The following is a 122025-nucleotide window of genomic DNA, read 5'->3' as shown; positions in this document are numbered from 1 at the left end:
AGGGGCTGAATGGGGGTACGGTGTCCGGTCAGAGTGAGAAGGTACACAGGTCAGGCTGTAGTGCTAAAGGTCGGAAACAATGTGCACAGGACAGAGCTAACTTTCATCACACACTAGACCAGCTCGAAGCTTTGCTATCCTGCCCCTGCTCAGTGTGAATGGTGATGTGTAATTGAACAATTGACTGGAGGGAGGAGGGAGCTGCCAAATATCCCCGCTTTGATGGGTGAGCCCAGCATATTACTGCAGAAGGTCAGGCTGAAATGTTTCTAACCTTGTACAAACAGACAAATTAGGAACTAGTGTAGAGTATACAGCTGCTCAGCGCTGCTGCACGATTTGAGAAATCATTCTTAATCTGATTGTGACCTCTGGACTCGCCTAGTAACCCTTTCACTTGTCATTCAGCAATCTAATCAAATCAAAATGCAAAATATTCAGTGATGCTAACTGCTTTCAAGGGAAGAGAATTCCACAAACTAACAGCAGAGAAAAAATAAATTCTTCTTTCTTCAGTCCTGGAGGCCCCTTTTTTTTACAGGATGTCTGACCTTTCTGTTCTTTTTTATTTTAAATTTACCCCCACACTCTCGCCTAACTGTGTGGTGATTATTTTTCCCCAGCACCCATGGTGTGTGTGTGTGCAGTGTGAGACACAGTGAGAGACACAAGGTGCGTGAATCTTTATTCGATTTCCACCACCAGGAAGAAAATAAAAACCTGAGCGGCCAGTGACAAGCACTGCCCTTCACATCAAAGGGCAATGCTGTGTGAGCAAAACAGTGAAGGGGAGGGTAGGGAGTAAATCAAAATAGAGTTGGACGGGGAAATAATGCACTCCACTCCCTGCGGCGCCCACCTCTCCCTGAACAACTCCAGGGTGCTGGTGGACACCGCGTGCTCCTTCTCCAAGGACACCCGGGCTCTAACGTAACCGCGGAAGAGGGGCAGGCAGTCGGCCCTAACGACCCCCTCCACGGCCCGCTGCCTGGACCTGTTGATGGCCAGTTTGGCCAGGCCCAGGAGCAGACCCACGAGGAGGTCCTCGGACCTGCCCTCCCTCCTCCGTACCGGGTGCCCGAAGATCAGGAGCGTGGGACTGAAGTGCAGCCAGAAACAGAGGAGAAGGTTTTTAAGAAAATCAAAAAGGGAGTGCAAACGCCCACACCCAATATATACATGGTCCACGGACTCCACAGCGCCACAGAACAAGCAGTTGGGCTGGGAGTCCGTGAACCACCGCAACCTGCGGTTGCAGGGGACTGCTGCGTGCAGCACCCTCCACCCCAGATCCCCGAGAGAAAGGGGGAGGACTCCCGCGTAGAGAGCCCTCCACTGGGGATCTCCACCGCCCGGTGGCAAATGGGCACGCCAAGGCGTGTCCGGACGGTGGATGAGGGAGAAGAGGTGGACGGTGTGCAGCAGCAGTCTATATAGGGCCTTCCTTTTTATATCCTTTAAGGAAACAAAATTAAAATTCTGGAGGCGGCTCAGGTTGTGGGGCACAGGCTCCCGCGGGAAGTACGGGACCTTGGGGCCAATGTGAAATTCCGTCCGGGCCGGGGTGAGCGCGGACGGGATCCCACCGCACACCTGAGCGTCCTCCAACCGGTGCAGTACGTCGGGTCCGAGCACCGCCGTTTTAAGGCGTCGGATGGTGGTGGCCACGTACCGGACGTCTACCGCTGCCCTGCTCGCTATGTCCTGCGGCAGCGTCCAGCCCAGACCCCCGGCACCCAGCACGTCCCCGACCCTGGTCGCCCTCGCCGCCACGGCCCTCCCCTCCGACAGCCACTCGAACTCGCGAGTACGGAGGTGCGGATTCCTGAGCAACGGCTCCCTGACGACAGCCGCTACTCCAGCCGGAGGGTAGGCGCGACGCAACTCGACCATGTTCCAAACAGTGATCAGGTTCTGGTAAAAGACAGGCAGCACCTTGAGGGAGACCTCCAAACCGTCGCGGTCGACGAATAGGAGCTGCGTGTCGTAGTTGAGGTTACGCACCTGGCGGAGGCCCCTTATTTTTAAATCATGACACCTTGTTTGAGAGTCTTTTACAAAGGGAAACAGCTACCTCGTATCCACCCTCTCAAATCACCTCACATCTCATTTGTTTCAACAAGGCCACCTGTCTGGTATTTTCCAATGAAGCTGTTCAGAGATCTTATTACATGCCTCTGGAACAGGGAGGACTCCTGGTTCAGCAGTAGAAGCAGTACCACTGTGCCACAACAGCCCCTCCAGATCACCTCTCATTCCTTTCCTTATCATATCCAGAATGGCTTTTGCACCAAGATCATGTCATTCTTATAAACTCCATTGGATGCTGCTCCAGCCTGTACAGCACTTCCATATAAGAGAAACCCCATTCATCCCAGAGGAATTAGTTGAGTAAACCTGAGCAGCTGCCAATGCAGTTGTATTCTTAAATAATGCCCTCTGGGCATTAAGAATTCCAGAGATGAGGTGAGTGCCTGCCTTGACATTTATAGCAGCATTTGCCTGTGTGGCATGAAGATGCCCGAGCAAAATGAGTCAGTGGGAATTAAAAGAACAAAGAAACTTACAGCACAGGGACATGCCCTTCGGCCCTCTAAATCTGCACTGATCCAGATCCTCTATCTAAACCTGTCATCTATTTTCTAAGAATCTGTATCCCTCTGCTCCCTTCCCATTTATGTATCTGTCCAGATACATCTTAAATGATGCTACCATGCCTGCTTCTATCACCTCCGCTGGCAATGTGTTCCAGGCACCCACCACCCTCTGCATAAAGAACCTTCCATGCAAATGTCTCTAAAACTTTTCCCCTCTCATTTTGAACTAAATAATTCCCCTAGTAATTGAGTCCCTCACTCTGTGAGAAAGTTTCTCGCTATCCACCCTGTCTATACCTCTCATGATTTTGTAGACCTCAATCAGGTCCCCTCCTCAACCGCTTTCTAATGAAAATAATCCTAATCTACTCAACCTCCCTTTATAGCTAGTACCCTTCATACCAGGCAACATCCCGGTGAACCTCCGCTGCACCCTCTCCAAAGAATCCACATCCTTTTAGTAATGTGGCGACGGTGGCACAGTGGTTAGCACTGCTGCCTCACAGCGCCAGAGACCCGGGTTCAATTCCCGCCTCAGGCGACTGACTGTGTGGAGTTTGTACGTTCTCCCCGTGTCTGCGTGGGTTTCCTCCGGGTGCTCCGGTTTCCTCCCACAGTCCAAAAATGTGCAGGTCAGGTGAATTGGCCATGCTAAATTGCCCGTAGTGTTAGGTAAGGGGTAGATGTAGGGGTAGGGGTATGGGTGGGTTACGCTTCGGCGGGGCGGTGTGGACTTGTTGGGCCGAAGGGCCTGTTTCCACACTGTAAGTAATCTAATCTAATCTAATCTAATCTTAACTGTATGCAGTATTCCAAATGTGGCCGAACCAAAGTCTTATATAACTGTAACATGACCTGCCAACTCTTGTACTCAATACCCCGTCCGATGAAGGAAAGCATGCTGTCTGCCTTCTTAACCAATAATTCTATTGACCTGTGTTGCCACTTTCAGGGTACAATGGTCCTGAACACCCAGATCTCTCTGTATATCAATTTTCCCCAGGACTTTTCCATTTACCGTATAGTTTGCTTTAGAATCTGATCTTCCAAGATGCATCACCTCGCGTTTGCCCAGATTGATCTCCATCTGCCATTTCTCTGCCCAACTCACCAACCTATATTCTGCTGCATTCTCTCGACAGTGCCCTTCACTATCTGCTACTCCACCAATCTTAGTATCATCTGTAAACTTGCTAATCAGACCACCTATACATTCCTTCAGATCATTTATGTTTATTACACACAACAGTGGTCCCAGAACAGTGCCTGTGGAATACCACTGGTCACAGCCCTTCATTTGAGTAACTCCCTTCCACTACACTCCTCTCTGTCTCCTGTTGCCCAGCCAGTTCTCTACCCATCTAGCCCGTACACCCTGGACCCCATGTGACTTCACTTTCTCCACAAGCCTACCAAGAGGAACCTTATCAAATCCATGTATATGACATCTACAACTCTTCCCTCATCAATCAACTTTGTCACTTCCTGAAAGAATTTTATTAAGTTGATAAGACATGACCTTCCCTTCACAAAATCATGTTGTCTATCACGGATAAGCCCATTTTCTTCCAAATTCAAATAGATCATATCCCTCAGTAACTTCTCCAGCAGCTTCCCTATCACTGACATCAGGCTCATAGGTCTATAATTATCCGGATTATCCTTATTACCCTCCTTAAACAAGGGGACAACATTAGCAATTCTCCAGTCCTCTGCGACCTCGCTCGTGTTCAAGGAGGTGGCAAAGATATCTGTTAAGGCCCCAATTATTTTCTCTCTCACTTCCCTCAGTAACCTGGGATAGATCCCATCTGCACCTGGAGACTTGTCCACCTTAATGCCACTTCTTCCCTCCTTATGCTGATGTGACCTAGAGAAATCAAACATCTATCCTCAACATCCACTATGTCCCTCTCCTCGGTGAATACCGATGCAAAGTACTCATTAAGAACCTCACCCATTTTCTCTGACTCCACATCATAACTTTCCCCCTTTGTCCTTGAGTGGGCCAACCCTTTCCTAATTACCCTCTTGCTCCTTATATATGAATTAAAAGTTTTGGGATTTTCCTTAACCCTCTTTGCTAAAGATATTTCATGACCTACGGTGTAGGTTTGCTCGCTGAGCTGTAGGTTTGATATCCAAATGTTTCATTACCTGGCAAGGTAACATCATCAGTGGCGACCTCCAAGTGAAGTGAAGCTGTTGTCTCCTGCTTTCTATTTATATCTCTCTCCTGGATGGGGTTCCTGGGGTTTGTGGTGATGTCATTTCCTGTTCATTTTCTGAGGGGTTGATAGATGGCAGCTAGGTCTATGTGCTTGTTTATGGCATTATGGTTGGAGTGCCAGGCCTCTAGGAATTCTCTGGCATGTCTTTGCTTACCCTGTCCCAGGATAGATGTGTTGTCCCTGTCGAAATGGTGGCTTTTTTCATCCGTGTGTAGGGCTACGAGGGAGAGAGGGTCGTGTCTTTTTGTGGCTATCTGGTGTTTGTGTATCCTGCTGGCTAACTTTCTTCCTGTTTGTCCTATGTAGTGTTTGTGGCAGTCCTTGCATGGAATTTTGTAGATGACGTTGGTTTTGTCCATGGGATGTACTGGGTCTTCTAAGTTTGTTAGTTTTTGTTTGAGAGTGTTGGTGGGTTTGTGTGCTACTAGGATTCTGAGGGGTCTCAGTAGTCTGGCTGTCATTTCTGAAACTTCTTTGATGTATGGTAAGGTGCTTAGGGTTTCTGGCTGTGATTGGTCTGCTTGTTGTGGTTTGTTCTGAGGAATCTGTGCACTGTATTTTATAAAAGCCACCATTTCGACTGGGACAACACATCTATCCTGGGACAGGCTAAGCAAAGACATGCCAGAGAATTCCTAGAGGCCTGGCACTCCAACCACAACGCCATACACAAGCATATAGATCTAGATACCATCTATCAACCCCTCAGAAAACGAACAGGAAATGACATCACCACAAACCCCAGGAACCCCATCCAGGAGAAAGATATAAATAGAAAGCAGGAGACAACAGCTTCGCTTCACTTGGAGGTCGCCGCTAATGATGTTACCTAGCCAGGTAATGAAACGTCTGGATATCAAACCTACACCCTAAACCTCAACCTGAGCTACAAACCTTCACATATTTCATGAGCCCTGTTAGCCCGCTTAATTCCTCTTTTCAGTTTGGTCCTACTTTCTTGATATTCTTCCAAAGCTTCATCTATTTTCAGTTGCCTATACCTTATGTCTGCTTCCTTTTTCCTCTTAGCTAGTCTCAATTTCACCGGTCACCCACGGTTCCTTAATCTTGCCATTTCTATCCCTCATTTTCACTGTGACATGTCTCTCCTGCACTCTCACCAACCTCTCTTTAAAAGCCTCCCAGACATCAAATGTGGATTTACCCTCAAACAGCTGCTCCCAATCCACATTCCCCAGCTCCTGCCAGATTTTGTTATAGTTGGCCTTTCCCCCAACTTAGCACTCTTCCTTTAGGACAACTCTCGTCTTTGTCCAGGAATATTCTAAACTTACGGAATTGTGATCACTGTTCCCAAAGTAATCCCCTACTGAAATTTCAACCACCTGGCCAGGCACATTCCCCAACATCAGGTTCAGTGTGGCCCCTTCCCGAGTTGGATTTTACATACTGCTATATAAGATCCTCCTGGATGCTTCTTACAAATTTTGCTCCATCTAAACCTCTAACGCTAAGTGAATCCGAGTCAATGTTGGGGAAATTAAAATCTCCCATCACCATCCTGTTGTTCCTACATCTTCCCATAATCTACCTCCTACTCGCAGTTGGGAGGCCTGTAGTACAGCTCCAACATTGTTACCACACCCTTCCTATTTCTGAGCTTTGCCTATATTGCCTCACTGCTCAAGTCCTCCATAGTGCCCTCTTTCAGCACAGCTGCTATATCCTCTGTCCAGTAATGCAACTCTTGCTCCTCTTTTACCCCCATCTCTATCCACTGGAAGCATCCATATCCTGGAATGGAGAGATGCCATTCCCTCAACCAAGTCTCAGTAATAACAATATCATACTCCCAGGTACTAATCCAAGCTCTAAGTTCACCTGCTTGACCTACTACACTTCTTGCATTAAAACATATGCACCTCAGACCACCTGTCCCTTTGCTCCCTCCCTACTCTTCCCATTAGTCACGCTAACTTCTTATCCAGTTCCCTACAGGCTTTAGTTACTAGCTCCTTACTGTCCACTAACCTCCTCAATTGGTTCCCATTCCCCTGCTGCATTAGTTTAAACCCTTCCAACAGCATTAGCAAAAGCACCCCCAGGACACTGGTTCCAGTCCTGCCCAAGTGTCGACCATCTGATTTGTAAAAGTCCCACCTCCCCAGAACCGGTCCCAATGTCCCAAAAATCTGAATCTCTCCTTCCTGCACCATCTCTCAAGCCACTCATTCATCCTGCTTATTTTCATTTCTACTTGAACTTGAACATGGCACTGGTAGCAATCCTGACATTACTACCTCTGAGGTCCTACTTTTTAAAACTTGGCTCCTAACTCCCTAAATTCTGCTTGTTAGGACCTTACCCAGTTTATTACCTATATCATTGATGCCTATATGCACCACGACAACTGGCTGCTCATCCTCCCCCTTCAGAATGCCCTGCAACTGATCTGAGCCATTCCTGACTCATGCACCTGGGAGGCAACATACCATTCAGGAGTCTCATTTTCGACCACAGAACCTCCTATCTACTCCCGTTATAAATTGAATCCCCTATGACTATAGCCCTTCCACTCTTTCCTGCCTTGATGTACAGCAAAACCAGCCACAGCACAGTGAACCATCTCCACCAACAGTATCCAAAATGGTCTGCCTGTTCTGGAGGGAGATGACCGCATGGGATACCTGCACTGCCTTCCTGTTCTCTCTCAGCCTTTTGGTCACTCATCCCCTTTCTCCCTTAGCAATCTTAGTCTGCGGTGTGACCAAGTCACTAAATGTGCTATCCACAACCTCCTCAGCATTGCAGATGCTCCAAAGTGAGTCCATCTGCAGCTCCAGAGCCGTCATGCGTTCAAACAAGAGCTGCAGCTGGACACACTTCCGGCATGTGAAGGAATCAGGGATATCAGCCATGTCTCTGAGCTCCCACATTGAGTAAGAGGAGCATAACATGGAGTCAAATCTGCTCCAAAGAATCTCTAAAAATGAAAAGTGTTCTGAAATGTCACTGGTCCCAAAATATTAACTGATTTCTCTCCATAGATCTGCCAGATCTGCTGAGATTTTCCAGCAATTGGTTTTGATCCAACGCATGATGGTTGCGATTGTTGGAGGTCTGTCATCTCAGCTCCGGGACATCTCTGCAGGAGTTCCTCAGGGGAGTGTCCTAGGCCCAACCATCTTCAACTGTTTCATCAATGACCTTCCCTCTGTCCTATGGTCAAAAGGGGGGATGTTCGCCGATGATTCCACAATGTTCAGCAGCATTTGCAACTCCTCAGATACGGAAGCAGTCCGTGTTCAAATGCAGCAAATCTAACCATCACCGTCTGACATTATATGTTATTACAGTTGCTGAATGCCCCACTTTCTTTCTATTGATCAGAAAGTAAACTAGACCAGTCATATAAATACTATTTTATAAATACTGCTGCCTCACAGCGCCGGAGACCCGGGTTCAATTCCCGCCTCAGGCGACTGACTGTGTGGAGTTTGCACGTTCTCCCCGTGTCTGCGTGGGTTTCCTCCGGGTGCTCCGGTTTCCTCCCACAGTCCAAAGATGTGCAGGTCAGGTGAATTGGCCATGCTAAATTGCCCGTAGTGTTAGGTAAGGGGTAGATGTAGATCTCGATGTAGATGTAGGGGTATGGGTGGGTTACGCTTCGGCGGGGCGGTGTGGACTTGTTGGGCCGAAGGGCCTGTTTCCACACTGTAGGTAATCTATTGGCTGCAAGAGCAGATCAGAAATTCTCCAGCAAGTAACAAATAATAGGCCGTAGAATATAGGAATAGAAGTAGGCCATTCAGCCCATCGACTTTTCTTCACCATTCATTGAGATTGTATCCAATCTGAACACTTTCAACTCCATTTTCCTGCCTTGTCCCCATAACCTTTGCTTCCCTTGTTGATTAAATGCCTATCCATCTTAGCCTTGACCATAGTGAATGAGCCAGCTTCAGTAGATGACTGCAGTAAAGATTTCACAGATTTACCACCTTCTGTGAGAAGAAATTCCTCCTTGTTGTCTTAAATCAGCAAGGCACAAGTCAGGAGTGTGATGGAATACACCCGACTTGGATGAGTGCAACTTCAACAGCACTCAAGAACCTGGCATTATCCAGGATAAAGGAGCCTGCTTGATGAGCGCCCTAACCACCACCTTCAGCACTAACACATTGATAACAGTGTTATCATCCTCAAGGTGAATTGGAATAACTCACCAGTGCTGAACCAACAGAACCTTCTGGATCCATGACCTCTACCTCAGCAGATTCATGTAACACCAGCCCCTGCAAGGTCTACCCCAAGCCATTTACCATCCTGACTTGGAAATATATCACTGTTATTGGTTTAAAATCCAAGAACTCCCTTGCTAAGGGCACTGAGGATGTCCCTACAGCACATGCACTGCAGTGGTTCAAGAAGGCAGTGCAATACCACCTTCTCAAAGGCAACTAGAGATGGGCAATAAATGCTGGACCAACTAGTGAAGTGCACTCGTTGTGAGTCAATCAAAACAAAATGTACCCCAGTGAGAGTCTGTGTGTGTGTGTGTGTGTGTGGGGTGGGGGGAGCCTGTAACCCAGTGAGAGTCAGTGTGTGTGGGAGCCCATACCCCAGTGAGATTCAGTGTGTGTGTGGGAGCCTGTACCCCAATGAGAGTCAGTGTGTGTGTGGGAGCCCGTACCCCAGTGAGAGTCAGTGTGTGTGTGGGAGCCCATACCCCAGTGAGAGTCAGTGTGTCGGGGAGCCCGTACCCCAGTGAGAATCAGTGTGTGTGTGTGTGTGTGTGTGTTGGCCCCGTACCCCAGTGAGAGTCAATGTGTGTGTGGGAGCCCGTACCCCAGTGAGAGTCAATGTGTGTGTGGGAGCCCGTACCCCAGTGAGAGTCAGTGTGTGTGTGTGGGGGGAGGAACCCGTACCCCAGTGAGAGTCAGTGTGTGTGTGGGAGCCCGTACCCCAGTGAGAGTCTGTGTGTGTGGGGGGAGGAACCCGTACCCCAGTGAGAGTCAGTGTGTGTGTGGGAGCCCGTACCCCAGTGAGAGTCAGTGTGTGTGTGTGGGGGGAGGAACCCGTACCCCAGTGAGAGTCAGTGTGTGTGTGGGAGCCCGTACCCCAGTGAGAGTCAGTGTGTGTGGGGGGAGGAACCCGTACCCCAGTGAGAGTCAGTGTGTGTGTGGGAGCCCGTACCCCAGTGAGAGTCAGTGTGTGTGTGTGTGTGTGTGTGTGGGGGGGGGGAGCCCGTACCCCGTACCCCGTACCCCAGTGAGAGTCAGTGTGTGTGTGGGAGCCCGTACCCCAGTGAGAGTCAGTGTGTGTGGGGGGAGGAACCCGTACCCCAGTGAGAGTCAGTGTGTGTGTGGGAGCCCGTACCCCAGTGAGAGTCAGTGTGTGTGGGGGGAGGAACCCGTACCCCAGTGAGAGTCAGTGTGTGTGTGGGAGCCCGTACCCCAGTGAGAGTCAGTGTGTGTGGGGGGAGGAACCCGTACCCCAGTGAGAGTCAGTGTGTGTGTGTGTGTGTGTGTGTGTGGGGGGGGGGAGCCCGTACCCCGTACCCCGTACCCCGTACCCCAGTGAGAGTCAATGTGTGTGTGGGAGCCCGTACCCCAGTGAGAGTCAGTGTGTGTGTGAGCTTGTACCACAGTGAGAATCAGTGCTTTTGGGATTTCCTCCTCCCCCTATGTTAAAAATCATACAACACCTGGTCATAGTCTAACAGGTTTATTTGGAAGCACTAGCCTTCAGAGCGCTTCCTCTTCATCAGGTAGTTGTGGAGAATAAAATCATATGATAGAACTTATAGCAAAAGTTTATAGTGTGATGTTACTGAAATTATATATTGAAAAAGAGTTGGACTGTTTGTTAAATCTCTCATCTTTTAGAATGGGAACATTGACTTCAATTCTTTTAATGTAAATTCCAGGTCTTTCTGAAAGTTACATTCTCAAGTGAACTTAAACAATTGGTGTCATGTCAGCCCAGATAATGCATTGAAGGTGTGAGGTGCCCTGTGTGAGGCTATCTGTGCCCCAATGGTCAGACTGGTTCTAACCTAAACAAGTATTTACAGAATCTTACATGGATTCATGCAGTTTTTAAGCAAAATAAAAAGTAATTCCACATGTACAAACTCACCCCTTAAACTTATTTGTGTGTGTGTGTGTGTGTGTGTGTGTGCCGGGGGTGGGGGGGTTTAAGTGTTTAAGTGAGAGAGTGTATACATGTATGTGTGTGAGTGTAAAGGGGTATAAGTCTATGGGAGAGTGCGTGTGTGCGTATGAGTGTGGAAGTGTATGTGTGAGCATATGGGAGAGTGTCTGCATAACAATCTACAGACAGGAGTATTCCCTCCCAGTCGGAGAACACTTCAGTGGTCCAGGACATTCAACCATGGCCCTTCGGGTGACCATCCTCCAAGCCAGACTTCAGGACAGGCAACAACGAAAAGTGGCCAAGCAGAGGCTGATAGCCAAGTTCGGTATCCATGGGGATGGCCTCAACTGGGACCCTGGGTTCATGTCGCACTACAGGTGACCCCACTGCACGAAACACACAGACAAACACACACATCCTACAGACCCATACACTCATGCAGACCATCTCTCATATACAAGCTCTCTCTCATACGCTCACGCGTACACTCCCACACTCTCACATGCACCCTCTCACAGATTTATACCCCTTTACACTCACACACATACACATACACACACTCTCTCACAGACGTTCATACCACTCCCCCTCCCCACCTCCCGCACACACACACCCCACTTGTAAGTTTTTGGGATACATTTGTACATGTGGAATTACATTTTATTTTGCTCAAAACTGCATGAATCCATGTAAGATTCTGTAAATCCTTGTTTAGATTAGAATCGGTCTGAACATTGGTCCACAGACAGCCTCACACAGGGCACCTCAAACCTTCACTGCATTATCTGGGCCTGCAGGGCACCTCTTGTTAAAGTTCACATGAGAATGTCACTTTAAGTTCTGGAATTTATACGTAAAAGAACTGACACCAACACGGTCACTCTAAAAGATGAGAGACTTAACAAACAATCCAGGTCTCTTTCAATATATAATTTCAGTTACATCACACTGTAAACTTTGCTATAAATTCTGTGTCCTATGATCTAATGCTCCACAACCACCTGATGAAGGAGCAGCGCTCCAAAAGCTAGTGCTTCCAAATAAACCTGTTGGACTATAACCTGGTGTTGGGGGATTTTTAACTTTGTCCACCCCAGTCCAACACCGGCAGCTCCAAACCTTCAGATCTACTCATTGTTCGAATAATTTTTGATGGTGATCAGTGACTGATTAAACTGTTGTGTAATTAACAGCGTACGTTAGCATTTACTTCAAGCAAGCTACACGTGTCTCTGAGGGTAGGAGGTGTGTAAGTTACACATCCCTATGTTAGAAATGACTGATTACCTCAGATTAACCGCACAGATCACCAATGTGTGAAAACGGTCCATATTAATCCTTTCATTACTACTACAAGATTAAAAGGTGATACTAAATTACTGTTAGATCCATGAATCAAGCAGTCACTATGGTAAGCCGGTCACATAACAATGTCAGGAATCCCGAGAATTCAAATTTGAACTCAGGTGTGTGTGTGTGTGTGTGTGTGTGTGTGTGTGACCCAGTACACACTTTTATTTCAAATCTAGTTCAGTAATTAAGGAGTTTTATTTTTGCACAATCGAACTATGTTCCCATCACCTCATTGCCTGTGAAAAAATGAATTTCCACATCTACTTTGATCACAGAAATGTAACTGAATATTAAACAGCTGCCTGGGAATTCCCGAGCACAAGAATGTGGAAACAACAATAATGTCAGCTCCACTGAAACTGCCACAGGGCCCAGCCTTGAACTGTGTGACAAACACACTGTCCTTTATCTCATGATGTCAGCTTTCTGAACTGCACCATTGTGAAACTTACCCACACTGTTCCAATCAAAGGCCACAACAGAGTGGGACAATGTGATTGTTATACAACAGGGAAATAGGAAGAAGAGTCAGCGTTTTTGAGGGCACAGTTCCGTCCATAGTTTGATGGATCTCTCCCCCTCTATCTGTTGTTTCCCTTTCTCTCGTTCTGTTTCTCTTGTCTCACACTTTCTGTTTCTGTCCCTCTTGTTCTGTCTCTCTGTCTGTTTCATACAGACCCTTGGTTGATCTTAACTCAGAATTTGATGTCTGTTATGTGCACCTATGACCCCTGCTGTGATTTACCAATTCAGTATAGAGAATAGCCTCCTAATAGGGACTTCACAGGAGTTTAATGTGATATTTTTTGATACAAAGGAGCTGTTGGGAGCCTTGTGTAAATGGATTGAGAGGCAGAGTGGCAGTAGAGATGGGTGGAGGTGTTTAATGAGGGATTTCCAGAACCTGGGTCAGGTAGTTGAGAAGCAAAGCTGACCCTGGTGGAGCAAATAAATATGGAGACTGCTGGAGTTCATAGTTTGAGGTTATAGATATTGGGGAGAGGTGTGTGGTTGGTGCAAATTACAGAGGTCACAGAGGGTTGTGGGATTGGTGGAAATTACAAATAAGAGCAAGGACAGCAGAATTTTGGATAAACTAATCATGAGGGTGAAGGATGGGGCAGGAAACTATAAAGGCACTGATGAAGGTTTCAGCAGCCAAGGCTGGTGTTACAAAGTGTGATCAAAGACTGAAGCATGTAAATCTGGTGAAACAACATCTAATCATACAGCACAGAAAGAGACCATTCTACCCTCTGTGGCTGTGCTGACTCTTCACTACAGCCAGCTAATTAATGTTACCCCTTTTTCTTGCCCCAATTTAAGAGGATGTATAGTATAGGGCATCAAGTAATTATTTTTCAAGAAAACATAGTACAAGCCAAGAAACATTACTTCACAGTTGAGAACAAAACATTCAGTCTTGTCTTTCAACAAATTAACATGTATGTTTTGAATAATCAAGAAGGGATATTAATTTAATCTGATCATAATCCACTGGTGTTTTTTGAAATGTAGGATGTAGAGAATCTTCAGCTGTTTTGCTGGAAGCTGATATTGTAGCCCTTCAAACAAAATCTGAGCGTGTTACTGGGGGGAGAAAATCAGTGTAATCACAGCTATTCTGGCCAGAGTTTTAAAAAGCATTTGGGAGTTCAGGCAGGCTCTGAGTTAATTCTTTTATGCTTAAATCCTGTTAATTCTACTTGTTATATATACTGTACCTGCTTTTGATTTGGCTCAGCCCTTGTAACTTTGTAAATACAATTATGTGTCACTGTTAAATATGAAAAGATTACTTTATCCAGTGTTTGATAAGTTATTTGAAATCATATATCTGACGATAAGAATTTGCAGCTATTGTCAAGGAGTCATGATTTGGAGATGCTGGTGTTGGACTGGGGTGGACAAAGTTAAAAATCACACAACACCAGGTTATAGTCCAACAGGTTTAATTGGAAGCACACTAGCTTTCGGGAGCGTCGCTCCTTCATCCTGATTGCCCCTCGTTAATCGTCTTTGAGACGGCGAGCTGCCTTGTTGAACTATTGCTGTAAATAGACCCACAATGTAGGAGCAAATTACTGCAGACACTGGAATCTTTACTGAAAACAACAAAGGCTGGAGATCACTATGGGTCAGACAGCATCCGTGGAGAGGACAGCAAGCTACCGTTTCGAGTCGAGATGAGTCTTCATCAGAGCTCTGATGTTAGAGAGGGCCTTCCAGCATTTTAACTCAGTGACACTAGGAAAACAGCTGATGGTGTTAGAACATAGAACATAGAACATAGAACAATACAGCACAGAACAGGCCCTTCGGCCCACGATGTTGTGCCGAACTTCTATCCTAGATTAAGCACCCATCCATGTACCTATCCAAATGCCGCTTAAAGGTCGCCAATGAATCTGACTCTACCACTCCCTCGGGCAGCGCATTCCATGCCCCCACCACTCTCTGGGTAAAGAACCCACCCCTGACATCTCCCCTATACCTTCCACCCTTCACCTTAAATTTATGTCCCCTTGTAACACTCTGTTGTACCCGGGGAAAAAGTTTCTGACTGTCTACTCTATCTATTCCTCTGATCATCTTATAAACCTCTATCAAGTCACCCCTCATCCTTCGCCGTTCCAACGAGAAAAGGCCGAGAACTCTCAACCTATCCTCGTACGACCTACTCTCCATTCCAGGCAACATCCTGGTAAATCTTCTCTGCACCCTCTCCAAAGCTTCCACATCTTTCCTAAAGTGAGGCGACCAGAACTGCACACAGTACTCCAACTGTGGCCTAACCAAAGTCCTGTACAGCTGCAACATCACCTCACGACTCTTGAATTCAATCCCTCTGCTAATGAACGATAATACTCCATAGGCCTTCTTACAAACTCTATCCACCTGAGTGGCAACCTTCAAAGATCTATGTACATAGACCCCAAGATCCCTCTGTTCCTCCACCTGACCAAGAACCTTACCATTAACCCTGTATTCCGCATTCTTATTTGTTCTTCCAAAATGGACAACCTCACACTTGGCAGGGTTGAACTCCATCTGCCACTCCTCAGCCCAGCTCTGCATCATATCTAAGTCCCTCTGCAGCCGACAACAGCCCTCCTCACTGTCCACAACTCCACCTATCTTTGTATCATCTGCAAATTTACTGAAACACCCTTCGACTCCCTCATCTAAGTCATTAATAAAAATTACAAACAGCAGAGGACCCAGAACTGATCCCTGCGGAACTCCACTTGTAACTGGACTCCATGCTGAATATTTACCATCTACCACCACTCTCTGACTTCGACCGGTTAGCCAGTTTTCTATCCAATTGGCCAAATTTCCCTCTATCCCATGCCTCCTGACTTTCCGCATAAGCCTACCATGGGGAACCTTATCAAATGCCTTACTAAAATCCATGTGCACTACATCCACTGCTCTACCCTCATCCACATGCTTGGTCACCTCCTCGAAGAATTCAATAAGACTTGTAAGGCAAGACCTGCCCTTCACAAATCCGTGCTGGCTGTCCCTAATCAAGCAGTGTCTTTCCAGATACTCGTAAATCCTATCCCTCAGTACCCTTTCCATTACTTTGCCTGCCACAGAAGTAAGACTAACTGGCCTGTAATTCCCGGGGTTATCCCTATTCCCTTTTTTGAACAGGGGCACAACATTCGCTACTCTCCAGTCCCCTGGTACCACCCCAGTTGCCAGTGAAGACGAGAAGATCATTGCCAACGGTACTGCAATTTCCTCTCTTGCTTCCCACATAATCCTAGGATATATCCCGTCAGGCCCGGGGGACTTGTCTATCCTCAAGTTGTTCAAAATGTCCAACACATCTTCCTTCCTAACAGGTATCTCTTCTAGCTTAACAGTCCGTTTCACACTCTCCTCTTCAACAATACGGTCCCTCTCGTTCGTAAATACTGAAGAGAAGTACTTGTTCAAGACCTCTCCTATCTCTTCCGACTCAATACACAGTCTCCCACCACTGTCCTTGATCGGACCTACCCTCGTTCTCGTCATTCTCAGGTTTCTCACATACGCATAGAATGCCTTGGGGTTATCCTTGATCCTATCCGCCAGGGATTTTTCATGCCCTCTCTTAGCTCTCCTAATCCCTTTCTTCAGGTCCCTTCTGGCTATCCTGTATCCCTCCACTGCTCTGTCTGAACCTTGTTTCCTCAACCTTATGTAAGCCTCCTTCTTCCTCTTTACTAGACATTCAACCTCCCTCATCAACCAAGGCTCCCTCACACGACCATTTCTTTCCTGCCTGATCGGTACATACATATCAAGGACACGTCGTATCTGCTCCTTGAAAAAGTCCCACATTTCCACCACATCCTTCCCTGACAGCCTATGCTCCCAACGTATGCTCCTCAAATCCTGTCTTACAGCATCGTAATTTCCCTTCCCCCAATTGTAAAAACTTCCTTGTTGTGCGCACCTATCTCTCTCCATAACCAAGGCGAAAGTCACAGAATTGTGGTCGCCATCACCAAAATGTTCACCCACTAACAAGCCCACCACTTGTCCCGGTTCGATACAGAGTATCAAATCCAATATGGCCTCCCCTCTGGTTGGACAATCTACATACTGCGTTAGAAAAGCTTCCTGGACACACTGCACAAACACCGCCCCATCCAATCTACTTGATCTAAAGAGCTTCCAATCAATATTTGGGAAGTTGAAGTCGCCCATGACTACGACCCTGTGGCTTATGCACCTTTCCAAAATCTGTTTCCCAATCTGTTTCTCCACATCTCTGCTGCTATTGGGGGGCCTATAATAAACACCCAACAAGGTGACTGCACCTTTCCTATTTCTGACTTCAGCCCATACTACCTCCAGAGGCAGATCCCCCTCAAACTTCCTTTCTGCAGCCGTTATACCATTTCTAATTAGCAATGCCACCCCCCCTCCTTTTTTACCACCCTCCCTAATCTTACTGAAACATCTGTAACCAGGAACCTCCAACAGCCATTCCTGTCCCTCATCTATCCATGTTTCCGTGATGGCCACAACATCGTAGTCCCAGGTACCGATCCACGCCTTAAGTTCACCCACCTTATTTCTGATACTCCTTGCATTGAAGTATACGCACTTGAGCCCATCTCTGTGTCCGCAAGTAGTCCCTGTCAGTGCTACCTTCTCCACAGCCTCCCTACAGTCTTGGACATCCTGACACACAGCTAGCTTACTTGCTGGACTACAAGTCCGGATCCCATCCCCCTGCCAAATTAGTTTAAACCCCCCCGAAGAGTGCTAGCAAACCTACCCCCCAGGATATTGGTGCCCTTCTGGTTCAGGTGCAACCCGTCCTGTTTATACAGGTCCCACCTTCCCCAGAATGCAGTCCAATTGTCCAAATATCTGAAGCCCTCCCTCCTACACCATCCTTGCAGCCACGTGTTCAACTGCACTCTCTCCCTATTCTTTGCCTCTCTGTCACGTGGCACCGGCAACACCCCAGAGATGACGACTCTGTCTGTCCTAGCTTTTAGCTTCCAGCCTAACTCCTTGAGCTCTTGAATGACCTCCCCACCCCTCTTCCTACCTATGTCGTTGGTGCCAATGTGTACCACGACTTCTGGCTGCACACCCTCCCCCTTAAGGATTCTGAAGACACGGTCCGAGACGTCTCGGACCCTAGCACCTGGGAGGCAACAAACCATCCGAGAGTCTCACCCATGTCCACAGAACCGCCTGTCCGTCCCTCTAACTAGAGAGTCCCCTATAACTAGCGCTCTCCTCTTCTCCCCCTTTCCCTTCTGAATCTCAGAGCCACAGACCCCTTCACTGCAGCTTACACCTGCAGGGCTGTCCCCCCCAACAGTTTCCAAAGCTGCATACTTATTTTTTAGGGGAACGACATCGGCTGCTTTTGTCCTTCAAGTTGATAAATGTCACAGGTTTGGAAGGTGTTGTTGAAGACTGAGGTATATAGATTCTTGTGAAGCAAGAAAGTGAAAGGTTATCAGGGATAGAGGGGAATATAGATTTAGGTTACAATTAGATCAGGCAGGACCTCACTGGACAGCAGAGCAGGCTTGAAGGGCTGAATGGCTTCCTAATCTTCATTTGTATGACAGAATTCATCAAGATGAGTAAATTTAGCTTCAAAAACATTTCCTGTAATATACTAGGCGGGCAGAAATGTTTTCCATTGCTATCAACCACTGATGAGTTCAGATTGCAAGACTCAACAAGGTTCGTGAGAAAACATAAGCAAATTCTCAATGAGCAACATTTCTTATCGGAGTTCTTTGATGAATCTTTGACTGAAATAACTCCAACTGCCACAAGGTTTGGTGAATAAATTACAGATATTTCTGCATGATATTTCATACGGAGGACACACAAGTTCAAGCAAAACATTTCATTTCTTTTTCCTCCCAAGAAAATCCACGATGGTGCTGACAGAGATCAGGCCAAACAAGAAACAGTACTCCAACAGTTTGATTGAAGATGTGAACATGTTGCTTACACCAATAATACAGAGTGAATGAAAGCTTCCAACCTAACCAAAAAAAGAGTTTACAATTTAACACAAATGAGCAGGCAGATTGAGAAGAAAGTTCAGCTGACACGGTTTGATGATGCATTCGAACCCATGGAAGCCACCATTGAGAAGGAACAGCCAAGCTCCAAAGATTCAGGGTGCAGTCAAGAATAAATGGCCTTCGTCACTCCGCAAAAAGGCAGTGTCTGTTTCAATAAAGTAGCTGGCTCTGCAGAGATTCTCCAGATACTTCAGTGCAGCAAATGCTTGTTTCAGCTAGAAGAATGTCCAAGAAATTATAGATCCTCTAGTCTAAAGGGACGTTCAGGCCTCAAACTGTTAGGAACCGAATCAAAGGCAATGATCAGCAAATCAGAAACCTCCTACTCTTGCAAATCTGAAGTGAATGTGTTCTGGGAAAAGATTGAAATCTCCGGATTGTCTGAATTTGTAAAGTCTGAGACTTGGGGACAGCCGGGCTCAGGGTAGAAGTGATTTTATATTGAATGTGTGAACATAAAGGGGAAAATGCATGGAGTAGATGTTGTATAAGTGTATGAGGATCTGAGATGTAAATGCTGAGGAGTGCCTTAAACACCATCCAATATGATGATTTCATTAAATAAATAGATTTAGGACCTCAAAGTAGTATGGGCCAATCTTCAGCATCTTCCTTAGTCTCTGTACCAATGTAACCTGTAACCAGTTGCTAACATGCAACAAACAGCCATTTGGTCACTAGAAGAGACTTCTCTAGTTAGGTCAGTAAGGTTAGGCTTTTCTTTACCAAACTAGGAGAAAGTGAGGACTGCAGATGCTGTGGATCAGAGCTGAAAATGTGTTGCTGGAGAAGCGCAGCAGGTCAGGCAGCATCCAAGGAGCAGGAGAATCGACATTTCGGGCATAAGTCCTTCTTCAGGAATGAGGAAAGTGTGTCCAGCAGGCTAAGATAAAAGGTAGGGAGGAGGGACTTTGGGGAGGGGCGTTGGAAATGCGATAGGTGGAAGGAGGTTAAGGTGAGGGTGACAGGCTGGAGAGGGGGTGGGGACGGAGAGGTCAGGAAGAAGATTGCAGGTTAGGAAGGCGGTGCTGAGTTCGAGGGATTTGACTGAGACAAGGTGGGGGGAGGGGAAATGAGGAAACTGGAGAAATCTGCATTTATCCCTTGTGGTTAGAGGGTTCCCAGGCGGAAGATGAGGCGCTCTTCCTCCAGCCGTCGTGTTGCCATGGTCTGGCGATGGAGGAGTCCAAGGACCTGCATGTCCTTGGTGGAGTGGGAGGGGGAGTTGAAGTGTTGGGCCACGGGGCGGTTGGGTTGGTTGATCCGGGTGTCCCAGAGGTGTTCTCTGAAACATTCCGCAAGTAAGCGGCCTGTCTCCCCAATATAGAGGAGGCCACATCGGGTGCAGCAGATGCAGTAAATGATGTGTGTGGAGGTGCAGGTGAATTTGTGGCGGATATGGAAGGATCCCTTGGGGCCTTGGAGGGAGGTAAGGGGGGAGGTGTGGGCGCAAGTTTTGCATTTCTTGCGGTTGCAGGGGAAGGTGCCGGGAGTGGAGGTTGGGTTGGTGGGGGGTGTGGACCTGACGAGGGAGTCACGGAGGGAGTTGTGTTTCCGGAACGCTGATAGGGGAGGGGAGGGAAATATATCCCTGGTGGTGGGGTCCGTTTGGAAGTGGTGGAAGTGACGACGGATGATACGACATGTATGGAGGTTGGTGGGGTGGTAGGTGAGGACCAGTGGGGTTCTGTCCTGGTGGCGATTGGAGGGGTGGGGTTCAAGGGCGGAGGAGTGGGAAGTGGAGGAGATGCGGTGGAGAGCATTGTTGACCACGTCTGAGGGGAAATTGTGGTCTTTGAAGAAGGAGGCCGTCTGGGTTGTTCGGTATTGGAACTGGTCCTCCTGGGAGCGGAGGACGTGGCGGAGACGGAGGAATTGGGAATATGGGATGGCGTTTTTACAGGGGGCAGGGTGGGAGGAGGTGTACTGGATTAGTGGTGCTGGAAGAGCACAGCTGTTCAGGCAGCATCCAACGAGCAGCGAAATCAACGTTTCGGGCAAAAGCCCTTCATCAGGAATAAAGGCAGTGAGCCTGAAGCATGGAGAGATAAGCTAGAGGAGGGTGGGGGTGGGGAGAGAGTAGCATAGAGTACAATGGGTGAGTGGGGGAGGGGATGAAGGTGATAGGTCAGGGAGGAGAGGGTGGAGTGGATAGGTGGAAAAGAAGATAGGCAGGTCGGACAAGTCAAGGAGACAGTAACTGAGCTGGAAGTTTGAAACTAGGATGAGGTGGGGGAAGGGAAATGAGGAAGCTGTTGAAGTCCACATTGATGCCCTGGGGTTGAAGTGTTCCGAGGCGGAAGATGAGGCGTTCTTCCTCCAGGCGTCTGGTGGTGAGGGAGCGGCGATGAAGGAGGCCCAGGACCTCCATGTCCTCAGCAGAGTAGGAGGGGGAGTTGAAATGTTGGGCCACGGGGCGGTTTGGTTGATTGGTGCGTGTGTCTCGGAGATGTTCCCTAAAGCGCTCTGCTAGGAGGCACCCAGTCTTCCCAATGTAGAGGAGACCACATCGGGAGCAACGGATACAATAAATGATATTAGTGGATGTGCAGGTGAAACTTTGATGGATGTGGAAGGCTCCTTTAGGGCCTTGGATAGAGGTGAGGGAGGAGGTGTGGGCGCAGGTTTTACAGTTCCTGCGGTGGCAGGGGAAAGTGCCAGAATGGGAGGGTGGGTCGTAGGGGGGTGTGGACCTGACCAGGTAGTCACGGAGGGAACGGTCTTTGCGGAAGGCGGAAAGGGGTGGTGGGGTCTTTTTGGAGGTGGCGGAAATGTCGGCGGATGATTTGGTTGATGCGAAGGTTTGTAGGGTGGAAGGTGAGCACCAGGGGCATTCTGTCCTTGTTACGGTTGGAGGGGTGGGTCTAGGTAGCTGTGGGAGTCAGTCGGTTTATAGTAAATGTCCGTGTTGATTCGGTTGTCCGAGATAGAAATGGAAAGGTCTAGGAAGTGGAGGGAGGAGTCTGAGACGGTCCAGGTAAATTTGAGGTCGGGGTGGAAGGTGTTAGTAAAGTGGATGAACTGTTCAACCTCCTCGTGGGAGCACGAGGCAGCGCCGATACAGTCATCGATGTAGCGGAGGAAAAGGTGGGGGGTGGTGCCAGTGTAGCTGCGGAAGATGGACTGTTCCACATATCCTACGAAGAGGCAGACATAGCTGGGGCTCATGTGGGTGCCCATGGCTACTCCTTTGGTTTGGAGGAAGTGGGAGGATTGGAAGGAGAAGTTGTTCAGAGTGAGGACCAGTTCAGTCAGTTGAAGGAGGGTGTCAGTGGAAGGATACTGGTTGGTTCGGCGGGAAAGGAAGAAGCGGAGGGCTTTGAGGCCTTTGTGATGGGGGACGGAGGTGTATAGGGACTGGATGTCCATGGTGAAGATGAGGCGTTGGGGGCCAGGGAAGCGAAAATCATGGAGGAGGTGGAGGGTGTGGGTGGTGTCCCGAACGTAGGTGGGGAGTTCTTGGACTAAGTGGGACAGGACCGTGTCTTGGACTAAGGCGGACAGGACCGTGTCTAGGTGTACCAAACTAGACCAGCCAAGCAGATTCCTGACCCAGGAAAGAGAATGACAGCTGCCGCTTTACAAGCTCGCTCAAACAACATGATGAGCAGACGCAAAGTTCCAACCTAAACACTCCCCTCTTTTTCTGCCTCTTCTGAATCTCATATGTTATGCCTTCCTCATAGTCCCTCAACCATCACCCAAAATCCAAAGAAAATGACTGAACTGAAAATTTGCTGAACTGATACAGCAGCAAGTGAAAAAAAGTCAGTAGTGAAAGTGATATTGACCAATAAGTGAAGCAGTGAGTAGGGCACAGCAGCAGAAGAATAAACATGGAGGGCAGAGTTAGGGTTTTGCAGGGGGCATTTAGAATATGGTATCCATGTGTAACTTCCTTGAGCCCTACAACCATCTGTAATCTCTGCACTCCTCCAATACCAGCCTCTTGCACATCTTCACTTTCCTCCAACCTTCCATTAGTGGCTGTGCCTTCAGCTGCCTGGCCCCTAAGCTCTGGAATTCCTACTGTAAATCTCTCCTACTCTTATTCTCTTCAGGAGAGTCAAAACAAGCCTCTTTGAACATTCTGGTTATCTGGCCTAATGTGTCTTCACACTTCCCTGAAGCTACTTTGGAAATGCAATGATTTGGAGATGCCAGTGTTGGACTGGGGTGTGCAAAGTTAAAAATCACACAACACCAGGTTATCGTCCAACAGGTTTAATTGGAAGCACACTAGCTTTCGGAGCACTGACAACCACCTGATAAAGGATCAGCACTTTGAAAGCTAGTGCTTCCAATTAAACCTGTTGGACTATAACCTGGTGTTGTGTGATTTTTAGAACATAGAACATTACAGCGCAGTACAGGCCTTTAACTTAGAAATGCAAGTTTTCAAAGGTAAACTTGAACTCAAGCATGGTGTTGAGAAGGAGATTAAACACTGACTGATTTACAGAGTTGGGTTTCAGTGTCACAATCTCAGGTCTCAGATTGCAGCAGTTCAGAAGGCAGTTCACCACTACTTTCTCCAGGGTAATTAAGGAATGAGGTAAGAAGTTATCAAGGTTAGATAGGAATGTAGATTTGAGGTAATAACCAGATCAGTTATGACTTCAGTGAGACATCACTTTGAGGAATTCCTAATTAAGCATACAGATTAGTAAAGCAGCAAGCCACTGACAAATACAAAAACATTGGAGGCTCCAACATACGGGACGGTGGCACAGTGGTTAGCACTACTGCCTCACAGCGCCAGAGACCCAGGTTCAATTCCTGCCTCAGGCAACTGACTGTGTGGAGTTTGCACATTCTCCCCGTGTCTGTGTGGATTTCCTCTGGGTGCTCCGGTTTCCTCCCACAGTCTAAAAATGTGCAGGTCAGGTGAATTGGTCATGTTAAATTGCCCGTAGTGTCAGGTGTAGGGGAATGGGTCTGGGTGGGTTTCTCTTCGGAGGGTCGATTTGAACTTGTTGGGCCGAATGGCCTGTTTCCACACTGTAAGTAATCTAATCATATCCCCTGAGTAAGCAATAACTGGCTTGCAGAACCAGTGGCTTGGGGTAGTGGTCCTGCATTCTGTAAAATAAAATAAACCATGAGTCCTTCCTTCTTGTCAGTTTTACTCAGGATTCACTCCTTTTCTTGTTGTTTTGGTTATTTTCTCCCTGGTGGGAGCAGTGTTCCACCTCCCAATCACTGGCCTCTGTGGGACAGCATATGAACATCAATATCCAGAAGGCTTTTGACTCAGTTCCACATGAAAAGCTTTTTGTTAGGTTCAAAAGTGAGGAATTGACAGTGAGCCCAAGGAATGAATACCATTAAATAATAATGATATAATTCAGGGAGATGGTGGTGCAGTGGTATTATCATTGGGCTCGTAATCCAGAAGCTCCCGCTAATGTTCTGTCACCATGACAAAAGATCAAATTTCAACTCAGTTTAAAAAATCAAATAAAAAGCTAGCTCAGGTTAAAAACCCAGTGGATCACTAGTGTCCTTCAGGGAGTAAACTGCTGTCCTTACTTGGTCTGCCTCCATGTGACTCCAGATGCCTCTGCAGTGAGTCTGAAATCACAATTCACAGATCAGACTCTCAACTGCCTTCTGGACAATTAGGATGGGCAATAAATGCCGGCCAGGGGTGAGGGGTACATTGTGGGGTGGGTACAGTCAGCAGGTAGAAGGGGAAGTTGAGAGTGTGGTGTTGAAAAAGCACAGCCGGTCAGGCAGTATCCGAGGAGCAGGAGAATAAACGTTTCGAGCATAAGCCCCTCATCAGGAATGAGGCTTATTCCTGATGATTCCTGATGAGGGGCTTATGCCTGAAACGTTGATTCTCCTGCTCCTCGGATGCTGCCTGACTGGCTGTGCTTTTTCAACACCACACTCTCGACTCTCTTCACTTTCTCCCATGTAGAAGGGGAATGCAGGGTGGAGGAGGGAGACGTTTTGCAGAGTGAGTGTGAGTGTTTGTCTGAGGGTCACTGTGAGAGTGTTGGGGGATGTGACAGTCAGAATACTGACAGACCTCATGACGATTTCTGTTTGCTTTACATTCTTGTCAAATGACATTTAAAATCTTTACAAACTGAGCTAAATATAGGATGTGGAATTCCTTGAACCACATTCCTTGCAGACTATTTATAGGCCGGTGCTGATTAAAGGACACGTTCAGATTTGTGCATTAATTTACAGAGTTCCTCACACTACTCTGCATCAACTCCTTCACCATGACTCAGTGTTTAACCACACACCCTGAATTATAAATATCAAATCTGATCCTCTGCCCTGGTTCTATTTCAGACTTTCCCTGGTGGGTGAGATGTTAGCAGCTCTCCCACTCTAAACCCATTTACACAAAGCTGCACGTCATAGTCTGACGTTTGTCACCCTCTCCCCACCCCCACCCCCTGCAGTGCGCTGATTAGAAAAGGCTGTTGATTGCTTTGGAAGAGGCTGAGCACTTGATTTCTCCAGGAATTCTGTGAGTTGTTTGCAGAAAAAGTGAAAAAGAAATGTGTGACCTTTTAGAGACCCAGTGAGCTGGCACAAAAGAAAATCCTTTGGGGAGAAGCAGGGGTTTAGCTGGTACAAACGTAGCATGTACAATACCACCATGAGAGAGATCGGACTCTCTAAACATTGCACTCACTTTGTCTAACAGGTGAATCCAGCAATTTGCTTTATATTGCAGAATAATTGGTTTCGTTTGTTTTAATTGTGAAAGACTATTCCCATGTGCTGATTGCACTGGAGACTGGAAGCTCTAATCCAGCATGAGGCAGATGGAATGATTCCAACTTCAATAGACTCCGATGCTCAGCTCAGGGAGTATGAGTGTGTTTGTGTCTTATCTCAGTGTGTTCCCAATCACAGTGTGGTTACAGTACCAAGAAAGGCCATTCTGCCTGGCCTGTCTATTCTGACTCTCTGAAGGAGCAATTAAGAGCATAGAATAGGAAAGCATAGGAACAGGTCCTTTGGCCCACCATGTCATGCTATCCTAATCTAATCCCATGGCCCATAGCCCTCTATTCCCTGCCTGTTCATGTGTTTGTCTTAGACATTGCTATTTCCTTCTACCAACACCCTCGTACATTCCAAGTACTTACTACCCTCTGTATAAAAAACTTTCTTCACACATCCCCTTTAAACTTCCCCCCTCTCAGTTTAAAGGTAAGACCTCCTACTGTTTGGCATTTCCACTTTGGGAAAGAGACTCTGCCTATCCACCCCATCAACATGTCTCACAGTTTTCTATCCTTCTATCAGGACTCTCCTCAGCCTCTGAGGCTCTTGCAAAAACAATCTAAGTTTGTCCAACCTCTCCTTACAGCTAATACACTCCAATCGAGGCAACATCTTGGTAAAACTCTTCCACAACCTCTCCAAAATCTCCTCATCCTTCCTATAGTGTGGCAACCAGAAGTGTACACAATATTCCAAATGTGGCCTAACTGGCAGTTTATGTCGTTGGACAATGACTTGCCAACTATTATACTTCAATGCCCTAACTGATGAAAGCAGACACACAATGTGCCTCCATTACCATTTTATCCGTTTGTGTTGTCAATTTCAGGAAGCTATGGACTTCCACCCCAAGGTCCCTCTTTATATCAATACTCCTAAGGGTCCTATCATTTATTGTATACGTTCTTCTTGTATTTGACCTCCCACTCATCTCACACTTGTTTGGATTAAACTTAATCTGCCATTTCTCCGCCCAATTTTTCAGTTGATCTATATCCTGCTCTGTCCTTTGATATCTTTCCCAACCATCCACAATGCCACCAATTTTTGTGTCATCTGCCAACTTACTAATCAGGCCACCAACACTTGCATTCAATCATTTATATACACAGATATATATTACAAATAACAGATCCTTGCAGAACACCAGTGGTCACAAACCTCCAGTCAGAGAAACACCCCTCCACAACTAATTGTCAAGACAATTTTGTAAGCAACTTGCCAACTCACTATGGATCCCAGCAATCTTCTGGACCAGCTACCATGAGGGACCTTGTCCAATGCTTTAGTAAATTCCATGTAGACAATATCCACTACCTTATCCTCATCACTTCCTCAAAAAAAAACTCCATCAAGTTTGTAAGACATGACCTCCCCCATACAAAGCCATGCTGACTATCCCCAATAAGTCCGTTATATTTCAAATGCAAGTAAATCCTGTCCCTAAGAGTCCTCTGCAATAATTTGCCTATCACTGATTTAAGGCTCACCAACCTGTAATTTGCTGGATTATTCCTGCTGTTTTTCTTAAACAAAGGAGCAACATAGATTCTTTTCCAGTCTGCCAAGACCTTGCCTGTGGCTAAAGAGGATACAAGAATCTGTGTCAAGACCCCAGCAATCTCCTCCTTTGCCTGTTTCAGTATTCTGGGATAGATCCCATCAGGCCCTGAGACTTACATTAATGTTTTTAAGACACCCAACACCATGCCTTTCTTAATATGGACATGCCCCAGAGTATTAACAAACTCTTCCCTAAACTGATCTTCCATGTCTTTCTTCTTGGTGAATACTCATGCAATGTAGTCATTAAGGACCTCATCCACTTCCTCTGGCTCCTCGCGTAAATTCTCTCCTTTATTCTTGGGTGGATCTACCCTTTCACTTGTTACCCTCTTGCTCCTAATATGCATATTAAATGCCTCAAATTCTTCTTAATCCTGCTTGCTAAGGATCTTTCCTGCACAAAGACTGCCCAATAGCAGCAGAGAGATGGAAGAACAGATTGAACACCAGATCTTGGAACGGTGCAGATGTAACAGAATTGTTGTTATGGGTGAATTCAACTTACCCAATATCGATTGGAAGTGCAGATGGTCTGGATGGAGTTGATTTTGTCAGGTGTGTCCAGGAAGGATTCCTGACTCAATATGTAGACACGAGCTGAAAAATGTGTTGCTGGAAAAGCGCAGCAGGTCAGGCAGCATCAAAGGAACAGGAGAATCGATGTTTCAGGCATAAGCCCTTCTTCAGGAATGAGGAGGGTGTGCCAAGCAGGTGAAGATAAAAGATAGGGAGGAGGGACTTGGGGGAGGGGCGTTGGAAATGCGATAGGTGGAAGGAGGTTAAGGTGAGGGTGATAGGCCGGAGAGGGGATGGGGCGGAGAGTTCGGGAAGAAGATTGCAGGTTAGGAAGGTGGTGCTGAGTTCAAGGGTTGGGACTGAGAAAAGGTGGGGGGAGGGGAAATGAGGAAACTGGAGAAATCTGTATTCATCCTTTGTCATTGGAGAGTTCCTAGGCGGAAGATGAGGCGCTCTTCCTCCAGGCGTCGGGTTGCCATGGTTTGGCGATGGAGGAGGCCAAGGACCTGCATGTCCTTGGCGGAGTGGGAGGGGGAGTTAAAGTGTTCAGCCACGGGGTGGTTGGGTTGGTTGGTTGGTGCGGGTGTCCCAGAGGTGTTCACTGAAACATTCCGCAAGTAAGCGGCCTGTCTCCCCAATGTAGAGGAGGCCACATCGGGTGCAGTGGATGCAGTAAATGATGTGTGTGTAAGGTGCAGGTGAATTTGTGACGGATATGGAAGGATCCCTTGGGGCCTTGGAGGGAAGTAAGGGGGGAGGTGTGGGCGCAAGTTTTGCATTTCTTGCGGTTGCAGGGGAAGGTGCCGGGAGTGGAGGTTGGGTTGGTGGGGGGTGTGGACCTGACGAGGGAGTCGCGGAGGGAGTGGTCTTTCCGGAACGCTGATAGGGGAGGGGAGGGAAATATATCCCTGGTGGTGGGGTCTGTTTGGAGGTGGCGGAAATGACGAAGGATGATACGATGTATCTGGAGGTTGGTGGGGTGGTAGGTGAGGATCAGTGGGGTTCTGTCCTGGTGGTGATTGGAGGGGTGGGGTTCAAGGGCGGAGGTGTGGGAAGTGGGGGAGATGTGGTGAAGAGCATCGTTAACCACGTCTGAGGGGAAATTGCGGTCTTTGAAGAAGGAGGCCATCTGGGTTGTTCGGTATTGGAATTGGTCCTCCTGGGAGCAGATGTGGCAGAGGCGGAGGCATATTCCCAATTCCTTCGCCTCACCCTCCCCGGCCTATCACCCTCACCTTAACCTCCTTCCACCTATCGCATTCCCAACGCCCCTGCCTTTTATCTTAGCCTGCTTGGCACACCCTCCTCATTCCTGAAGAAGGGCTTATGCCCAAAACATCGATTCTCCTGCTCCTTGGATGCTGCCTGACCTGCTGCGCTTTTCCAGCAACAAATGTTTCAGCTCTGATCTCCAGCATCTGCACTTTCTCTTCCTCAATATGTAGATAGGCCGACTAGCGAGGAGGCCATATTGGATTTGGTGCTAGGCAACGAACCAGGCCAGGTGTCAGATCTCTCAGTAGGGTAGCATTTCAGTGACCACAACTGCCTCACCTTTACCATAGCCAAGGAGAGGGATAGGAACAGACTGTATGGGATGGTATTTAATTGGTGGAGTGGAAATTATACTGCTATTAGACAGGACCTGTGGAGTATAAACTGGGAGCAGTTGTTCTACAGAAGATGTACAACAGAAATGTGCAGGCTGTTTAAGGAGCACTTGTTACGAGTTTTGAATAACTTTATCCCACTGAGACAGGCAAGGAATGGTAAGGTGAAGGAGCCTTGGATGACAAGAGAAGAGGAGCTTCTCATCAAGAGAAAGAAGGAAGCTTACTTATGGTTGAGGAGGCAAGGATCTGGTACAGCTTGAGAGGATTACAGGGTAGCTAGGAAAGAACCCAAAATAGACTGAGGAGAGTTGGAGGGGGCATGAAAAAGCTTTAGCGGAAAGGATTAGGGAAAACCCAAAAGTGTTCTACACTTACATGTGGAATAAGAGAATGATCAGAGAGAGGGTAGGGCCAATCAGGGTTAGTGGAGGGAACTTGTGCCTGGAGTCTGAAGAGGTAGGGGAGGCCTTAAATGAGTTTTTTGCTTCAGAATTCACGAGAGAGAGACACCTTGTTGATAGTGAGAACACCATGGACCAGGTTAATAGGCTTGAACAGATTGATATTAAGCAAGTAGATGCGCTGAAATTTCTGGGAAGCATCACGATAGATAAGTCCCCAGGGCCGGCCCAGATGTATGCAAGGTCACTACTGGAAGTGAGGAATGAGATTGCTGTGCCTCTGGCGATGATCTACACCTTCTTCCAATCAGTTTAAAATTATGACCCCTTGTGACAGTCATTTCTGCCCTGGGGAAAAGTCTCTGGCTATCCACTATCTCTGCCTCTCATTACCTTGTACACCTCGACAAAGTCACCTCTCTTCCTTCTTCTCTCCTGTGTGAAAAGCCTGAGCTCACTCACCCTCTGTTCATAAGACATGCCCTCCAATCCAGGCAGCATCCTGGTAAATCTCCTCTGTCCCCTCTCCAAAGCATCCACATCCTTCCTATAACGAGGCGACCAGAACTGGACACAATATTCCAAGTGTGGTCTAACCAGGGTTTATAGAGCTGCAGCAAAACCTCACTGCTCTTAAACTCAATTCCCCTGTTAATGAAAGCCAAAACACAATACGCTTTCTTAACAATCCTATCAACTTGGTGGCAACTTTGAGAGCTCTATGTACATGGACCCCAAGATCCTGCTGTGCCTCCACACTGCCAAGAATCCTGTCTTCAACCCTGTATTCAGCATTCAAAGTTGACCTTCCAAAATGAATCACTTGGCATTTATCCAGGTTGAACTCCATCTGCCACTTCTCAGCCCAGCTCTGGATCCTGTCAATGTCATGTTGTAGCCTGCAACAGCTCTCAACACTATCTACAACACCACTGACCTTTGTGCCATCGGCAAACTTACTAACCCACCCTTCCACTTCTGCATCTAAGTCATTTATAAAAACTACAAACCACCAGCCACCAGACGGAATACTTTCCATCCACTACCAATCGCTGTCTTCTTTTAGCCAGCTAATCCTGTATCCAAACAGGCAAATTTCCCTGAATCCCATCTCCTAACTTTCTGAATGAGCCTCCATGTGGAACCTTAACAAATGCCTTACTGAAATCCATATACACCATATCCACCGCTCAACCTTTGTCAATATGTCTTGTCACATCCTCAAAGAGCTCAAAAAGATTTGTGAGGCATAACTCGCCCCTCACAAAGCCATGCTGACTATCTTTAATCAAACTATGTTTTTCCAAAAAGTCATAAATTCTATCTCTCAGAATCCTTTTCAGTACCTTGTTTACCACAGACGTAAGACTGACTGGTCTGTAATTCCTAGGGATTTCCCTATTCCCATTCTTGAACAGAGGAACAACATTCACCTCCTTCCAATTATCCAGTACTACTCCCATGAGAGTAAGGATGCAGAGGCACAGCAATCTCATTCCTCAGTCTCTGTAGGAACCTTGGATATATCTGGGGTAAAAACAATGACTGCAGATGCTGGAAAGCAGATTCTGGATTAGTGGTGCTGGAAGAGCACAGCAGTTCAGGCAGCATCCAACGAGCAGCGAAATTGACGTTTCGGGCAAAAGCCCTTCATCAGGAATCATATATCTGGGCCAGCCCTGGGGACTTATCTATCTTGATGCTTCCCAGAATTTCCAGCACATCCACTTCCTTAATATCAATCGGTTCAAGCCTATTAACCTGGTCCACGGTGTTTTCGTGATCAACAACGTCCCTCTCTCTGGTGAATACTGAAGCAAAAGAAACTCAAGAAGAGGTAGGTTCTTTGTGCAGAGAGTGGTGAATGCTGGACAACAGTAAATTAAGGAGTGTGTAAGTTGGGTTGATCTTAGATTAAGATAAATGTTAGGTACAACATCATGGGCCAAAGGGCCTATACTGTGCAGTTCTCTCTATGTTATATGTTCTAAAGCTATGCTGCCTATTGCTAATAAGTCCATATTTTTCCAAATGTGAGTTAATCCTATCCCTAACCATCTTCTCCAATAATTTCCCTATCACTGATGTAAAGGGCACCAGCCTGTAATTTCCACGATTACTCCCTTGCCCTTCTTAAACAAAGGAATGATGTTGGCTATTCTCCAGTCCTCTGGGACCTCTCCTGTGACGAAAGTGGATACTAAGATTTTGTACATGGGCCCAGAAGTTTCCTCAGCTGCCTCCCTCAGCATTCTGGGATAGGTCCCATCAGGTCCTGGGGACTTGTTCTACCTTTAGTGCTTTTCAAAACAGCTGATAGCACCTTTTCTGTATTGACGTGTCCCAGAATATCAACATAGCTCTCCCAAGACTCACCATCAACCATGGCCTCTTCCTTTGCAGATATTGATGCACAGTATTCATTAAGAACCTCACCCATCTCCTCCAGCTTGACACACAAATTTTCTCCCTTGTCTTTGAGTGTATCTTTCCCTAGCTATGTCCTTGCTCCTTATATATGTATAAAATGCCTTGGGATTTTCCTTAATTCTGTTTGCTAAAGATATTTCATAGTCCCTTTTCATCTGGCTAATTCCATGTTTGAGTTCTTTCCTGCTATCCTGATATTCTTTGAGGGCACCATCTGTCCTTAGTTTTCTCAACCTTATATTTCCCTCTTTTTTTCTTTTTGACGAAGCTCTCAATTTCTGTTGTCATCTAAGGGTCCCGAATCTTGTCCTTCATTTTCACAGGAACATGCTGGCCATGAACTCTAATCAACTGGCCTTTAAAAAATTCCCACATGCAAGATGTGGATTTACCCTCAAACAGCTGCCCCCAATCTATCTTCCCCAGTTCCTGCCCAATCTTGTAGTAGTTAGCCTTGTCCCAATTTAATACCTTCACTCAAGGACCACTTTTCTCCTTATCTATCAGTAACTTAAAACTTACGGAATTATGGTCACTGATCCCACAATATTCCCATACTGAAGTTTCAGTCACCTGGCCAGGCTCAGTTCTTGCCGTCCTGATTCTTTTTCTTAAAGTTCTTTGCTGTTTCCTTTATATTCCTCAAGGGCCTTGTTTCGTTTATGTTTCCTCAACCTTACATGAGCTTTCTTTTCCTTTTTAACAAATTTACAACACTTCTTGTCATCCAGGGTTCCCGAATCTTGTCTTCCTTACCTGTCACCCTCATAGGAACCTGCTGGTCCTAAACTTGGTTCTTGCATTTGAATTCAGTGAAAAAAACACTTGAATTACAAGTCTAATGGAATCATTGTCAATTGTTGAGAAAAATCTATCTGATTTATTAATGTCATAAGAGTCATAGAAATGTACAGCATGGAAACAGACCCTTCAGTCCAACCCGACCAGATATCCTAACCCAATCTAGACCCAGCTGCCAGCACCTGGCCCATACCCCTCCAAACCCTTCCTATTCATATACCCATCCAAATGCCTCTTAAATGTTGCAATTGTACCAGTCTCCACCACTTCCTCTGGCAGCTCATTCCATACACGTACCACCCTCCATGTGAAAAAGTTGCCCCTTAGATTAGATTACTTACAGTGTGGAAGCAGGCCCTTCGGCCCAACAAGTCCACACCGATCCTCTGAAGAGCAACCCTCCCAGAACCATTCCCCTACATTTACCCCTTCACCTAACACTACGGACAATTTAGCATGGTCAATTCACCTAACCTGCACATTTTTTGGACTGTGGGAGGAAACCAGAGCACCCAGAGGAAACCCACACAGACATGGGGAGAATGTGCAAACTCCACACAGACAGTTGCCTGAGGCGGGAATTGAACCCAGGTCTCTGGCGCTGTGAGGCAGCAGTGCTAACCACTGAGCCACTGTGCCGTCCATAAAGGTCTCTTTTATATCTTTCCCCTTTTATCCTAAACCCATGCCCTCTAGTTCTGGACTCCCCCACTCCAGTGAAAAGAACTGTGTCTATTTATCCTATCCATGCCCCTTATAATTTTGTAAACCTCTATAAGGTCACCACTCAACCTCCAACGCTCCAGGGAAAACAGCCCCAGCCTCTCCTATAGCTCAAATCCTCCAACCCTGGCAACATCCTTGTAAATCCTTTCTGAATCCTTTCAAGTTTCACAACATCTTTCTGATAGGAAGGAGACCAGAATTGCACGCAATATTCCAACAGTGGCCTAACCAATGTCCTGTACAGCCACAACATGACCTCCCAACTCCTGTACTCAATACTCTAACCAATAAAGGAAAGCATACCAAACGCCTTCTTCATTATCCTATCTACCTGCGACTCCGTTTTCAAGGAGCTATGAACCTGCACTCCAAGGTCTCTTTATTCACCAACACTCCCTAGGACCTTACCATTAAGTGTATAAGTCCTGCTAAGATTTGCTTTCCCAAAATTCAGCACCTTGTATTTATCTGAATTAAACTCCATCTGCCATTTCTCAGCCCATTGGCCCATCTGGTCCAGATCCTGCTGTAATCTGAGGTAATCCTCTTCGCAGTCCACTACACCTCCAATTTTGGTGTCATCTGCAAACTTACTAACTGTACCTCTTATGCTCGCATCCAAATCGTTTATGTAAATGACAAAAAGTAGAGGGCCCAGCACCGATCCTTGTGGCACTCCACTGGTCACAGGCCTCCAGTCTGAAAAACAACTCTCCACCACCATCCTCTGTCTTCTACCTTTGAGCCAGTTCTGTATCCAAATGGCTCGTTCTCCCTGTATTCCATGAGATCTAACCTTGGTAATCAGTCTCCCATGGGGAACCTTGTCGAACGCCTTACTGAAGTCCATATAGATCACATCTACTGCTCTGCCCTCATCAATCTTCTTTGTTACTTCTTCAACAAACTCAATCAAGTTTGTGAGACATGATTTCCCACGCACAAAGCCATGTTGACTATCCCTAATCAGCCCTTACCTTTCCAAATACATGTACATCCTGCCCCTCAGGATTCCCTCCAACAACCTGCCCACCACCGAGGTCAGGTTCACTGGTCTATAGTTCCCTGGCTTGTCTTTACTGCCCTTCTTAAACAGTGGCACTACGTTTGCCAACCTCCAATCTTCCGGTACCTGCCTCACAGCGCCAGGGACCCGGGTTCAATTCCCGCCTCAGGCGACTGACTGTGTGGAGTTTGCACGTTCTCCCTGTGTCTGCGTGAGTTTCCTCCGGGTGCTCCGGTTTCCTCCCACAGTCCAAAGATGTGCAGGTCAGGTGAATTGGCCGTGCTAAATTGCCCATAGTGTTAGGTAAGGAGTAAATGTAGGGGTATGGGTGGGTTGCGCTTCGGCGGGTCGGTGTGGACTTGTTGGGCCGAAGGGCCTGTTTCCACACTGTAATGTAATGTAATCTAATCTTGTCCTAATTCATAACTATCTTAAAACTTACGAAATTATGATCACTGTTCCCAAACCTTTGATTATTTAGCCAGGCTCATTCCCCAGCTTGAGGTCCAGTATGGCCCCTTCCCTAGTTGTATCTGTATATTCCCTCCAGGGCGCTCCTTACAAATCCTGTCCCATCTAAGCTCCTGGACTAAGGAAGTCCAAATCAATATTGAAGAAGTTAAAATCACCCACAACAATACCACTTGGTTTTACACCTTTACATGATCTGCTTACATTATCTGATCCTCTAATTATTCGGAAAGAGGAGGAGAGACAGACCAAGGGAAAGGGATCAAGGGAGTGGTGAGGGGAAGAAGGAGGGAGAGTGGAAGAGAGCAGGAGTAGGGAGGAGGGGGAGAGAAAAGGAGAGTAAGAAAGGGAGAATTTGAAGGAAGAGAAGTGGAGATGAAAGGGGAAGAGAGAGAATGGGAGAAGAGAGAGAATGGGAGAGGTGTAGGGGAGACAGGTGGAGAAGGAGAGAGGTTCAAGGAGGGAATTACAGAGCTTGGGGCTGAGGCAATTGTAGGTATATCTGCCACACATTGGAGAAACAGTATACTCTGAGAGAGATTACAAGGGAGGGGCACAAGGTCATGGACGAATTCTGCTTGATAGGGCCCAGTGTGTCTCAGTGTGCAGAGGCTGTGTTGGAAAACTGAATTCACTGTGAGTTAGGACACATGGACAGCAGAGTTTTGGCTGATCTCAAGTTTACAGAAGGTAGAATGTGGGAGAGAAGGAGGATGTCAGAACTGTCAGATCTAGAGGTAACAAAAGGAATGGGGAAGGTGTCAGTCATCACTGAGCTGAAACTGGGCAATCAAAGGGTGACATGGAGCTAGATGCTTAGATCTTGGTAATAGCACACATGAGGTCAGAAACTACCTCACATGAAATGGATTGGATCAAGTGCACTGTCTTGGGAACTCCGCAATGAACTGTTATCCAGCCTCAGAAACAGCCAGTCACCCTGTTTCCTGAATCTCAGCTAATCCCAAATTCATACTGACCCCTTTAATTCCATGGACTTCAACTTTGCTGACAAGCCTTTTATAAAACACATAATCAAATGCCTTTGGAAGTCTGTGCACATTCCCCTCTTTAAGGGCATTGGGACTTGGCATCAAATGCCTCCACCCACATCCCATGAAAGAAGTTTTCAATCTGTGTTACCCTCGTCAACTGTTTTACATTGTGAGTAAAAATCATTTACATTAGTTAGCTATGATTGATTTTCAGAAAGCCACATTGAATTGATTCATTAATCCACATTTATCCTCGTGAGTGTTCATATTGTGCTGGATTACAAAGTCTAAAACCTGAAGCTCGCTGTTTTGTGCAGGTTTACCCTTTTTTGAACAAAGGTGCAACATTTACAGCTTTTCAGTCCTCCAACACCACTCCTGCATTGACCTCAAGCGATCTTTAAACACAAATTGGTATTTTATGTACAGTCATCCTTGTAAGCTTATGTGGTACAGTGCCTACTCAACTCTGTGTGTGTATGTGTGTGTCTGTGTGGATATCAGTGAATTGTTACCCATGTCTGAGTGTGAAAATGTTTGGAAGGTTGTCTGGGTGTGAGGGAAACTGGGTTATGTGTATGTGGGGGTGGGGGCTATGTCTGGGGGCATGGGGTATGTCTGAGGAATGTCTGGGTATGTCTGGGGCTGTGGGAGGTCTGTGGGGGGGTGGAAGATGTGGGTGAAAGGGAGTGTGTCTGGGGTCTGGGAGGTGTCTGGGGGTTTAGGAGGTTCTGAGGGTATGGGAGGTGTGGCTGGGAGTGTGTCTGGGACTGGGAGGTCTGTGGGGGTCTGTCTTGGTGTCAAAGGTTGGAGGTCAGGTTTTCTGCCTCTCTTGGGAGCAACCAGAGGCAACAGAGTCAGGGAGATGGAAAAAAAGGTCAAATGTGGAGGGAGATTTTCTCCCTTTTGCTGGAGCCCTAGTTCATACCCTGCTCTTGGGGAAGGAACAGAGGATCCAGTGTGGCTGCCCCATGCAGCAGCGTGCAGAGCTGACTGCGTCACTTCCAGATCAGCCAAGTATAGTATGGTGTGTCCCAGACTCTCTGAGTGAATTCCAGTCCATTGGCTGCTCCTGTTGAGCTGTTACCATTGGGTCAAAAGGTGAGGTGTTACCCAACAGCACTTCAGTTATCAATGTTTCATTCTGGAGTTTACAGACAATGTTGGGAACTGATTTAAGGCAGTGTTTATGTGAAGATATTTGGGTATCTCTGCCCAAAAACTTATCACCAAATTCTTCCTTCGTCATGAGCTGCCACATCCAGCACAAACAGGACCCAGACAGTTCACAGAAACCAACCCACAGTCACTCAACTGCCCTCAAGACAGGGACAACATGGGGTTAGAAACAGTGTTAAGTTCCCTCTACACCGCACCTACCAAACACTCCCAGGACAGGGACAGCACAGGGTTAGATACAGAGTAAAGCTCCCTCTACACCGCACCTACCAAACACTCCCAGCACAGGGACAGCACAGGGTTAGATACAGAGTAAAGCTCCCTCTACACCGCACCTACCAAACACTCCCAGCACAGGGACAGCCACAGGGTTAGATACAGAGTAAAGCTCCCTCTACACCGCACCTACCAAACACTCCCAGGACAGGGACAGCACAGGGTTAGATACAGAGTAAAGCTCCCTCTACACCGCACCTACCAAACACTCCCAGCACAGGGACAGCCACAGGGTTAGATACAGAGTAAAGCTCCCTCTACACCGCACCTACCAAACACTCCCAGGACAGGGACAGCACAGGGTTAGATACAGAGTAAAGCTCGCTCTACACTGCCCCTATCATACACTCCCAGCACAGGGACAGCCATGGGGTCAGATACAGAGTAAAGCTCGCTCTACACTGTCCCCATCAAACACTCCCAGGACAGGGACAGCACAGGGTTAGATACAGAGTAAAGCTCGCTCTACACTGCCCCTATCATACACTCCCAGCACAGGGACAGCCATGGGGTCAGATACAAAGTAAAGCTCGCTCTACACTGTCCCCATCAAACACTCCCAGGACAGGGACAGCACAGGGTTAGATACAGAGTAAAGCTCGCTCTACACTGCCCCTATCATACACTCCCAGCACAGAGTTAGATACAGAGTAAAGCTCGCTCTACACTGCCCCTATCATACACTCCCAGCACAGAGTTAGATACAGAGTAAAGCTCGCTCTACACTGCCCCTGTCATACACTCCCAGCACAGGGTTAGATACAGAGTAAAGCTCGCTCTACACTGCCCCTATCATACACTCCCAGCACAGGGTTAGATACAGAGTAAAGCTCGCTCTACACTGCCCCTGTCATACACTCCCAGCACAGGGTTAGATACAGAGTAAAGCTCGCTCTACACTGCCGTTATCATACACTCCCAGCACAGGGTTAGATACAGAGTAAAGCTCGCTCTACACTGCCCCTATCATACATCCCAGCACAGGGTTAGATACAGAGTAAAGCTCGCTCTACACTGCCCCTATCATACATCCCAGCACAGGGTTAGATACAGAGTAAAGCTCGCTCTACACTGCCGTTATCATACACTCCCAGCACAGGGTTAGATACAGAGTAAAGCTCGCTCTACACTGCCCCTATCATACATCCCAGCACAGGGTTAGATACAGAGTAAAGCTCGCTCTACACTGCCCCTATCATACATCCCAGCACAGGGTTAGATACAGAGTAAAGCTCGCTCTACACTGCCCCTATCATACACTCCCAGCACAGGGTTAGATACAGAGTAAAGCTCGCTCTACACTGCCCCTATCATACACTCCCAGCACAGGGTTAGATACAGAGTAAAGCTCGCTCTACACTGCCCCTATCATACACTCCCAGCACAGGGTTAGATACAGAGTAAAGCTCGCTCTACACTGCCCCTATCATACACTCCCAGCACAGGGTTAGATACAGAGTAAAGCTCGCTCTACACTGTCCTGTCCAGCAGTAGCAGCATGACCTTTCTCTCTCCTGTTTGTTTAGACAGAGAGTTTGCCCAGTTGTGGCTGAATGCTACGAAGGGGGGATTGTTGGTCCTGGTCAGTTCAGGAAAATGCAGGGAGGCAAGGTGACGGTGAGTTGTTGTAGTTGTGTCTGTGATGGTGAGGGCTGTGATGTTTTTACAGTCAGGCAGTGTGGAACATTCTGCCCACACGCTGCTCTCCTTCACTCAGGCTCTGTAAAGATCAAATGAAACTTTCTGGATTTGTTTGTGAGGGCGGTTTGCGGCGATGCAATGACGTTTTAAAGGAGCAATGTTTAACAAGGCATTTCAGATTCTGCTTTATCCCCAGAGGCAAAGGTTGGAAAAGAGTTTGTCTCCATGACAGAACTGGGAATTACGACAGCCCCATCCTATTGTACTTTACCTAATGAGCATTCATCTGATAAACTCCTGCCACCCTTCAATGTTTAATACAAAGCTTGAAGTTCAGATTGATTTGGGAGTTGTTCAAATGCACTCTGAACAAATTCAGAGTTTGTGGCTTCTGTTTCTGGCACTGAGCTCCACCGTCTATAAATAACATTGACGTGCCTTCCAATGTGAATCCTCACTCTCTCTTTAAGGGGGCTCTCTTGTTCTGCTCAGAGCTGTTTTACAAATCAAGCTAAATACAGTCAGTACGACCTGTCTGACTAAATGCCAGGTCAAGCCTGTCCTGGGATTAATGATCCAGGCTCTAGGAGAGAGGTGGATAGTGGGTGAGGGGGTTGAGCAATTGAGCCACTGAATAGACTGACTGCTCTGAGACTCCTTGGAGTACAGAGTGAAATGTTGAGGTTTGTTGCTGTAACTGAGATTCCTTTTGCTGAGCAGGCTGAACTAACTGATAACCCTGGGTTCCAATCCTGCCCACAAGATGAATGATCAAGTCTGCCAAAAGCTTTCATAATCGCCATACCAAGAGGCCACTGTTCAATCTTTCCCAATAGATAAAACCTCACACTCTGCTCTCACCACTCTGCTGCACATTCCCCAGATCTCAATATTTGAGTATTGCTTGTTGAATCTTCCTGGGTGCACACTGGCACTACATTTCTTCCAATGACCTTCATGTAAGAAATTGTAAAGTGCTTTGGGCCAACCTGAGGTGAGGGGAGGCAGTCTACCCTCTTCTTGTTTTGAAAATAATTCTCTACATTTTTCCTCCTGCCCTCCCCCCAACTCACTGATCACCAATATCATTACAGCTCAGTATCACCACTTCTTGGGGCAAAGGTCACTGAGGTCAAAGTGATTAGAACATAACTATCCATGTCACTGTCTGAGACTGAGCTAACCACGGATCCTGTACCTACTCAGCTCCAAGTTCCAAGTGGATCACTCCCCATACTGGCACAGCTGCCTCTTCCTGACATCACTCCACACCTCTCCTGTCCCACACACTTTCCCCCAAACTCCTGTCACTTGCAAATACCAAGTGATGAGATCCAGATCAACTCTTCTCCACCCTTCCTGACTCCACACCCACTTCTCAGAGATTACACTGTTTATCTGAAATACCCTCCTCAACATCTTTCATTCACTCTCCACAACACCAGCCAGATCCATACGAAGTCCACCCTGACTCAGGCATTACTTACTTCCAGTTCTCAAAGTGAGCTCTGCCTTGCAAAACTTCATTCAAAATGCACCCTCAAGTGAGAATCAGGAGTGGAGGGAGACCCCGTACCCCAGGGAGAGGCAACATCTTCAGGAATATTGAACAGGAGATGGTAGTTTTCTTCGTAGCTTTTTTGTAGATCTATTTGCCATGAGAGGAAATGCTTGGAGTTCTGAAGGAAAATCTCTGGCCTTTTCCCCTTGTCGTTGTAACAAAGGCTACCACCCAACACAATAAGCTGCTGATCATGAGTCAACAGCTGTGTGTTTCCAGCTGTGTTTTACTTCATTTCTCTCTCGTTGTGAAGGAAGTGAAGTCATGGCAACACTCAGTTCCAGACCGACCGAGGGTCACCAATTCCGGATGAGTGTCAACTCCTTGTGGTTTGCAAATTGTATCCTGTGTCACTCTGCAAAATAAACTCAGGCAGTCTGATCTTAGTGGGTGTGCTTGGTGTAACTCTCAGTCACAAACATTGACTCATGTTAACTCCCACTAAAAATTTAGTAAAATGGAAATATGTATATCTTTTAACATTTATACTCACCTGAATAAAAAAAGTGTTTAATCTGCACATTACAATTGAACCATTCAGTGTAGTTCTCAGGGTATGTTAAATCAGGGAGGTTTTTGCCCATTCAGCTGTTGCTAATGGTAAAAAGGCCACTTCTCAAGCAGAGTTCAGGGGAACAATCCCTTGTGGCCTGGGCGAACATTCCTCCTTCTGTTCATATGATCAAGGAAGATATCTGATCATTTATTGCTCTTGCTGTTTCTCTGATCTTGCTGTATGCTGCAAGCTGCTGCATTAAACCAGTAACTGCCTTTCCAAGGTAATCCATAGGTTGTAAGGATCTTTAGGAAATCCTAACGATGAGGAATGGCCCATTGAAATGCACTTTCCTTGCAAATTACCAGTCTGAGTAGAATTCCTTTCCTACACTGCTCCCTCCATTCCCCACCACGGGAATGTCTCTGATCTGGTCATTTTCCCCATGTTATTAAGAAGTTTTAATGAGCCAGTGTAAAACACTGGTTCGATCACAGCTGGAGTATTGAATCCAGATCGAGGCACCATGCTTCAGGAAGTAGGTGAAGGCATTCAAGCCAGTGGAGCAATATTTATGGAAATTATTACAGGGATGAGGAACTTCAATAAAGACAATGGATTGGAGAAGCTTTTTCTTATAGAAAGGAAAGTTGATTAAATCTGATGAAGGTGTTCAAAATAATGGGGTGGTGGATTCCAGATAGAAAGACAGAACCTTTCCCATTGGTTGAGAATGTTTAAGGTAATTAGCAAAAGAACTAAGACATGACTTGAGGGAAAGTGTTTTCACGCAGCAAGAGGTTAGGGGCTGGAATAGACTCCCTCAGAGCTGGTGGAGACAGATTCAATTCAAAACAGAACTGGATAATTATCAAGAAGGAAAGACTGATTGGGGCTGGGGAAAAAACAAAGAGAATGGTGTAAACTGAGTTGCCTTTGCACAGACAGCCAACATCGGACCTCTTAAATGTTAATGCTGACCTCTCCCTCTCTCTGCACCTTCTCTGTGACTGTAACACTGCATTCTGCACTGTTCACAGAGTCATAGAGATGTACAGCATGGAAACAGACTCTTCGGCCCAACCCGTCCATGCTGACCAGATATCCCAACCCAATCTAGTCCCACCTGCCAGCACCCGGCCCATATCCCTCCAAACCCTTCCTATTCATATACCCATCCAAATGCCTCTTAAATGTTGCAATTGTACCAGCCTCCACCACTTCCTCTGGCAGCTCATTCCATACACATACCACCCTGTGTGTGAAAAAGTTGCCCCTTAGGTCTCTTTTATATCTTTCCCCTCTCATCCTAAACCAATGCCCTCTAGTTCTGGACTCCCCGACCCCAGGGAAAAGATTTTGTCTATTTATCCTATCCATGCCCCTCATAATTTTATAAACCTCTATAAGGTCACCCCTCAGCCTCTGATACTCCAGGGAAAATAACCCCAGCCTGTTCTGCTACCCTGATGGACTTTGTATGGTATGATCTGCCTGGATAGCTGCAATCAAATAAAACCTACATTACGGGCTAATATAAAAACAAAAAAACAGCAAATGCTGGAAATCTGAGACAAGCACAAAGTCCTGGAGAAACTCAGCAGGTCTCGCAGCATCAGTTGGCAGAGAAACAGAGGTGACATTTTAAGTCCAGTGATCTTCCTGAGAAGGAGAGTTTCTCTGGTAATTTCTTTTTGCATTTATGCAGTGTCTTTCACATCCCTCATGACACTCTAACATGCTTTAGAGCCAATGAAGTATTTTTGAAATTGAAGTGCTGGAAATGTTTTTTTATTATGTATGACTTCTGACATTGACACGCCATAGTGGGGTGACTTATGAAACTTTTTATTGTATTTTTTACGTAAATTACGTGACAATAAATTTCTATTCTATTCTAAAGGCTGGATCCTACAAGCAACAATGTGATAGGGACCAGAGAATTGGTTTCGGTAAAACAAAGAAATGCAGATAGTGGAAATCTGAAACAAAAGCAGGAGTTGCTGGCGAACCTCAGTGGGGTAAAAACAATGACTGCAGATGCTGGAAACCAGATTCTGGATTAGTGGTGCTGGAAGAGCACAGCAGTTCAGGCAGCATCCAACGAGCAGTAAAAGCCCAGGGCTTTTGCCCAAAACGTCGATTTTCCTGGTCCTTGGATGCTGCCTGAGCTGCTGTGCTTTTCCAGCACCACTAATCCAGAACCTCAGCCGGTCTGGCAGCATCTATGGAGGCGGAGTGATCACGTTAATCTTGTGAGTCCAGTATGGAAGTGATGGGCCGAGTCGCTACTCCCGATCCACCTTAAATGTTCGGATCATGTGCTCACCTCGGGTCCCGCCCTAAGCCATTACGTCACCGCGAATCCGCGCTGTTTGGTCCAAACAATCATCTCCTAGGCAACAATTGGCCAATCCGAGCGCCGTATGTAAACGAGCCACGCTGGACGACGTCACCGACAGCCAATGGGAGGGTGCGGCGGTGAGCTCATGGGGCGGGCAGTCACGTGTCCGAGTCTATTTAAGAGGGAGTAGGGGGCGGTGAGCAGTACAGACCGCGGCGAAGCTGCCGGGGGACGGAGTGGATGTGAGGCCCAGGCTTCGGGCCTGCTCTTGCCCCGCCAGCTCCTCAGTGCTGTCCGCTGCCGGGGCTCGGCCCGCACCTTCCACCGAGCCCTGGCCCCGGGAATGGAAACGCCTTTCTACCATGAGGACAGCCTGAGCTCAGCCCGCGCCATGAAAAAGACCCTGAGCCTGCCCGTCGCCGGTAGCGGCGTGAAGAGCCAGCGAGAGACCGAGGCCGCGCTGCACTCCCCGGACCTCAGCTTCCTGAAGCTCGCCTCTCCCGACCTGGAGCGCCTCATTATCCAATCGAGCGGCCTGGTGACCACCAGCCCCGGGCCGGCTCCTGGACTCTACTCGCGGCCGGTGACGGACGAACAGAACTCGTTCGCGGAAGGTTTTGTTAAAGCGCTGGAGGACCTTCACAAACAGAACCAGCTGAGTGGGCCTCAGGCCCCGGGCTCGGCTGATGGTGCTGGCCCAGCCTCACAACCCCCTGGCCCGGCCGGAGCTGGCCTGCAGCACCCGGAGCCGCCGGTCTACACCAACCTGAGCACGTACAGCGGGCCGGCCCCTGAGGCGCCGGTACTGGGCCACAGCCCCGAGGCCCCCGGCACCGCCTCGTACCCGGCCCTCGGGCAGCCGCTGTGCCCCCAGGCCCGGCTCCAGGCCCCCAAGGACGAGCCGCAGACCGTGCCCGATGTGTCAGGCCTCGGGGACAGCCCCCCGCTCTCCCCCATCGACATGGACACCCAGGAGCGCATTAAGGCGGAGAGGAAGCGCCTCCGGAACCGCATCGCCGCCTCCAAGTGCCGCCGGCGGAAGCTGGAGCGGATCTCCCGGCTGGAGGACAAGGTGAAGAGCCTCAAGTGTCAGAACTCGGAGCTCGCGTCTACCGCCAGCCTCCTGAGGGAACAGGTGGCTCAGCTCAAACAGAAGGTGCTCACCCACGTCAACAGCGGCTGCCAGCTGCTGCTCTCCCCCCAGGTGCAGGCTTATTAGACCCCCACCCCCACCCTGGGGTGGGGCATGACACGGTGCAACACCCCCCCACCCTGGGGTCCTGGGGTGGGGCATGACACAGTGCAACACCCCCCCCCCCCCCACCCCAGGGTCTGGGTGTGGGGCATGACCCAGTGCCACACTCTCTCCCCCCCCCACCCCAGGGTCTGGGTGTGGGGCATGACCCAGTGCAACACTCCCCCCCCGGCCCCCAACCCCGGGGTCCGGGTGTGGGGCATGACCCAGTGCAACACTTTCCCCCCCCCCCCCCCCACCCCGGGGTCCGGGTGTGGGGCATGACCCAGTGCAAACCCCGGGGTCCTGATGCGGGGCATGACCCAGTGCAACCACCCCCCCCCCCCCCCCCCCCCCCCGGGGTCCGGGTATGGGGCATGACCCAGTGCAACACTTCCCCCACCCCGGGGTCCGGGTGTGGGGCATGACCCAGTGCACCGCCCCACCCTGGGGTCCTGGTGTGGGGCATGACCCAGTGCAACACTTCCCCCACCCCGGGGTCCAGGTATGGGGCATGCTGTGCAGCACCCCCCAACCCTGGGGTCCTGATGTGGGGCATGACCCAATGCGACACCCACCCCCCCCCCCAAAAACCCTGGGGTCCTGGTGTGGGGCATGACCCAGTGCAACATCCCCCTCTCCCCGTGGGGTCCCAGTGTGAGACATGGACCTGGAGTTCCAGTGTAGGAAGTAACACACTCCTGGAGCTCCAGTATGCAGGACGCTACCAAGTGCATCATTTGGCAGATATTTCTGGTTTCTCTGCTCATCTTTTGGACATCATGTCAATTCACAAACTCAGCTGGTTCTCTTAGGGCCTGGGAAATGTCCAGAAATGATTTGAAGACTTCAACTTGACTTCAGTTGACCAACAACCAAATGGCTCCCAGAGTTGGGCAAATGTTTGCTGCATGTCTGGGTCTGTGTTGACGTGTGGTTTGTGTTTCTGCTGTTCATGGGAAACTGATGCATGGGACTGAGATGTGACCTTGACACCACCTACAGACTGTCAACTGCTCATTTTGTGCAGTGTTTGTGTTTTCAATTCTGGTGCGAACTTTTTAAATAATTGTAAATAAGTGTCAATCTGTTACAATGATAGTGTTGGAATGTGTTTTTACCATTTGAAAGATGCTCTATTTATATACACTAATGGGAACAGTCTGTCTCGACTCTGGTTGCTATACATTCCAATGTATTGCCACAATGTGAGATATCAATAAAAGTATTTTATGTCAAATACAATTTATTTTGTATTTGTTTAGTCAGGCCCATACTGAGCCCAGGTTTGCTTATGGTAGACCTGCTGATGACAGGAACCTATGTGTAAAACAGCTGGTGTACTTTAGTGGGATGCTTTACTCACCATGTTTAGCTGTCAGCACTTAATGAAATATGACTCTGCAAATGTCTGTTCCTATTCCATATGTGAAAAGCAGCTGCCAGTATGGAATGTATTGTAACCACTTAGCCACCTCAGTGTAGGACAACTTTCTTCATCAGTCCTTGGTGAGTGGGCTAAAGGCTGTGTTTGCTATGCTGCTGCCTACAATGTGGGGTGTGTCCATCCCCAATTTCCCTTCAAATGCTTGATTGTTGGGCCATTACAGAGTCATCGACAATGCTGTGTGTCTGGAGTTACATGTATGCCAGGCTGGGTAAGGACAGCAATTTCCTTCCCTGAAGGACATTAGTGAAGCAGATGGGTTTTCATGGTGATTGTTTTGTGGTCACTGTCAGAGTATCACTTTGTTCCAGATTTATTAATTGAATTTAATTGCCAACTTCTGTTGGGGTTTGCACACCACGCCCCGACTACTAATCCAATTACATGAATGCTCCATCGCCATCTCTCTGCCAAACATTGCAGGTGAACATGTATTCCATCATGCCTGCTCTGAGCTCTGGACAAATAGCCCCATTCCTGTGTTTCTTTCACAGCCCTGATGCCTTTAGTGGAGGGCTGAGTGTGCTGCTTACTATAGGATCTTGTGAAGTGCTGTCACAGGTGTAAACAAGGGTCACTTTGAATGAAAATAATCAAGATCTTCCTGGGCATGGTTTTGGGGAGGGGGAACCATTAAAACCCTATTTGTGGGACTTGCAGTGAGCATAATTGTATATCTCTACAATGTGGTACATTTGTTAATGATGGCTGGATAGCTTCCACATGAGCTGGGAACAGAGAAACTCCCTTGACCTGTCTGGTCAGTGTTCTGCCAGTAAGGAATGTGGCCAGTGTGTGTGTAAACAGTTCCTGTATTATTGTGCATTGTATCCAGGAGGTTGCAGTGAAGTTTGTCAAGTCTGAAAAAGCTGCAGTGTTGAAATAAAGCCATAGAGGTGAGGGCATGAAGTGATCTTAAACCTGAGGGAAAGTGTTAAATTTCAGGGTTTAGGAGTCAGTACAGAGAAAAGAGGAAGTGATGTCAATGAATCCAAGCAAAACGTTGATATTGGCAATCTGAAACACAACGCTGCAGATCTGGCAGCATCTGGAGAGAGAGAAATTTAACTTGAGTCCAGTATAACTGGATAAGCAAACAAATGCTGCTCTGAGCTGGGGTGTACTGGGATGCTGCTCTGAGCTGGGGTGTACTGGGATGCTGCTCTGAGCTGGGGTGTACTGGGATGCTGCTCTGAGCTGGGGTGTACTGGGGATGCTGCTCTGAGCTGGGGTGTACTGGGGATGCTGCTCTGAGCTGGGGTGTACTGGGGATGCTGCTCTGAGCTGGGGTGTACTGGGGATGCTGCTCTGAGCTGGGGTGTACCGGGCATGCTGCTCTGAGCTGGGGTGTACCGGGCATGCTGCTCTGAGCTGGGGTGTACCGGGCATGCTGCTCTGAGCTGGGGTGTACCGGGCATGCTGCTCTGAGCTGGGGTGTACCGGGCATGCTGCTCTGAGCTGGGGTGTACCGGGCATGCAGTGGATATTGAGATGAATTGATGCTCCTTTGGACAGCAATATTTCTACACGTTTCAATGTCCTGTTCATCGGTAACCAGTTCAACTCCATTCTACCGTACACACTCTTTGCTAGTGTGCAGGCTGATTACTGTTACTGCGAATGGACAAGGCAGGGCACGCAAGCAAACAAATAACAACTTGATAGGACAGTGCACACCCGAGATAGCACAGTCTCCTGACCCGGCTGTTATTACAGTATATACCCCTGAGATAGCACTGACTCTCACTCTGGTACAGTCCTACACAAATGGACTCTCTCTGGGGTACAAGTCCCCCACACCCTGACTCTCCCTGGGGTACAGTCCCACACACACTGACTCTCCCTGGGGTACAGTCCCACACACACTAACTCTCTCTGGGGTACAGTCCCACACACACTGACTCTCTCTGGGGTACACTCTCAAACACATTGACTCTCACTGGGGTATAGTCCGACACACACTGACTCTCCCTAGGGTACAGTCTCGCACACACTGACTCTCACTGGGGAACAGTCCCACGCACACTGATTCTGACTGGAGTACAGTCCCACACACACTGACTCTTTCTGGGAGACAGTCTCACACACATGACTCTCACTGACGTATTGGTCCCCCACAAACTGACTCTCCCTGGGGCACAGTCCCACACACACTGACTGTCCCTGAGGTATAGTCTCACACACATGGACTCTCCCTGGGGTACAGGTCCCACACACATGGACTTTCACTGGGGTACAGTTCCACAAACGCTGACTCTCCCTGGGGGTATAGTCCCATACACACTGACTCTTTCTGGGATACAGCTCCCACACACACTGACTCTCTCTGGGGTACAGTCTCACACACACTGACTCTAGGGTACAATCCCACACTCACTGACTCTCTGGGGTACAGTCTCACACGCACTGACTCTCTGGGGTACAGTCCCACACACACTAAATCTCTCTGGGGTACAGTCCGACACGCACGGCACACGGACTCTCTCTGGGGTACAAGTCCCACACACACTGACTCTCCCTGGGGTACAGTCCCACACACACTGACTCTCCCTGGGGTACAGTCCCACACACACTGAATCTCCCTGGGGTACAGTCCGACACGCACGGCACACGGACTCTCTCTGGGGTACAAGTCCCACACACACTGACTCTCCCTGGGGTACAGTCCCACACACACTGACTCTCCCTGGGGTACAGTCCCACACACACTGAATCTCCCTGGGGTACAGGTCCCACACACACTGACGCTCCCTGGGGAATAGTCCCACACACAATGACTCACCCTAGGGTACAGTCTGCACACACTGACTCTCCCTGGGGTACAGTCTCACACACACTGACTCTCACTGGGGCACAGTCCCACACAAACTGACTTTCCCTGGGGCACGGTCATACACACAAGGACTCTCCCTGGGATACAGGTCATACACACACATGGACTCTCCCTGGGGTACAGGTCCACCACACATGGACTCTCCCCGGGGTACAGTCCCACACACACTGACTCTCTCTGGGGTACAGTCCCACATTCACTGACTCTCTCTGGGGTACAGTCTCACATACACTGACTCTCTCTGGGCTACAGTCTCACACGCACGGACTCTCCCTGGGCTACAGTCTCACACACACTGACTCTCTCTGGGGTACAGTCTCACACACACTGACTCTCACTGGGATACAATCTCATACACACTGACTCTCTCGTGGGTACAGCTCCCACAAACACTGACTCTCCCTGGGGCACAGTCCCACACAAACTGACTCTCCCTGGGGCACAGTCCCACACACACTGACTCTCCCTGGGGCACAGTCCCACACACACTGACTGTCCCTGAGGTATAGTCTTACACACATGGACTCTCCCTGGGGTACAGGTCCCACATACATGGACTTTCACTGGGGTACAGTTCCACAAACGCTGACTCTCCCTGGGGGTATAGTCCCATACACACTGACTCTTTCTGGGATACAGCTCCCACACACACTGACTCTCTCTGGGGTACAGTCTCACACACACTGACTCTCTCTAGGGTACAATCCCACACTCACTGACTCTCTCTGGGGTACAGTCTCACACGCACTGACTCTCCCTGGGGTACAGTCTCACACACACTGATTCTCTCTGGGGTACAGTCTCTCACACACTAAATCTCTCTGGGGTACAGTCCGACACGCACGGCACACGGACTCTCTCTGGGGTACAAGTCCCACACACACTGACTCTCCCTGGGGTACAGTCCCACACACACTGACTCTCCCTGGGGTACAGTCCCACACACACTGAATCTCCCTGGGGTACAGGTCCCACACACACTGACGCTCCCTGGGGAACAGTCCCACACACAATGACTCACCCTAGGGTACAGTCTCGCACACACTGACTCTCCCTGGGGTACAGTCTCACACACACTGACTCTCACTGGGGCACAGTCCCACACAAACTGACTTTCCCTGGGGCACGGTCATACACACAGGGACTCTCCCTGGGATACAGGTCATACACACACATGGACTCTCCCTGGGGTACAGGTCCACCACACATGGACTCTCCCCGGGGTACAGTCCCACACACACTGACTCTCTCTGGGGTACAGTCCCACATTCACTGACTCTCTCTGGGGTACAGTCTCACATACACTGACTCTCTCTGGGCTACAGTCTCACACGCACGGACTCTCCCTGGGCTACAGTCTCACACACACTGACTCTCTCTGGGGTACAGTCTCACACACACTGACTCTCTCGTGGGTACAGCTCCCACAAACACTGACTCTCTCTGGGGTACAGTCCCACACACGCTGAATGTCTTTGGCTACAGTCCAACACGCACGGCACACGGACTCTCTCTGGGGTACAAGTCCCACACACATGGACTCTCTCTGGGGTACAGTTGCACGCATACTGTCTCTCCCTGGGGTACAGTCCCGCACACACTGACTCCCTCTGGGGGTACAGACCCTCACAAACTGATTCGCTCTGGGGTACAATCTCACACACACTGAATCTCCCTGGGGTACAATCCCACACACAATGACTCTCCCTGGAGAACAGTCTCACACACACTGACTCTCTCTGGGGTACAGTTCGACACACACTGGCTCTCACTGGGGTATAGGTCGCCCACACACTGACTCTCTCTGGGGTACAGTCCCACACACACCGACTCTTTGGGGTACAGTCCCACACACACTGATTCTTTGGGTACAGTCTCACACACACTGACTCTCCCTGGGGTACAGTCTCACACACACTGACTCTCTCTGGGGTAAAGTCCCACACACACTGATTCTTTGGGGGTACAGTCTCACACACACTCACTCTCCCTGGGGTACAGTCTCACACACACTGACTCTCTCTGGGGTACAGTCCCACACACACTGATTCTTTGGGGAACAGTCTCACACACACTGACTCTCCCTGGGGTACAGTCTCCCACACACACTGAGTCTTGCTCGGGTACTGTCTCACACACACTGACTCTGACTGGGGTACAGTCTCACACACACTGACTCTCCCTGGGGTACAGTCTCACACACACTCTCTCTGGGGTACAGTCCCACACACACTGATTCTTTGGGGAACAGTCTCACACACACTGACTCTCTCCGGGGTACAGTCCCACACACACTGATTCTTTGGGGAACAGTCTCACACACACTGACTCTCCCTGGGGTAGCGTCTCCCATACACTGACTCTCACTGTGGTACAGTCTCACACTCACTGACTCTCTCTGGGGTACAGTCTCACACACACTGACTCTCCCTGGGGTACAGTCTCACACACACTCTCTCTGGGGTACAGTCCCACACACACTGATTCTTTGGGGAACAGTCTCACACACACTGATTCTTTGGGGAACAGTCTCACACACACTGACTCTCTCTGGTGTACAGTCCCACACACACTGATTCTTTGGGGTACAGTCCCACACACACTGATTCTTTGGGGAACAGTCTCACACACACTGACTCTCCCTGGGGTACAGTCTCCCACACAAACTGACTCTCACTGGGGTATAGGTCCCCCACACACTGACTCTCCCTGGGGTACAGTTTCACACACACGGACTCTCCTTGGGGTACAGGTCCCACACACATGGACTTTCCTTGAGGTACAGGTCCCACACACACTGACTCTCTCTGGGGTACAGTGTCAGACACACTGACTCTCTCAGGGGTACAATCTCATACACACTGACTCTCTCGTGGGTACAGCTCCCACAAACACTGACTCTCTCTGGGGTACAGTCCCACACAAACTGACTCTCCCTGGGGCACTGTCCCACACACACTGACTCTCCCTGGGGTAGAGTATCAAATACACTAACTCTCTCTGGGGTACAGGTCCCACACACACTGACTGTCACTCGGGTACAGTCTCACACACACGGACTCTCCCTGGGGTACAGTCCCACACACTGACCCTCACTGGGGTATAGGTCGCCCACACACTGACTCTCTCTGGGGTACAGTCTCTCACACACTGACTCTCCCTGGGGTACAGTCTCACACACACTGACTCTCACTGTGGTACAGTCTCACACACACTGACTCTCACTGTGGTACAGTCTCACACACACTGACTCTCTCTGGGGTACAGTCTCACACACACTGACTCTCCCTGGGGTACAGTCTCACACACACTCTCTCTGGGGTACAGTCCCACACACACTGATTCTTTGGGGAACAGTCTCACACACACTGACTCTCCCTGGGGTACAGTCTCACACACACTGACTCTCACTGTGGTACAGTCTCACACACACTGACTCTCACTGTGGTACAGTCTCACACACACTGACTCTCTCTGGGGTACAGTCTCACACACACTGACTCTCCCTGGGGTACAGTCTCACACACACTCTCTCTGGGGTACAGTCCCACACACACTGATTCTTTGGGGAACAGTCTCACACACACTGACTCTCTCTGGGGTACAGTCCCACACACACTGATTCTTTGGGGTACAGTCCCACACACAGTGATTCTTTGGGGTACAGTCTCTCACACACTGACTCTCTCTGGGGTACAGTCCCACACACACTGATTCTTTGGGGAACAGTCTCACACACACTGACTCTCCCTGGGGTACAGTCTCCCACACAAACTGACTCTCGCTCGGGTACTGTCTCACACACACTGACTCTGACTGGGGTATAGTCCCACACATGCTCACTCTTTCTGGGGTGCAGTCTCACACACACTGACTCTCACTGGGGTATAGGTCCCCCACACACTGACTCTCCCTGGGGTACAGGTCCCACACACACTGACTCTCCCTGGGGTACTGTCCCACACACACTAACTCTCCCTGGGGTACTGTCTCACACACACTGACTCTCTCTGGGGTACAGTGTCAGACACACTGACTCTCTCAGGGGTACAATCTCATACACACTGACTCTCTCGTGGGTACAGCTCCCACAAACACTGACTCTCTCTGGGGTACAGTCCCACACAAACTGACTCTCCCTGGGGCACAGTCCCACACACACTGACTCTCCCTGGGGTAGAGTATCAAATACACTAACTCTCTCTGGGGTACAGGTCCCACACACACTGACTGTCACTCGGGTACAGTCTCACACACACGGACTCTCCCTGGGGTACAGTCCCACACACTGACCCTCACTGGGGTATAGGTCGCCCACACACTGACTCTCTCTGGGGTACAGTCTCATATACACTGACTCTCTCGTGGGTACAGCTCCCACAAACACTGACTCTCTCTGGGGTACAGTCCCACACACACTGAATGTCTTTGGGGTACAGTGCAACACGCACGGCACACGGATTCTCTCTGGGGTACAGTTTCACGCATACTGTCTCTCCCTGGGGTACAGTCTCACACACACTGTCTCTCCCTGGGGTACAGTCCCGCACACACTGACTCCCTCTGGGGGTATAGACCCTCACAAACCGACTCACTCTGGGGTACAATCTCACACACACTGAATCTCCCTGGGGTACAGTCCCACACGCACTGACTCTTTCTGGGGAACAGTCTTACACACACCGACTCTCCCTGGGGCACGGTCCCACACAAACGGACTCTCCCTGGGGCACAGTCCCACACACACTGACTCTCCCTGGGGTAGAGTATCAAATACACTAACTGTCTCTGGGGTACAGGTCCCACACACACTGACTCTCACTCGGGTACAGTCTCACACACACTGACTCTCCCTGGGGTACAGTCTCACACACACTGACTCTCTCTGGGGTACAGTCTCACACACACGGACTCTCTCTGGGGTACAGTCCCACACACACTGATTCTTTGGGGAACAGTCTCACACACACTGACTCTCCCTGGGGTACAGTCTCTCACACACACTGACTCTCTCTGGGGTACAGTCCCAGGCACATGACTCTGACTGGGATACAGTCCCACACATGCTCACTCTTTCTGGGGTACAGTCTCACACACACTGACTCTCTCTGGGGTACAGTCCCATGCAAACTGACTCTCTCTGGGGTACAGTCTCACACACACTGACTCTCCCTGGGGTACAGTCTCGCACACACTGACTCTCTCTGGGCTACAGTCTCACACACACTGACTCTCACTGGGGTATAGGTCCCCCACACACTGACTCTGTCTGGAGTACAATCCCACACACACTGACTCTCACTGGGGTATAGTCCCACACACACTGACTCTCTCTGGGGTACAGTCTCACACACACTGACTCTCACTGGGCTACACTCCGACACACACTGACTCTCCCTGGGGTACAGTTTCACACACACGGACTCTCCCTTGGGTACAGGTCCCCCACACACAGACTTTCCCTGGGGTACAGTCCCACACACAATGACTCTCCCTGGGGTAGAGTCCCACACACACTAACTCTCCCTGGGGTACTGTCTCACACATACTCACTGATCCTGGGGTACAGTCCCCCACACACTAACTCTCCCTGGGGTACTGTCTCACACACACTGACTCTCTCTGGGGTACAGTCCCATGCAAACTGACTCTCTCTGGGGTACAGTCTCACACACACTGACTCTCTCTGGGGTACAGTCCCACACACACTGATTCTTTGGGGAACAGTCTCACACACACTGACTCTCCCTGGGGTACAGTCTCTCACACACACTGACTCTCGCTCGGGTACTGTCTCACACACACTGACTCTCTCTGGGGTACAGTCCCAGGCACATGACTCTGACTGGGATACAGTCCCACACATGCTCACTCTTTCTGGGGTGCAGTCTCACACACACTGACTCACACTGGGGTATAGGTCCCCCACACACTGACTCTCCCTGGGGTACAGTTTCACACACACGGACTCTCCTTGGGGTACAGGTCCTACACACATGGACTTTCCTTGAGGTACAGGTCCCACACACACTGACTCTCTCTGGGGTACAGTCCCACACACACTGACTCTCCCTGGGGTACAGTCCCACACAGACTAACTCTCCCTGGGGTACTGTCCCACACACACTGACTCTCTCTGGGGTACAGTCCCACACACACTGAATTTCCCTGGGGTACAGTCCCACACACACTGACTCTCTCTGGGGTATAGGTCCTCCACACACTGACTTTCTCTGGGGTACAGTCCCACACACACTGACTCTCTCTGGGATACAGTCTTACACACACGGACTCTCCCTGGGGTACAATCTCACACATACTGACGCTTACTGGGGTATAGGTCCAGCACACACTGTCTCTCACTGGGGTACAGGTCCAACACACACTGACTCTCACTGGGGTACAGTCTCACACACACTGACTCTCTCTGGGGTACAGTCTCACACACACTGACTCTCTCTGGGGTACAGTCTCACTGACTCTCCCTGGGGTACAGTCTCGCACACACTGACTCTCTCTGGGCTACAGTCTCACACACACTGACTCTCACTGGGGTATAGGTCCCCCACACACTGACTCTGTCTGGAGTACAGTCTCACACACACTGACTCTCACTGGCGTACAATCCCACACACACTGACTCTGACTGGGGTATAGTCCCACACACACTGACTCTCTCTGGGGTACAGTCTCACACACACTGACTCTCACTGGGGTACACTCCGACACACACTGACTCTCCCTGGGGTACAGTTTCACACACACGGACTCTCCCTTGGGTACAGGTCCCCCACACACAGACTTTCCCTGGGGTACAGTCCCACACACAATGACTCTCCCTGGGGTAGAGTCCCACACACACTAACTCTCCCTGGGGTACTGTCTCACACACACTCACTGATCCTGGGGTACAGTCCCCCACACACTAACTCTCCCTGGGGTACTGTCTCACACACACTGACTCTCTCTGGGGAACAGTCTCACACACACTGACTCTCTCTGGGGTACAGGTCCCACACACACTGACTCTCTCTGGGGTACAGGTCCCACACACACTGACTCTCTCTGGGGTACAGGTCCCATGCACATATTCTCACTATGGTCTTCTCAATCACCAGTGGCAGACAGAAGAACAACAGCTAATCATAAGCAGGTCTTGGAACAATAAAACAGCAGGGCTGTGCAGTGGATGATTTTAACTTCCCCAATATTAACTGACTCCCTTAGTCAAAGGCAGAATTTATTAGATACATGCAGGAGGGTTTCTTCAAAGATGTAGATTGTATAACCAGGGAAGGGGCTGTACTAGACCCTGGATGAATGAGCCTGGCCAGGGGATTGAAGTTTTAGTGGGGGAGCATTTTGGAAACAGTGATCATAATTTGGTAAGTTTTAAGATAATTATGGAGAAGGATAAGACTAGTCCTTGGGTGAAAGTGCTAAATTGGGGCAAGGCTAATTATAACAGTATTAGGCAGGAACTGGAGAAATCAGATGGCTGTTTGATGGTGAGATTCAGGAGCCCTTGGTGACAAGAAATATTGAAAGTTTAGGCAAAAAGAAGACAGAAGCATATTCCTGAAGAAGGGCTTATGCCCGAAACATCGATTCTCCTGCTCCTTTGATGCTGCCTGACCTGCTGCGCATTTCCAGCAACACATTTTTCAGAAGCATATGTTGTAAGGGTTAGGAAACTGAAAACATACCAAGTCATTGAGTATGAAGGAAGCAGAAAAGAACAATAAAAAAAATTCATAGGGCTAGAAGGGGCCATGAAATGTCTTGACAAGTGGATTAGGGAAAATCCAAGGTGTTTCCTTTGTGTATTAGGAGCAAGAGGGTAGCTCAGGGAAAGGTAGGACATCCAAGGACAAAGGAGGGAATCATATGTGTGGAGCTTGAGGAAGTGGACAAGGTCCTGCATGAATTAATTAACATCAGTATTCACCAAGGGGGAGGGGATGGCCAATAGTAACATCAGTGATATATTGATATTCTAGCGCATGTTGATGTTCAGGAGGTACAAATATGAGGTGTCTTGAAAAGCATTAAAGTCCCCAGGATCTGATGGGATCTATCCCCCAATGAGGGAGGATATTACCAGGCCTTAAGAGATGTTTGTGTCCTTTTCAGTCTCAGGTCAGGTGCCAGAAACTGGAGAATAACCAATATTTTTCCTTTGTTTGATGGTAACTGGGAAATGATAGGCCAGTGAGCATTATGTCAATGGTAGGGAAATTATTGGAAAAGAATTTTACAGACACTGCTTATTCGCATTTGGAAAAAAAGTGAACTTATTCAGGATAGTCAGCATAGCTTTATGTGGAGGACAGATTGTCTCGCAGATTTCACTGAGTGTTTTGAGGAAGTGGTGAAGGTGATTGATTAAAGTGGGACAGTCAATGTTGCTCTGTAGATTTACTAATGCACTTGACAAGGTCCCTTGTGGGAGGCTGGTCCAGAAGATTTAGTGATATGGGATCCACAGTGAGTTGGATACAAAATAAGCTTGGTCAGAGAAGATAGAGGGTAATTGTGGAGGAAAACTTAACTGGTTGGAGGTGATATGGAATGATATTCCACAAGGGTCAGTGCTGGGATACCTGTTATTTGTAGTACGCATAAAATTGATTTGGATGATTGGTAATGGTCTGATTAGTAGGTCTGCAGATAATAGGAAAATTGGTGGAGTTGTGGTTAGTGAGAAAGGTTGTCAAAGGATATAGCACAATAGATCAGTTTAAAAGTTGAGTGGAGAAATGGCAGATGAAGTTTAACCCAGACAAGTGTGAGGTGATGCATTTTGGGAGGTCAAATGCAAGTGGAAAGTATACAGTAAATGGCTGGACCCTTAGAAGCATTGATATACAGGAAGATCTTGGAGTGCAAGTCTGTAGCTCCCATAATGCAAGTGAAGACATTGATAAAGAAGGTACATGGCAAGCCTGCCTTCATCAGTCAGGGCACTGAGTATAAAGGTTAACAACTCATGTTACAACTGGATAAGTTTCCAGTTTGGCCACATTGGAGTGTTGGATGTCGCTGTGGTCACCACATAATATGAAGGACGTGGAGAGTTTGGACAGAGTGCAAAAGAGGTTTACCAGGACGTTGCCTGGAATGGAGTGTGTTACCAAAAGGAGAGGTTGGACAGACTTGTGTTTATGAGAGACTTAGGTAGGGTGGAGAGTCAGTCTTTTTCCCAGGGTAGAAATGTCAAATACAGAGGGCATCAGCTTAAGGTGAGAGGGGGAAAGTTTAAAGGAGATGTGCGAGGTAAGTTTTTTACACAGAGGGCGATAGGTGCCTGGAACATGCTGTCAGGGAAGGTGGTAGAAGCAGATACAATCGCAGAGTTTGGGAGACCTTTAGATAGACACACGATCAGGTAGAGAAAACAGAGACACAGGCCATGCGCAGGTAGATGTGATTAATTTATAATGTCATCATAGTTGGCACAAACCTGGTGAGCCAAAGGAGCTGTACCTGGTGCTGGACAGTTCTATGTTCTATATTCATACACTGAGTCACAGTAGGGTACAGGTCCCCTGCCCCCACCCCCAACACACACACACACACAGACCTTTACTGGGGTATTCTTAATAGCTGCCTCCCTCTTATCCTTATTTTCAGCTGCCACTGTTCAGAATCCCAGCTTCTACTTGTAATGTTTATTCACATTACTGATGTCCGCTCTTGTAATGCTCTGGATCAGTGTGGTGCTGGAAAAGCACAGCAAGTCAGGCAGCATCTGAGGAGCAAGAAAATCGATGTTTCATTAGGAACTCTAATCTAGACTCTGGTTTCCAGCATCTGCAGCCCTCACTTTTGCCTCCTGTAATGCTGTACCCCACCCCCCCCCACTCTCCCCCCAACCCCCCCCACTCTCCCCCCAACCCCACAACCATCACCATTCCTTGTTAAACCATTTCTCTGTTCTGTTTGAGCTGATTCCCTGATTCATGGCTGAATGCTGCCGCTTAGTGGTGTGTGCTGTCATTGCAGGTTGCCCCTTCTGAATACATCAACTTTCCTTCTTCTTGGTTCAAGTTAGAACATAGAGCATAGGACAGTACAGCACAGAACAGGCCCTTCAGCCCACGATGTTGTGCTGACCATTGATCCTCCTGTATGCACCCTCAAATTTCTGTGACCATATGCATGTCCAGGAGTCTCTTAAATGTCCCCAATGACCCTGCCTCCACAACTGCTGCTGGCAACGCATTCCATGCTCTCACAACTCTCTGTGTAAAGAACCCGCCTCTGACATCCCCTCTATACTTTCCTCCAACCAGCTTAAAACTATGACCCCTCGTGTTAGTCATTTCTGCCCTGGGAAATAGTCTCTGGCTATTGACTCTATCTATGCCTCTGTCTTTCTACATTTTCCTTTCTGTCTCCTTTGGTTCCCTCCCTCCCCTTCTCTGTTTCTTCATTCCCCAAACCCTGCTCCAGCATTCAGTGGGATCAAGGCTACTCTGACTATTTCTGCCACTAATCCCCCCCCCCCCGCCCCCAAAACCTTTCACCTCTTTATTATCAATAATCTATCCTTCTCTGACTTAAAACAATATGCAAATCTACTCCTACCAACCTTTCAAGTCAAGAGTCCCTAAGGTTCATCAGTCTTTCTGAAACAAAAAAAAATGTTCATGGATTATAGGCGTCACTGTCTAGGCCAGCATTTATTAACCAGAGGGCACTTAGAGGTCAACCATGTTACTATGGGTCTGGAGTCACATGTCAGCCAGACCAGGTAAATGGACTAGATTGAGTTGGGATATCTGGTTGGCATGGACGGGTTGGACCAAAGGGTCTGTTTCCATGCTGTACATCTCTATGACTCTATTTCCTTCCTGAAAGGACAGTATTGAACCAAATGGGTTTTTACAACAATTGACAGTGGTTACTATTTGCCAATTTCATGTTTTCCCACATTTTGCTCTAGTTCAGCTCACTCAGTTGGTGGGTCAGAGACAGCACGGTGGCTCAGTGGTTAGCACAGCTGCCTCACAGCTCCAGGGACCTGGTTTCAATTCAACCCTCAAGTGACTGTCTGTGTGGAGTTTGCACATTCTCCCCGTGTCTGGGTGCTCCAGTTTCCCTCCACAGTCCAAAGATGTGCATGGTGGGTAGAACATAAAACATAGAAGAATACAGCGCAGTACAGGCCCTTCGGCCCTCGATGTTGCGCCGATCAAAGCCCACCTAACCTACACTAACCCACTATCCTCCATATACCTATCCAATGCCCGCTTAAATACCCATAAAGAGGGAGAGTCCACTACTGCTACTGGCAGGGCATTCCATGAACTTACGACTCGCTGAGTGAAGAACCTACCCCTAACATCAGTCCTATATCTACCCCCCCTTAATTTAAAGCTATGCCCCCTTGTAATAGCTGACTCCATACGTGGAAAAAGGTTCTCACTGTCAACCCTATCTAACCCCCTAATCATCTTGTACACCTCTATCAAATCACCCCTAAACCTTCTTTTCTCCAATGAAAACAACCCCAAGTGCCTCAGCCTTTCCTCATAGGATCTTCCTAACATACCAGGCAACATCCTGGTAAACTTCCTCTGCACCCGTTCCAGTGCCTCCACATCCTTCCTATAGTATGGCGACCAAAACTGCACACAATATTCCAGATGCGGCCGCACCAGAGTCTTATACAACTGCAGCATGACCTCAGGACTCCGGAACTCAATTCCTCTACCAATAAAAGCCAGTACGGCATATGCCTTCTTCACTGCACTATTTACCTGGGTGGCAACTTTCAGAGATCTGTGTACATGGACACCAAGATCCCTCTGCTCTTCCACACTACCAAGTAGTCTACCATTAGCCCAGTAATCCATCTTTTTATTACTCCTACCAAAGTGAATCACTTCACACTTAGCTACATTGAACTCCATTTGCCACCTTTCTGCCCAGCTCTGCAGCTTCTCTATATCCCGCTGTAACCTGCCATATCCTTCCTCACTGTCTACAACTCCTCCGACTTTCGTATCATCCGCAAACTTGCTCACCCAACCTTCTAACCCTTCCTCCAGGTCATTTATAAAAATGACAAACAGCAATGGTCCCAAAACAGATCCTTGCGGAACACCGCTAGTGACGGCACTCCAAGATGAACCTTTGCCATCAACTACTACCCTCTGTCTTCTTCCAGAGAGCCAATTCCTAATCCAAACCTCCAACTCACCCTCAATGCCATATCTCTGTATTTTCTGCAGTAGCCTACCATGGGGGACCTTATCAAACGCCTTACTAAAATCCATATATACCACATCTACCGCTTTCCCCTCATCTACCTCCTTAGTCACCTTCTCAAAGAATTCAATAAGGTTTGTGAGGCACGACCTGCCCTTCACAAAACCATGCTGACTATCCTTGATCACATTATTCCTATCCAAATGTTCATAAATCCTATCCCTTACAATTCTCTCTAAGACTTTGCCCACAACAGAAGTGAGACTCACTGGCCTATAGTTACTAGGATTATCCCTACTCCCCTTCTTGAACAAGGGAACCACGTTTGCTAGCCTCCAGTCCTCTGGCACTACTCCTGTCGACAAAGAGGACACAAAAATCAAGGCCAATAGCTCTGCAATCTCCTCCCTTGCTTCCCAGAGAATCCTAGGATAAATGCCATCAGGCCCAGGGGACTTATCTATTTTCACCCTTGCCAGAATTTCCAACACCTCTTCTCTACATATCTCAAAGCCATCCATTCTACTTATTCGTGCCTCAGTATTCATATCGACAACAATGTCCTGTTCCTGAGTGAATACTGACGAAAAGTATTCATTCAGCGCCTCCCCAATCTCTTCAGCCTCCACACGCAACTTCCCATTACTATCCTTGATTGGACCTATTCCTTCCCTAGTCATTCTTTTATTCCTAACATACCTATAGAAAGCCTTAGGGTTTTCCCTAATCCTACCCACTAAGGACCTTTCATGTCCCCTCCTTGCTGCTCTTAGCTCTCTCTTCAGGTCCTTCCGGGCTACCTTATAACTCTCAATCGCCCCTATTGAACCTTCACGCCTCATCTTTACAAAGGCCGCCCTCTTCCATTTAACAAGGGATTCCAACTCCTTATTAAACCACGGCTCCCTCACACGACCCTTTCCTCCCTGCCTGATAGGTACGGACTTATCAAGGACACTCAATAGTTGCTCCTTGAACAAGTTCCACATATCAATTACGCTCTTGCCTTGGAATCTACTTTTCCAATCCACACATCCTAAGTCATGCCTCAACGCATCATAATTTCCCTGCCCCCAGCTATAACTCTTGCCCTGTAGTACACACTTATCCCTCTCCATCACTAGAGTAAAAATCACCGAATTGTGGTCACTGTCCCCAAAGTGCTCACCTACCTCTAGTTCTAATACCTGGCCTGGTTCGTTACCCAGAACCAAATCCAGTATGGCCTCACCTCTTGTTGGCTTATCTACATATTGTGTCAGGAAACTCTCCTGCACACATTGCACAAACACTGACCCATCTAACGAACTTGAGCTATAGCTTTCCCAATCAATATCAGGAAAGTTAAAGTCTCCCATAACAATCACCCTATTACTGTCACTCTTCTCCTGAATCATCTTCGCAATCCTTTCTTCAACGATTCTAGGACTATTAGGAGGCCTGTAAAAGACTCCTAATAGGGTGACCTCACCTCTCCTATTCCTAACCTCAACCCAAACTACCTCAGATGGCAATTCTTCGTCCATCTTCCTTTCCACCGCTGTAATACTATCTTTGATAAGCAAAGCCACACCCCCCCCTCTTTTACCCCCACCTCTGACCCTACTAAAACATTTAAACCCTGGAACCTGCAACAGCCATTCCTGTCCCTGATCTAGCCACGTCTCCGTAATAGCCACAACATCGAAGTCCCAGGTACCAACCCACGCTGCGAGTTCACCTACCTTATTTCGTATACTTCTGGCATTAAAGTATACACACTTCAAGCCACTCTTCTGTTTACAGGCACCCTCCTTTAAGATTGATGCCATATTCCTAACCTCCCTACACTCCAGGTCCTGCACCCTAAAGCTACAGTCTGGGTTCCCATGCCCCTGCAGAGTTAGTTTAAACCCCCCCCAAGAGCACTAGCAAACCTCCCCCCAAGGATACTGGTGCCCCTCAGGTTCAGGTGCAGACCATCCTGTTTATAGAGGTCCCACCTTCCCCAGAAAGAACCCCAGTTATCCAAGTACCGAAATCCCTCCCTACTGCACCATCCCTGTAGCCACGCATTTAACTGTTCTCTCTCCCTATTCCTCGACTCTCTATCACGTGGCACGGGTAGACTATGCTAACTTGCCCATCCTCTTCAGGGATGTCAAAGCTAAGTGGTTGAGCCATGGGAAATGTGGGGACACAGGGATAGGGTAGGAGGCTGTGTCTGGGTTGGATGCTCTTTGCAGGGTCAATACAGACTCAATAGGTCACATGGCCTCTTTCTGCACTGTAGGGATTCTATCTATATCCCTTCTTGTGGCCTCTTTACAATTTGCTTGAGTTATCAGCAAATTTGGCAAACCATACCCTCTATCCAAGTCTTTTGTATAAATTGTAAGCATTTGAGGTGCCAGCACTGGTCCTGGAGACACACCACTTACTACATATTTTCGACCCGAACATGACTTGGTTCTGCTTCCTGTACCCAGCCAATGTTCTCTCCATGTCACTTTGTTACCCTCTACACCACAAGTTTTTACTGTCTGCAGTGACTTTTCATGTGGTACCCCTTCAAATGTCTTTCAGAAATTCAAAAACAATGCATCCACTGGTTCCCTTTTATTCACAACGTGGTATTTCCTCAATACCTGATTTCTCTTCCATTAAACCATGTAAACACTGCCAGGTTACTTTGGACCTTTGTAAGCACCCTGCTAAAAATGGCTTCTGGAGGTTGGTTAGCTCAATTGGCTGGATGACTGGTTTGTAAAGTGATACCAACAACGATTTATATCCCAGCCAGGCTCAGGTCACTGTGAAGGATTCTCTTTCTGTCCCTCTCCCCTCGCCTGTGACCCCCAGGTTAAACCACCAGCAATGAACCAGCAGCCTCGTGGTCCTCTGGGACTAAGGCAAGTTGACATTTTTATAATGTCTTTATATACCTTTGTGCATTTTCCCTCGGACAGCTGTCAAGTTCCACTAGCTGTAGTTTAGCAGCTTGCAATTTCTTTCTTTCTGTCTGCCTTGATTTCTCAATAATGGAGTTGTATTTGCTAGGTTACACCCTAATAGATCGCATCCCTAAATCCTTGCAATTTGGAAAATTAAAACGGTCACTATCTCACTAGCCACTTCCATAGCTCCGACAATTTGTTCAGGTTCAATCCCACTTCCCGACAGGTTGTAATTGTATTCCCTCCTTACCCTTCCCTGATTTGTCATTTATTCTGTGATATGACTTGTACCCTGCATAGCTAAGATCAATGTGAAATACCTGTTCCATTCACCTTCCAGCTCTTAATTTTCCCTCCTTCTTCCCTTCCTTCACATTCTGTTTATGCATTTTTTCTTTTTCTCTCTTCTTTCTCGGAACTGGACAGCAGGATGTGAGTGAAGGAAATCTCTTCTCCCTGTGTCTCACTTTCTCCAAATGTACACTATCCTTTCTCTAGTTGTGTTTCACACTAGCTGTTGATGCAAAATCCTGTTTCTTTTTTAACCTCAGGCCCTCCCTGTAAACAGGCAGTGATGATTAACTTCTATTTATTCTGATCACTCAGAAACATTTGATTCATTTTAATAACCTGCTTGAGAAATGAATTAGGTTGGTATCCCATGGCACGTGCCTCTTACTTGATGTGGGAGCTCAGGGACATGTCTAACGTTCCTGACCCTTACAAGACGTGTGTCCAGCTGCAGCTCTTGTTTGACCGCATGATGGCTCTGGAGCTGTGGATGGACTCACTGTGGAGCATCCGCGAAGCTGAGGAGGTTGTGGATAACACGTTTAGTGAACTGGTCACACCGCAGGTTAGAGTTACTGAGGGAGACAGTGAATGGGTGACCAAAAGGCAAAGAAAGAGTAGGAAGACAGTGCAGGTGTATCCTGCGGTCATCTCCCTCCAAAACAGGTATACCGTTTTGGATACAATTGGGGGAGATGGCTCACCAGGGGAGGGCAGCAGTTGTCAAGATCATGGCACCGTGGAGGGCACTGCTGTTCAGAAGGGCGGGAAATAGACTCATAGGGCCATAGTCATAGGGGATTCTATTGTGAGGGGAGTAGATAGGCGGTTCTGTGGCCGAAAATGGGACTCCCAGATGGTATGTTGCCTCCCAGGTGCTCGGGTCAGGGATGTCACCGATCGGCTGCAGAGCATTCTAAAAGGGGAGGGTGAACAGCCAGTTGTCTTGGTGCATATAGACACCAGTGATATAAGTAGAAAACGAGATGAGGTCCTGAAAGAAGAATTCAGGGAGCTAGGAGAGAAGTTAAAGGGGAGGTTCTCAAAGATAGTGATCTTGGGATTACTACCAGTGCCACGTGTTAGCTAGGGTAGAAATGAAAAAATAGGCAGGATGAACACGTGTCTTGAGAGATGGTGTAGGAGGGAGGGGTTCAGATTTGTTGGACATTGGGACCAGTTCTGGGGAAGGTGGGACTATTACAAAAGGGATGGTCTACATCTGAACCAGACCGGAACCAATGTCCCTGGGGGAGTTTTTGCGACTGCTGTTGGGGAGGTTTTAAACAAATGTGGCAGGGGACTGGGAACCAGAAGAGAAAACAAGTAGGCAGCGAGGTAGAGACTAGAGACGGTAAGAATTATGAAGATAGCATTAATAAAGGGAAGTATAGGCAGAGAGCAGATGAGCGCTAAAGAACTGATGGCCTGAAGTGCATCTACTTTAAAGCAAGGAGTATAGTGGGTAAGGCAGATAAATGTAGGGCTTGGATTGGTGCCTGGGAGTATGACGTTGTTGCCATCACAGAGACTTGGTTGAAGGAAGGGCATGATAATTAGCAACTGAATGTTCCAGGACATAGACACTTCAGACAGGACAGGATGGGAAGTAAAAGGGGGTGGGGGAGGTGGAGTAGCATTGCTGGTCAGGGACGATATCGCGGCTGTGCTAAAGGAGGACACTATGGAGGGTTTGAGCAGTGAGGCATTATGGGTGGAGCTGAGAAATAAGAAGGGTTCATTTACATTGTTGGGGCTGTATTACAGGCCTCCCAACAGTGAGGGTGAGGTAGAAGAACAAATAGGTAAACAGATTATGGAAAGATGTTGAGGCAATAGGGTAGTGGTGATGGGAGATTTTAATTTTCCCAACATTGGGATACACTTAGTGTCAGAGGTCTGAATGGGGCAGAATTTGTAAGAACCGTCCAGGAGAGTTTTCTAGAGCAGTGTGTCAATAGTCCGATGAGGAAAGGGGCCATATTGGACCTGGTACTGGGGAACGAACCAGGACAGATGGTAGAAGTTGCAGTGGGTGATTTCTTTGGGAACAGTGACCACAATTCTGTAAGTTTTAGAATACTCGTAGATAAAGAAGAGAGTGGTCCTAAGGGAAGAGTACTAAACTGGGCCAAGGCCAATTATATAAAAATTAGGCAGGAGCTGGGAATGTGGGTTGGACACAGCTATTGAATGGAAGTCCACATTTGAGATGTGGGAGGCTTTCAAAGATAGGTTAAAGATAGTGCAGGATAGGCATGTCCTGTTGAAGGCAAAGGATAGGAAGGGCAAGATTCATGAACCGTGGATGACAGGAGAAATTGTACACTGGCCAAGAGGAAAATTGAAGTGTACGTAAGGTCCAGGCAGATAAGAACAGAACGGGCCCTGGAGGAATATCAGGAGAGTAGGACCAATCTGAAATGAGGAATCAAGCAGGTTAAAAGTGGTCATGAAATAGCTTTAGTGAGCAGAATTAAGGAGAATCCCAAAGCATTTTATTCTTATATAAGAAGCAAGTGGGTAACTAGAGAAAGGATTGGTCCACTAAAGGATAACGAAGGAAGGCTGTGTGTTGAACCTGAGAAAATGGGTGAGATTCTACTTTGCATTAGTGTTCACTGAGGGGAGGGACATGATGAATGTTGAGATTAGAGATAGAAGTTTGATTAGTCTGGATCATGTTGACATAAGTAGGGAAGATCTGTTGGATAAGCTAGAGGTTATTAAGGTGGACAAATCCCCAGGACCAGAGGGAATCTATCCCAGGTTGCTGAGGGAGGTGAGAGAGGAAATGGCTGGGGCCCTGACAGATATCTTTGTAGTATCCTTAAACACAGGTGAGGTGCCGGAGGACTGGAGGGTTGCTCATGTTGTCCCCCTATACAAGAAGGGCAGTAGGAATATTCCGGGTAACTACAGACCAGTGAGCCTGACGTTAGTGGTGGGAAAGTTGCTGGAGAAGGTACTGAGGGATAGGATCTATTTATATTTAGAAAAGAATAGGCTTATCAATGATAGGCAACATGGTTTTGTGCAGGAGAGATTGTGCCTTATCAACTTAATAGAGTTTTTTGAGGAAGTGGCCAAGTTGATAGATGAAGGAAGGGCTGTTGATGTCATATACATAGACTTTAGTAAGGTTTTTGATAAGGTTCCCCATGGTAGACTAATGGAGAAAGTGAAGTCACATGGTGTGCAGGGTGTTCTAGCAGGTGGATAAAGAACTGGTTGAGCAACAGGAGACAGAGAGTAGTAGTTGAAGGGAGTTTCTCAAAATGGAGAAAGGTGACCAGTGGTGTTCCACAGGGATCAGTGTTGGGGCCACTGTTGTTTGTGATATACATAAATGATCTGGAAGAGGGCACTGTTGGTATGATCAGCAAGTTTGCAGATGACATGAAAATTGGTGGGAGTAGCAGAAAGGATAAGGGACTGTCAGAGAATACAGGAGGATATAGATAGACTGGAGAGTTGGGCGGAGAAGTGGTAGATGGAGTTCAATCCAGGCAAATGTGAGGTGATGCATTTAGGCAAGTCTAATTCTAGAGCGAATTACACACTGAATGGAAGAGCCTTGGGAAAAGTTGATGGGCAGAGAGATCTGGGAGTGCAGGTCCAATGTACCCTGAAGGTTGCTGCACAGGTGGATAGAGTGGTCAAGAAGGCATATAGTATGCTTGCCTTCATTGGATGGGGTATTGAGTATAAGAGCTGGCAAGTCATGTTAAAATTGTACAAGACGTTGGTTCGACCGCATTGTGTACAGTTCTGGTTGCCACATTACCAAAAGGATGTGGGCGCTTTGGAGAGGGTACAGAGAAGGTTTACGAGGATGTTGCCTGGTATGGAAGGTGCTAGATATGAAGAGAGGTTGAGTAGGTTAGGTTTATTATCACTAGAAAAAAGGAGATTGAGGGGGGACCTGATTGAGGTCTACAAAATCATGAAGGGTATAGACAGGGTGGATAGAGACAAGCTTTTTCCCAGGGTGAAGGATTCAATAACGATAGGTCACGCTTTCAAGGTGAGAGGTGGAAAGTTTAAGGGGGATACACGTGGCAAATACTTCACACAGAGGGTGGTGGGCGTTTGGAACGCATTACCAGCAGAGGTGGTAGAGGCAGGCACGGGAGATTAATTTAAGATGCATCTGGACAGATACATGAGTAGGTGGGGAGTAGAGGGATACAGATGCTTAGGAATTGACCAATAGGTTTAGAGAGTACATTTGGATCGGCTCAGGCTTGGAGGGCCGAAGGGCCTGTTCCTGGGCTGTAAATTTTCTTTGTTCTTTGTTATTTATCCCAGTGGGAATCATGTGACTTTGGGCAGTGGGATTATAAGTGAAAGATTTCAAGGAGTTAGTTGATATTTCTGTTGCTCCCTCTGACGTCACTAAGGGAAGGTTATTGATGATGTCATCGATAATGTGAGTGGGGTCTTTTATGATGTCAAGTCTTGTTGCCAGCTGAAGCAGCCAATCAGAACAACCAGTGGGTGAGGCTCTGGAATGGGATCAGTTAAACCCCAAGGTTTTCAAATCAGTGGCAGAGAGTGGGCCATTAACAGGAGCCTGAGGGTAAGTGATACCACACCAAGCACTTCATGCCTCTGACAAGGGAAAAGGCAGACTGGACTTATCAAAGTGTGACTGGATAAAATTAATCAACCAGTGACTGTTCTGATGAAGAGTTATATTAGACTTGAAATGTTACTTCTATTTTCTCTTCATAGTCGCTGTCAGATCTGCTGGGTTTCTCCAGCAATTTCTGTGTTTTCAGGAGCATTGCCTGAGTTTCTGGATTAATACGTTAGGAATAATTCCACTACACCATCCCCTCCACATGTTAATGATCTGCAAGCATCAGTGTGAGATTCACAATTGTTGCCGATCTATGTCAATGTTTTCGATGTGGGGGCCAACCTTTCCAAGGTTGGAGATGACACCAAAACTCATGAAAGGACAAATTCTGAGGAGGGTGTAAGGAATTGGACAGGATAGATAAATGAGATAGAACATGGCAGATGGAGTTTAATGTAAATAAGTGTGAAAGTATTTATTTTAGTAGAAAAATCAGAAAAGCAGAATATGTCCTGAGAGGTTGGTGAGTGCAATCCAAAGGGATCGTGGACCCTTGCCCACCAAAAATGAACATGCAGGCAACTAGAAATGCAAATGATATGTTAACCTTCATTTTATGGTGATTGGGATACAGGAGGAAAGGTGGCTTGTTGCAGGTGTGTAAATCCTTAGTGAAAGCTGTACTGTGTACTGTCTGGTTCCTTTGTCTAAGGAAGGATACACTTGCCATAAAGGGAGTTCAATAGAGGTTTGCCAGATTAATCCCTGGGATAGCAGCATTGTCCAATGGGGAGAGATTGAGGAAATGGGATCTGTATTCCCTGCAGTTTTGAAGAATGTGAAGTTAACTTATTAAAATTCCTAAAACTAGATTATGTCGCCTGGTTCCAGAGGGGACCATGGCAACACATCCTATCTACATCGGCCCTGTCACACCCTGTAAGAGTTTTTGTAATTAGCAGGTGTTGTGGAGTTGAAGGCGTGTACTGTACCTTTAAGAGAGAGTGAAAGTTGAAAACCTGGCAAGCCTGTCATGTGACTGAGTGCAGGCACAGAGTGTGCTGGATAATTTGAAGATATAATATTTGAGGTAATATTTCACAACCATTCAAATTCAACCAATCACTTTAAATTATGCCCCAAGATACTAAACCCAATTGAAAGTGAATTTTACTGTTTGACAACATCAAACCAATGAGATGATCCAATGCTTTGGGGTATAAAAGCAGGCATTTTGGAAAGTTAGCCGGAGAAAGAGCACCTTCTGCCATTGAGCGACTGCTATTCAAAAACGTTCCCTCTGAAAGCTGCCTTTATCATATGAAACACCTTCACAGCAGAAGAACCACAGACAACCCAGGGAAAATCTACCGACACAGCTGGCTGGACTTATAACTTGATTTTTTTTTGTAATTTAATAGGGGCTTTATCGGATCAGTATATTGTTAGAGAGTGAGAGGTAGATAAATTGTTAAGACAAAGGCTTCCAGTGTACATGCTTGTTGTTTAATGTTCTCTTCTGGAATTAAAGAATAAATTGTTAATTTATGTCATAATAAATTAATATCGTAAAATCCCTTGTTGTAGAGAAACCCAAGGACGATCAGGGAACTGAGGAATTAAAAGAAAATTACCCTAGTTTTTTCCCGGAGTGTGAAGTAACAAGATCCCACTGTCATAAGTCACAGCATGAAGTAAAAACTGAAGAGAAAGATGAAGGAGTTGAGGTTCAGTTTGTGGACACCCTGTCTGATGTAATGGTGCAGGAAAAACCTGAACAGGCAGAGGATCAGGCAAAAGTGTTTGGTAGCTCAGTGGTTAGCACTGCTACCTCACAGTACCAGGGACCCGAGTTCGATTCCAGCCTTGGGCAACTGCCTGTGTGGAGTTTTCACATTCTCTCCGTGTCTGCGTGGGTTTCCTCCTACTGTCCAAAGATATGCAGGCTGTGCTAAATTGCCCGTAGAGTTAGATGCATTAATCAGAGGTAAACATAGGGGAATGGATATGAGTGGGTTACTCTTCGGAGGGTCAGTGTGGGCTTGTTGGGCCAAAGGGCCTATTTCCACACTGTAGGGAATCTAATCTAATCTAATGGACTTGCAATAGCAAGACGAGATAATAGAAGATATGTATATTGATGTGTACACAGAAAAGGAAGCAGAGAATATTCCAGAGGGTTATTATCTGAAAAATTGAATCCTAATGCAGAGATGGGGACCACGGCAGGTTAGTGCAGAGGAGAAACGGGCCGAAGTGCACCAGATTGTGTTGCTGGTAGCGTAGAGACAGGAAGTGACACGGTGAACACATGAACTACCTGTAGGAGGTCACCTAGGGGTAAAAAAGACTCAGGATAAGGTACAAAAACATTTTTATTGGCCTGGAATGCACAAGGATGTTGTTAACTTTTGCCGAATGTGTCATACATGCCAAATGGTAGGTCAGCCACAGGCAGTAATAAAACCAACACCTCTGTCACTAATTCCTGCATTTGAAGAACCTTTCATGCAGGTTATAATTATTGTGTAGGTCCCCTCCTGAGAACTAAAAGTGGGAACCCATACGTCGTAACCATGATGGATGTGTTTACCAGATTTCCGGAGGCAATTCCATTACGGACTATCAAAGTAAAAAAGGTGGTAGAGGAGTTAGTAGCTTTCTTCACACGGTATGGGCTACCCAGAGAGATTCAGTCGGACCAAGGGTCAGATTGTACTGTCAGGATGTTTAAGGAGGTTATGGATAGCTTAGGTATACAGCACTTTAAATCCAGAGCACATGATCCTGGATCCCAGGGAGCTTTAGAAAGGTGGCATCAGACCCTGGAGACCATGTTGAGAGCAAACTGTCAGGATAACCTGAATGATTGGGATAAAGATATCTCATTCATATTATTTGCCATTCGAGATGCCCCAAATGAATCTACTCAGTTCGCTCCCTTTAAAGTGAGAGAGCCTTTGAAATTAATGAAAGAAAAATTGACAGGACTAAAGTTGGAGATCTCATACTCAGATTATGTATTGGAGGTGAGGGAGAGATTAAATCGAGTAGATGAGTTAGCTAAGCAGCACCTAAAAAGGGCACAGTGTAGAATGAAGCAGGTGGCAGATAAAAGCCCTGAGACTCGGACATCTTCCCGTGGAGATGACATGTTAGTACTGTTACCAGTGATAGGAGATCCCTTCAAAGCCAGGTTTAGTGGTCCCTATCAAATTGAGAAAACGTTGAGTCAGGTGAACTATCTAGTAAAGATGCCAGATAGAAAAAAAACGATATTGGGTATGTCATGTGAACATGGTTAAACCTTATTATAATGGAGAGAAGGAACTGGACAAACAGGTATTAGTTACTGTCCTGCAGAGTAAGGAATCAAATCCAGATGTTGTGGAATTTGATGTGCTTCAAAATACATTAACAATGAGGAAGTCCTTGAGGAGTGGGTTAGGTTAGTGAACTATCTGTCTCAGGAGCAAAGAACCCAGCTGAAAGGTTTGTTGCAGCAGTATGAGGACATATGCAGGAATAAGTTAGGGAGGACTAATGCTATTGTGCATGCAGTAGACTTGGGGAATGCTGTTACAATAAAACAACACCCCTACAGGCTTAATCCATTCAAAGCCATACAAGTCCAGAAGGAGGTGGAGGCAATGCTCAACGATGATATCATGACACGGAGTCAGACCAACTGAAGTTCGCTGATGGTGTTATTTCCCAAACCGGATGGGACTCAATGATTTTGCAAGGACTATCAGAAGGTCAACACCATAACAAAATTGGACTCATACCCAATACCAAGATTGGAGGACTGTATTGAGAAAGTCGGACAAGTCAGTTACATCACCAAGTTGGATTACTGTGTGGTTATTGACAAGTACCTTTATCAGAGAAAGTGAAAGAAATTTCTGTATTTGTAACCCCAAATGGGGCTATGTTAATTCAAAGTGATGCCCTTTGGAATGAAGAATGCACCTGCCACATTCCAAAGACTCATGAACAGAGTTGTGGCTGGGTTAACAAACTGTGATGTAGTGGATGATGTAGTGATCTTTAGTAAGTCCTGGAAAGATCACATGGTACAGTTGGCAGGGCTCTTTGAATGACTGCGAGAAGCAAAACTGGTGATAAACTTAAATAAAACTGAATTCGCGAAAGCAGAGGTGACATTCTTGGGACATAACATTGGCCATGGAAAGTTGACCCCAAGGAACACAAAAACGAAGGCCATCAAGGAATTTCCCCAACCAACCTTGAAAAAAGAGGTGCTTTGATTTTTGGGACTAAGTGGATTCTACCAGACTTTTGTTCCAAACTTCAGCAGCATGGTGGCACCGTTAACAGATTTACTGAAGAAGAACACAAGATTTCAGTGGGCAGAACCATGTCAGGAGGCATTTGACAATTTAAAAGCAGTATTAACCACCACACCAGTTTTAGCCACACCAAACATTTTGAAACCCTTCAAAGTTGCAATCGATTCTAGTGACATAGGAATTGGAGCTGTCCTCGTACAGGAAGATGATAATTGAATTGAACTGCCAATTGGTTACTTTTCAAAGAAACTCAACACCCACCATAGAAAATACTCCACGATCGAAAAGGAATTATTGAATTTGGTGCTGGCTTTACAACATTTTAATGTTTATGTCCTGAACAATGTGTCAGAGACAGTTGTGTCCACGGATCACAATCCTCTTGCATTCTTGGAACGATTGACAAGAATATGAAGAATATGAGAATATTTTGTTGGAGTCTTATGTTACAGACTTTTAATTTACATTCATATGTTGCAGGTCATAAGAATGTAATAGCAGATGCGTTATCACGGATTAAGTAATAATGCAAATGAATAGATACTAATGATATCATATATATATATATATATATATATATGGGCATAAGTTAATATGAACTTAGATGAATCTCCTATGTATGTAATGGTAATGTGGTTGAGAAACAGAAAGGAAAATGAAGCCATATTTTCATTATGATGGTTCATTTTCATTTCTGAAGGTGGAGGTGTTGTGGAGTTGAAGGCATGTACTGTACCTTTAAGAGAGAGTAAAAGTTGAAAAGCTGGTAAGCCTGTCATGTGACTGAGTGTAGGCACAGAGTGTGCTGGATAATTTGAAGATGTAACATTTGAGATGTAGCTCAGGTAATGGGTTGTTTTCACAACCATTTGAAATCAACCAATCAATTTAAATTATGCCCCAAGATACTAAACTCCAATGGAATATGAATTTTACTGTTTTGAGAAAACCAAACCAATGAGATGATCCGATGCTTTGGGGTATAAAAGCAGGCATTTTGGAAAGTTAGCCGGAGAAAAAATACCTTCTGCCATTGAGCAACTGCTATTCAAAAAACATTCCCTCTGAAAGTTGCCTTTTCCAAATGGAACACCTTCGCAGCAGAAGAACCAAAGATAACCCAAGGAAAATCTACAGACACAGCTGGCTGGTTTTATAACTTGATTTATTTTTGTAATTTAATAGGGGCTTTATCGGATCAGTATATTGTTAGAGAGTGAGAGGTAGATAAATTGTTAAGACAAAGGAGGCTTCCAGTGTACATGCTTGTTGTTTAATGTTCTCTTCTGGAATTAAAGAATAAATTGTGGAATTTGGGAGTTCTCAGTCTCTCATATTTTAACAGATTACGAGACGCGGTGAGCTTTTCTGGGTGTCTGGTTTAAATTAGCAGAAGGGTTTACCTTATCACCAGAGGAAAATAACTCCATCACTTGTGAACAAAATTATTATTTAACAAATGGCACAAAAATGTTGAATTACTAATTTAATAGTATATGACTTATACAAATGATTTAGATGTGAATAATGGAAGTTTGGTCAGTAAGTTTGCAGTAAATAGTGTGCCGGACAGTGAAGAAGATTGTTTCAGTGTACAACGGGGACCTTGATCAGATGGGCCAATGGGCTGAGGAGTGGCAGATGGAGTTTAATTTAGATGAATGTGAGATGTTGCATTTTGGTAAGGCAAATCAGGGCAGGACGTACACACTTAATGGCAGGGTCCTGGGAAGGGTTGTTGAACAAAGAGACCTAGGGTTTCTACTGCATAGTTCCTTGTACGTGGTCGACAAGATGGTGAAGAAAGTGTTAGGCACACTTACCTTAATTAGTCATTACATTGAGTACAGGAGTTGGGAGGTCATGTTGCAGCTGAACAGGACATTGGTTAGCTCACTTTTGAAATATTGTGTGCAATTCTGGTCTAAGTGAGGACTGCAGATGCTGGAGATCAGAGCTGAAATTCTAGTCTCCCTGACATAGGAAGGATGTTGTGAAACTTGAAAGGGTTCAGAAAAGATTTACAAGGAGGTTGCCAGGGTTGGAGGATTTGAGCTATGGGGAGAGGTTGAAGAGTCTGGGGCTGTTTTCGATGGAGCGTCGGAGGCTGAGGGGTGACCTTATAGAGGTTTATAAAATCATGAGGGGCATGGATAGGGTAAATAGACAAAGTTGTTTCCCTGAGTTGAGGGAGTTCAGAACTGGAGGGCATAGGTTTAAGGTGAGAGGGAAAGATTTAAATAGGACCTCAGGGGTACCTTTTCCACACAGAGGGTAGTGAGTGTATGGAATGAACTGCCAGAGGAAGTGGTGGAGGCTGGTACAATTACAACATTTAAGAGGCATTTGGATGGGTATATGAATAGGAAGGATTGGGAGGGATATGGGCCAGATGCTGGCAGGTGGGACTAGATTGGGTTGGGGACTAGATTGGGTTGGGGACTAGATTGGGTTGGGATGTCTGGTCGGCATGGACGGGTTGGACTGAATGCTCCGTTTCTGTGCTACGTGACTCCAAACACATATTCATCACAATGAAACAGACAAAGACAAACTGTTTGACACAAGTATTATGAATGGTAAAATAGTTAGGGAAAATAAATGCTGTCGATTAAAATCCAGATCACAAGGATGGGGCTGTTGTTTCTAACAGTTCTTTTGATTTTAATGGTGGTGGCACAAAGTTGTCCATAGAGCATTGTTCAATCTTTGCTTCAACATCCTTGTTTTGGAATTTTTTTCTCTCGAGTCTCTCAGATTTTTTGGTTTTCTTTGCTCAGAGAGATGTTCCCAATTTGCAGCCTTCTGGAAATCTCTGAGTGCTCTATTGTAGCTCGGCCAATCCACGAGTTTTTATTAGGGAAGTTTCTTAACTCAAAGGCTCTGGTCCCTTTCTGTCTCATAAAGTATTCACCTCTTTCCAAATGTAACAGCTTTCTGCAGCGATATGTAGATCTTGAAGTTGCAGAAAGAAAACTCTGGATAGAAATGTCCAGCTTCTATTTTCCAGCTGACATTGGTCCTTTAAGTTGTTAAAATTGTTCTTTTATTCCATCAATATTCCCAGTATTATTTTAAATACTCACCCACACTGTGATGACCATTTGCTGTTCAAGTGCTCTCTGCATATGGACATTGGGTCATTATGGCACAGAAGGAGGCCATTTAGCCCATCAAGTCTGTGTTTAATCTCCACACAGCAATCCATTCAGTCCCATTTACCCCCAGTCCTGCACATTTATTTCCTTCAAGTGCCCATCAACTTTCTTTTAAAATCATTTCTTTCCTTCCACCGTCCCCATAGGCCAGGAAATTAATTCCAGGGAATTACCACCCACTGAGTAAAAAATGTTATTCCTCACAAACCGCATTATTGTATGTGAGTGTGTGTTTGTGTGTGGGTGTGGGTATATGTGTGTGTGGGTATGTGTCTGGATATGTGTGTCTGTGTTTGGGGGGGTGCATGTATGAGAGAAACAGAGAGAGAGTTGAGCTCAGAGAATGAATGTTGTTGGAGTGGAGTGTTGCTGAGAGAGTGTGAACTCAGCAATTGATTCATTTTCATCCTGCTCTCAACTCACAGCTGGTCCCTCCAGGAATAAACAATGAAATACATTTGAGAGCTTCCTCAGTTGAAGGAACTACCCAGGACACAATTTTGTGCTTGTAACCTTTCCTTGTTGATGATTCAAATATCCTGCTGGCCAGACTCCTACACTGTACCCTCTGTAAACTTCCTCAAAGATCCAATCTCCATGTCCTAACTCATACCCTCCTATTCACCCATTATTAACCTACATTCACTCCCTGTTAACATTTATATTTTTAGATTCTAATTTGTGTTTCCAAAACCCTCCATTGTGTCACCCTCTCTCAATCACTCCAACATCCTCCAGCCCCACACCCCTCCCCATCTCTGTAACCTCCTACAGCCCCTATACCCCCTCCCTATCTCTGTAACCTCCTACATCCCCATACCCCCTCCCTATCTCTGTAACCTCCTACAGCCCCTACAATCCCTCCCTATCTCTGTAACCTCCTACAGCCCCTATACCCCCTCCCTATCTCTGTAACCTCCTACATTCCCATACCCCCTCCCTATCTCTGTAACCTCCTACAGCCCCTACAATCCCTCCCTATCTCTGTAACCTCCTACATCCCCATACCCCCTCCCTATCTCTGTAACCTCCTACATCCCCATACCCCCTCCCTATCTCTATAATCTCCTACATCCCCATACCCCCTCCCTATCTCTGTAACCTCCTACAGCTCCTACACCCCCTCTCTATCTCTATAACCTCCTATAGCCCCTACACCCCCTCCCTATCTCTGTAACCTCCGACAGCCCCTACACCCCCTCCCTATCTCTATAACCTCCTATAGCCCCTACACCCCCTCCCTATCTCTGTAACCTCCTACAGCCCTATACCCCCTCCCTACCTCTGTAACCACCTACAGCCCCTACACCCCCTTCCTATCTCTGTAACCTCCTACAGCCCTATGCCCCCTCCCTATCGCTGTAACCTCCTACAGCCCCTACACCCCCTCCCTATCTCTGTAATCTCCTACAGCCCCATACCTCCTCCCTATCTCTGTAAACCTCCTACAGCCCCACACCCCCTCCCTATCTCTGTAACCTCCTACAGTCCCCACACCCCCTCCCTATCTCTGTAACCTCCTACAGCCCCTACACCCCTCCCTATCTCTGTAACCTCCTACAGTCCCTACACCCCCTCCCTATCTCTGTAACCTCCTACAGCCCCTACACCCCCTCCCTATCTCTGTAACCTCCTACAGCCCCTACACCCCTCCTTACCTCTGTAACCTCCTACAGCCCCACACCCCCTCCCTATCTCTGTAACCTCCTCCAGCCCCACACCCCCTCCCTATCTCTGTAACCTCCTACAGCCCCTACACCCCCTCCCTATCTCTGTAACCTCCTACAGTCCCTACACCCCCTCCCTATCTCTGTAACCTCCTACAGTCCCTACACGCCCTCCCTATCTCTGTAACCTCCCACAGCCCCTACACCCCTCCTTATCTCTGTAACCTCCTACAGCCCCTACACCCCCTCCCTATCTCTGTAACCTCCTACAGTCCCTACACGCCCTCCCTATCTCTGTAACCTCCTACAGCCCCTACACCCACTCCCTATCTCTGTAACCTCCTACAGCCCCTACACCCCTCCTTATCTCTGTAACCTCCTACAGCCCCTACACCCCCTCCCTATCTCTGTAACCTCCTACAGCCCCTACACCCCCTCCCTATCTCTGTAACCTCCTACAGTCCCCACACCCCCTCCCTATCTCTGTAACCTCCTACAGTCCCTACACGCCCTCCCTATCTCTGTAACCTCCTACAGCCCCTACACCCCCTCCCTATCTCTGTAACCTCCTACAGTCCCCACACCCCCTCCCTATCTCTGTAACCTCCTACAGTCCCTACACGCCCTCCCTATCTCTGTAACCTCCTACAGCCCCTACACCCCTCCTTATCTCTGTAACCTCCTACAGCCCCTACACCCCCTCCCTATCTCTGTAACCTCCTACAGTCCCTACACGCCCTCCCTATCTCTGTAACCTCCTACAGCCCCTACGCCCCCTCCCTATCTCTGTAACCTCCTACAGCCCCTACACCCCCTCCCTATCTCTGTAACCTCCTACAGTCCCTACACGCCCTCCCTATCTCTGTAACCTCCTACAGCCCCTACACCCACTCCCTATCTCTGTAACCTCCTACAGCCCCTACACCCCTCCTTATCTCTGTAACCTCCTACAGCCCCTACACCCCCTCCCTATCTCTATAACCTCCTACAGCCCCTACACCCCCTCCCTATCTCTATAACCTCCTACAGCCCCTACACCCACTCCCTATCTCTGTAACCTCCTACAGCCCCTACACCCCTCCTTATCTCTGTAACCTCCTACAGCCCCTACACCCCCTCCCTATCTCTATAACCTCCTACAGCCCCTACACCCCTCCTTATCTCTGTAACCTCCTACAGCCCCTACACCCCCTCCCTATCTCTATAACCTCCTACAGCCCCTACACCCCCTCCCTATCTCTATAACCTCCTACAGCCCCTACACCCCTCCTTATCTCTGTAACCTCCTACAGCCCCTACACCCCCTCCCTATCTCTATAACCTCCTAGAGCCCCTACACCCCCTCCTTATCTCTGTAACCTCTTCCACTTGGAGACACTGTCTCAGGATACTGGCTAAACCATTTCGGACTGAGGAGAGTAAACATTTTGTTACTTGGAGTGCAGTGAGTCTATGGAAGTCTCTACCACGGGCTGTGGAGCCCAAGGCCCTGAATACATTTAAGAAAGAGCTAGATAACTTTTTAGATTAAAGGCATAAAGGGCTATGGAGGGATGTGGGAATTGAGATAGAGGATCAGCTATGATCATATTGAATGGTGGGGTAGGCCTAAAGGGCCAAATGGCCTACTCCTACCGCTCATTTCTATGTTTCTATCTTGAACCACTTTCAGCCTCAAGTATCTTACAATGTGGTACACACATTAACGGTGTTGCCGTTGATATTCACAAACATATTTCTTTCTTTTATAGATTTTAATTTTCGTGTTAACCATCAGTTCTTTCCCCTGGAATGCAACCTGCAAGGCCCAGTCAGCTCCCTGGAAACCAGGGCCGAAGGATATCTGAATCTGGAGTCCCTAAACCAGGCTCGAAGCAAAATATTGCCTCAAGGGTGCCTCCTCAGTGCAGTCAGCGACAGCAGGAGATCATGGCAGAGGAGCTACTGAAACTGATGAACTTTGCAGCATCAAAGATTCAGGCCCTGTGGAGAGGTTACTGCACCCGGAAACAACTCTACATAGAGCAGGGTGCAGCCATCCTACTGCAATCCTTTTGGAGGGGTTACCAAGTCCGGAAGCTTCTCTTGGAACAGGTTAGCAGACCTCTCCCCATCCACGTCAAACAGGCAGCTTGCTGGAACCAATATCAAGAGCAGCAGCGGCTGTTAGACGCTGGTCAGGTTCAGGTCCAGAATTGGCATCATTGGCAGAAGGAGCCCGTCCAGCTCCACATACAGCAAAGCCCCAGGTGGGCGAGTAGTTTACAGCGAAAGATCCGTGCTGCTACCATTATCCAGGCGTACTGGAGAGGCTACTTGGCACGGAGGGACCTCGCTGTTAAAATCGGAGCTGTTGTCTACATCCAATCGTTTTTCAGGGGTTACTTGGCCAGGCGCAATCTCAAAGCTGACTCCGAACTCAACATAATACCCCAGGACGAGGAAGCTGAGATGGTGTATTATAACATGTCCTACACCCCGGGGTTTACCAAATCTCAAGCTGCCATTCACGGCAGCTCCCACCAGAACTCCAGCTCCTTTCTAACTGTGTCAGGAACAAGGAGAGTGTCATCAACAGGAAGCAGGCAAACAGAGAGTGGCTCGCTCCTGTACCCAGACAAAAATGACTGTGTCTCTGGGAAGGGTGACACTATCCAAGGGACCAAACCCCGGCGTCTCCTGAGTTGGTGCCCAGATGCTGGACAGGAAAGCTGTTCAGGGACACTGTCAGCCATTGCGATGGACCAGGATTCGAAGAGCAACGTGTTTGTTCCTGGCTATCTGGTAGAAGGTGCTGGTGACACCACTGCAATGAGTGGTCACTACGATACCACACAAACCCGAGGAGAGCTTATCACCCCCAAGGAAAAGAGTCTGGGCCAGGTGAAGTCAGAGAAATGGCAGAAACACCGAAATGTGATGAACAAGGAGAGGACATCAAACCTCCCAGAGACAACAGCAACAAGGCCCAGGTATAGTTACAAGTTTCAGGGAAAGGTGGAGGATCCAAGTGAGAGAAACAAGACAGTGTCCCAGTACCTGGTGAAATCCACCCCCTACACCGCCAACAAAACTCGCAAACTCATTCGTTACACAGAGGAGCTCAGCTCAGAGTCTTTTCTCAGTGACAGACTCTTCAGCAAGCCTCCTGCCTCCAAACAGGACTTCAACCTTTCTGATCTGGAAGCATCCAGACAGACCCCCGTCAGCACATCCAAATCCTCTGGCCGGAAGACCCTGAAGCAGGTGAGGGAGGAACGTGCTGCTGCCAGTATCATCCAGGCAGTGTGGAAAGGTCACTGTACTCGCAGGTCCCTCAGACAACAAGTCGCTGCAGCTACAAAAATCCAGGCCATTTTCCGAAGTTACCGGACCAGGAAAGAGTTTGAAAGTGAAGGGATTTTGCCCTTGGTTTACTCAAAGAAGTCAAACAAGCATCTAATCAAAAGCCCAGGGAGCAGGCCTGTGTGGAGGAGCAGCCATTCTCCACCTGAAACAGAGTCTGAGAAACCTGGAACAGAGACGACCAATTCCACTTCAGCTGATCCTCGGGATATGGGCACTGAGTCCGAACACATTGACAATAAATCCAGAACATTCCATCAACCTCTGCAGAGACAGGAGACAGTCAGAAGGAAGCTGCCAGTCGTCATCCTCACCCCTCCTCCCTCTGTCCCAGAAACAGGTGTAACGTCTGACAGAGAGGATGAGAAATCCGGTCACTCCCTACAGAAGTCCATCCAAACCAAGAAGCAGATCCAGGACAAAGTTAAAGCCGCCGGCACCATCCAGGCAGCTTGGAGAGGATTCCAGACCCGGCAGGAAATCCGAAGGCAAAGCCGGGCAGCAGTGAAGATTCAAGCCCAGTTCCGGGGATTCCAGATCAGGAAGTTACTAAGCAGCATTGGGAGACAGGAAGAGGAAGAGGAGGAGGAGGAGGAGGAGGAGGAGGAAGAGGAAGATCAGAATGGGAGCACAGACGGTGCTGGCTGGGAATCCTCTGGGGATAGTCCGGACTATTTATACTTAATGGCAGAAGCTGTAAGTGGACCCAATGCCAGGGAGTCACCAAGTGACAGGGAGCTGCGATCCCCAGAGGAATTCTGGTGCCAAAATAGCCCAGCTTGGAGAAGCCAGGCTAAACCAGACGGAGCAGGCATTTTTGTCAAGCGTAACCCTTGCTATAACCCCCGGAAGGTCACCATACACGTGAAGGCAGCAGGAGGAGACATGAGCTGAACTGACTACCTGTCCCCAGAACTGCCCAATTGCAAAGCCAACGTTGAATGTGTATTAACAGCTAAAGATAAAAACAGGGAGATTGGCACCTGCCCCTTTAATAAACTAAAAGCCTTAAAATGCACAGACTCCTGCTGTAGTTTCTTACTAACTAGCGACCCCTAGTAGGCTGTTTATTACCACTGTATCTCCTCTTTTGCTTCCATTAGTTAAAATCAGTGACCATTTTAACTGCAAGTTATTCCAGGTCCAGTCACCCATTGTACATAACACTAAGTCACCCAACCTTACACCATTCAGCCCATCTAAAAAGGAACCTTGAATATCTGGCATTTGATTATCTGAATATCGGATTATCCAGCAAGATTGCAAGATCCTGATGCTTGGCTAAACTATGTTACCCAGCATTCGGTTATCCAGAATGTGATTACCTGAATTAAATACTCCCTGCCCGGATAATTATTTGGATAAACAAGGTTCCTCTGTAATCTGTGCTGGTGTTTCTGCATCATCAGGCTCAGCCCCACCCTCCTCTTCATCTCTTTTAGTTTATCATTTTGTTCCTTCCTTCCTATTTTTATTCTGCTTCCTGTTTCAATGTTTCAATGCTATTCCACTCAATCCCACAAGAAAGCCACATGCTCCTTGCTCCTGCTCTCTGGATGAAGAGGTTCCTCCTGAATTCTCCAATTTTTTTTATTTCCAGCAAGATTCTTGGGAGAAACAGGGGCGCTAAAAATAGTTCTCCTCCTCCATTTTTGTTGATGCATTATAGATTATTGATCAACCAGGGAATCAAGGAAATGAGAAAGGGCTCCCAGTGGAGATGGGGAATACTGGATCAGCCAGGATCCTACTGAATGGAGGAGCAGGCCCGAGGGGCTGAATGGTCTCCTCCTGTTCCTATCTTTGATGGTCTTAAAGTTATTCAAAATGAGCACCAAGGTAACTGGGTGGCTATCAGTGCAAGAGTGAAATGGGGGGAGGCACAGACTGATGTGTCAGGCGACCATGGTGGGAGAATTGAGGGAAGCTGGAGGTAGGGAAAATATAATGAATCGTCTGTGAATGTTTCCAACAGCGACTCTGTACAAGTAAATTGTTCGAGTCACATGAGGTATCACTCCCAGACAGACCTGGTTAGATTAGATTCCCTACAGTATGGAAGCAGGCCCTTCGGCCCAACAAGTCCACACTGACCCTCTGAAAAGTAACTCACCCAGACCCATTCCCCAACCCTGTATTTAGTCCTGATTAATGCACCTAACACTCTGGGCAATTTAGTGTAGCCAATTCACCTGACCTGCACATCTTTGGATTGTGGGAGGAAACCAATGCAGATATGGGGAGAATATGCAAACTCCACACAGACAGTTGCCCATGGAGGGAATCGAACCCAGGTCCCCGGCATTGTGAGCTTTGAGCCCCATGCCCCAAGTTAGATTATGCTAAGATACAGGATGGCAGCTAGACTTGGGAATAGAAAAGTGGACAATCGTCATTCTGGGTTCCTCATCACAGCCCTCGACTCCCCAATCTTTCAAAAACTCTATAACAAAAACAGAAGGGTCACTGGACCTGAAATGTTAACTCAACTTTCTTTCCACAGATGAACAAAGAACAAAGAACCTTACAGCACCAATCCAGATACTTGATCTAAATCTGCTGCCTATTTTCTAAGGATCTGTGTCCCTCTGCTCCCTGCCCATTCATGTATCTGTCTAGATATATCTTAAATGACACTATTGTTCCTGCCTCTACCACCTCCGCTGGCAACATGTTCCTGGTCCCCACCACCTTCTGCAGATAGAACTTACCACACATATAGAGTCATAGAGATATACAGCATGGAAACAGACCCTTCGGTCCAACTTGTCCATGCCGACCAGATATCCCAACCCAATCTAGTCCCACCTGCCAGCACCCGGCCCATATCCCTCCAAACCCTTCCTATTCATATAACCATCCAAATGCCTCTTAAATGTTGCAATTGTACCAGCCTCTGGCAGCTCATTCCATACACGTACCACCCTCTGCGTGAAAAAGTTGCCCCTTAGGTCTCTTTTATATCTTTCCCCTCTCACCCTAAACCTATGCCCTCTAGTTCGGACTCCCCCGCACCCCAGGGAAAAGACTTTGTCTATTTATCCTATCCATGTCCCTCATAACTTTGTAAACCTCTATAAGGTCACCCCTCAGCCTCCGATGCTCCAGGGAAAACAGCCCCAGCCTGTTCAGCCTCTCCCTGTAGCTCAAATCCTCCAACCCTGGCAACATCCTTGTAAATCTTTTCTGAACCGTGGGTGGCACGGTGGCACAGTGGTTAGCACTGCTGCCTCACAGCGCCAGAGACCCGGGTTCAATTCCCGACTCAGGCAACTGACTGTGTGGAGTTTGCACGTTCTCCCCGTGTCTGCATGGGTTTCCTCCGGGTGCTCCGGTTTCCTCCCACAGTCCAAAGATGTGCACGTAAGGTGAATTGGCCATGCTAAATTGCCCGTAGTGTTAGGTAAGGGGTAAATGTACAGGAATGGGTGGGTTACGCTTCGGCGGGTCGGTGTGGACTTGTTGGGCCGAAGGGCCTGTTTCCACACTGTAAGTAATCTAATCTAAACAACATCTTTCCGATAAGAAGGAGACCAGAATTGCACGTAATATTCCAATACTGGTCTAACCAATGTCCTGCACAGCCGCAACATGACCTCCCAACTCCTGTACTCAATACTCTGATCAATAAAGGAAAGCATACCAAACGCCTTCTTCACTATCCTATCTACCTGCAACTCCACTTTCAAGGAGCTATGAACCTGCACTCCAGAACCTTACCATTAAGTGTATAAGTCCTGCTAAGATTTACTTTCCCAAAATGCAGCACCTCGCATTTATCTGAATTAAACTCCATCTGCCACTTCTCAGCCCATTGGCCCATCTGGTCAAGCTGTAATATTTTATCTGATCAGTAATGTGACTCCTCCATCTCTTTTACTTCCCTCTCTATCCTGCCTGAAGCATCTATATCCTGGGATATTTAGTTGCTAATCAATGCCCTTCCTTCAACCAAGTCTGAGTAATAGCAATAACATCATATTCCCAGGTACTAATCCAAGCCCTAAGTTCACCTGCCTTACCTACTACACTTCTCATGTTAAAACATGCATACCTCAGACCACCTGTCCCTTTGCGTTCATCATCTGCTCCCTCCCTACTCTTCCCATTCGTCACGCTAACTTCTTATCCAGTTCCCTACAGGCTTTAGTTACTAGCTCCTTACTGTCCACTAACCTCCTCAATTGGTTCCCATTCCCCTGCTGCATTAGTTTAAACCCTTCCAACAGCATTAGCAAAAGCACCCCCAGGACACTGGTTCCAGTCCTGCCTGTCTGTAGGTCTGGCCCATATGCTGCTAGACCTGTTGTAATTTTCCAGCAATTTCTGCTTTTGTTTCTAGTTTCCAACATCTGCAGTTCTTTCGGTATGTTCATCCTTGTGTGCATTGAGTGATCTAGCCTCCACAACTCTCTGGGATAGTCAATCCCAGACATTCACCATCGTCTTAGAGAAGTAATTCCTTCACATCTCAGTTTTAAATGAGTGTCCACTTATTCTGTAATTATGTTCCATGACTTGAGACTCCCCCATTTGTGGAAATATCTTCACATCTTCCCTGTCAAGCCTTGTCAGAATCTGTGTTTCAATGAGATCACCCCTCATTCTCCTAAAGTTTAACAAAGGCCTAATCTTGATAAGGTTAACCCCTTCCAAGAATCAACCTAGTGAATCTCTTTTGGACTGTCTCAGGAATAAATACATCCCTTCTTAAATATAGAGACTGGAACTTTACACAGTACTCCAAGCGCAGCCTCAGCAACGGCTGTAACAAGTGTTTTTAAAGTCAGTGCTTGAGCTTCCACACCCCAACTTTCTTGAACAGGGATTTGCTTGTGTTATTGTGGCCAATTTAAACTAACATGATTAGGTAGTTTGCTATTGTGGAATATCAAGTGCATGGAATACTGAGATAAATAGGTAGTATCAAAGTAGAAAATGATCAATATCCTCCCCACTTGCCTGGATGGGGGCAGCTCCAACAACCCTCAAGAAGCTTGAAACCGTCCCAGGACAAAGCAGCCACTTGATTGGCCCCACATCCACAAACATCCACTCCCTCCACCACCGGTGCTCAGTAGCAGCAGTGTGTACTATCTACAAGATGTACTGCAGAAACTCACCAAAGATCCTTAGCATCCTCCCAGTTCCAAATATTGAAATATTAACACTCTTTGAAATATTAACACTGTTTCTTTCTTCACAAAAACCAGAACTGCCAGTATTTCCAGAATCCACAGTATTTTGCTTTTACAGCATTCTCCACGTTAGTGGGACGGGTGGAAAAAGCAATAAAGGGGAGGTGGGGGCTGATGGTGAGGTTGGGGTAGAAATGTGGTTATCTGGAAACCAGGCAGAGCCCATTACAGACAATATCCACCTTCAGATGCTGTGCAGTGCAGCTGGAAGTAGTTGGAGAATGGCCTGAGTGGGTTCCATCATGTCACTTTGATGGGTGAAAGTTCAGAATCCATGCCTGCTCCAAGGATACCCGGGTCCAATCCATGTGAAAGTCAACCTGCCAGCAGTTGGCTCAGACTTTGGTGTAAACTGCAGCTTGCTTTCATTTCCTTTATGTTCCCTTTTGATGGCTGTCAATATGAACCCATGGCTGGGTCTGTCCGATTACTTGCCTGGAGGTACTGTTCCCATACTGGACAATGACAAGCTGTAGGTGACCACTGGGAGAGCGTATCAGAGAAGCAATCAGATAGGATGTATCTAATTGTTGTGGTGTGGTGGTAAAAGAGCAATGAGGATGAGGGAACGTGGTTAAATATGTGAGGCAATGTCAGCCATGCCAGCTCCGTACCAGGGTAGGTGGCTTTGTAGCTTCTGTATTATTACACTGCCAGTGATGGGTGACATCAGATTGCCAATACCTGTTCAGATGCATAATGGCCTCTCAAGGATGGCACAGATTCTGGTCTTTCAGCAATATCTGCTGCCAGGCAAGTTGTTCTGAGATTGGTGCGTATAGTAAGATGGGGATGTAATTGCAGAGAGACAACAGAGTCAGGGTCAATAGTTAATGAAGAACATTTGGGAAGGTGTGGTGAGGAATCTTGTGGCAGGAATCCTTGCAAAAACCTCATTGCAATTCTCACATGGCCAAAAAGAAATGCAAGATTCAGACACCTGTGTCAGGGAGGGGAAATGAGTCTTACTCCAGAGCATTCTCCAGCCATCCCAATGGTCAGTGGATGTGTAGATGAGAGCAGTTCCAACTCTGTGATGATGTTTGACCCATGATTAAACACTGATTGGGGTACTGAATTTGGCCCTAGCATTGGCATCCTGCCACATTTATTCCAACACAGCAGTAATGATGTTGTTGAGGTGATGATCCTGTAACTGTGCTGACCTCGGAGAAAGGCCTGGCATCATCATGGTCAAAATGACAAACTTCCTGGTCTTTATGACTCACTGATTGTAACAACTTGTCACCTTGTGATGTCACTCTGACATTTTGGGGAAACAGGCTTTGCCAGGTGCAGGTAAATCAAGAGAAAGCTGGGTGGCAAAGGTTGATCAGCGAGAACATTCTCAAGGAGTTAGTGATCCCACAAGGCTCCCTAGTCCAGAGCTTACTTCAAAGAAAACAAAAGGCAGAAATGCCTTGAAGAAAGAGACAACCATTCAAACCTGGGCCCTATGCAGCTCCAAGCACTGGCAACCTGCTCCTATTTGAGATTGTAGTTCTTGTTTACTTGAAGCAGGAGTGAAAAAAAAGGTTGCTTTTGGTATTGTTCGTGCAGAAATCCTAACTCAGAACTTAGCTGAAATTTGTAAGGCAGAAACTCCAGGTACGTGGGTTCAGTGGGAATCAATGGGAACTGGGATTTAAATTCACTTTGTATAGCGGGATTCCACCAAATACACCAATCAGCTCAGAACTTGGTCTCAAAGCAGCAGATTGTGGTTCTTGCCCTTGCTACTCTGCAATCAATGTTTCGTATTTCTGTGATGTCATGGTGTTCCAGGCAGCTCCCAGTTAGTCTTTTCCTTGATCCAGGATTTGTTTCTTCCTGAATGCAGTAAAATTGATATTTTAAAATGTGCCCATGTGCACCATTCATTTTAAGGTCGCTGCATCTCCAGATTTTCCTTGTGGTTTTGGACTCTCCTGTGGTGTTTCCTAGTGAGTGAAATCTTGGTTTCTCTATACTCCTCAACTGCCAACTGTAATCCTGGGCACAAATAATTATTTCTCTGGGTCTGAATTATATCTCTCCACTGTTCTCTGGCAGTTAGAGACCTGGAACACCCTCTGTGCTATTCTTGGACACTTTTGCCTGCCACCTCAGATTGAAGATCATTACTTTTATCTTCCTCTAACTTCTTGCAACTCTTTTCTTAAGTTTCTCTCCCATCGATTTTTCTTGTGATCTTTCACGTTTCCTATTTAAGGAAGCATGTAGATGCATTGGAGGTATTTAGTAGGTTTACTGGATTGATACCTGGAACTTGAGATGTTGTCTCTCGAAGAAAGGTCAGACAGGACTGAACTTGTTTCCCCTGGAGTTGAGAAGAGCAAGGGTGACCTGATTGAAGGGGAGAACATCCTCAATGACCTTGATAACGGTGGACATGGGAAAGGTGTATCCTCTTGTGGGTAAGTCCAGACTTGGGGCACTGTTTCAAATTAGAGGTTGCCCTTTCAGGACAGAGATGAGTGGAATTCTTCCTCCCAAAGGATTGCACAACTTTGGAAATTTTTACCTCAGAAAGTGCAGGAGGTGGGTCACTGAATATTTTGAAGGTGGAGGTAGATAGATAATGGTTGGGCAAGGAATCAAAGATTATTGGGAATAGATAGGAAGGTGGAATTCAAACCGCAAACAGATCAGTCATGATCTTATTGAACAGCCTTGAAGAGCTGAATGGGATTACATCTGTTTTCAAATGTATATGAGGCTCTCCGAACCTCTCAAGGTGTTTGCTTTACATATCTGTGAACCGTCTCAGTGTTTTCTCGTTTAAACACACGTAAAACTTGCCAAGGTCTTGTTCTTCCTCCCATGATCTGAAATCTCCTCCAAACCTAAAACCCTCTAAGATCAATGCACTTTACTAATTCTCGTCTGATTAGCATATCCCTGATTTTAATCCCTTCGCCTTTGGAAGCTGTGCCTTCAGCTGCCTGAACCCTAAGCTCTGGGACTCATCCTTCTGCTTCTCTCCTTTTTCAAGACACTGTTTAGAATCAACTGTTTAGGGCCAGGCTTAGGGTTCGGGCTGCAATTAGGCTTAGGGTTAGTGTACGTCTGTTCCTGACTCTGCTGCTGGTGCTGCTGGTGTTGCTGAGTTTCACCAGCACTTTCTGCTTTTAGAGTAAGTATTGTTGTTACTGATACTCATCCTCAAAAAGAACAGCAAGGGTCACAGAGTCTGTCCATCCATCCCAGATTCTCACTTGCTCTCTGGGTTTTCCTGGTCAAGCTCTCAACCTCCCTGAAACAGCAGCCCGTAAAATGATCATATTAATAATGATTAATTCCAAACTTTCACCCGACTCTAATAATTTTCTGTACTTCTTTCACTCTGGATGCGAAAGAATCATAAAGGAAGATGGAAAAAGATCAATGTGTAGAAATAAGTCACACGAAGACAGATGAGAGAAGAAATGAAAATAAAGAACGTGAAAAAGAAAGAGAAAAAATGAAGGATCATGCAAAGGAGAGAGACAGAGACAGGGAAAAGCGCAGAAGTAAACATAAAGAGAACAAGAAAGCAGAAAGGAGAGAAAGCAGGGAGAGAGAAGCAAACATTCAGAGTCGAATGACTACAGGTGAGACCCGAATAGATAAAGTGGAAGATGAAGCAAAATGAAAAGACTATAGAGGGACTAATCACAAAAACACAATGTTGAAAGATGTGTACATTCTCCCCTTTAACTGTTGCAGGAATGAGTTACAGACTGGAATCGAATTGAGGGGTTCAGGGGGTTTACACATAGAATAACAGATACCCAGGAGTGAGTTACATAATGGAATCTTATCAAGAGATTCAGGTTGGTTTACATTTAGAGAAAAGATACCCGGGAATGAAGTACAGACTGGTGTCTGATGGAGGAGCTCAGTGTCAATACATAGAAAGATACTCAGCAGTGAATTGCAGGTTGGAATGTAATTCAGTGATACATTAAAGAGGGTGGGAGGAGGGATTATGTATATGAAATAACAAATACACTGGAGTGATGTAGAGACTAGATCTAATCAAAGGGTTCATGATTTTATATTTAGAATAACAGATACCTGGCAATGGGTTACAGACTGGAATATAATTGAGGGGTTCAGAGTGGTTTGTATCTTGATATCCAGGAGAGAATTACAGAGTGGAATCTTGTTAAGATATTTGGATTGGACGGTGTCAAGATTCTTGAGGGTTGTTGGAGCTACACTCATCCAGGCAAGTGGGGAGTATTCCATCAGACTCCTGAGCTGTGCCTCTTAGATGTAGGACAGGCTCTGGGAAGTCAGGAGGTGAGCTACTTGCTGCAGTGTCCTTCGCCTCTGACAGCTCTTGTAGCCGTTGTGTTATACCCACTTCAGTTTTTAGCTGATAGTAATACCCAGGATGTTATAGTGGGGAATTCATCCAATGGTAATTCATCCAATGTCAAAGTAGTCGCCTAATAATCCTGTTGCAATTATTTGGTGGGCTCAGTGGTTAGCACTGCTGCCTCATAGCACCAGGGAAACGGGTTCAACTGTACCCTCGGGGAGATTGTCTGTTTGGAGCTTGCACGTTCTCTCTGAGTCTATGTGGGTCCCGTCTGGGTTTTCTGGTTTCCTTCCACAGTGCAAAGCTGTGCAGGTAAGGTGGATTGGCCATGGGAAGTACAGGGAGGGTTTGTCAGAGGGTGTGGGTCTTGGGGGGATGCTATTCGTAAGGTCAGTGTATATTTGATGGGCTGAATGGCCTGCTCTCACACTGTAGAGATTCTATGATTAGAGAGAGTCATTGTCTGGCATTAGTGAGAAGACCCATTGATAGCAGGAGCTGAATAAAGTGCAGCTGTGGAAAATGGGTAATGTCATTTTCTTTTCTGAGTGATGACATTTTACTGGATTCTAAACAAGAGGCAACAAACCAGATGGAAATAAGAACTGAAGGACAATCAAAATCAGTAAATTCCAGCAGAAGTACCACTGACTGTATTCATGGTCAGATTATAAATAAAAACAGTCTCACTGACAATGAACAGGATACAAACCAGATCAACCGAGTCTGGGAATTTCAATTCAAGAAAGTTTGGGGAAATGGGATATGCGAGGATGATCCGATTGAAGTTTTCAAAATAGTGAAAGGGAAAACTCAATACAAACAACTGTTAAAAAAGGAAAGACTTGCACTGACATCGCACTTTGCCTGATATTGCGGGACATTTAAAAATACACAATATAATTAAGCAGAGTCAGCATGTGTCCATGAAAGGGAAATCATGTCTGACATATTTATTAGGATTCTTTGAGGTGATAACATACATAAAGGAGAACAGGTAGACGTAGTATATTTGGATTTCTAAAAGGCATTCGATAAGGCAGCACACATGATGAGGCTTTTTAACAAGAGCTCATGGTGTTGGGGGCAGTACATTAGCATGGATAGAGGATTGGCTAACTAACATAAGACAGAAGAGTGGGGTAAATGGGTCAGAATGGCAAAGTGTAACTAGAGGAGTGCCACAAGAATCAGAGCTGGGGGCGGGGGCACAATTATTTACAATATGTATTAATGACTTAGATGATGGAAGTGAATTATCTCACCAAATGTGCAGATGACACAAAACTAGGTGGGGGGGGCAAACATTGAGGATGACACAAAGAGTCTGCAAAGAGGTACAGACAGGTTAAATGAGTGGGCAAAACTTTAGCAGATAGAATATAATTTGGGAAAATGTGACATTATGCACTTTGTCAGGAAAAATAATTAAATGAAATATTGTTTAAATTGGGAAAGACTGCAGAAATCTACGAAACAGAGAGATTCCAGCATCCTTTTGTATGAATCACAAAAGCTACATCCAAGCCCAGCAGCTAATAGTGAAAGCAATTGGATCGTTGGCCTTTATTTCAATGGGAATGGATTGTAAAAGTAGGCAGATTTTGCTAAAATGATATTAGGCATTAGTCAGACCACAATTGGAATGATGTGAACTGCTTTGCTCACCTTTCATAAGGAGAGGTATACTGACATTGGAGGTTGTCCAGAGAAGGTTCACTAGATTGATACCAGGTATGGAGGGATTGTCTTATGAGGAGAGGTTGAGTAGATTGGGCCTGTACTCCTTGGAGTTAAGAAGAATGAGAGGTGATCAAACAAAGTTCTTAGAGGACTCGCCAGGGGAGATGTGTAAATGTTGTTTCCCTGTCTGGGAGAGTCCAGGGCCAGAGGGAATCGTCTCAGAATAATGGGTCACCCATTGAAGGAGATGAGGATGTTTTTCTCTCTGAAAGAAGTGAGTTTATGCAATTATTTATCATCAAGGTCTGGGGAGGCTGGTAAATAAATAAATTTGAGATTGAGATAGACAGACTTTAAATCAGCAAGGAAGTCAAGTCTTACGGTGAAAAGGAAACAAAATAAAGCTGGGAAATAATAGAGCAGCCATGATCTAATTGAACAGCAGACAAGTTTCGATGGGCTGAATGGTCTACTTTTACTCCAATGTGTTATCGTCTAAAAATCTCCATGTTTTGAGAATAGAATATTCTGGAATAGAAACTGGCTGGTCACCCATCCAATTCACACTGGTATGATTCTCACAGCCTTATCTCCACTGCCTGCTCCCATTGTGCACATTCTAATATCCCACTCAGTCTAATCTCACATTCTCCCTCACATCCAATGCCCTATAATGTCCCACCCAGTCTAATCCCACACCACCCACTCTCTCTTATTGTTCTATGACTAATGAACACAGCATCAATATTCAAACAGTTATTATCTTTGTCAGATCACCATTAATCTGCATAGTTTGTGTGGGGATCTCCTCATCACTGATAACATTATAACTGTTGCCTACAGTTCTAGAATTTACTGCCACAGTATGAACACTTGCTATCAAGTAGCAGGAAAATGAAGAAAGCCTATTCTCTAAATCCAGACCTCGTATTATCTAAACACTACATAATCCCTTGGACACTTCATCCATCAATTCAACTCTGCTGGTCTGTAAATCCAGGAAAAGATCTGATCACATTTATAAATGAAACCTTTCTCTGTTGTGTTCCCAGGTCATATGATGGATCATGGAAATAATGTTGTTCTTGTCCAGACGCCCCTGAGCTGTCATGAGGAAAGCCTGATCATTAAGGAGGACAAACCAGGGAAATCCCTTAAATCTGCCTCTGTACATAACACTAGAGGAGCAACAGCTGACATTGGGTCAAAGGGGAGATCGCAGGATGCCAGTGGTCAGCCCCATTACAGAGGTGAAAGAGACAGTCGAGGAGGTGGTGAGAAAATTCTAGAACGGTGGGAGAATCCATACCCAGAATCCAGGTACGGCATTCCTGAAAACCATAGGTCCTTGACTGTGGAGAGAGAAAGGTGGGGGGACTCCTCAGCACGGTGCCCAAAGTATAGTTACAGGGCCAACTTGGAGAAAGGAGAGGAAGAGAGCAACAGACATCATCATGACAAGTACTACAGTCCTTCACCAGAGTCCCTAAAGGAGCCCAGCGGCAGAATCGCCCACATTACTCATTCAAATACCAACAACCCCGATCTAAAGGTAACTGAGGGTAAGCATCGCAGTTCAGATAAACCCCCAAGGCCAGAGTCTAAAGATGTGAACAGGAGACGGACAGAAAACAGGCATAGCCCCAATGTCCACCTTTATATGTCTGAGTTAGTACCTCATCCTTTTGAAACCAAGAATCAGATGTTCATGGAAACCCGACCCCCAACAGAGCACAGCAAGAGGAAATCCCGAAAGAGCTCAAGAGAGGACACTGCGAATGGCATGAACACCCAGTGGATCCAGGTGACCGAGGAGGAGGCTTTGAATATCCAGGATAACAAAACAGGCAAACTCAATAAGACCAGACCTGAATCGCCAAGAGACTTACCAGCAGACATGGGGTCAAAGGGACGGTCACGAGATGACAAATATTCCAGTAGTCAGATCCAGCCCAGGGTTGAAAGAGACAGCAAAGGGGGAGGAGAGAAGATTCTGGAACGATCAGAGAAGGTTCATCTCTACAGCTCTTACCCAGAGTCTAGATACGGAGTCTCTGAAAACTACATTGCTGTTCCAGTGGAAGATGAAAGTTGGGGGGACCCCTACATTAGCCCTTCATCTCAGCGTCCAAAGTATAGCTATAGGGCTAGTATGGATAAAGGAGAAGAGATTAGATACAATCCCAATAAATACTCCAACAGCACACCTGCAGAACCTAACCTGCGTGTCTCACAAAAGATGGAGTACACTGTGATATCCAACATCAAAACCCCTGAGATCAAGAGAAAACACATAAAACACAAGAATTTAGTCAAGGAACACATGAAGTTTGAACCAGGTGTGAAGGACCTGAGCAATATCCAACAAGTATTGATTACACAGAACCCTGATATGGAACATGGTTTGTCCAAGTCATACTCGAAGACTGATTTTGCTGCTGAGCAGAATTCCAGTGGTTTTGCAGACATTTCTTTGTCAACTGACTATCCTGGGAAGAAAACACCAAAACATTCAAGGGATAAAATCAATGTTCTTGAGACTTGGAACTGTCTGGAATCACAAAACCCTGTGACAAATGAAACAGACGAGTACAGTCAAGATGGTTTCACAATGGGGGCAATAAAGTGTTTGGAGGGATGGGGCAAAGGGCTCACTTATGAAAGCCATTTTGATACAAAACAGGGAGACAGGTATTCTGAAGGATCTCCTGAGAGAAAAGAAACCCATCCAGCACAGAGGCCATCCAATGTAAGGAGGCCCAGGTACAGCTATGGCACAAATACAGACACGGAAGACGAGAGTGCAAATCTCCTGAAAAACAGCATTGCAAACCTATCCCAGATCGATCAACCTGTGCTTAAAATCACCAATAAGTCAGAATATATGGCATCTTCCACGTCAACTAGCCCTGAAATGAACAGGAAATTGATCAAGTATACCAACTCACTGGATGAGCAGCCAGCCACTTTTTCTAACTTCATGAACAAAGCCAAGCAACTTGAAATGGCAACAACCATGCAGCCTGTCTCAGTCTATGAGTCATCGACTGTGCAATGCTCGGTGAATACAGACATGTCAACCAACAACAATCAACAGGTCAATGAAGCAGACCATGTTAGTGGCACCTTGATGTACAAGACTTGTGCTGCTGGAACTCAGGTAGAATCAAGTTCCACCACCTCTCACGATAGGCCAAGAGAATGGCAGAGAGGTGTTTACAGTAAGCCTTACCTCCATGACCTGCCAGATGGAGACACGCATCGAGAAAGCAAGGAGACAACTGTTTCAGGAGATGTCAAACCGATGGTTTCACAGTCATCAACCTCTCTTCGCCAGAGAGTGGTGTCTTCACTGGGAATGACATTAACAGATGGGACTCTGTCTGTGGATATCCCCAGACCAATAGTGTCAGCATCTCGGAAAAATCTCTTTGCAACCACTCCTTACAACTCTGAGTTTGTCTTGAACAAGATACGCTCAACACCTTGTCATTTCAAACAGCAATACCAGGAGTGTCAAAAGAGGTCCCTGCAGACTCGAAAACGCTACCAGGAAGAAGTGAAGGCCGCCCTGATGATCCAGGCAGCTTGGAAAGGTTACCAGACCCGAGCACAGATCCGGAAACAGGCCAAGGCTGCAGTTATAATCCAAGCCGCCTATCGTGGTTACCAGATCAGAAAATTTCTATCAGAGGGCATTAGTGAAAATGAAATGGACGACCTGAACGACATACAGAATGAGGACTGGCAAAACCCTGAATATCTAGATATCTTTCTAGAAGAGATTTCACAGAGTGATTACAGTGAGAGTGATGCGGATTCAACAGAGGACTGGCTAGAGTCACCAGTCAGTGTGGCCATGGGCAGCCCGGGGAATTATGGAAATGACAATGCAGGCCAAGACAACAACTCTATCGATGTCAGCTGCTCAAACCCTTTGTTGCATTATGAAAGCGTTTACCACTCACAGACATGCAACTGGGGAGGGATTTAGAGTCAAGAGGACACTCTCTTATTGCTTTATTCCTTTCTAAAGATAGCAATGCAAGTTTAACCTTAAAACAGCATTTGGAATAAACAAACAACTTAAATAAAGGAAGTGTTATTGAAGTCTGTTTTACATTGTGATGCCCTGCTAAAGCCTGAGCTCAAAGCTATGAGCTTTTTATAGCACAGAAAGAGGCCCTTCAGCCCATCATATCCACGCCAGACATCAAACATCCATCTAATATCATTTTCCAGCATTTAGCCCATTGCCTTGCATCCGTTTCAAGTGCTCATCTAAATACTTTTTAAATATCTTGAGATTTCCCACCTCTACCACCCTTTTAAGCACAGTAGTGCATGCCAGACATATAACACCGTCAAATTTTTTTTCTCCCTCAGATCCCCTTAAACCTCCTGCTTTTTACCTTAAAACTGTGATCCCCGGTTATTGACCCACCACTAAGGGAAAAGAATACTCTCAATCCACCCTGTCTATTCTCCTCAGAACTTTGTAGAACTCAATCAGACTCTCCCTCATACTTTTCTGTTCCAAAATAAACAAACCCAGCCTCTCCCTTCAGGGCTGCAGCATCCCAGGCCAGCCAACATCCTGGTGAATCTCCTGTGCACCCTCTCTAGTGAAAGCGCATGTTACCTATGGCATTGTGACCAGGTCTTTACACAGTATTGCAGCTGTGTAAAAACAATGACTGCAGATGCTGGAAACCAGAGTCTAGATTAGAGTGGTGCTGGAAAAGCACAGCAGTTCAGGCAGCATCCGAGGAGCAGCAAAATCGATGTTTTGGGCAAAAGCCCTTCATCAGGAATACAGCATTGCAGCTGTGGCCTAATGTTGGACATAGCTCTTCACCAAGCAAGAGTCAGACCAGACTTGAAACGTAAACACTGTTTCCCTCTCCACAGAGGCTTCCGGACCTGCTGAGTTTCTCCAGCACTGTTTTTACTTTTGAAAGGAAAAAGTTGATGTTAACATATTAAAGATCAAATAGATTATCCCAACTTCCACCTTCTCTGTAGGACCTGATGAAGGGCTTTTGCCCGAAACGTTGATTTTCCTGCTTCTCGGATGCTGACTGACCTGCTGTGCCTTTCCAGCACCACTCTGATCCAGAATCTGGTTTCCAGCATCTGCGGTCCTTGTTTATACCAACCTTCTCTGTAGGACACCCTGTTCTGAGAGCTGAGTGTGGCTCCCACTCTGATATCTTCGGTATCTCCGATTAATATTCTCCGTCAATCGGCAGATGTTTTCAGTTAGTGGGCTGTAAACTTTGGGAATCTTTCCACAAACCAGGACCACAACCACCTGATGAAGGAGTGTCACTCCGAAAGCTAGTGCTTCCAAATAAACCTGTTGGACTATAACCTGGTGCTGGGGGATTTGTATCTGTCCAACACTGGCACCTCCACATCAAACACAAACCAATGCACTTCTCTATCCATTAAGACTGTCCTAAAAATCTATATTATCTGGTTGTGTGTTTGAATATCGCCTTTTATTGTCACATTTTGTTTGACAATAGATGCTGTGAGATCCCACACTGCTCCATTTGTCTCTGAACCACAAGGTTCCAGGTTCAGGAGCTGCTCAAGCCTGGTGGCTATATCAATGCAGCGCTGAGTGAGTGCTGTGGCCGGTATTTGTTTCGAGTTGTTGTTGTGAAGCGCTCTGAGACTTCCAGTGTTTGTAAAGCGCTACATCAATGCAGGGCCTTGGTGCTTATCAGGCGCTATATGAAGGAAGAGGGTTGTTGCGGCGGGGGACAGGGTTGAGTCTGAGAGAGAATTAAAGAGACATCCGGCCGCGGCCTGGGCCTGGGCCTGGGCCTGGGGCCGGGGCGGGTCCGCGGGGCCTGGGCCTGGGGCCGGGGAGAGTCCGCGGGGCCTGGGCCTGGGGCCGGGGAGAGTCCGCGGGGCCTGGGGCCGGGGAGAGTCCGCGGGGCCTGGGCCCGGGCCCGGGGAGAGTCCGCGGGGCCTGGGGCCGGGGAGAGTCCGCGGGGCCTGGGGCCGGGGAGAGTCCGCGGGGCCTGGGCCTGGGCCTGGGGCCGGGGAGAGTCCGCGGGGCCTGGGGCCGGGGAGAGTCCGCGGGGCCTGGGGCCTGGGGCCGGGGAGAGTCCGCGGGGCCTGGGGCCGGGGAGAGTCCGCGGGGCCTGGGCCTGGGGCCGGGGAGAGTCCGCTGGGGCCGGGGCGGGTCCGCGGGGCCTGGGGCCTGGGGCCGGGGAGAGTCCGCGGGGCCTGGGCCTGGGGCCGGGGAGAGTCCGTGGGGCCTGGGGCCGGGGAGAGTCCGCGGGGCCTGGGGCCGGGGAGAGTCCGCGGGGCCTGGGCCTGGGGCCGGGGAGAGTCCGCGGGGCCTGGGGCCTGGGGCCTGGGGCCGGGGAGAGTCCGCGGGGCCTGGGCCTGGGGCCGGGGAGAGTCCGCTGGGGCCGGGGCGGGTCCGCGGGGCCTGGGGCCTGGGGCCGGGGCGGGTCCGCGGGGCCTGGGGCCGCGCTCAACCTCGCAGTGACTTCCCACCCGGACACCAGCGGCGCTGGGGATCCCCCTCATCCTTCTCCTCCTCCCCATTTCCCCCCTCTCCCTGTTCCCACCCCCCCTCCCTCCTCCTCCCTCCTCCCTCCTCCTCCCTTACTCTTTGTTTTCCCTGACCCTGCTCCTTATTTCCCCCTTCTGCCCCCTTCATCCCCTCCTGCCCCCTTTTCTCCATCCTTGCTCCCTTCTGTCATTTCCCTTTCCCCATCTTCCCCTGTTCCTCCCTTTGCCTTCTTGTTCCTTTCTAATTCTCTCTATCTTTAGTAGATTAAATTCCTGTGTGACTCCTTTTCCCTTTATTTTCAGGAATGGTCTCATGCTGAATGATGTCTGTGAGGTTTGCAGAACCAGATGTTGTCCTCACAGGGACCTGTCCAGGGATGTGTCCGGATCGAGAGAGGGATGAACGACAGAGACAGAAGAGACTTCATAAGTTTGAAATCCTGGAGGGAACTGTGAGAGACCGACTGCCGAGCGCTGACCCACGGAGAATAGTGAAGGAATATTCACGACCAGCAGCTGGAAAAGAACCTGCTCAACAATGCGAGCTCCGTCCAGCCAGTGTCCTCCTTAAAACTGTCCATTATCTGATCGATGAGATTGTCCCACGGCATGAGGAGCCCTGGGTGGAAGTTTACGATTACGTGTTTGACCGACTGCGTAGTGTGCGTCAAGACATGACCATCCAGAAGGTCAGTGGGCCTATCGCAGTGACCATTCTGGAGAAGAGTCTACGCTTTTTCCTCTGTGCCTCATACTGGTTGTGTGAGGAACCCATTCAGGTTTTTGATCCAAAAATGAATGATATTCATGTTCAGGAGTGTTTCAGTTTGCTACTTGCCAACTATTCTGCTGGGATTTATGAAAATGAAGCTGAATTTCAGGCTCTGGCCATTCTCTATAACCTGGGTAGGTGCAGCAGTTTAAACTAATTACTGACTTCTCTGTGTATCAGAATAAGGTTGCGAATACACTGGTGTAGGTTTGAGCTGGTTGTAGTGTCAGCTACAACCTTCCTGTCTTCTGCCCACTCCTTTCCCCTTGAATCTTGTTCTATCCATGTTCTTTGTTCTTCAGCAGCGTTCAAGCAACACCTGAATACATGAATAGGAAGAGAATGGAGAGATATGGATCCTGTAAGTGAGGACAGTTTTAGTATGGAAGGGCAAAATGTGTTGGTGCAGGCTTGGAGGGCCGAATGGCCTGTTCCTGTGCTGTATTGTTCTTTTGTCTATCAAAAATCAATCTAACTCTGCATTGAATAAGTTTAAAGAGCTAGCCTCCAGTGCCTTCTAGAAAAGAGAATTCCATAACCTTACCGACCCTCTGAAAGGAGAATGGTAGGGTTGTCTGAAAGTTTTTTTGTTGTGGAGACAATGACTAAGTCAGTAAGCTATATGATAAATCCTCCCTTTGTTGTGGCATCTTTGACAAGCTGATCGATAAATTATTGGGATTGCTGTCTGCAGAATGTAAATTAGAGTCGTTAATCCTGAAGTTAATGCTTACCTTGAGCTGATCTTTGACTTTCCAGAAATTTCTATTTGTAGCGCAGCTAGAATGAATGTGTTTGATTCTGCGAAGGCCTTTACCAATGTAAAGCGGGATTTTCAGAGCTATATTCTTGGGATCATCTGCTGCTTGATCTGTCAAATAGAACTGTGCTCATTGTTTGAAGAGTTGTATTTCAGTTAGGGGTTGGTTAGCTCAGTTGGCTGAATGGCTGGTTTGCAATGTGTAGTGATACCAATAGCACAGCTTCGATTTCCATGCTGGTTCAGAATCTCCCCCCACTTCTCAAATTCAGCCCTTGCCTGATGTATGGTGACCCTCAGGTTAAACCACCACCAGTCATCTCTCTAATGAGACAATGGTGACTTTTCCTTATACCTGCAGTTCACTAAAGGTGTCTTTAAATGCCTGTTCCCTTATGGAATTTTATTTATCCATGATTTTATATTTTAAAAACTTTGGACTGATGTTTTCAGCCAGTGTCAGTATATGTTGAAAAGGTCAGTGCAAGTTTCCTCTCTGTAGGGATTCTATGATTGTGTGAAACTGGTCCATCCTCACTGCAGCTGTTGTTCTGAGACACTGTCCCTTCTATTTTTGGCTGTGAGTGATAGGGAGGATCCCTAACCGCCTCTCTCTCCCCTGCTCCCGCCCCCCCGTGTCTCCGCTCAAAATAGAACTGCACCCTGGAGGAGAACTTCTTCAAGGTATGATTTGGAGATGGCGGTGTCGGACTGGGGTGTACAAATTTACAACTCACACAACACCAGGTTATATCCAACAGGTTTAATTGGAAGCAGTAGCTTTCGGAGTGCCGCTCCTTCATTAGGTAATTGTGGAGAATAAGATTGTAAGACACAGAATTTATAGCAAAACTACAGTGTGATGTAAGAGGATTCTGGGTAATCCAAGATGGAGGACGGGAAAAATTTCTGGCTGTAAGAGCTGCTCCTTTTTTTTGAGGTATTTTAGGTGTTGGAGGGGATTTCCTCGAATTCCAGGAGCAGCAATTACTGTTTTATATGCTATTGCATTGTTTTGGAACCTTGGGGGGAAAAAAAGTCAAAACAACAGCAGTTTAAAAGGGAGAAGAGCAGACAAAGGAAGCACATGGTGAGGTCAGTGCAGGAGAGAGAGAGAGAACCTGCGCGGTTACTGCCTTTGCTGTTTTTGAATTCATGTATGGAATGAGCTGTCAGTGGAAGTGGTGGAGGTGCAATATTTAAGAGGCATTTGGATGGGTATATGAATAGGAAGAGTTTGGAGGGATATGGGCCGGGTGCTGGCACGTGGGACTAGATTGGGTTGGGATATCTGGTCGGCATGGATGGTTTGGACCGAAGGGTCTGTTTCCATGCTGTACATCTCTATGACTCTATAACTGAAATGATACATTGAAAAATACCTTGATTGTTTGTTTGTTAAGTCTCTCATCTGTTAGAATGACCATGATAGTTTCACTTCTTTCATGTGTAAATCACAAAATGTTTTTTAAAGTTACATTCTCAGGTTAACTGTAACAATGGGTGTCAGCCAGACAATATGTTGAAGGTGTTGGCCCCCTTGTTCCCTGTCTGTGCCATAATGTTTAGACTGATTCTAATCTAAAAAGTGAGATAACAGAGTCTTACATAAATTCATGCAGTTTTTGAGCAAAGTACAATGTAACTCGGCAAGTACAAATTCAACCCACAAACATATATGTGTTCAAAGTCTGAGAGAAGATTTGTAGCTCGGGTGCTCGTTGTTGTGGTTCTGTTCACCGAGCTGGGAATTTGTGTTGCAGACGTTTTGTCCCCTGTCTAGGTGACATCCTCAGTGCTTGGGAGCCTCCTGTGAAGCGCTTCTGTGCTGTTTCCTCCGGCATTTATAGTGGCCTGTCTCTGCCGCTTCCGGTTGTCAGTTCCAGCTGTCCGCTGCAGTGGCTGATATATTGGGTCCAGGTCGATGTGTTTGTTGATTGAATCTGTGGATGAATGCCATGCCTCTAGGAATTCCCTGGCTGTTCTCTGTTTGGCTTGTCCTATAATAGTAGTGTTGTCTCAGTCTAATTCATGTTGCTTGTCATCTGCATGTGTAGCTACTAAGGATAGCTGGTCGTGTCATTTCGTGGCTAGTTGGTGTTCATGGATGCGGATTGTTAGCTGTCTTCCTGTTTGTCCTATGTAGTGTATTGTGCAGGCCTTGGTACACTACATTGGTTTTGCTCATGCTGGGTATCGGGTCCTTTGTTCTGGTGAGTTGTTATCTGAGAGTGGCTGTTGGTTTGTGTGCTGTTATGAGTCCTAGTGGTCGCAGTAGTCTGGCTGTCAGTTCGGAAATGCTCTTGATGTATGGTAGTGTGGCTAGTCCTTTGGGTTGCGGCAAGTCCTCATTCCATGAACTGAAAATGTGTTGCTGGAAAAGCGCAGCAGGTCAGGTAGCATCCAAGGAGCAGGAGAATCGACGTTTCGGGCATAAGCCCTTCTTCAGGAATGAGGAAAGTGTGTCCAGCAGGCTAAGATAAAAGGTAGGGAGGAGGGACTTGGGGGAGGGGTGTTGGAAATGCGATAGGTGAAAGGAGGTTAAGGTGAGGGTGATAGGCCAGAGTGGGGGTGTGGGTGGAGAGGTCAGGAAGAAGATTGCAGGTTAGGAAGGTGGTGCTGAGTTCGAGGGTTGGGACTGAGACAAGGTGGGGGGAGGGGAAATGAGGAAACTGGAGAAATCTGAGTTCATCCCTTGTGGTTGGAGGGTTCCTCGGCAGAAGATGAGGCGCTCTTCCTCCAGCCGTCGTGTTGCCATGGTCTGGCGATGGAGGAGTCCAAGGACCTGCATGTCCTTGGTGGAGTGGGAGGGGGAGTTGAAGTGTTCAGCCACGGGGTGGTTGGGTTGGTCGGTCCGGGTGTCCCAGAGGTGTTCTCTGAAACGTTCCGCAAGTAGACAGCCTGTCTCCCCAATGTAGAGGAGGCCACATCGGGTGCAGCGGATGCAGTAAATGATGTGTGTGGAGGTGCAGGTGAATTTGTGGTGGATATGGAAGGATCCCTTGGGGCCTTGGAGGGAAGTGAGGGGGGAGCTGTGGGCGCAAGTTTTGCATTTCTTGCGGTTGCAGGGGAAGGTGCTGGGAGTGGAGGTTGGGTTGGTGGGGGGTGTGGACCTGACGAGGGAGTCACGGAGGGAGTGGTCTTTTCGGAACGCTGATAGGGGAGGGGAGATAAATATATCCTTGGTGGTGGGGTCCGTTTGGAGGTGGCGGAAATGACGACGGATGATATGATGTATCTGTAGGTTGGTGGGGTGGTAGGTGAGGACCAGTGGGGTTCTGTCCTTGTGGCGATTGGAGGGGCGGGGCTCAAGGGTGGAGGAGCAGGAAGTGGAGGAGATACAACCGCAAGAAATGCAAAACTTGCGCCCACACCTCCCCCCTTACTTCCCTCCAAGGCCCCAAGGGATCCTTCCATATCCGCCACAAATTCACCTGCACCTCCACACACATCATTTACTGCATCCGCTGCACCCGATGTGGCCTCCTCTACACTGGGGAGACAGGCCGCCTACTTGCAGATCATTTCAGAGTACACCTCTGGGACACCCGGACCGACCAACCCAACCGCCCCATGGCTGAACACTTCAACTTCCCCTCCCACTCCACCAAGGACATGCAGGTCCTTGGACTCCTCCATCACCAGACCATGGCAACATGACGCCTGGAGGAAGAGCGCCTCATCTTCTGCCGAGGAACCCTCCAACCACAAGGGATGAACTCAGATTTCTCCAGTTTCCTCATTTCCCCTCCCCCCACCTTGTCTCAGTCCCAACCCTCGAACTCAGCACCACCTTCCTAACCTGCAATCTTCTTCCTGACCTCTCCACCCCCACCCCCACTCTGGCCTATCACCCTCACCTTAACCTCCTTTCACCTATCGCATTTCCAACGCCCCTCCCCCAAGTCCCTCCTCCCTACCTTTTATCTTAGTCTGCTGGACACATTTTCCTCATTCCTGAAGAAGGGCTTATGCCCGAAACGTTGATTCTCCTGCTCCTTGGATGCTGCCCGACCTGCTGCAACACATTTTCAGCTCTGATCTCCAGCATCTGCAGACCTCACTTTCTCCTTATTCCATGAACACCAACTAGCCACGAAACAACACGACCAGCTATCCTTAGTAGCCACACACATACAGATGACAAGCAACATGAGTTCGACTGGGACAACACTACTATTATAGGACAACCCAAACAGAGAACAGCCAGGGAATTCCTAGAAGTATGGCACTCATCCACAGATTCAATCAACAAATACATCGCCCTGGACCCAATATACCGGCCACTGCAACGGACAGCTGGAACTGACAACCGGAAGCGGCAGATTCAAACCGCTATAAATGGCGGAGGAAAGATCACAGAAGCGCTTCACAGGAGGCTCCCAAGCACTGAGGATGTCACCTAGACAGGGGACGAAACGTCTGCAACACAAATTCCCAGCTCGACGAACAGAACCACAACAACATGTATGTGTGCATGTGGGTTTTTGTGTGTGTGGGTGTGTGTGTGTCTGTGCGTCTGGAGTGGGTGTTTGTGAGAGTGTGTGTGTGCGCCTGGGGTGGGGGTGTGAGTGTCTGTGATTTGTGATTTACATATGAAAGAAGTGAAACTATCATGGTCATTCTAACAGATGGGAGACTCAACAAACAATCAAGGTATTTTTCAATGTATAGTTTCAGTTACATCACACTGTAAACTTTTGTTATAAATTCTGTGTCTTACAATTGTGTCCTCCACAACCATCTGATGAAGGAGCAGCACTCCAAAAGCTAGTGCTTCCAATTAAACTTGTTGGACTATAACTTGGTGTTGTATGATTTGTAACTTTGCACCCTTTTTATTTTTAATTGGGACAATCTTAGAAATTTTGTCTATCTTGAACAAATTTATAATCCAATCCAAAGAAATTATCTGTTTTTTGCTGGTCAATCCCATATCTATAAATCTGTATGGCCTAGTGGTATTGTCATTGCCTGGGTCTCTGAATTCATAGTCCAATGTTTTGGAGACCCCATGGGCGATGGTCAAATTTGCATTCAATAAAATCTGAAATTAATAGGCTAATGACAACCATGAAATAATTGGTGTCAAAACTCTTCTGGTTCAACATATCCATTTTTAAGGAAGAAAATCTACCATCCTTACCTGATCTGTCCTACATGTGGCTTCAGACCCACAACAATGTGCTGGACTATTTACTGGCCTCTGAAATGGCTTAGCAAACCATTCAGGTGTAGCAACCACTAAAAAGTCTCAAAAGGGGAATGAAACCAGATGGATGAATGTGATATCAATTAAAGCACTGGAAATAACATCAATCAGTCCTGTCAACCCTGCAATGTCCTCCTTACAATGTCTGGGGACTTAGGTCAAACTTGAGAGAGCTATATCATGGACCAGTCAAGCAACAGCCGACATAGTCATAATCTGAATCATACCTTACAGGCAATGTCCCAGACACCATCATCACCATCTCTGGATATGCCCTATCCCACCAGAAGGACAGATCCAACAGAGGTGGTGGTGGCGGCACAGTGATATACAGGAGGTGCCCTGGGAGTCCTCAATAATGACTCTGGACCCGTGAAGTCTCATGGCATAAGGTCAAACCCTCCTGCTGATCATCATATACCATCTTTCCTTGGCTGATGAATCAGTCTGCTGCTGATTGATGACCAATCAGAGGAAGCACTGAGGTTGTAAATTTGAGTGCCAAAGGACACAACTGCTAGAATGGCTCTCCAGCATTTGCTGAGGGAACCAAGAAAAAGGAAAGACATTCTTGACCTAGTCCTTACCAATTTGCCTACCACAGAGTATTTTTGCTCAACATTATTGCGAGGATGATTCAGGAGAAGAGTGAAAGTAATAGGGTGGTTATTATGGAGGACTTTAACTTTCCTGATATTGACTGGGAAAGCTATAGCTCGAGTTCGTGAGATGGGTCGGTGTTTGTCCAATGTGGGCAGGAGGGTTTCCTGACACAATATGTAGACAGGCCAACAAGAGGTGAGGCCATACTGGATTTGGTTCTGGGTAATGAACCAGGCCAGGTGTTAGAAATGGAGGTAGGTGAGCACTTTGGGGACAGTGAGCACAATTCGGTGACTTTTACTCGAGTGATGGAGAGGGATAAGTGTGCACTGCAGGGCAAGAGTTATAGCTGGGGGCAGGGAAATTATGATGTAGTGAGGCATGACTTAGGATGCGTGGCTTGGAAAAGTAGGCTTCAAGGCAAGGGCACAATTGATATGTGGAGCTTGTTCAAGGAGCAACTATTGAGTGTCCTTGATAAGTATGTACCTGTCAGGCAGGGAGGAAAGAGTCGTGTGAGGGAGCCGTGGTTTAATAAGGAATTGGAATCCCTTGTTAAAGGGAAGAGGGAGGCCTATGTAAACATGAGGCGTGAAGGTTCAATTGGGGCAATTGAGAGTTATAAGGTAGCCAGGAAGGATCTGGAGAGAGAGCTAAGAGCAGCAAGGAGGGGACATGAAAAGTCCTTAGTTGGTAGGATTAGGGAAAACCCAAAGGCTTTTTATAGGTATGTCAGGAATAAAAGAATGACTAGGGTAGGAATAGGTCCAGTCAAGGATAGTAGTGGGAAGTTGCGTGTGGAGGCTGAAGAGATTGGGGAGACACTGATTGAATATTTTTCGTCAGTATTCACTCAGGAACAGGACATTGTTGCCGATGTGAATATTGAGTCACAATTAATTAGAATGGACGGCTTTGAAGTATGTAGGGAAGAGGTGTTGGAAATTCTGGGAAGGGTGAAAATAGATAAGTCCCCTGGACCTGATGGCATTTATCCTAGGATTCTCTGGGAAGCAAGGGAGGAGATTACAGAGCCATTGGCCTTGATTTTTATGTCTTCGTTGTCTACAGGAATAGTGCCAGAAGGCTGGAGGATAGCAAATGTGGTTCCCTTGTTCAAGAAGGGGAGTAGGGATAACCCTAGTAACTATAGGCCGGTGAGTCTCACTTCTGTTGTGGGCAAAGTCTTAGAGAGAATTGTAAGGGATAGGATTTATGAACATCTGGATAGGAATAATGTGATCAAGGATAGTCAGCATGGTTTTGTGAAGGGCAGGTTGTGCCTCACAAACCTAATTGAGTTCTTTGAGAAGGTGACTAAGGAGGTGAACGAGGGTAAAGCGGTAGATGTGGTGTATATGGATTTTAGTAAGGCGTTTGATAAGGTTCCCCATGGTAGGCTACTGCAAAAAATACGGAGGTATGGCATTGAGGGTGAGTTGGAGGTTTGGATTAGGAATTGGCTGGCTGGAAGAAGACAGAGGGTAGTAGTTGATGGTAGTGCAGTTACTAGCAGTGTTCCACAAGGATCTGTTTTGGGACCATTGCTGTTTGTCATTTTTATAAATGACCTGGAGGAGGGGCTAGAAGGTTGGGTGAGCAAGTTTGCGGATGATACGAAAGTCGGTGGAGTTGTTGACAGTGAGGAAGGATGTGGCAGGTTACAGCGGGATATAGATAAGCTGCAGAGCTTGGCAGAAAGGTGGCAAATGGAATTCAATGTAGGTAAGTGTGAAGTGATTCACTTTGGTAAGAGTAACAAAAAGATGGGGTACTGGGCTAATGGTCGGATACTTGGTAGTGTGGATGAGCAGAGGGATCTTGGTGTCCATGTACACAGATCTCTGAAAGTTGCCACCCAGGTAAATAGTGCGGTGAAGAAGGCATATGGCGTACTGGCTTTTATTGGTAGAGGAATTGAGTTCCGGAGTCCTGAGGTCATGTTGCAGTTGTGTAAGACTCTGGTGCGGCCGCATCTGGAGTATTGTGTGCAGTTTTGGTCGCCATACTATAGGAAGGATGTGGAGGCACTGGAACGGGTGCAGAGGAGGTTTACCAGGATGTTGCCTGGTATGGTACGAAGATCGTATGAGGAAAGGCTGAGGCACTTGGGGCTTTTCTCATTGGAGAAAAGAAGGTTTAGGGGTGACTTGATAGAGGTGTACAAGATGATTAGGGGTTTAGATAGGGTTGACCATGAGAACCTTTTTCCACGTATGGAGTCAGCTATTACGAGGGGGCATCGCTTTAAATTAAGGGGTGGTAGGTATAGGACAGATGTTAGGGGTAGGTTCTTTACTCAGCGAGTCGTGAGTTCATGGAATGCCCTGCCAGTAGCAGTGGTGGACTCTCCCTCTTTATGGGCATTTAAACGGGCATTGGATAGACATATGGAGGATAGTGGGCTAGTGTAGGTTAGGTGGGCTTGGATCGGCGCAACTTCGAGGGCCAAAGGGCCTGTACTGCGCTGTATTTTTCTATGTTCTATTATCAGGAAGAGTGACCACTGCAAAGAGATCAAGTATTGTCAGGATGGCATGGTGGCTCAGTGGTTAGCACTGCTGCCTCCCAGCACCAGGGTCCCAGGTTTGATTCCAGCCTTGGATGACTGTGTGGAGTTTGCACATTCTCCCCGTGTCTGCATGGGTTTCCTCCGAGTGTTCCAGTTCAGTCCAAAGATGTGCAGGTCAGGTGAATTGGTTATGCTAAATTGCCCATCGTGTTCAGGGATGTGTTGGTTGGGTGATTAAATGTAGGGGAATGGGTCTGGGTGGGTTACTCTTTGGAGGGTCGAAGGGCTTGTTTCCATTCTATGATAACATTTTACAGAGACAATGTTGTGTGGTACTATCGCCATTCTTTACTATTCAAGACTGGGCACCCACTGGGGCATCAGAAACAACAAATTATATTTCCACCTGTAACCTCATGGCATGGCATATACCCCACTCTACCATTACTGTCAAACCAGAGATTTAATCATGAGGCCAGGAGGGCATACCAACTGCAGCACTAGGCAGACCCTAAAATAAGGTAAAAACAATGACTGCAGATGCTGAAAACCAAATACTGGATTAGTGGTGCTGGAAGAGCACAGCAGGTCGGGCAGCATCCATGGAGCAAGAGAATCGATGTTTTGGGCATAAGCCCTTCATCAGGAATGAGGCTAGTGGGCTTGGGTGCTGAGAGATAAATGGGAGGGAGTTGGGGTTGGGGTTGGGGGGAAGGTAGCTGAGAGAAAACCAGTTTCCTCATTTCCCTTCCCCCATATTATCCCAGTCCCAAGACTCCCAACTTGGCACCGCCCTCCTGACCTGTCCATCACCTTTCCCATCAATCTGCTTCACCCTCCTCTCCGACCTATCACCTTCTCCCCCACCTTCATCACATTCTAGCTACCTAACATCCCCCCCAAGCCCCCCTCCCATTTATTACTCAGCCCCCCCTCCCCACCCGACCCACAAGCCTCATTCCTGATGAAGGGCTTATGCCCAAAGTGTCGACTCTCCTGCTCCTCAGATGCTGCCCGACCTGCTGTGCTTTTCCAGCGCCACACTCTCGACTCTGATCTCCCGCACCTGCAATCCTCACTTTCTCCTCCTTTAAAGTAAGGGGTCAACCTGGTGAAGCTGCCAAACAGTTTCATGTCAAACAGTATAAGCAGCAAGTAATAACACCGAGCTAAGCAATCCCAAAACCAATGGATCAGATCTAAGCTCTACAGTTCTGCCACATCCAATCATGAATTGTGGTGGACACTGAAACAACTCATTGGAGGTCAAGACTTCACAAATATCCCCATCGTCAATGATAGAAGAACCCAGCATATCACAGGAAAAGATAAGGCTGATGCATTTGCTGCAATCTTCAGCCAGAACTGCTAAGTGGATAATCCATCTCAGCCTCCTCCAGTGGTTTCCAGCATTTCAGGTACTACTCTTCAGCCAATTCAATGCACTCCCTTTGATATCAAGAAATGATTGGAGGCACCAGATACTGATTAGGCTACAGACCTGGACAACATTATGGCAATAGTACCAAACAGTTGTGTACCAGAACTTGCTACTCCCCTAGCCAAGTAGTTTCAACACTAGCGTCTACCCAACAATGTGGAAAATTGCCCAGGTGTCCTGTATACAAAAAGCAGGACAAATCCAACCTGGCCAATTACTGCCCAATCAGTCATCTCTTGCTCCTCAGTGAAGTGATGGAAGGTGTCAGTAACAGAGCTATCAAGCAGCACCTGCTCAGCAATAACCTGCTCAGTGATGCCCAGTTTGGGTTCCACCAGGGCCCATCCGCTCCTGACCTCATCATAGCCTTGGTCTAAGCATGGACAAAAGAGCTGGATTCTAGAGGAGAGGGGAGAGGGACAGCTTATGACCTCAGGACCATGTTTGACTGTGATGTCAAGGAGCCTGAGCAAAGCTGGAATCAGTCAGAATCATGGGTCAATTAGGGGAAAACTCTCTGCTGATTAAAGTCATAACTGACACTTTGGAAATGATTGTGATGATTGGAGGTCATTCATCTCAGCTTCAGGACATCTCTGCAGGTGTTCCTCAATGTAGCCTCGGCCCAACCATCTTCAGCTGCTTCATCAATGACTTGTCCTTAATCATAAGGTCAGAACTGGGGATGATTGCACAATGTCCAGCATTAATCACGATTCCCCAGTTATTGAAACAGTTTATATTTAAATGCAACAAGAACTGGACAATATGTAGGCTTGGGTTGAAAAGTGGCAAGTAGCATTCATGAAGCACAAGGGCCAGGCACTGTTCATCTCCAGAGAAAGAGAATTGAACTATTCTGAATTCCCTACTATCAGTATTCTGGGGGTTACTTTTGATCAGAAACTGAACTGGACTCACCAGATAAATATTGTTACCGAAAGAGCAGGTCAGAAGCTGGGAATACTGTGCCGAGTAACCCCCAATAGTCAGAGGGAAATTGAGAAACAAACTTGTAAGGAGATCTCAGCTATCTGTAAGAATAATGGGTAGAGGATTTTAACTTTCCAAACATAGACTGAGACTGCCATAGTGTTAAAGTTTAGATGGAGAAGAATTTCTTAAGTGTGTACAAGACAATTTTCTGATTCAGTATGTGGATGTACCTACTAGAGAAGGTGCAAAACTTGACCTACTCTTGGGAAATAAGGCAGGGCAGGTGACTGAGGTGTCAGTGGGGGAGCACTTTGGGGCCAGTGACCATAATTCTATTCGTTTTAAAATAGTGATAGAAAAGGATAGACCAGATCTAAAAGCTGAAGTTCTAAATTGGAGAAAGGCCAATTTTGACGGTGTTAGGTAAGAACTTTTGAAAGCTGAGTGGAGGCAGATGTTCGCAGATAAAGGGACAGCTGGAAAATGGGAAGCCTTCAGAAATGAGATAACAAGAATCCAGAGAAAGTATATTCCTGTCAGGGTGAAAGGGAAGGCTGGTAGATATAGGGAATGCTGGATGACTAAAGAAATTGACAGTTTGGTTAAGAAAAAGAAGGAACCATATGTCAGGTATAGACAGGAGAGATCGAGTGAATCCTTAGAAGAGTATAAAGGAAGTAGGAGTATACTTAAGAGGGACATCAGGAGGGCAAAAAGGGGACATGAGATAGCTTTGGCAAATAGAATTAAGGAGAATCCAAAGGGGTTTTACAAATATATTAAGGACAAAAGGGTAACTAGGGAGAGAATAGGGCCCCTCAAAGATCAGCAAGGCGGCCTTTGTGTGGAGCCACAGAAAATGGGGGAGATACTAAATGAATATTTTGCATCAGTATTTACTGTGGAAAAGGATATGGAAGATATAGACTGTAGGGAAATAGATGGTGACATCTTGCAAAATATCCAGATTACAGAGGAGGAAGTGCTGGATGTCTTGAAACGGTTAAAAGTGGATAAATCCCCAAGACCTGGTCAGGTGTACCCGAGAACTCTGTGGGAAGCTAGAGAAGTGATTGCTGGGCCTCTTGCTGAGATATTTGTAACATCGATAGTCACAGGTGAGGTGCCGGAAGACTGGAGGTTGGCAAACGTGGTGCCACTGTTTAAGAAGGATGGTAAAGACAAGCCAGGGAACTATAGACCGGTGAGCCTGACCTCGGTGGTGGGCAAGTAGTTGGAGGGAATCCTGAGGGACAGGATATACATGTATTTGGAAAGGCAAGGACTGATTCGGGATAGTCAACATGGCTTTGTGCGTTAGAAATCATGTCTCACAAACTTGATTGAGTTTTTTGAAGAAGTAACAAAGAGGATTGATGAGGGCAGAGCAGTAGATGTGATCTATATGGACTTCAGTAAGGCGTTCGACAAGGTTCCCCATGGGAGACTGATTAGCAAGGTTCGATCTCATGGAATACAGGGAGAACGAGCCATTTGGATACAGAACTGGCTCTAAGGTAGAAGACAGAGGATGGTGGTGGAGGGTTGTTTGTCAGACTGGAGGCCTGTGACCAGTGGAGTGCCACAATGATCGGTGCTGGGCCCTCTACTTTTTGTCATTTACATAAACGATTTGGATGAGAGTGTAAGAGGTACAGTTAGTAGGTTTGCAGATGACACCAAAATTAGAGGTGTAGTGGACAGCGAAGAGGGTTACCTCAGATTACAACAGGATCTGGACCAGAAGGGCCAATGGGCTGAGAAGTGGCAGATGGAGTTTAATTCAGATAAATGCGAGATGCTGCATTTTGGGAAAGCAAATCTTAGCAGGACTTATACACTTAATAGTAAGGTCCTAGGGAGTGTTGCTGAACAGAGAGACCTTGGATTGCGGATTCATAGCTCCTTGAAAGTAGAGTCGCAGGTAGATAAGATAGTGAAGAAGACGTTTGGTATGCTTTCCTTTATTGGTCAGAGCATTGAATACGGGAGTTGGGAGGTCATGTTGCGGCTGTGCAGGACATTGGTTAGGCCACTGTTGGAATATTGCGTGCAAGTCTGGTCTCCTTCTTATTGGAAAGATGTTGTGAAACTTGAAAGAGTTCAGAAAAGATTTACAAGGGTGTTGCCAGGGTTGGAGGATTTGAGCTACAAGGAGAGGCTGAACAGGCTGGGGTTGTTTTCCCTGGAGCGTCGGAGGCTGAGGGGTGACCTTATAGAGGTTTACAAAATTGTGAGGGGCATGGATAGGATAAATAGACAAAGTCGTTTCCCTGGGGTGGGGGAGTCCAGAACTAGAGGGCATAGGTTTAGGATGAGAAGGGAAAGATATAAAAGAGACCTAAAGGGCAACTTTTTCACGCAGAGGGTGGTACATTTATGGAATGAGCTGCCAGAGGAAGTGATGGAGGCTGGTACAATTGCAACATTTAAGAGGCATTTGGATGGGTATATGAATAGGAAGGGTTTGGAGGGGTATGGGCCGGGTACTGGCAGGTGGGACTAGATTGGGTTGTGATATCTGGTCGGCATGGACAGGTTGGACTGAAGGGTCTATTTCCATGTTGTACATCTCTATGACTCTATGACCTCCTGACTCCCCAAAGCCTGCCCACTAGCTACAAGGCAAATGTCAGGAGTGGGATGGAATACTCCCCTTTTGCCTGGATGAGTGCAGCTCCAAAAACACTCCTGAAGCTTGACACCATCCAGGACAAAGCAGCTGCTTGATATGGCACCACATCCACAAGTATCTACTTCCTCTACCACCGACACTCAGTAGCAGTGTGTACCATCTACAAGACACACTACACCAAACATCCTTAGACAGCATCGTCCAAAGCTACAATTGCTTTAATCTAAAAGGACAAGAGCAGCAGATATGTGGGAATTTCACCCCCTGCAAGTTCCTCTCCAAGCCACTCACCATCCTGACTTGGAAATATATTGCTGTTCCTTCACTGTCACTGGGTCAAAATCCTGGAATTCCCTCCCAAAGAGTATTGTGGGTCAACCCACTGCAGGTGAACTGCAGCAGTTCAAGAAGGCAGCTCACCCCCAACTTCTCAAGGGGCAGCTAGGGACAGGCAATAAATATTGGGCACAGCCAGTGACGCCCACATCTCACAAATGAATTTAAAGTGTGTGCTCAGATGTTGCTATTTATTTGAATTTTCAGATTGCCAAAGCTGAGTGTTCATTCAGTTTGCAAATGTTTTCCAAATATTTGTGACCAAGATCTATTATGACAGACACATAGGTGACTGAGCTGGTATTAAAGTACATAAAGTCACACTTCAAATGATGAGTCAAAATGGAGATTGAGAACAGTATACCCTTAGATCACAGGATACCCCGTGTTGCGAGAGCTTAACTTTCAGTTTAAATGAGTTGAAGGAGCTTAACTCAGTGTTTCACTCCATGCTTTTCACCGTCCAGGTAATGTTTGATGGAGTTAGTGTCAAGGGAGTTTTACTTTCCATTTACATTTAGTTTAAAAGAGTACTGGAAGATTTACTCTGCATCAACCCTTTGTTGTACCTGTTCTGGGAGTGTTTGATGGGGACAGTGTCGAGGAAGCTTTACTATCACATCAAAAGAGTTGAGGATATCTGGTTGGCATGGACGAGTTGGACTGAAGGGTCTGTTTCCGTGCTGTACAACTCTAAGACTCTATCTATCGTCTTGGTAACCTCTTCAAAAAACTCAATTAAGAATGTGAGACACAACTTCCCATTCACAAAGCCATGTTGACTATCCCTGCCTTTCCAAATGCATGTTGATCCTGTGTCTCAGAATCCCCTGCAACAACTTCCCCATCACTGATGTCAGGCTCACTGGTCTGTCATTCCCTGGCTTTTTCTCACAGTCTTTTTAAAATAGTAGCACAACATTAGCCACCCTCCGATATCTCAGCTGTGGCTGTTCATGACACAAATATCTCTGCTTGGGGGTCCCACAATTTCTTCCCTAGCTTCCCATAATGTCCTGTATACACCTGACCAGAGTCCCAGGGATTTATCTACCTTTATACATTTTAAGACCTCCAGCACCTCCTCATCTGTAATGTGGACTCTTTTCAAGACATCACGATTTATTTTCCAGAGTTCCCTAGCTCCAATGCCTTTCTCCACCATAAATATTGATGCAAAAATATTCATTTTGTATCTCACTCATTTCCTGTTGTTCCATGCATAGATGTCCTTGTTGATCTTTAAAGGGTCATAGTCTCTCCCTAGCTACTCTTTTGCCCTTAATGTACTTGTAGATTCTCTTTTTGATTTCTCCCTAACATTACCTGCCAAAACTACCTCATATCTCCTTTTGCCCTCCTGATATCCATCTTAAGTGTACTCCTACACATCTTATACTCCTCAAGGGATTCACTTGATCCCAGCTGTATATATCTGACATCTGCCTCCTCTCTCTTGACCAGAACCTCAATATCTCTAGATATCCAGTGTTTCCTACTCCTGCCAGCCTTGCCCTTCACACTAACAGGAACACACTGGCCCTGAACTCTCGTTAACTCATTTTTGAAAGCCTCCCACTTGCCTGCCACCCCTTTACCTGCAGACAGCACTCCCCAGTCAGTTTTTGAAAGTTTGCTTCTTTATCTTTACATCAGTGAATTCCAATCACTGATACTTTATTAGTTTATTTGGAATGGCAAACAGTTTATCCTTTTCCTTGAAACTAAGTCGATATTCAACAAGTCTGCCAGTTCCTTATTTTCATTTGCAATATTCCTTACCACTTCTAATTATAAAAGGCTCACAGTACTCTTCACTGCATGTTTTAGCTTTTGTGTTAATCTCTCTGTCCCTTTGTAAGCTTGCCTCCATTTTCTGTTGTTTATATCATTCCCTGTGCTCAGATCCACACTATTCATTTCATTTTGCTTTAGTGTTGTGGTATCTCTCACGTTTTCTGTTTCCTATGGTTGTTTTATTTGGTAGCTGGAGCTTCTATTATGGGTATCAAATGTGACTGGATTCAGTTAAATCCCATGTCAGTTTTGGTGTTTGATGATCCCAATCTGTCCCATGTCTGTCTCCAGGTTCAGTGAAAGCTCTTCAACATGCCTTACTCCTGCCTCACCACATCCGAGATTCACCTGACATGAAGCTGGCATTTGGCATGAACCGAGCTTTCGCAGAGGGAAACTATGTGCGATGTCTGCGACGAGCTGGCAGTTTGTCCTTCCTGCAGAGCTGTGCAATTTATCGGCACATTCAGCAGTTCCGGCATCACCTGCTTCGGGTATTTAACCATGGTTACAGCAGCCGTAACTGTCGCTACCCTCTCCAGAGGCTGGCAAACCTACTGAGCATGGACAGTGTACCCTCAGCTGCTGAGCTTTGTCAGCGCCATAACCTGGAGGTGACAGGTACCTCCGTGTGCTTCCAGAAGAGCTGCTATAGAGATCTTGGTCCTGGGACACGGCAACGAGAACTGGGATTGGTCAGCAAAAAACAAGGAAGCAAGTCAAAGTCAAGCATCATTCATGGCGATTGAGTTAAACTGGACTGAACAGCAGGTGACAAGGGCAGCTCCTCTTGTACACTCTCAGCTTCTCAACTTTCAAACACCTTTGGCCACAGTGAACTAATCTAGGTGCAATCTGCCCAGCCACATTATTAGATAGTGTCCTATTGTCTGTTATGAAGGGATTAGTGTGGGCAGTGAATGAGCTTCTGGGAGTGCTTCATGGGAAGAGTGTCGAGGGAGCTTTATTCTGTGCCTGGCCCCATGCTGTTCCTGTCCTGGGAATGTTTGATGGAGACAATTGCATTTCCAGCATCAACATCCCCAGCAATAAATGCACACTAAAGGCAGTTGGAGTGTTTGGATTGTGTGATGTCGATTGACTGGGTCTTCCACTGGGCTTTTCGTTCTGCTGGAAAATGAACCCCTGCCATTCTGACTGTGAGATTAAATCCCAGTCCAGGAACCTTCCTCTTACCTTTCTTTGAATTTTCATTGTTTAATACATTTTGAATGTGATAAAATGAAATTATATTTTAAGGAGTGCTTTGATATAAAATTTATAAAATCAATATATCTGTGCTCTGACTATAGAATGGTTGACCTCTTACCTGTGACAGCCTGCTAGAAAGCTGGTACAGTAGAATTGAAAACACAAAATAAAGATGATCATTTTTACGAAATCTAAATTATCTTCAGAGGTTTGCCAAGTACTTTGCAGCAATGAAGTCACTGTTGTAATTTAGAAATTGCAACAGCAAATGTTCACACGATCAGACATCTCAAATAGCAGTTAAATAAATGACCAGATGATTGTTTTAGGGATGTTGATCATGCAATAAATATTAATCTTGACACTGGCAAGAAATTCCTCTCTGTTCTTTCAAATTGTTTCTGTTGCTGACTTTCAATGGGGAGATCTGAGGGGGCTTCGGTTTCACAGCACACAACGCCAGACCCCCTCACTGCTGGGGTGTCAGCTTGGATTATGGGCCTGAGTTCCTGGATTGGGACCTGAACCCACAAGCTGTTGATGCAGAGAAAGAGTGTTCTCTACTGAGTCACAGCTGACGGAGGAGAGATAATGCCACAATTGACCAGTGGGGAGCTGTATTGGAACTGTTTTGGTTTTAAAAAAAGAAACCTAAGCATGACAGACACTGATCATCTGAAACACGAAAAAATAGAAAATATAGCTGGCTGTCCACAGGAAATGTTGACTGTTCTGGTAAATAAATTTAGAGGTGAATTTTCCTGGCAGTTGTTCTTTTTAATCACTCCGTGCTGTCAGACCTGTTGAGAACTTCCAGTCAGTGTCTGTTTGTTTCGTTTGGCCATTTAGCGAGCTGCATCTGGACAGAGTGATGTGTACAAAAGCCTGTGGCCTGGAGGTTGCTGTGAGCTCAGGCACTTGGACAGACATGGCTCAGAGCAGTGAGTATGAAGAAGACAGGCTTCACATTTCGCCTGATGTTTCTGTCATTCTTAAGTATTGGCCCACTTTTTCAAAACAACAAGTTACAGATCACTGGATAGAAACACAAAGGATATTCCTCCAAAGGGACTCAGTTCCAGAATTCAATCAGTGAAGACAATTTATTGAGTTACCATTTTGTAAAGTTGGCTGGGAATCCCAGTGAAGCTATTAACAGAGACTCAGGGTCATGTCAGGAGGGCTTTTTCAACACAAAGTGTGAGTGGAAATCAAAAAGTCTGTCCTCCATAAAACAAATAGTTATTGTTAGGAAGCAGCAAAGGGACCTGAACTAGTAAACGGAGTTCAGGAAAAAAGCAGCCATGATATAGTTCAGTTGATGGAATGAATGGTCTCTTCCGAGATTTTGCTGAACAAGTTTCTTTTCACTTTTTATTTGCTTTATTTGAGTTTGCAGACTAATAGATGTGACATATTTCTTTCTGATTGTTAGTCGGGAACTGCTGTTTGATATCTAGATTTTTTTTGCAAGGAGTTTTGTTTGTTTTGGTCAGTTCCCATCACAACATGAACATCCAGCCTTGACTAGGGTTGCAGCGATTCCTGTGGCCACCAGTGGGTGGTACTGTCTCCCCAAGAAACAGAGACCAACTGCTAAGCCTACCAGAATTGCATGCTTTGTTTTAAATATCTATCGCCTTAAGTATGTCCCATGCTGTGAGGAACACGGCTTTTCAGAGGCAACCATGTTAATTTGTAGATGAAGTCTATTTAATATCTCCTGACTTGCTCTGTCGTGTCCCAAAGGTGACATTGACAGCAGCATACAGCTTGAGTCCACTAAGACAAAGTGGGAGTCAGGACCCCAAGTAGGCCTGGGAGCTCATGAGCAGCAATGGCTATGTGCCCCTGCTCCAGTCACTGTCAGGTTTTCCTCCCCCCCTTTATTGGTCTTCTCCCCAACCCACCCACCAACCACTCTCAAAGTTCTTTAAAGAGTCAAAGCAATTTTCAAGGCTGAGACTGGCTCACAGTGGAGTTGGTAAACAGTGCACTAAGGAGAGCTCTCAGCTTTAGCTCTGGCACCCTAAACCAATGTTCTTCTGCCTGGCCTCTTGTCTTCCATTCTCTGTGAATTGTAGCTCATCCAGAAGCTGCAACCTATTTTCATAACTTACACCAGACTCTAGTCACCTATCACCTGGGGTTCCCTGACCAACATTAGCTCCTTGTCCAGCAGTGCTTCCATTTAAAAAATATTGTCTTTGTTTTCAGTCGCTTTCTGGCTTCATCTCTTCCCTTGCATTGAGTTAGTCTGGTCCAGCCACTGCTGAAGTCTCTGTATTTGTCAGTTGTGATTCCTGCCCAGCTGCCGTTGACAACATGTTTCCAGCTCTTGAAAGCAAACTCTGGAATTCGCTTCCTAAACCTCTCCTTCAAAACCTTCCTCAAGACTGCCCTCTTTGGCCAAGCTTTCTTCACAACTATTGGAGCACATCATTCAAATGTATATGTAAATGCAATATTGTTGCAGGGAGACAGTGTGTCCTCTCTTATGGGTAAACAGGAACTGTACTCATGGGAATTTGTTAGAGTTCTATTTGTTAGTGCAATGATGTGCTTCTGTCTGAATGGAATCTTAACTTCACCCCGAACTCAACTGACCACAAGAACAAACATATTAAATCTCTGGGGTTTACCCCTGATTAATGCTTGATGCAATCCGATTTCTGTACCCCGATACTCACCTGAATAAACCTTAGTTCCCCAATTTATTTGTATTCCAGAGATTGAGGTGCAAATCACTGGAAAAGGGTGGGACGAATTGGAGAGTTCTGTCTTAAGAATGCAGGCATCATACAGTGAATGGCCTCATTCTGTTCTGTATTAGATATGCCTTAACTTAATTTTCATAAGGGTGTGCCTATTAGTCACTGAATGCATCAGAAGCATGAGGCAAAATGGTGGGATAATGTTAACTGGGGACTCTAATTCTGAAAGAGAACTCTCATACACTGTTGTAACAACATGTTTCATGGTCACTGTATAATTTATAACATATTAAGAGGTTTCTTTAACTGATTGCTTGCAAATAATCTTAATGTCAATGAGCAAGAATAAAGATTTTAAATTAAAAGTCTAGTCTTAAAATAATATTTCCTTTCCGATTGTGCTCAGTGTATTTGTTACAGAGACTCTGTTGGGCCGAGAGGGGATTATTCACAACCTCCCTCTCACCAGTTATTGAAGACATGTATGTACTGAACACACTCGCATCTCAGGAGAAAGTGAGGGCTGCGGATGCTGGAGATCAAAGTCAGAAAGTGTGGTGCTGGAAAAGCACAGCAGGTCAGGCAGCATCCGAGGAGCAGGAGAATCGAGCATGAGCTAGAGGCACCATGATGCTGCCTGACCGGCTGTGCTTTTCCAGCACCACACGTCTTGACACTCACATCTCAGGCAAACAGTCACTGCCCCTTGTATGTCTGTGGAACCTCCACAGTGGAATACACTGGGAATGACTGGTGAGAGGGGAAGGGAGGGGAGACGGAGGTGTTGGGGGGTGCTGAGGGGGTTGGGGGTTTGTTGGGAGTGGGGTGGCTGCAGTTTACCACAGGGTAAAGGATTTGGTGTCCCTCCCTGTCCTGTTCACATTCCAGCTAGGCCCCATCTTCTCAGACAAATCCAAAATGATGATCTCCCACATCACAGTCATGACTACACATCAAAAGGAACTTGGCTGCTGTAAAGCATTCTGGGATGTGGTTGTGGAAGATGCTTATAACAATGCATTTTTTTTGTTGTTTAATTCCTCTACTTGTATTTTAACACATGTTGGGGGCCCACAGTTATAAATTGATCTCACCATTTGTTGATAGTTGTGGTACTGGAAGAGTGTCAGAAGCTCAGTTATCCCCAGCCTGGAGAATACTCACTGCTCCTACCCTCAAACCCACTGAGCTTTCCAATGGCATAGGTTTATGTTCTCACTGAAACTAGCTCAGTGAGTAAGGCTGCCTATTCGACTTTGATTGCCTATCACTTTTGAACCTTCCTCTTCATAAGCGCTTTCCAGCTGGGGTCACAGATCAGAGTTCAGGCAGAGGGCCCTTCCAATTTCAGCTCGTGCTGTTGTTTAGATCAGCTGACCTAGCATAAGCCAGGGAGGAGCCAGGTTCTTTCCAGCTCTATCAGTCACTCAGATTTTCCCTGCTCTTTTCCCTCAACTTCTAAAGATGGAAGCCAGCCCCCATGTACCCCAATTCCCAGCCCAACCCCATATTAAGATTTTGTTCTCTGAATGAGAAGGTGGATCCTGGGAGCACTGGTAAAGCTTGTGGGAGAGGAGATTACAAGAGCTGAAGCCTGTTTGATTCTGCATCCCATCCACAATCCTAAACGTTCACTCCCCCCTCCACTGACGCTCTGTGGCAGTGGGATGAACCATCCAGAAGATGCCCTGC

At 47.0% G+C, this 122025-nt stretch overlaps 4 protein-coding genes across 5 annotated transcripts; all 4 read left to right on the top strand.

The window, feature by feature from the left end:
• The first annotated feature begins 25320 nt into the window (after positions 1 to 25320).
• Positions 25321 to 82742, top strand: LOC140494828 (uncharacterized). The gene is made up of 2 exons (XM_072594485.1): positions 25321 to 25363; positions 80083 to 82742. Exon 2 carries the CDS (start codon positions 80123 to 80125, stop codon positions 82568 to 82570), a length of 2448 nt encoding a protein of 815 aa, XP_072450586.1. The 5' UTR covers positions 25321 to 25363; positions 80083 to 80122; the 3' UTR covers positions 82571 to 82742.
• On the top strand, positions 43844 to 46130 carry LOC140494820 (transcription factor JunD-like). The gene has a single exon (XM_072594471.1). The coding sequence runs from the start codon at positions 43995 to 43997 to the stop codon at positions 44868 to 44870; it is 876 nt and encodes a 291-aa protein (XP_072450572.1). The 5' UTR covers positions 43844 to 43994; the 3' UTR covers positions 44871 to 46130.
• A 7258-nt stretch (positions 82743 to 90000) lies between the features above and the next one.
• Positions 90001 to 96898, top strand: LOC140494818 (uncharacterized). The gene is made up of 2 exons (XM_072594468.1): positions 90001 to 90467; positions 93919 to 96898. Exons 1-2 carry the CDS (start codon positions 90248 to 90250, stop codon positions 96858 to 96860), a joined length of 3162 nt encoding a protein of 1053 aa, XP_072450569.1. The 5' UTR covers positions 90001 to 90247; the 3' UTR covers positions 96861 to 96898.
• Positions 96899 to 98408: 1510 nt separating this feature from the next.
• sac3d1 (SAC3 domain containing 1) lies at positions 98409 to 120692 on the top strand. 2 transcript variants are annotated; one of them, XM_072594470.1, is made up of 3 exons: positions 98409 to 98495; positions 99707 to 100309; positions 116699 to 120692. In XM_072594470.1, exons 2-3 carry the CDS (start codon positions 99724 to 99726, stop codon positions 117154 to 117156), a joined length of 1044 nt encoding a protein of 347 aa, XP_072450571.1. In that variant the 5' UTR covers positions 98409 to 98495; positions 99707 to 99723; the 3' UTR covers positions 117157 to 120692. The 2 variants fall into 2 exon arrangements, with proteins under 2 accessions (XP_072450571.1, XP_072450570.1); XM_072594469.1 differs by lacking the exon at positions 98409 to 98495 and having other exon boundaries at positions 99467 to 100309.
• Positions 120693 to 122025: the final 1333 nt, after the last annotated feature.

The sequence above is a fragment of the Chiloscyllium punctatum genome, chromosome 24 (genome assembly GCF_047496795.1).
Source record: "Chiloscyllium punctatum isolate Juve2018m chromosome 24, sChiPun1.3, whole genome shotgun sequence".
NCBI lineage: Eukaryota > Metazoa > Chordata > Chondrichthyes > Orectolobiformes > Hemiscylliidae > Chiloscyllium > Chiloscyllium punctatum.
The sequence above is the reverse complement of the archived record's forward strand: the minus strand, read 5'-3'. Positions and strand labels throughout refer to the sequence as shown.

Coding starts and splice junctions, on each gene's coding strand:
- LOC140494820 (XM_072594471.1), top strand. CDS start 43,995: ATGGAAACGCCTTTCTACCATGAGGACAGCCTGAGCTCAGCCCGCGCC.
- LOC140494818 (XM_072594468.1), top strand. CDS start 90,248: ATGGAAAAAGATCAATGTGTAGAAATAAGTCACACGAAGACAGATGAG. Junction 90,468..93,918: donor TCAGAGTCGAATGACTACAG/GTGAGACCCGAA, acceptor TTGTGTTCCCAG/GTCATATGATGGATCATGGA.
- sac3d1 (XM_072594470.1), top strand. CDS start 99,724: ATGATGTCTGTGAGGTTTGCAGAACCAGATGTTGTCCTCACAGGGACC. Junction 100,310..116,698: donor GGCCATTCTCTATAACCTGG/GTAGGTGCAGCA, acceptor GTCTGTCTCCAG/GTTCAGTGAAAGCTCTTCAA.
- LOC140494828 (XM_072594485.1), top strand. CDS start 80,123: ATGCAACCTGCAAGGCCCAGTCAGCTCCCTGGAAACCAGGGCCGAAGG.